This window comes from Narcine bancroftii, chromosome 7 (assembly GCF_036971445.1).
Source record: "Narcine bancroftii isolate sNarBan1 chromosome 7, sNarBan1.hap1, whole genome shotgun sequence".
Classification (NCBI taxonomy): Eukaryota; Metazoa; Chordata; class Chondrichthyes; order Torpediniformes; family Narcinidae; genus Narcine; species Narcine bancroftii.
In genome coordinates this window covers 46,205,696-46,311,730 of record NC_091475.1, presented here as the reverse complement: position 1 = coordinate 46,311,730, position 106,035 = coordinate 46,205,696, and the positions used below count along the sequence as shown (strand labels likewise).

The 106,035-nt window shown below is 41.7% G+C and overlaps 1 protein-coding gene and 1 long non-coding RNA gene across 2 annotated transcripts in view; one reads left to right on the top strand and one right to left on the bottom strand.

Moving 5' to 3' along the window:
* The window catches only part of LOC138738859 (uncharacterized), an 11,219-nt gene extending 10,784 nt beyond the window's left edge, over window positions 1-435 (bottom strand). Inside the window, exon 1 of the long non-coding RNA XR_011341821.1 lies at window positions 352-435. This is a non-coding gene — a long non-coding RNA (uncharacterized lncRNA). The remainder of the gene's footprint in view (window positions 1-351) is intronic.
* A 35,081-nt stretch (window positions 436-35,516) lies between these two features.
* egfl6 (EGF-like-domain, multiple 6) lies at window positions 35,517-98,006 on the top strand. Its single transcript, XM_069892449.1, has 19 exons — window positions 35,517-35,629; window positions 43,670-43,776; window positions 49,195-49,287; window positions 51,163-51,282; window positions 53,933-54,052; window positions 55,904-56,038; window positions 56,551-56,673; window positions 58,983-59,045; window positions 70,713-71,053; window positions 71,359-71,436; window positions 72,273-72,386; window positions 73,465-73,513; window positions 74,156-74,341; window positions 78,696-78,818; window positions 79,129-79,182; window positions 83,417-83,497; window positions 91,954-92,049; window positions 93,183-93,451; window positions 96,772-98,006. The coding sequence occupies exons 1-19, from the start codon at window positions 35,556-35,558 to the stop codon at window positions 96,880-96,882; spliced, it is 2,337 nt and encodes a 778-aa protein (XP_069748550.1). The 5' UTR covers window positions 35,517-35,555; the 3' UTR covers window positions 96,883-98,006.
* Window positions 98,007-106,035: the final 8,029 nt, after the last annotated feature.

Below are 106,035 nucleotides of genomic sequence, written 5' to 3'. Positions count from 1 at the left end.
ACAATGTAAAGGAGAGTGTATTACAACAGCCATCCGTCATTACAACATGCCTTCTCATACTTCACTCGTTTGGAGTTGCTATCTGTTGTTTATTGGAGCTACCAGGTGAAAAGTAAGTTATACAGAACAGGTTGATACAGTTTTGATCCAAGTTTAACTATTATTGCAAAGAGAAGCCATGGCAAGGGATTATTTTGCTTACCCCTCTTCTGTTTCTTTAGGTTAGATCAAATAGGGCAGCAGATATCCTTCCCTGAGGGAAGGACTAAACCAGCTGTTTTTTTTAATCTAGTAGTTTTAAGGTCATTGTCAGTGAGGTTGGCTGTTTTAATTCAAAGTTTATTAAATTACCTGAATTTCAATTCACCAGATACCATTGTGGAATTCAAACTCTTCTCAACTCATGACTTGCAGGCACCTATCAGTTTTTCCAAGGAGCATTTTCACTTCCTGCAACTCATGGGAACAGAGAGGCAGCAGAGTTAAAACGAAGGTAACCATCCCACACCATCCCCCCCCCCCCCCCCCCGACACCCTGTCCTCATTTGTAGAATCATTAAGACAAAGGAGGATCCCGCCAAGTCCATGAATGTTAAGGAATCCAGTTAGAAGAACGTGACAACATAAGGAACAGGAACAGCCCCACCCTTATTCTCAGACCCTTCGACTCACTGCCAACCAAGTGTGACTGTTGCGTTAATCTAATTCCCACTTCTCACCACCACCCAGTACCCGCTGGATGTTTTCTCTGTTGGTAAAGAACCCACATTAGTTTTGGTAACACACTTTCCATTTTATGCAGTGGGGGGAAGGGGAAGGACTATTACAGTGGCCAATTAACCTATCAAACAACTCTGAGGAACCCTGTGTAGATATCAGGAGAAGATGTAAGCTCCACACAGACAATGCCAGACGTTAGGGTTGAAATTGGATTGCTTGAGCTGTGAAGCAAAGACAAAATGGCGGTTCTGCCAGAGCTGCTGCAACAGTAGCATTGATGCTGCAGATCAGGGAGAGGGGGCAGCAGAGATACAGTGCTGTTCCACAGGGTCCTAATGCCAACAGGTCCGTATAGGGTTTAAACTGCCTGTTAAAGGAGCCGATGGTGTTTATTTTTTTTTAAATCCTGCAACCTCGGAGTCTGTGCCCAAGATGGCAGCATCTGTTCTGTGCAGCGTAGCTCAAGGGGTTGCAGACTCCAGGGGAGCAGTGGGCTGATGCAGGAATAGGGAAAACACCCCCTTGTTGAAAAGGAGAAGCATAGGAGACGCCCCTACAGGTAGGTGAGCATAGCAGCTGACCAGCAAGGGGCTCAGGGGCTGTAGGACACACACAGGCTGTGGGATGTTGGTGACTTGCGGTCGAAGAATCCACACGGGCTGCGGGGCTGTTGGAAACTGGCTCTGGGGAACCAGGTATTGGTACGGCGATTCGAGAGGGTGCTGAGGGCAAGAAGGGCACCCAAAAGGACTCAGGTGCTGAAGACCTCCTGATCCTATTGGAGCGAATGTTTGATCCAATTGGATCTTGAACTGGGGTTACCCATGGTTTGAAATGGAGTCTATGTGCTTCAGAAGCTGTGGGAGGGCTGGAAGTGAATCCACGGATACTCAGTATTACTGAAGGGACTCTCTTTTGCTTCTCTTTCTCCTATTGTTAGGAGCACCTGCCAATATTCATGGCAACTCTTTGTTTGTCTTATGTATATTATAAATATTACATCTTTAATATATTATTTCATGATAATAAAAGGAACCTTTATATCAACTAGGTGTCCTATTGGGCCTGATCTGGTCTACGTAAGAACAGAAAAATTAACATATGGCCCCTTGAGCCCACTTTGTCATTCAATAAGATCACACCTGATCTTTTATCTCAGCATCATCTTCCTGTACCAATTCCTTATCCTTGATTTCCTGGTCACGTGGCCTTCCACCCTCAGTAACTTCTTCATTCCTAGTGCTTTATTAATCTATTCCTCTCAGGTCCTCATTCCCCTCAATACAATACCCTCCTCTTTATCCATGAGACTCTCGGTTTCTTCTTCCAGGAGGACAGAAATGAAATAATTTTGGTGAAGAACCCACATTAATTTTTGCAACTCCTTTTCCATTTTAAATATCCCTCCTTTAAAAATGTTTAGGAGCTGCAGGTTGATTGAGGCATTTGGATGGCGTGGGCTTGTGGGCCAGAGGGGCCTGTTACTGTGCTTTATGTCTAATTTTAAAAAAAAAATGTTACAAATGTGTCTGCCTCCTTCATTTCCTCAGGTAGGTCATTCAATGAAGGCTCAAGCCCGAAATAGTGGTTCTGTATCTTTACCTTTCGACATAAAGGGCACCGTTTGGCCGGTTGAGCTTCTCAAACATTTTGTGTGTGTTTTACCTGTTTGAAGAAGGTGCCATCGGCTTTTTTTTTAAATCTTGCCCCTCTCACCTTAAATCTATGCCCTCTCTGGGACAATATTGTGACTATTTATCTTTTCCAATGGAAATTTTTCATCAGTATATGACCAGAACCACCAGGGATGATCAATAAATGCTGGCTTTCTAGTAACATCCACTGGCCATGAGAGGGCAGCACCAGCCTTTGCTGAAGATGAAGGGTAGTCAGCCAGATGATTAACAAATAAATGGCATTAATTAAAGATTGCCCTTTTTTTTAACTTTATTTAAGATTTTATAACATGAATAACATATAGGATTACATTAAAAAAAATAAGAATAAAATAATAAAATTACAATACAATATCAGTAATCTAAATAAACTATACCCTCCCCAATAATTATTACACATTAATAACCCAACTCAAATTAGTCCAACACCCCCTTTCCCCCCCAAAATAAAGAGTGAAGAATTAATAAAGTTAATAATATATGTGAGAAAAAAGACCCACTTAAAAAAAAACCAAAAACATAACAATACTAACAAAAAAAAGTAATTAATACTAAGATATCAGACTTAAAAAACATTTAAATCAAACTTAAATGCATATATTTAACAAACGGAGTTAAGATGAAACATATATTTAACTCAAACTTAATATAAAAAATTAGTAAAGTTAGTAACATTATCTATCAAAAATTCTTAAACAATAATCAATTCTTAAAAAAAAATTGTAGCATGAAAAAAAAGATGAAAAAAAAACTTTCTCTATAGAGATAAACCTTCACCAAATATCAACTAACTTCACATCTATCATCATATTAGTCACATAAACCACCATCTTAAAACAAAATTCAAACCTCATTAAGCATTGTACAATTCAATTTTAGTACTCTTCCACCATTTTTCCCTTTTACTCTTGAATAGTTATCCAATAAAAGCTCCAATACCACATTTAAATATCCCCATCATTACGTTAAAATTCAGATATCCAAATAATAAAAACACATCTACAACAAAATCTATATCTTCAACAAATGGAGCATAAACCACAAACAAAATTCAAGCCTCATTAAGAATTGTACAATTCAATTTATAACTTTCACCATTATTCCCTTCGTTCTATAACTAAAATAGCAAAATAATATACACCAGAATTACCACTCCTTTCACCTTAAAGTTAAAGAAAAAATATTTTTTAAAAACTTATCCATCCCATTCACATTTAAATTTCAGATATTCCTTATCTACTGAATAAACTTTACAAAAAAAACATCAATTTTTAGTTTTTTAAACAATCAAATACTTTCTTATGCTTTTTTTTATATTTAAACAAAAAAAAAACCCTTCACTCTTTAATCTAATAATACAAAAAAAAAGAAAAAAAAACGGGTAGGAGGTTAAAAATACCCCCTCCCCGTCTAAACCACGCAATGCTGTAACTCCCAAAAAAAAAAATGGCTGTGAGATAACTCACACGTAGCAGATGACTTTCAGGAAATAGTGCCTATCCAGTTCTCTCCCCTAACTCTCACTTCATCTTAAACTAACATCCTCATTATTTAATATCCCTTTTTTTTTTAAAAAAAAGGACAACTCTTAATCAGCTCCAACTGCCGAGTCACCATTACAACCATTCCTTCTTGGAGCACGGCTCTTTTCTTCCATCTCTTGTCTCCTTAGAGATCGCGGCGGACTATGTCTGTTGAAACTGAGTAATTGGCAGCTTTTGAGCAAATGCTATAGCTTCCTTTGGAGAATCAAAGAACTTTGATTGGCAACCATCTTGAAAAACCTTCAAAACAGCTGGATATCTAAAGGTTGCCTTGTAACCTTTCTTCCACAACAACTCTTTAGCAGGATCAAATTCCCGTCGTTGTAACATAATTTCTTGACTCAAATCCGCATAGAAGAAAACTCGATTATTTTGAATCATCAAGGGTGATTTTCTCTGTTGTGCATTTCTAATATCCACTCGTAACATTATTTCTCTGTCGTAATAATTCAAGCAACGAACCAAAACAGGTCTTGGACTTTGACCTGAAATAGGTCTTCTACGCAAGGCTCTGTGAGAACATTCCAGTATTATACCTTCCGGGAAATGTTCTTGACCCAGCACCTGCGGAATCCATTCAGTAAAAAATTTTCTTGGGTCTGGTCCCTCCATACCTTCCGGCAAACCAATAATCTTTATATTGTTCCGTCTGGATTGGTTTTCCAAATAATCAATCTTTTTCACCAAATTTTTATTTTAAGTTTGTAAGTCTTCGACCATTTTGGTCACATCAAAAACTTGATCCCGTATTTCGTCTATATCTTCTTCACACGAATTAAATTTATCTCTCACTTCAAGCTTAAAAACTCCAAACTCAGCCATCTGTTGAGAATGTATTTTCACCAAAGTATTAAACCTAGTACCAAGTTCAGTCATAATCTTGAATAATCCCTGCATTGTATAAGATAATTTAGATTCAAGATTCACAAAAAACTTTTCAATTGGAAGAGATTTTGGCCCAACAGATTCCTGCTTCTTCTCCAAAGGATCTTCTATTCCTTCCTTCATTCTGGTTGCCTTCCTTGTAGTATGACTGTGTGTGGAAATCCCAGCCACAGCCTCTCCAGCAATGACTGGAGGACGCTGGCCGGGGTTTTCCCCAGTCCATAATGTGTTAAATTCTCCCAGTACATCAAGTTGTATAGGTTCTTGTATCTCAAGAGATGCAGTTTGCAGCGCCACCTCTACAGATGACAAATGCCTTTGAGTAACTCTTTGTTCTAAAGGCTGTTTGGCGCCCTCTTTAGGGGGCTCTACCGATGTAACATAGAGCTCTACATCCGAACAGTGTACCTCTCTCCTGGGATCCATTTCACGCTGAGTCCCGATGTCTTTCCTGTAGGTAGGCTCCAAAACTTGAACTTTTGGAAAATGTAGTTTTTTGATTATCTGTTGTCGTTTTTTTTTGCTCTTTTCCACCAATTGTACCATCATAAGTTAAATTAACAGCACTGAAATTATCTAAACTTTTAAAGAATTTTAACAGGCATTTCTAGATAAAACAATAAGATAGAGTCAGGAGAGGACTGGAAGGCACGTCTGATCCTTACGCCATCTTGCCACGCCCCCAATTAAAGATTGCCTACCTTGTTTCTGCCCATCTGCATCAGCATTTTGTTATTGAATCAAAGTCTGATCATGTCACGATATTTTGAAAAAGAATACTAATACTGAAGAGGTACTGGGCTTCTCCTCCAGGAAAAACAAGGACTGGTTTGACGAAAACAGCCAGGAAATCCAGGAGCTGCTGGCAAAGAAGCGAGCTGCCCACCAGGCTCACCTTACAAAGCCGTCCTGTCCAGAGAAGAAACAAGCCTTCCGTCGCGCATGCAGCCATCTTCAGCGCAAACTCCGGGAGATCCAAAATGAGTGGTGGACTAGCCTCGCCAAACGAACACAGCTCAGCGCGGACATTGGCGACTTCAGGGGTTTCTACGAGGCTCTAAAGGCTGTGTACGGCCCCTCACCCCAAGTCCAAAGCCCGCTGCGCAGCTCAGACGGCAAAGTCCTCCTCAGCGACAAGATCTCCATCCTCAACCGATGGTCAGAACACTTCCAATCTCTTTTCAGTACCAACCGCTCAGTCCAAGATTCCGCCCTGCTCCAGCTCCCTCAACAACCCCTAAGGCTAGAGCTGGATGAGGTTCCCACCCTGGATGAGACATATAAGGCAATCGAACAACTGAAAAGTGGCAAAGCAGCAGGTATGGATGGAATCCCCCCAGAAGTCTGGAAGGCTGGCGGCAAAACTCTGCATGCCAAACTGCATGAGTTTTTCAAGCTTTGTTGGGACCAAGGTAAACTGCCTCAGGATCTTCGTGATGCCACCATCATCACCCTGTACAAAAACAAAGGCGAGAAATCAGACTGCTCAAACTACAGGGGAATCACGTTGCTCTCCATTGCAGGCAAAATCTTCGCTAGGATTCTACTAAATAGAATAATACCTAGTGTCGCTGAGAATATTCTCCCAGAATCACAGTGCGGCTTTCGCGCAAACAGAGGAACCACTGACATGGTCTTTGCCCTCAGACAGCTCCAGGAAAAGTGCAGAGAACAAAACAAAGGACTCTACATCACCTTTGTTGACCTCACCAAAGCCTTCGACACCGTGAGCAGGAAAGGGCTTTGGCAAATACTAGAGCGCATCGGATGTCCCCCAAAGTTCCTCAACATGATTATCCAACTGCACGAAAACCAACAAGGTCGGGTCAGATACAGCAATGAGCTCTCTGAACCCTTCTCCATTAACAATGGCGTGAAGCAAGGCTGTGTTCTCGCACCAACCCTCTTTTCAATCTTCTTCAGCATGATGCTGAACCAAGCCATGAAAGACCCCAACAATGAAGACGCTGTTTACATCCGGTACCGCACGGATGGCAGTCTCTTCAATCTGAGGCGCCTGCAAGCTCACACCAAGACACAAGAGAAACTTGTCCGTGAACTACTCTTTGCAGATGATGCCGCTTTAGTTGCCCATTCAGAGCCAGCTCTTCAGCGCTTGACGTCCTGCTTTGCGGAAACTGCCAAAATGTTTGGCCTGGAAGTCAGCCTGAAGAAAACTGAGGTCCTCCATCAGCCAGCTCCCCACCATGACTACCAGCCCCCCCACATCTCCATCGGGCACACAAAACTCAAAACGGTCAACCAGTTTACCTATCTCGGCTGCACCATTTCATCAGATGCAAGGATCGACAATGAGATAGACAACAGACTCGCCAAGGCAAATAGCGCCTTTGGAAGACTACACAAAAGAGTCTGGAAAAACAACCAACTGAAAAACCTCACAAAGATAAGCGTATACAGAGCCGTTGTCATACCCACACTCCTGTTCGGCTCCGAATCATGGGTCCTCTACCGGCACCACCTACGGCTCCTAGAACGCTTCCACCAGCGTTGTCTCCGCTCCATCCTCAACATCCATTGGAGCGCTCACACCCCTAACGTCGAGGTACTCGAGATGGCAGAGGTCGACAGCATCGAGTCCACGCTGCTGAAGATCCAGCTGCGCTGGATGGGTCACGTCTCCAGAATGGAGGATCATCGCCTTCCCAAGATCGTATTATATGGCGAGCTCTCCACTGGCCACCGTGACAGAGGTGCACCAAAGAAAAGGTACAAGGACTGCCTAAAGAAATCTCTTGGTGCCTGCCACATTGACCACCGCCAGTGGGCTGATAACGCCTCAAACCGTGCATCTTGGCGCCTCACAGTTTGGCGGGCAGCAGCCTCCTTTGAAGAAGACCGCAGAGCCCACCTCACTGACAAAAGGCAAAGGAGGAAAAACCCAACACCCAACCCCAACCAACCAATTTTCCCTTGCAACCGCTGCAATCGTGTCTGCCTGTCCCGCATCGGACTGGTCAGCCACAAACGAGCCTGCAGCTGACGTGGACTTTTTACCCCCTCCATAAATCTTCGTCCGCGAAGCCAAGCCAAAGAAGAAAGAAGACTAATTAGCCAGTGTTTGTCAAATAACTTGAAATTTCCCCACAAGATGGCAGGGCGTATGGAAGCAGCAGCCACTCTGGCTCCAATCAAAGATGCACTTTCCCGCCGTTGTCTCATCTATGATGAGAAAACACTGCTAAATGTAAGGAACACTAAAACTTGTAGGTCTCCCAAGCTAGGGGACCAGATCATGAAGGCACTGTGCGAATAGGACTTAATGAAGGCAGTGAGCCCCAACACCAAGCTGAAGCCTACTACTGAAACTTGGGGAAGAGGTCTTCGGAAAAGGTAGGCAAGGAAGCAGAAATGCATCAAGAGTGCCAGCATTCGTGTTTGACTCAAAGAGAATCCATCTAGGACAGTGCTCTTGACAATTTTACTTGCCAACGTACAATCTCTGGAAAATAAACTGGATTACCTGCAGCTGCATCTGAACCGGGGGAGATGAAGGGCTGCAGCTTTGTGGTAATTATGGAAACATGGCTCCAGGATTCCACTCTGGATTCGGCCATCCAGTTAGCTATATGTTTGCTTTCTCTATGATGGTCAGGAGAGATGTCTTATTATTTGTTGGGTTTTATATGTTCAATCAGATTATTATAAACTTGAGAAACTGAATAATCAAGCCCATCTTGTCCATGGTGACCAAGCAAGTCCCATTTGTCTACATTCAATCCTCTAAACCTTTTCTCTCCACATAATGTTTGAATGCATTCTCCCTGTGTATATGTGGGTTTCCTCAGGAGCTCCAATTTCCTCCCACGTTTCAAAATGTATGGGGGTTGAAGGTTGATTGAGGTATTTGGATGGCACAGGCTTGTGGGCCAGAGGGACCTGTTACCGTGCTACATGTCCAAATTTAAAAAAAATGTTTCAAATGTGTCTGCCTACCCCACTTCCTCAGATAGGTCATTCCTTACACCCACCACCCTCTGTTTGAATAAGATACCCTCAGGTCCTTTTTAAATCTTGCCCCTCTCACCTTAAATCTATGCCCTCTCTAGTTTCCAACTCTCCTACCCTGGGAAAATGTCTATGACCTTATCCATGTCCCTCATGATTTTATATACTATAAGAGCCCCCTGTCAGCCTTCTACCCTGCTGCCAGAAAAGTTCCAGCCTTATAATTCAAATCTACCAGTCGCAGTAACATTCTGGTGAATCTTTTCTGCACCCTTTCCAGCTTAATGATACCTTTCCTATAGGTAGAACTGAGCACAATGCGTAATCTGAACTACAGTATTGGCACATTCGCTGCACAGTGAAAAGTTGCAGCCATGACATAGCACAGCTTCTCTTTCTGATTCATGTCTGGGAACAGGGAGAGACTGATTGGCCTTTACTCAATGAGACAAAGACAGTTGCCCGAAGTTGCTGTCCAATTTCACTCTGGGTACTGACTTATTTTCCCGAAAGAGAATAGATGTGCAATCATCCCGTCTTCTGATGAATAATTTTGGTATTTGTACATGCATGTGTAAGAGTCTGCCTCCTATTTATCACAATGAGGGCCATTGGCATGGGAAACCAATTGACAGGGTAATTAAAGAGGAATGGCAGGATCTGTTCTCTTTTTAGAACGGTTTTCTTCAGGATCTTGATTCATTGGTCCAAGAGCATAATGCACAGAGCATGAGTCCCCCATGCGCCCCCCCCCCCCCCACCTCACCCCCCTCACTATTGGCTGTCTTATTATTTACTTAATTTCTTTCTCCCATCTTAAGTAAAATCCAACCTTCCCAGCCAGTGGTAACAGATTAAGGAAGGGGGTAAGATGAAGGCAGTTTTTGTTGGGCAGGTGAGTCATTGCTTCTCCCTGAACTGACACGTCCCATCTCACAAAAGCTGAATAGCATGGAGGTCATCTCACACCTTTAACGGAATGACTTGACCTGATTATATAAATCAGCACCAGGAGGTAATTTTAATAATTATGTCTGGGGCTTGCACAGTATTTATCACCAGAGGAGTCAAGGAGGGGGGCATACAAGGCCAAACATAGGGCTTCATTAGCATTTCTATGGAATCCTCATGGATCAGGAAGTGGAGAAGTTCTTCCATGGGCTCCATTACGACTGCTTGTTTCTCCTTCCCAATAAACTTGCTCTCTCAAGATAATTTCAGGACAGACACCATTTCTTTGGTGCCTCATGTCCTCGACCACCTCATCTGAAAGAAAACTGTTTTATTTGAACAGCTCAGACCTAATAACATATAACATTTGTTACCTCTGCAACCCTTCAGGTAGAAAAGATTCACCACCTTTGCACAGAGGAATTTCTCCTCATGTCTACCTCTTATTGTGGAGAATGAACCCTGGTTCTGATGTCCTCAGCCAGAAGAAACAATGTCCCTGAACTCGAAGAAATTTCAGACCAGAAAATCCTGGCATTGTCTACTCAAGATCTTTTCAAACAGAAAACTCACCATTGCTGAAACCAGCCAAGTGCATTTCTTCCTTGTCAAGTACATCCTTTTTGGATAAGAAGACCAAACTCAAAATAATATCCCTGTCCTTTCTTGTCAATATCTTGTTTAATTGCTGTAAGACATCTTTATTCCTGTATACCTTGTACATGCTCTGTTCCCACTACTATCATCAGGAAGAAGGTATAGGTGCCACAAGTCTCGAACCACCAGGTTCAGGAACAGCTGCTACCCCTCCACCATCAGACTCAACAATATACTGAATCAGGGACCCATTTAAGATTCTTACTTTTGTAATTAATTGATTTTTTTTCTGTATTGTTTACATTTCTTTATTTGTTGGCATGTGTACAAAGTATACAGTTTTATTTTGCCCTGCCAATAAGTGGTAATTCTGCCTCACACACCAGATAAAGAATCTCAGAGTTGTATGTGATATTATGTATGCTGTCTGACAATAAATCTGAAATCCTCTCCCAATGAAGGATTCAATGCATCAGGCAGCATCCGTGGAGAGAAGTGAATAGCTGAAAAATATCTCAAGGCTCTTCAAAGACATTTCATCTAAAAACTGATATCAGAAAAGGAGGCAGTGCAAGTTTAAAAAGAGCTTGGTCAATAATGTCTTGTGCAGTTAAGGTTTATGGATCAAATTCCATGGCGTGGAGTCCATGCAGCGGAAGCCAACTGTGGGGCAAAAGGAAGGGAGGTGCCTAATAAGGAAGGGAGAATGGAGGAGGTGCCGAGATGAGAAGAGCCAAGATCATTAAGAATGTTAAACGCATGGTTGAGAGTTTTAAACTTGAGGGATTGTGGGTGAGCATGAACCGACAAGTATACTTCATGTAAGACAGGAGAGAGGCAAGGGTTTTAGATGAGCTGAAGTTGATGAGGACAACTTTGTATTTGGTAAAAGTATGCACGAGAGATTCAATGGAAAGTGTGCTGAGTTCAGAACCAGAAATCGGTGATGCTGCTGAGGTGGAGGTTGGCAGTCTTTGTATTGGAGAGGATTTGTGTTTGAAGCCTGCCTCAGGTTTGAAAAAGACACCCAGCCCTCCCAGGAGTCCTTGCTGTCCCGCATTAACTGTTAGGCAAAGAACAATAAGTATCCAAAGTTTTTTTTGGTGGGAGATCCAACAATTTACAGCTCAGTCTTTTGAACATTCAGCAAACTGTTTAAGTGATCCAAATGGAACAGCAACCATCTGCCATCATACCTTGTAATCAGGCTCAAATTTGTGCTCTGCTGAATTAGCAAATCTTACTCAGGGCCGCAATGCAATGGTGAATCTGGGTTAGGGAGGGGGTTAAAAGCCCCCCCTGCGTGTGATCACTGAACTCAGAATCTTGCAGGGAGCTGTGGATGTTGGATGTGGTCAAAATCACTTTCAGCTCCAATGCTGCATTCTTGTTGAATGCTGTGCAGGACACACTCCCAGTGACAGAAAGATTTAATCAAACCAGAAGACAAATGGCTTGGGTTCACCATCTGGCATTGTCACACAAGTTGAAGATCCATGCCAAAGACTTTAAACAAGTAGTGACTCTATGATTCAGTAGATGATTATTTCATGATGGTCTACGATGACTATATTAAATTCATGGCCAAGATATTCTATCTGTAGCTCAACAATTTGGTGCGCTGTGGGACAGAAATTGAGTAGAGAATGGATTGGTATCCATATTGACTTTGAAATCGACAATGTTCCTCCTTGATCCTCTGAGTACATAATTCAGTAGAGGCCAGAGGGAGCAGGACACACACAGTGGAGTCTGCTGACCTTGATCTCATGTTTGGACACCACTTCTGCAAAAGAGGCAAAAGAGAGGCCCACTTCAATGTAATTTAAAGGGGACCTGCCAAATCGTGAAACTAACCTATCTCAATGGGCCACAACGTTGGTGTTGACCTTGACTGCTTGCAGATACAAGGCAGGCACATCATAAATGTTGCCCCTTTACATCAAAATAAATGAACTTCCTTGTTAAGAGAATATTGTACAATTTCCTCTCATTCTGCATTTAGAAGCAAATTAGATGATACCATTTGTTTCTGTGATATTTTCCTTGCTACACTATTTTTACTTAAAGTCAATGTGCTGGGTACAAAATCTGAAACCAGATTCACAAAGGTAAAAAAGTATAATGAGCTTTAAATATTAGATGTCATGTACCATGTGTCAATTTCACCTACTGTGGGCATTTGCACTCAACACAGGTTCGCTATTACAGCAAATGTTCCTCTTGTCATCACGAAGCCCCCCAGAGAATGCATAGCAAGAGGAGCCTAGGCCTCTTATTATTCACAGGAGTTAGCCCTCAATCATATCAGCTGACATTACTTATGGTTAGTTTTCACCACCTTTGTACAAGTTAGCACTATTCTAGATTCATTCTGATGAAGTACTTCCTCCATAACATAAACTAAACAAACCATTTCATTTGTAATCAGGTCACCTGAAATTTGCTCTGGGTTATGGACCAAAACCATTCACCTATTCCAGACAATATTGTGTGGGAGTTATTAGGGTTTGATGTTATTCTGAAACAGTTTTTCACTTGTTAGTTTGTGATTCAATGTCATTACATTCTGCAGACACTGACCTTAACGTTGAAATCTCCATGCAGAGACGGACAACTTAAATTGTTCCCCATCTGGATTAAAGACATTGGTTGAGTGGAAATCAATAACATTGAAAAACAAATGATGGATTTTGCAAGAAGATTGCAATGCCCAAGCCCCTGTTTGATCTGACAATTGAATGGAAGATTAACGTGAAATTTCAGCAAGTTCTCTATGTAAGGGCAAGGTGGGGGTGGGTGGGGGGGTGGGCAAGGATGTCCACAGTGAACACATAACAGAGGCCTGAAAATCAACCAGTTTTCTGGAAAACCTCATTTCACCACACATCTCTTCACAATCTGAGCTTGTGAGATCATGGCATCGAACATTAGTTTTTCCAGTAAGATCTGTCCCAAAAATGTTATGAGGTTATAACTTGGGGAAAATAATAAGAATTTTTTCCCTCTTTCTTAATACCCTATACAATAAATTAGTGTTGTGGATCTCTGTTAATCAGAGGGGTTTTTTTTTTGAAGATTACTGTTTTTAATGCTTCGAACATATGTGCAGAGAGTGAAGACATATGGTTCATATATTTGTGTGCAGTAATTTATGGATTGAACGATGCTGCCAAGTAACGAATTGTTAAAAATTCATTAAAATCTCAATTTTGTGAAGGAAATACAGCATTAAAGTAAGAAACAATGAAAGCAATGTTTCTTACCCCCATAAACACAGCTTGTAAGGGCCTCACTGAGTGTTCAGCAGCCAGTTACACTGTAACACAGGTAACAGGCTAAGGGGTAGGTTAAAGTGGCCCCATGTGTGAACGGGATACTCCCATTCCTATCCTCTAATCCACAGTTCAGGCATGATCTTTAAATCACACTCTGTAATATCTGGGGCCAAAACCCAAGGGCAAAAATGCAGAGCAGAAAGGAAAAGAGATTCATCAATTCCAACTGTGAGAGAGACCCTGCCATCAAGTTAGTGTTTGCCACATTCTTTATTCATGTTGCTATGCACATTCTTCAAATGGTTAAAGATGGTACGTCTGGAAATAGAATATCAAACAGTACAGAAAAGTACAGGCTCCTCAGCCTACAACGTTGGACCAACCTATGTAAACCTACATGTTAAGTCAGTAATTCTCTGGCGTTAGTGCAGAGATAAGCTTTTATCTGAGAAGTTAGACCACATCCCTTCCCAATCATCGCAGTAGGAAGTTGAAGGCTTGACATTCACACAAAGAATTACCCTTGTTATAGGCCAGCTTGCACTGTACCTACAAAGGCCTTGCTTTTGAAACAGATATAGACATATAGACAGACAGATATATATATATATATATATATATATATATATATCTGTGCTGATGTAGAGAGCAGCTAGGGTAGGGACAGAGACAACTGTACAAGATGTGACTGAGACCACATTTGGAATATTTTGCACAGTTTTGGTCATAGGAATTTTTTTTTGGTATATAGCATGGTAACAGGCCATTTCGGATCACAAGTCTGTGCTGCCAAATTTACACCCCATTAACCTACACCCCCAGTACATTTTCAATGGTGAGAGGAAATCAGAGCCCCCAGAGAAAACTCACGCAGACATGAGGAGAAGGTACAAACTCCTTACAGACAGCATGGGATTTGAACCAAGGTCCGGTCTCAATTGCTGGTGCTGTAAAGGCATTGAGCTAACCACTACGCCAACCATGCTGCCAAGTGAATAATACCATCAACCTAGAAATGGTGCAGTAAAGATTCACGAGCATGTTGCTGGGCCTGGCAGGCTGAAATAATGAGAGGAAAGATAGACGAAGACCTTTTCCCCTAAGGGCAGACCTTGCAGGGTTGGTGGATATAGATAAGATCGATTTTTAGGCTTTTTCCTCATTTTTCCTAAGACAAGGGTATCGATTTAAGGTGAGAGGGGAAAGAATTGAAGGGGAACTGAGGGCATCTTCACACAGAGGGTGGTGGGTATAACAAGCTGGGATAGGAAGTGGTAGAAGTAGCTATAACTGGAACTTTCAAAATATATTGAGGCATATGGGTGGATAGGAATGGAACATGGGCTGAACTCAGGTAAATGGGACTAGCTTGGTCAACATGGACAAGTTGGGCCAAAGCACAGTGTATTTGTTGTAGAACTCTCTGACTAGGACTCTACAACTTAACAGAGTTTGCTGCATAGGAACTTCAGATCCTTTGGAACATTCAATCTCTTTAGTCTAACACATCATTGCTATTCAATTTCATCAAAGGATAGACACATTACAAACAATAAATAGAGCTTCCATAACAATTCTACAATTCCATGATTTAAGCTTTTATTTAAAGTTGTGGCTTTATTCTTCATAATTTTGCACTTCGTTGACTGGCTGGTTTTGTTTTCACTTCGAACATGTTCAGATATTTTGTGCTCAGAATATAATTCTCTGGCTAATCAGTCATTAGATAGTTTAGGATGAGACAGACAGATACTTTATACAAATAGAGATGATCACATTCACATGTCAAAAACAACCTTCATAAGAATAATTACTTCAGATAGTGTGGTGGTGGTCCACCACCGGCCAACTGCAGGGGGCAACCTCTGTACCTGAGGAGAGTAAGGGGACAGGACAACACCTGGCCATCTGCCAATCAGTCGGCCTGAAAGGATCAAGCCCCACCCGGTCGGGTGTCAATCACCCTCCGGGATATAAGCCTGTGCCGGCCTCACGAGGCCTCACTCAGAGTTGCTGAAGCCACAGCCAGCCTGGCTCTGTGGAGGTCTTTGTGGATTAAAGCCTGTTGTACAGTCTTTAGCTTTGTGTGTGTCTGATTCTAGCTAACAGTGCACCACAGATAGGTCCTGGGAGGATATCATTATAGTTCCAATCACTTTAACTTCTGATTCAGGGTCAGGGTTCAAGCCCCCACTATATACGTTAGAGAGCCAATTTCTCAGCTGACACTCAAGTATGGCACTGAGGGAGTTCTGTTCAGTTGGAAGAAACATCTTTTGGATAGGAAGTTAAATAAGGGTTGCCTCCCCTTTTCTTCTTTGGCTTGGCTTCGCAGACGAAGATTTATGGAGGGGTAATGTCCACATCAGCTGCAGGCTCGTTTGTGGCTGACAAGTCCAATGTGGGACAGGCAGACACAGTTGTAGCGGTTGCAAGGGAAAATTGGTTGGTTGGGGTTGGGTGTTGGGTTTTTCCTCCTTTGTCTTTTGTCAGTGAGGTGGGCTCTGCGGTCTTCTTCAAAGGAGGTTGCTGCCCGCCGAACTGTGAGGCGCCAAGATGCACAGTTTGAGGCGATATCAGCCCACTGGCGGTGGTCAATGTGGCAGGCACCAAGAGATTTCTTTAGGCAGTCCTCGTACCTCTTCTTTGGTGCATCTCTGTGTCGGTGGCCAGTGGAGAGCTCGCCATATAACACGATCTTGGGAAGGCGATGGTCCTCCATTCCGGAGTCGTGGTCTACCCAGCGCAGTTGGATCTTCAGCAGCGTGGATTCGATGCTGTCGGCCTCTGCCATCTCGAGTACTTCGATGTTGGTGATGAAGTCGCTCCAATGAATGTTGAGGATGGAGCGGAGACAACGCTGCTGGAAGCGTTCTAGGAGCCGTAGGTGATGCCGGTAGAGGACCCATGATTCGGAGCCGAACAGGAGTGTGGGTATGACAATGGCTCTGTATACGCTAATCTTTGTGAGGTTTTTCAGTTGGTTGTTTTTCCAGACTCTTTTGTGTAGTCTTCCAAAGGCGCTATTTGCCTTGGCGAGTCTGATGTCTATCTCGTTGTTGATCCTTGCATCCGATGAAATGGTGCAGCCGAGATAGGTAAACTGGTTGACCGTTTTGAGTTTTGTGTGCCCGATGGAGATGTGGGGGGGCTGGTAGTCATGGTGGGGAGCTGGCTGATGGAGGACCTCAGTTTTCTTCAGGCTGACTTCCAGGCCAAACATTTTGGCAGTTTCCGCAAAACAGGACGTCAAGCGCTGAAGAGCTGGCTCTGAATGGGTAACTAAAGCGGCATCGTTTGCAAAAAGTAGTTCATGAACAAGTTGCTCTTGTGTCTTGGTGTGAGCTTGCAGGCGCCTCAGATTGAAGAGACTGCCATCCGTGCGGTACCGGTTAAGCCTTCTGCTAAACTCTAAGTGAATAATATTTAAAGTTCATCATGCAGTCTGGGGAAAGGGGTCAGAAAGGAGGAAAAGCAGACAAACACAGAGAGGAAAGGAGACACTTGTTTTTATGAAGCACGACCATGACCTCAGTGCATTGTGCAGCCATTTAATGACGTTAGAAACGTGGCACAGCAGAAAATGTGGGAACTAATGAGCAATCAACAAGGTGTCACAAGCAGCAAGGAGATAGTTGTCAGTTTTAAAGCACTTTTACACAGTCACTGATCAGCAGAAAACTTCTGCTCCGGTGGCAGTGTAAAAATGTCAGGATGGAATGTTTTTTTAATGTAAATTCCATCCCGTAATTTTTCAACTCACACTCCTACACATTTTTATGGAGCGGATGCAGTGTGAATTGACCGCAGCCACTCTAAGAAACAGGCCCAATTAATATGACTTTTCCCCCTCCGTTAAATTCCACAACACAGGAAGGCTGTGTAAAAGTGCCCTAAAAACACTCCTGTGTAAACGACCACATCTGGACACACCGGTGGTAAGTAGGCTAATTTTTCTCTGAATAATTCCGAGGTTTCTGTGCAAAAACGCCCTTAGTTACACTTGTTTTAAATATTTCCTTTTTCATCAAGAAATCCTTTCAAATCTCATTGAAACCACACCTCATCCAGAGCAAGGTCTTTCTTCTTTGGCTTGGCTTCGCGGACGAAGATTTATGGAGGGGGTAAAAAGTCCACGTCAGCTGCAGGCTCGTTTGTGGCTGACCAGTCCGATGCGGGACAGGCAGACACGATTGCAGCGGTTGCAAGGGAAAATTGGTTGGTTGGGGTTGGGTGTTGGGTTTTTCCTCCTTTGCCTTTTGTCAGTGAGGTGGGCTCTGCGGTCTTCTTCAAAGGAGGCTGCTGCCCGCCAAACTGTGAGGCGCCAAGATGCACGGTTTGAGGCGTTATCAGCCCACTGGCGGTGGTCAATGTGGCAGGCACCAAGAGATTTCTTTAGGCAGTCCTTGTACCTTTTCTTTGGTGCACCTCTGTCACGGTGGCCAGTGGAGAGCTCGCCATATAATACGATCTTGGGAAGGCGATGGTCCTCCATTCTGGAGACGTGACCCATCCAGCGCAGCTGGATCTTCAGCAGCGTGGACTCGATGCTGTCGACCTCTGCCATCTCGAGTACCTCGACGTTAGGGGTGTGAGCGCTCCAATGGATGTTGAGGATGGAGCGGAGACAACGCTGGTGGAAGCGTTCTAGGAGCCGTAGGTGGTGCCGGTAGAGGACCCATGATTCGGAGCCGAACAGGAGTGTGGGTATGACAACGGCTCTGTATACGCTTATCTTTGTGAGGTTTTTCAGTTGGTTGTTTTTCCAGACTCTTTTGTGTAGTCTTCCAAAGGCGCTATTTGCCTTGGCGAGTCTGTTGTCTATCTCATTGTCGATCCTTGCATCTGATGAAATGGTGCAGCCGAGATAGGTAAACTGGTTGACCGTTTTGAGTTTTGTGTGCCCGATGGAGATGTGGGGGGGCTGGTAGTCATGGTGGGGAGCTGGCTGATGGAGGACCTCAGTTTTCTTCAGGCTGACTTCCAGGCCAAACATTTTGGCAGTTTCCGCAAAGCAGGACGTCAAGCGCTGAAGAGCTGGCTCTGAATGGGCAACTAAAGCGGCATCATCTGCAAAGAGTAGTTCACGGACAAGTTTCTCTTGTGTCTTGGTGTGAGCTTGCAGGCGCCTCAGATTGAAGAGACTGCCATCCGTGCGGTACCGGATGTAAACAGCGTCTTCATTGTTGGGGTCTTTCATGGCTTGGTTCAGCATCATGCTGAAGAAGATTGAAAAGAGGGTTGGTGCGAGAACACAGCCTTGCTTCACGCCATTGTTAATGGAGAAGGGTTCAGAGAGCTCATTGCTGTATCTGACCCGACCTTGTTGGTTTTCGTGCAGTTGGATAATCATGTTGAGGAACTTTGGGGGACATCCGATCAGAGCAAGGTACCTATAGGTTAAGTGCAAGACACAAAAATGCTGGAGAAACTCAGCAGGTCACACAGCATCAATAGGAAACAAAGGGTAAATAACATTTCAGGCCTGAGTCCTCCATCAAGGTATTTGTGAGCAAAAAAAAAACAGGTGACAAGATTATTGAAAATTGTAAGCCATACAATTCATAAGAAATAGAAAATAGGTCATTCGGCCCATCGAGCCTGCTCCATCATTCAATAAGAATGTAGCTGATCTGATGATAGGCTCATCTCCAACTACCTGCCTTTTCCCCATACCTCTTAATTTCCCCTACATTGCAAAAATATATCCAGAATTGTCTCAAAATATGTTTTCGGAGGTCACCTCCACTGCTTCCATGGCCAGAGAATTCTATGAATTCACCACTCTCAAGGAACAGCAGTTTCCCCTCATCTCTGTCCTAAATCTACTACCCTGAATTTTGAGGTTATGCCCCTAATTCTGATCTCACTTACCAGTAGAAAAAAAACTTACCTAACTCTATCTTATCTATTCCTTTCATCATTTTATATATTTCTATGAGATTACCTCTCATTCTTCAGAATTCTAGCTAGTCCCAGATGATTCAATCTCTCCTCGTAAGCTAACCCCTTTATCTCTAAAATCAATCTACAGTACCTCCTCTGTACTGTCTCCAAGGCCAGTATATTCTTCCTCAAGTAAGGAAACTGCATGCAGTAGTCCAGATGCGGCCTCACCAGTACCTTGTACAGTTGCAGCATAACCTCTCTGCTCCTAAATACAATTCCTCTAACAATGAAGGTCAGCCTTCCATTGGCCTTCCTGATAGCCTGCTACAACTGCAAACCAACCTTTTGAAATTCATGCATCAACATGCTGCATCGCTGGCCATTTAAATAATAATCTGATCTTTCATTTTTCCTTCCAAAGTGAATTACCAACAGTGTTTTCCATTTGCCAGACCTTTGTCCGTTCACTTAACTTATCTAGATCTCTCTGCAGCCTCTTCGTATCCTCTGCACAATTTGCCTTTGCACTCAGCTTTTTCCATTCAGCTGAGGTTCCCACATTTACCTTTATGCCATCGCTAAGCAGGCCGTTTTATCCATCCATTGCTTGAGTAGGATAGACCCTTGATTGGAGGAATTCAAAAGAACATAAAAAGCAGCTTCAAGTTAAGTTCGACAGAGAGACACAAAAACTGCAGATGCTGGTATCTTCACCAAACAGTACCTCTAATCAACAAGTGCGGCTGAAGCCATATTTACCCAAGAGCCTATCTTCAACCTCCTCAGGCATGTGCATCACCCTCAGACCACAGTCCAGCATCTTGTCCATGGATTCTGCATGGCAAAGTGGAACAGCAGCAGGTGGCATGGGTAAGGTCATATAATGCTTAAGGTATTGGCATGGTGAAAAAATCGTCACGTGATAATACATTTAGAATGTAACATACATGAAATTCTTTAACTTTTGTCTTCCTTATGGAAGACAGAGTTGCCACTTTGTCCAGCACCCCTCGCAGAAACATACAGCTGGGTATCAGAGGTCCTGGGACAGAAACTCCCCGGGAAATTAAAATTTGAAGAATTAAATGAATTCGAATTTGAAAGCTTGCATCAATAGTAGTGATTTGTTCATCACCAAATTAATTGTAAAGCCCAACTGCTGCACTGTCAGCTCTTCAGGAAACAAACTAAGGGTGTTTGATTTTCTTTATCTCTATTTGAAGTGAATTACCATGAAAGATATTTAATAATGTTTTGTAACTGCAAGTGCCTCGCTAATGAGAATTTCAACATCCAGGGTGGGGAAATGTAGTGCTTAATTCAGGTCAAGGTATTCAAGATTGCCCTGGAGATAGATCGCTAGAAAAAAAAACACACACACAAAACAAAACATAGTCACCTGATCTGGTCTTTATGTGACTCCCAATCCACGAAGGTGGTTGGATTTTAATAGACTCCTCAGTTTGGGGGCAATTATGAATGGACAATAGATGCTGGTCTTGCCAGAATTTTCCACAAATTGTAACAGAGTTGCTAAGGATCAGCTTGACTCTGCAGAGTTAGATTATCGTTTGCTAATTGCTTTTTTCATTTTGTAATAAAATTTATTTTATATATTTATACAAAGAAAAACAATGCTTTTACTTTCATTTCCTCATTGTTTCTGCTGTCACTCTTCCCCAGAGATTTATTTGTATGATTTAGTATGGTAAGTATACTTCTCCAGACAAATTCAGCCAGTGCAGTGTTATTTTATGGAGAATTCAACTTAACAACTGCAAGTAAGTGCCAAAATGAATATCCACCTGAAGTTGTTTCATGATCTACACTGAGGTCTCAGTTACTGAGATATAGCTGTCTGGGATTTGTCTTAGAGCAGTGGTTCTCAACCTTTTTCTTTCCACTCACATGCCACCTAAAGTATTCCCTATGCCATAGGTGCTCTTGTAAGGACTACACAAAAGAGTCTGGAAAAACAACCAACTGAAAAACCTCACAAAGATAAGCGTATACAGAGCCGTTGTCATACCCACACTCCTGTTCGGCTCCGAATCATGGGTCATCTACCGGCACCACCTACGGCTCCTAGAACGCTTCCACCAGCGTTGTCTCCGCTCCATCCTCAACATCCATTGGAGCGCTTACACCCCTAACGTCGAAGTACTCGAGATGGCAGAGGTCGACAGCATCGAGTCCACGCTGCTGAAGATCCAGCTGCGCTGGATGGGTCACGTCTCCAGAATGGAGGACCATCGCCTTCCCAAGATCCTGTTATATGGCGAGCTCTCCACTGGCCACCGTGACAGAGGTGCACCAAAGAAAAGGTACAAGGACTGCCTAAAGAAATCTCTTGGTGCCTGCCACATTGACCACCGCCAGTGGGCTGATAACGCCTCAAACCGTGCATCTTGGCGCCTCACAGTTTGGCGGGCAGCAACCTCCTTTGAAGAAGACCGCAGAGCCCACCTCACGAACAAAAGGCAAAGGAGGAAAAACCCAACACCCAACCCCAACCAACCAATTTTCCCTTGCAACCGCTGCAATCGTGTCTGCCTGTCCCGCATCGGACTTGTCAGCCACAAACGAGCCTGCAGCTGACGTGGACTTTTTACCCCCTCCATAAATCTTCGTCCGCGAAGCCAAGCCAAAGAAGAAGAAGGTGGCATGTGAGTGGAAAGAAAAAGTTTGAAAACCACTGTTTTAATCGTACCTAATTGACTCGTTATGTGCACGGTTTCATAACTCCAAAGGAAATGGGCCAATGAAAATTTTTCTCAAGCAAAATATTTCAGTAACAATTGGATCTAGAGTAATGATTCTTAACCTTCCCTTCCCACTCATATACCACCTTAAGCAGTCACAGAGCACCGATGGCATAGGGATTACTTAAAGTGGTATGTGAGAGGAAAGAAAAAGTTTGAGAACCACTGTCTTAGAGGGAGGGAATTGGTTGGTCTATGTTTAGATCAAATTACCATGACTGAACTAGGGTTCCAACCCAAAGCCTCAACTGTCATTTTCTCTCCATAGATGTTGCTTGACCTGCTGAGTTCCTCCAGTAGTTTGCATTCAGCACAAGATCTGGAAATCTCAGCTGCATTTCCAGTTAGCATTAAGGCACTTTTTTACCCAACACACAAGCCTAAATAATGTCTCTACATCACACCCAGGAGTCAGTGGGGACACTGTACTTTCAACAACAACGAGAGCACTTTTGAGGGGTACCGTGTCTCTGGTAGTGCCTCGCCTCACAAGACCATACGTGGGAAAGTTGTAGTACACTGAGTAGAATTTCCAAACCATTATTAAGGCATCATCCAATTTTCTAATGCAGGTCAGGAGCAAGGACTCTCTTGAGCTGCTGGGTTCAAGAATGCGCTACCTGCATGTTCCATTGTGGCTTTCAAGAGGGAATTGGCTAATTATGTTTGGAGGAAGAATTTGCAATGCTAATGGAGAGGAGGTTGGGAGCATGGAACTAATGAGTTGTTGTGTACACAGTTGTCTGAATGGCACCCTCCTGTGTGGCAAGAATTCTATTAGCCTGATGATGTCAAGCACGAGGATGATCACCACACTAATCATTCAAATAAACATGTAATGTAATGTTATGAATTCAAGGGCACATGGGCTACCTCTCCAAATTCTGGTGACTTCCCACCCATGGGAGTAACCGCCCCTCCAGCCCCACGGATGGGTGAGCGACCACCCGTCCAGCCCCACGGATGGATGAGCGATCACCCGTCCAGCCCCATAATAGTGGAAACGGGCTCAAGCCCATGAAGAAAGCTGCAGTATGTATGGCGACTGGATATGGGGGCCTGCAAAGCAGACATACAACTGCAGGATAATCAGGAAATCAGGCTCTTAATGTAGATATATTCAATACACTATTCAGTTCAGCTTCTATTGAACTTTCTGACAAAGGGCTTGGGCATAGTTAGTGAGAAGATCATACAGTAATTTAAAGTATGAATATCTGGGTACAGGGTCCATTTGTGAAAATATCAACTTACTCTGATAATGAGTCTTTTAGATGAAACTTTATCTCTGTTTCCTTTCCACACAGGCTGCCTGACCTTCTGAATGTTACCGGAATTTTCTGTTTTTTAGCTTGGATCTCAACATCTGGATTTAAAACAATGTGCCTGGAAATTTTATACTGTACAATGTTTTGCTGATCCCAAAGTTTTCTCATTAAAACCTAATTTCTTCCATTTATCCCCATGTTACATGACATTAAAGCATTTATTCATAAGATTGATACATTTTTCAAAATCTTTTCATGCAGCAAAGTAAACATCGGAACTGGGAACATACTTATTCCCTCTGGAGCATAAAGTTATTCTGGAAAGCGAACCAGAAAAGGAAGGAAGTTGTAACACAATAGTTTATTTCTTTTTAAAGCTTGAAGTCTTATATCCAAAAGAGGAAGGCATTTTTACAAGATGTCAGAGTTTTTATTTATTTATTTTTCTTTTATTGAAGCTTTACTTCTTTCCCAACCATTATTTATACATTTCCTTCACCCCTGTTATACTCAGTTATTGTCTCTGCGGCAAATGAATCTATATTCACTGGCTGCCACTGATTAATGCCATGTTTAAAATATAAACACTCCAGCTGTACCACATCAACATCCATCATAGATCCATCCATCTTACTTGTAAAGCCTTCATCGTGGTTTACACTTTGGATCTATGCAGTATGGCGTTAGTTGCTTTTAATTAAGTAGCCTGCATTTTGATTAATTACTTTTAAATTATTCATCGACAATGTTTCGTATTCTGCAACTTCTGTTTTATTAGGTAGAATCAAATAAAGTGTCTCAACACACTCATGTGGAGTCCATCCTCTCAACCTATGTGCAGAAAGAAGGATTTCATACCCAAACATAAATATGTTTATGGAGAATGTCACACTGTGCAGTGAAACAAATGTACTTCTCACAGTTGGAGCCTGGAAGCAATAATAGTCTAGCTTGTAGGCCCTTCTAAATGAACAAGATGGTGGGGTGGGGGGGGGTGGTGGAAATAGTCACAATTGATGCAGGGAGATTACAGATGTATGGTCACATCAGTGGATGCAATATTACACATAGTACCATTCCAACCGGCTTGTATATCATCTGGGACAAAGACAATCTGAAGAAGCACATCATCCAACATGGGATTCTGGTGTTTTAAGCTTTTGATGTAAGTGTTGAGAGAAACACATTTCATTTCAGTGCCAATTGTGAAGCAAAAAAATCTGTACGGAATGAACAACTTAAGCTGAATTACCGTATATTTCGGTGAATAGGGCAACCTTCAGGTATGACAAGGCCCCAGTTTCAGCCGAATTTCATGGTTTTAGCTCATATCGGTGGTATAAGATGACCCCTAAAATATTTTTAATCAAATTTTTAATGTGGAGTCACCAGAAAAAATGAAGGAAGTATGAAGCAAGTTTTAAGTTAAAAGCCTCTAGTGCAATGGATGGTATGGAGGATGATTTATTGTGGGACACTGATGACGAAGCCGTCTCACCAGATTCAGACTGGGACGTATATGATGACGTGTAAACTATGAGACTCTGGACGTGCTTGCTAAGTTCTTTGCCTTAGACGATGAAGCTAGAGATTTTCAAGGATTTTAAATGTGTGTATTTTTTTTTAATTATACAATTTCTTTATTGGTTTAACACCACACTGATAATGGATTTTAGTGCAAATTAAAAATTATATACACTACAGTAGCTTATTTTTTAATATGCAGGTATCTTAAAAATGTGTTATAGGGTGGGGTCTGGGTAGGTTATGGAACTAATCAAGTGGTATTTTGAGTAGAATTTTAAGGTCACTGGTTTTATATCCGGTCTATAGGATGACCCCTTTTTTTGGGGTGTTTTTTGGGTGTCGTCTTATCTTCCAAAATGAACAGTACATTCCAAACTATTTAGAGTGTCAAAATTATGAAAACTTTGTAAGGGCCATTGAATCCACAGCCAAATCACCCATGATCTTGCTGAATGGCAGAACAGGCTTGACAGGCCAAATGGCCTTCACCTGCTCCTATTTCTTATGCATTTAAAGCAGTACATTTGTAAACTCAACAATGAAGTTCGTTCATTGCTTGTCAAGCGGGAAAGGGATTGCTATCTTGCAATTTGCAATGTAATAAAAGTTCCAACTGTTCAGAAGCTAATGTCTTAAATATTTTCATTTTCTTTATTTTCCAGAGTGATTAACAAATTGGACAAGTCATGGCCACTGATCTTCAAAGAGTCTCAAATACATGGTTTGATAAATTATATTTGGTGACAAAATACAAGGGCAAAAAAAATGCACATCTCCTAAGAGAAGTAAAAATATAAAATGCAAAAGCAAAGTACTGAGGTGACTGAAAATCAGAAATGAGTACAAAAAGATGTTGGAAGTACTCCACTGAGTCCTAATCTGCATCTTCATTCTGCAATGTAAAGTGGCACTGAAGACTATAAATGCAGTGCATTATTCTACACTGAATGTTTGGCCTTTTTATTAATGGGATAGGAGGATTAAAAGTGCAGAATATATTCTTGATAGGAAAAGGGGGGAGATTAAAGACTGGATGAGAGCATCTGAGCGGGAAGTTCAAATTTCAAAATTCAGATTTATTGTCAGGCTACATAAATGACATCAATACAACCCTGAGATTATTTTTCATGTGGACCAGGCAGCATTTCTACTGATCGGTAACTATAAACTTTACTCAAGAAGAAAGATATGTATACAAAAGAGAGAAATATAAACAAAGGAAAAAATGTAAATAAACTATGTGTGAAAATACAGAAAAAAAATCAGTAATAAATAATGTGCAAAGTAAGGGTCCTTAAATAAGTTTCTGATTGATTTTGCTGCTTAGGACACCAGAATTTTCCATTTATCCTATGAGAAATCAGGCATAGCATCAATGTGGTTTTAATGTCAATATTATAATTACTACCGGCATAAGTTAATAAATGATGCTAATAAATTTTCATGATAAAATCATGAAATGTTCACATAATAATGGGGTAACATATTTGCTCACATCCAAATACATAAATTAACACTCCTTCCTAATATACATTCAGGTGCCTTGCCATTTGGTGTGGGCAATCATGTCCATCCATCCATCACAGATCCTAATATACATGATAATTGATAATAAATAATGAAAAATAATACTATAATAAACAATTACTGTTCATTCAACTACCAGAATTCAACTACCAAAATTAATAAGTTATTCACATATGTAATTGATATGTTTAATACCTAACATCATGAATAGAAATAAAATAATTAATTGCTAATGGAAACAATATATTTTACAACTTGCAGAAGGATTAGGCTCACAATGTAAAAGGGATGTCTCAGTGCAACTTTACGAGGTGGGTGTAGTAGGAAAATGAGGTGAGAGAGGCCAAAATATTGGTCAAGTGAACAGCTGCTTCTAATTCAAGAAGAACAATTGACAACTGCTTTTAGTATAACAAAGTCTTCAAGAACACACACAACCTTCTTTTCAAGGTACATCCATCTTTTCCCCTGCTCCGTTACCAATCAGCCCATTTCCATACTCAAATGGTTCACCTGACTCTGCACTGACAGTGCCAGAGAACAGTACACTTGCCAACATTTGTGCGCTGTGTTTACACAAGCTGTGTTCAATATAGTGCCCCTTTTCTACATCCTGTTCTGTTTCAGGTGCATAAAAGTTGCAATACAGGATCAGCATCCAGATTGTAATGTACTGGGAAGAGGCATTAATAAAGCAAACATGTATCAGAACAGTGTTTGTGGAGGGTGAAGTATTTCAGAAGACGGAAAAGCACTCAAGCTGGAGAACGAAGTCATGTATGCTGGCTGAGAACTAAGTGGTGATGAAAGACAGTAACAAAGATAAATGTAGAGTGGTTCAAACATATCATCTGGCCCAAAGAGTGAATGCTGGTCTAAAATAGAAATAATAAATTGCTGGGATCACAGGCATCCCTGCATTAAAACTGTTTGGAAAATGGAAATTTGCCTTTACTGCTTTTTCCAAGACTCCTAAGAATCTTCCCCAACATGGATAGAAGGCTCACTGATCTGTAATTAGCAGGAATATATATTAGTTCCACAAACCCAGAATGACCAAAGCCAAACTACAGATTATCCACAGGTAAACGCCAAAATACATCTCTGTGGTCCTTGATTTATATCAGGATAAATTAGAGGGGCTAATGATAAAAACTGATGGTGGGGATCGCTGCTCCTCAAACATTTCCCACAGTCACTTTATCAAACGCTTTCTCGCCAATTCACACAGGATTGTGGTGTACAAGTAAGGCCACGTGTAAACCTGCTCTGCAGTTACGCTATTGCTTCAGTTGTACTTTCTGAAGATAAGTAACTTCTCTTTGACTGTGAACAACAGGGATAAAGTTTCTAATCTATGCAGCTGACTTCCAAACACAAAGTATAACTCTAGCTATGCGGTCTAAAGTAATAAAAACTATTTTTGTTTTTCTCTTTCTGTTTCTAACATGAATGAAAGAAGTTCCAGGACATTGGGTGTCAAATGGTAACCAGTCACCAACTATGTTTCATATGCGACATTCACCAGCATGGCAAGTGATACATTTTTGGAATTGAACGTTGAAGGAATTTTTTATCCTTTAGGAATAAAAGGGATTATATTGTTTGATGATCTATGATGAAGTCTGCTATAAATTTCTGCAATGCACTAAAGAACATGCCTTTAATAACATCAATGGAAATTGAAATCACAAGTTGTGGATGATTCATAATGATGACTGAATTAATAATGTTTGGTTTTCACTGATTGACTATCTTAGACCCTCTATTCGTCTCAGTTAAAGGAGAGCTACAACTGGTGAAAGCTTTTATACCATTATTTATTTCCAGGACTACCCCTCCTCCTTTTTCATTCTGCCTCTCTCCTCTAAAATTTAAACATTTAGGAATATGTAATTCCCAACTTCAGATACTTGGCCACTACATCTTCATAATGGCTAATCAAATTGTAACCATTTATTTCTAGATGTGCAATTAATTCATTTTCGTGCAAATACTGTGTGCATTCTAATGAAGAAGCTGTAATGTGGTCTCTTTACCTTCCATCCCTGTTTTAGTTTTAATTCAAGGTGCACGCTTCCCTTTCCTGACACACTGTTATTATTATTCAATTTACTACTGTTGCCTTGACCCTCCTCTCTAACTTTCTAAACATCCCACTCCCAGAATTCTCATAAAAAAATAAGAAATTGAAGCAGAGTAGGCCATCAAGCCTGTTCCACCATTCAATAAGATCATGACTGATCTGGCCTTTTTCCCATAATTGTTAATTCTGTTACTATGCAAAAATCTAACTGTGTCTTGGATATTTTAAATGTGCAGACACTACTGCTTCTTTGGGCAGAAATTCCACAGATTCATAACTCTCTGGGATAAACAATTCCTCAACATCTCCACCTTAAATTTGAGGCTATTTCCTCTATTATACTTCTAGTTTTACCTACCCTCTAGTTATTCTAAAGACTTCCCTGCAGCCCTCATTGCTAATTAAGCTCTTTTATGTTGATGATGGATGAAGAGTCTTGTACATCCAATTCATTCCCCACTGTTGGTCATACAGGTTAATTAGACATAATGAGATGCTGGAAGAACTCAGGGGGGTGGGGGGGGGGGGGTCAGACACCAATGATGGGCAGAAATCATCAAACACAAAAACCAGATTCTGGTTTGGACCCTTTATTGAGATTCCAGTCTCTGCAGTTTTTGTGTCTCTCTGGACTAATTAGACAGTTGTTACCTTCTTTCCATTTCAAAGTTTTTAAAGAATACTCTCAGTTGGACATCTGAGGAGGGTGAGTTAGGTGTTGACAATTTCTGTTGACTGTTTAAGCAATGTAGAACATAGTTGAAGATAGTTGAACCATGTTTAAGCAACGTTTAAAACACATCAAATCAACGTTAAAGAAAGTTAAGCATTGTTGAACCACATTGAACATCATTAAAGATGGTTAGGATTGTTTAGCCACGCTAACTTTTATATGAATATTTTGTTATTAATAATCAACCACATAGAACATTAAAGAAGATGGTTACAAGTTTTGTGCGTTAAAAATAAAGGATTAAACCAATTCAGTTATCTAGGTATCACTAACACTAGAAAGATCACTAACTTATTTAAGGTAAATTTTCTTACTTTAATGAATCATGTTAAGAAATTGTTAACTCACTGGTCTCCTCTTACGATGACATTAATAGAGGGTTAATATTATTAAAATTAATATCCTGCCTATGTTCTTGTATGTTTTTCACACTGTCCCAGTATTTGCTCCTAAATCTTTTTTTGATTCATTAGATTCACTTATTTCCTCTTTTATATGGAAAAGTAATTGCCCCCGTTTGGGGGAAAAAATTCCTTCAAAATACTAAAAGAAATGGGGGCTTGGTATTACTGGGCACCAAACATTAGATATATCATTATTTGGACACATCATAATGAATATTCAGGTGCCTCAAGATGGATTGACTTAGAGATGAAATCCATTAAAAGAGACTCTCTTATCTCAATACTGGGAGCACATTTGCCTTTTTCGTTCCCAAACTAACTGATAATTTGGTAGCTAGACATACTTTGCGTATTTGGTTCCAATTTAGAAAGCATTTTGGTTAACACAGATTTTTATTAATTAGTCCAATTTTATGTAATTCCTTTTTTCATACACTCGGTTCAAGTCACTGGATATAATCAATGGTCTAAGTTTCAGTCTTTCTTGAACTTGTATATAGACCAAGACTTTGCCTCTTTTGAGCAATTATCTGCTAAATTTAAATGACCTAATCAACATTTCCTTTGTTATTTACAGATTAGGAGGTTCTTAAATTCCTTAACGTTGAGGCTTCCCCAAGACTTAAATTTTAATTTTTTCTGGGAAGTATATAATTTTAGACCTAATCAGAAAGGACTCCTTTCAGCCCTTTATCTCTGCTTTTAAGATCTAGAGATAGTTCTTTATGTAACACTAAGAAAGTATGGGAACATGACTTTCAACAGCTGTTTGCTGAAGATACATGGAAGTCTTTTGAAAAATGTACATTTATCCTCTTTCTGTGCTAAACATTCCTTATTACAATTTAAAGTAGTACACAGGGCCCACTATTCCAAAGTTCAATTAGCTACATTTCACAACTGTTGCTTGTCTTTCTTCTCCATAACACCCAAGTAGAGCAGGGTTTGAGAGCCACTCAATCCTTTTCTATGACCTCAAGCCCACCCATTTGGTCCTTCTCCTCGCTGTTCATCTTTTCTGAGAGCATTCTTTTTTTGTATTTATTTCCTTTATTTTTTTTTCAATCTTTTTATTGGTTTTTGAGAAAATAATAATATCAAATACATAGATGCATAAGATATAAAGTTCAGGTAAAAATAAATTAAAATTACAGATAGTAAACAACAGTAAACAAGATACATATGATCCATGTTGCCAATAAAAAAGGAAAAAAAACTATATGTGAACGTGATAAGTGTACAACTCAGGAAGGTACTTTATATCATATGTTCTGGCTATGTCCCTCCCTCTGTAACTAATGGAAAGAGGTATTTACTACACTATCATTAATTCTTGATACAGATCTCTCTCTCTAAGCCCTTTTATTGCCATTTTTGGAATGAGTAGACCAATGGACATAATTCCATGTTTGTCCCTCCCACATATACACAATGGTTATTGGATTTGATGGCATCCGTCTCTCTGGAGAAAATTAGGTGCTCAACTACTAAAATGAATATTAATTTTTCTTCTCTTTGGGGTTCTTTTTTTCAATTATTTCCAATATTTATAGATCAATTATTTTTGCTTTTTATCAAAAATCATTTCTTTTTTTTCTTTTTCTTCATTTTTTGAACTATTAGTATTGAAATTAGTAGTTGACTCCTGGCTTTGATTGTAATCACTCGGATAATAGGCTGGGGTTAGAAATTACATTAGTTATAGTTTTTTTTCCTTTTTTATTGGCAACATGGATCATATGTATCTTGTTTACTGTTGTTTACTATCTGTAATTTTAATTTATTTTTACCTGAACTTTATATCTTATGCATCTATGTATTTGATATTATTATTTTCTCAAAAACCAATAAAAAGATTGAGAAAAAAAAATAAAAGAAATAAATACAAAAAAAGAATGCTCTCAGAAAAGATGAACAGCGAGGAGAAGGACCAAATGGGTGGGCTTGAGATCATAGAAAAGGATTGAGTGCCTCTCAAACCCTGCTCTACTTGGGTGTTATGGAGAAAAAAGACAAGCAATAGTTCAGCTGCCCAGAAGATGTTGACCATTTAATCATTACATTTCCACCTTTTTGTAACTGAGAGACAGCTGGAAAACTGGAGCTCCACACGAATTGTTGGAGGAACCTAGTGGGCCAGGGAGCATCCATAGAAGGTAAAAGGTCCGCAACATTTTGGGCCAAAACCCTTCATTTAACAGCTATACTCACATATTTTTTGAGCATTTTTGTGGCTCTCTGATTCCAGATGGATATCCAACGTGACATGAGTTGGAGCCGTCGCCACATTGGTGAGCACAGCTGACACAAGATCTGAAGGAAGACCACAGTATCACTTGGATTGTGTCATGATTCAGCAGTAAGACTGCCTTTTTGGAACTTAATATTTCAGCTATTGCCCTCTCTTAATAGGCACCTTGAGCCCATCAACAGGAAGGATGAAAAGACCCTTTAATGTCTACACTTTGTTTTCTAATAGTCAGTCAACCTTCTGTGCAACCAAATACGACAAATGCACTAAAATCCAAACTACTTTGGGATTGGGTCGGTCTGGATTTTCAGATTTTCCAGATTCTCGGGCTTTACTTTTATAATTCAAATTTAAGGAAAATAAAGAAGATATGAACAGGTAAATTTTGATTGTTTATTAACAAAACATTTTTTCATATAAAATACAAAGTACTCTCCCCCCGCTAAATTGTAAAAATTTCAGAGTTTACGAGAAGTCCAGATTCTTGGGCAGTCTGGATTTTTGGACTTTTACTTTACAACCAAGTCCCTTCTGAAAGTTTTTTCTCTCCCACACTTCTAGATAATGATTTCCAAAATTCATTTTCTCTTCAATTTCTTTTCCCAATTTTCTGCAATCTCCTATAATGGAATTAGATTCTGCTAACATAGAATAGCTTCTCATGGGTTTTCAACCCCTCTGTTAAGCTTCACCTATCCTTCTCTGTCTTCAGAAGAACAGATTAACTACTGAGTTCAGTAAAAATTGTGCCGATCCAATCTATCGGTTAATAATTTTAACTTAAGTGATGAGAGAATTATAAATGCTATATATCGGGCATGTTGGCCTCTGATGTGTTCTTATGGTGGATAAAATTAGATGCTGCCTGCCAACATAATCCTTAAGATTTGTAAAAGGACAAATTTCTTCTCCTTCTGAAAGCATCTTCCCTGTAAGAAATATATATGTATCTTTGAATTGAACACCTATTCTCTCGAGAAAAATGATAATGGCTAGCAAATCTAGGCTTACATCTCTGAAGCTTTTTGCGCACATTCTACTCTGCATTCACAATGAGACTTTTAAATCCTCAGTGCTTTATGAACATTGATTTTGCCCTCTTAACATCATGAACAATTTCCAATAAATTAAAATTATAATAAGATTTCCACTTCTTGTACTCAGTGGTAAATCTGGACAAGGTTCCAATTGTTTTACAGACTCTGGGTCATTATTGTGAGTGTAAGCACCTGGGGAAATCTAATAGCTTGTGTTAGCTGTTCTAGCTAAGGAAATATTTCAAAATTAAAAAATGTGGTGCAGCAATCATTTTTTTGGAGTTGACACAGTTGATTGAGGTGACCATCTATTTCCTCCTGGCCTACAAAGAAGACTATGGCTCAAAGGAGATAGATTTGAAATTATCTGAATTAATCCAATGAGTCCCTCATGGGCAGCAGGTGTTGAGTATGTGTTTGAGGTTGGAGTAAACGATTTTGAGTGAAGCCATTTCCTTCACACATGTTGAGAAGCATCGATGGCACTCCAGCAGTCTTGGGGAAGTTAGACAATGAACTCAACCCCCCATCAGAAACATCTGAAGAAGAAAACTTGGAGGTATGGACAGCTATGAATAAAACATTAATAGTGTGTAAAAGATCGTGAGGAAATTTATCTTCAAAAAGGAAAGGTATGAGAACATAAAGAAGGAAACAAGCCAGGAAACATCTACATGACATCTACATGAGGTGATGTCTTAAAAAAGCAGCTTCTATCCTAAAAGTCCCCACCAGCCAGGCGATGCCCTCTTCACTCTGCTACCATTAAGGAAGGAGGTACAGGAGCCTAAAGACAAGCACTCAGCAGCATAGGGACAGCTTCTTCCATGATGCCATCAGATTCCTGAATGATCAATGAAGCAAAGACAGTGCCTTACTTTTCGTGCACTATTATTTTAATTTTTTATATATATTATTGTTGTAAGATGGTTATAATATGAATGTTTGCTGCAAAACACCAAATTTCATGACTTGTTCTTGACAATAAATTCTGAAACACAAAATATATGATGTTTTTGCTTTATTGCAATAATTTGTCTTTTTTTTTAATCAGGATAAAGTCATTCATATTCTTCACTATGTGAGAGATGGGAAAATTGATCTAAAATTATGAACATGGAAGAAACTAAAATTCATCAGTTAATGGCTGTAACCAGTACAAACAGGATGAGCTTGGGGATTAGGATGCAGGAAAGCAGAGTCAGCACGATTAACATAAGAATCTTCTTTGTGACAAGAGCCACCATAAGGAATGGTAAGGTACAATAGAATGTAGGAAGTTGAGGTAGTCTGGATCAGATAAAGGTCTCCTAGCCCTAGATAGAAGTACCAAGTCCTACATATCTAATTAGCTAACCTTACACATATTAAATTAGCCAACCCTGGATAGGATGAGTCAACTCTGCATACCAAGAGACTGTAGCCCCGAGAATCAGGAAGGTGTGAATAAGGACAATGACATGATGGGACACCCACAGGATACCCCCTGGTCCTCCAAGTGTACTGAAACTGCACGTAGGCAGGAAGGATTGCCTATGCCAAACCCATCCAGGGGGCAGAAGAATGTAAGGGGGAGGGCACTCTGATACTGAAATCGACTGTATAAAAGTTGGGTGAGCCCCAGTATATGTGCGTATTCCCAGGGTAAGGGGAAGCACCCAACTTTGCATTGTTGTAAAATAAATGTTCTTTGTTCTCAATTTTTGTCTCGAGCAATTTCTTTAAAGGTACTTCAATTTCTAACAACTACTTTAAAGCAATTCCACACCAAATGGGTTTTGATTCCTTGCAATAACTTGCCTCTAATGTTTATCAGGGTAAATAAATGCCTATCCTTTCACCATTCAAAAGAATTTTTACAAAGGCAGATTTGTGTTACCTTTACAAAATTCTCTCCTCACATGACAAATAAAAAAAAGCAAAACTTTGCTCTTGCAATGAAGATGTTGAAATGTTCTGCTGAGATTGTTTAATTCGATGAGGTTTTAAGCATGGTTTCCATCTGATGATCTGCAGAGTCAATCCTTTATTACAGTGGATTCTTCTGATCCACCTACACCCCAGTAATTCATTATTACAAGCTCCCCTCACAAATTTCTTCTTCAGTTGTTTCTGATGGGGGGTTGAGTTCATTGTCTAACTTCCCCAAGGCTGCTGGAGTGCCATCCACAATTGCAGGCAATCCAAAGAGTAGAAACGTCACTAACTGGTTTCCAGAGGCTGCCAGGTTGTATCATTTACATAACGACCATGATTTGTTTGGGGGAAGGGAGTAAAGAACAAGAGTAACAGGAGAGGTTCCTTTCTGCACAACATTGTCACCACCAGAAGCACTGTGCACATGTATTCAAGAGAGAGGGAGAGTGAGAGAGACTGGCTGAAGTTTTTCCAGCTGGAAACATTTAATCTGCTTACCCTGTGAAATATTTTATAGAAGTCATAAAGAGAAAGATGCTACACAGTGTGTGGATAAGTCTGCTGGCATTTGTAGACCTTGCTATCAGTGGGAAAACAGAAATTTACCGGTAAGAATTTTGTTAACAGTAAATAAAGCTTATAAGAAAATGATTATTTTGAACTGAAATAAGACCATTCATTCCTTTCTGAAAGATGATGCCTCAATATGTAAAATGCTAAACCTGACTGTTTTTGTTCATTGAATGGTTATGACTGGAGAAATACTCTTAACGTAATGAGTTACTATAAAAAAGTGAAATGCTGGCCAGTAATAATGGAATTTCTTCCAAATCAATAAATGTTCATTTTAATAGAGTATAAATATACAAGTTGCTGGTCCAGTTAAGATAAAATGGCATTTAAATTAAATTATGTGTCTTTGCATTAAATAATTGGCCAAAACTGGAAAAAGAGCAGTTTAGATTCTGCCTTGGACTTAATTAGAAAGTTGCAACCAAACTGCACCCTGAAATTGCATTGGTTACCCTTAATTTTAGGTCTGTGTTTATTCTATTTCATAATCACCAAGATTAAATCCTCCACAAACCAGTGCAATCAGGCAGAATAATTGAATGCAATCATTTCCTATTTTGATCTCTTTAAGGAAAAAAATATCCCTTAATGTATTTTGGTTTGTGAGTCTGTACAGTTTTATTTAAGCAATTGAACTTGAGTTTATCGCAAACATGATGTTTCTGCAAAGGTATTCTGAACATAAAAGACATAACACAAAAGAAGATTTTAATAAATATTAATAAAGGAGGAAAATCATAAATATTTACTATTGGTTGTGGTGCAAAAAAATGTGCTGATAGTTTATATGGATCTTTGGTTGTCTTGTCTAGATACTTCTCAAATGGAACTGATTTAAAATCATTGTTATATTGAACCATTTCATTCGTTTCATTTTTTTCATGTTAAACATTTCATTATTTGTATAGAGTCCTGAAATGTCTCAATTTGTATCTTGCGGGGAAGCACAGTTGTTGTAGCGGTTAGCGCAATGCCTTTACAGCGCCAGCAATCGGGACCAGAGTTCGAATCTCGCGCTGGCTGTAAGGAGTTTATACGCTCTTCCCTGTGACTGCTGGGCTTTCACTGGGGGTGTATTTATTTTGAAAAGTGTGAGAGTATCTGAATGAAATGAAGAAGATACTAAGGGGGCATGAGAGAGGAAATGCTGAGATGTTTCCACACATGGAAGAGTCTCAAAAGGAGGGACATAGTTCCTCAATAACAGAGCAGTCATTTAAAAATGAGATGTGTTGGAGTTTCTCATTACAGTGAGGGATGAATCTCTGGAATGCTCCCTGCCAGTATTTCTTTTGAAGCCTGATTACTGAGATATTTATAGAGAAGGTAGATAATCCAAAGATTGAAGAATTAAGAGCCATGGGGAACTGACACAGAAGAGGAGCTGAAGCCAGCATAGATCAGCTGTGACCATATTAATGATTCAGTAGGCTCTAGGACCAAGACCCCTATTCTTGCTTTTATTCTATGTGAATCTGGACACTGATCTAACAGCAGCCATGAAAACCAAATCAGAGTATCTTGTCACTACATTAAGCCATGGTACTGTTCTCTCCCAAGGAGAAGAAGTATTAAAAAATAGATTTCATGCAGATTTGTATTAAAATAGTTGTGATGAAAATGAATAATGTGGAACGTTGCATGACAATGTGCAGAGTTATCTATCCTGTCTTCATGGCATGTAATTTGACCTCGACAATCTTCCTGTTGGTGGGATTGATGTCAATGTGCACCGTTTTCACAGCAAACCAACCATACTCTGTGAAGGAAACAATAGCCCATGGAATTGAAGTTTAGAGGAAAATAGTGGTGCACTTTTAATGAATGAAATGGAAAGATAAACAAGTTTCAGTTAAGAATCATGCAGCCTTTCCCATTTCAAAAGCGAAGGAACGATATTATTACATCTAAGGCTGATAAGTCAGGCTCATCTCTTTCAGGGAAAGTTATCTAGTTATTTCAATTAAATAAAACAATGTCAGGAGATGTTATTAAGGCAAGCAGATGGCTTAAATCCCTTGGATTCAGATGTGAAGAGAAGCTTTGAGGTTTGCTGGGGTATCATATTCACTGCCTGTGGGCCTCATGACTTACAGGGAGGCTGGAACAGTGAGAGGGGAAGCCATGGAAGGTCTCGTGACTGGGGAATTGTGCAAGAGTACAGTCAGAAAGGTCCTGGTAAATCTAGCAGTTACAACTTCCCTCTCTTTGCTTCCTCGCATGGCCCTTGACCAAATTGACAGGCTGGCTGCCAGCCAGGAGACTGCAGAAGGTGAGGTGGAAGTGGTGGAATGCCTGAGGTCTTGGCACACAGCACATATGAACATACTTGGCAGAGAGCAGGATTGTGAATAGCAGAAGACCTCCTAAATGGGCAAAAGAGAGCACTCCTCCCCCTCCCAGTCTTCATTGAGTGCTGAGAACTTGTTCTGGTGACAGGATCAACACAGAATCCTCATAAAACATTGAGATATGCATTCAATTTAAGTTAAACATTAATTGTACTGACAAGGGGGAGAGGTAGGGTCTTATTTAAGGTAATTTTGAAGTACCCCACATTTAAATATCAGTCCATAGATGTAGCATGGTAACAGGCCTTTTCGGCCCATGAGTCCATGCCATCCAATTTATACCCAGTTAACCCACACCCCCGTTATGTTGCAAATGGTGGGAGGAAAATTGAGCCCTGGGGAAAACCTACGCAGACACGGGGAGAACATACAAACTCCTTACAGACCAGCGTGGGATTCGAACCCAAGTCCCGATCGCGGGCGCTGTAAAGTCGTTGCACTAACTGCTACGCCAACCGTGCATATGTACATCACCAATTCCTCACACAGAAAAAGTGAGCAGGAAAATCCATGGTTGGCTTGTGACTCATTCCTTCTTTTTTGCCACTTCTTTCATCTACCCATTTTAAGGAATTTGTACTCCCATGATCTCCATTAAGGATTCAATATTCACAGTCCGATCAGTCCCTCTGAAATGGATTTTTGTCTCTTCTGACCCTGAACTATTTTTTGAAATTCCAACCACTTCCCCAGATGGAATATTAATATTATCCATGGAATATAATTTTCAATAATGTCACCTTTCCTTGCGCTTTTAGTTGATTTAAATTTTTCTGCACCGGCAGTTGAATAATTCTAAGTTTTAGTTTATTCATTTTTAAAATCAGCCAAATCATTAAATATATTTAAGAAGGAGTTAGAAATTGTTCTTGGGGCTAAAGGGACATCATTTAAATGAGGACCTCAATTATAACCCTACCTCTGGCTGTTATTGTCAAAGGCAGATTAATGGCTAAAATTATAATGTTAACTTTGCACCCCCAGGAGACTAAGAATCTCCAGTTAACATTTTGTCTCTTGCTTTGAAAGGCAGATGGCATCTGATGTCAATTGAGGTCACAAGATGTCATGGGGCTTCCAACACCATTGTGACAAGAATGTGATGAATCATCACCTTCCAGGTGCAGACCTTCTGATGCAGACTATCTAACATTGCCATGGCAATTCTCAAAAAAGAATTTACCCAAAGTCAGAATGCATTGGAGGTGCTTCTTCTTCAGAACACATTGGTTTATAACTAAGAAGGATACCATTCTGCCCACAAAATCTATGCTGAATTTCCATTAAATTCGGTGTGTATTTGTTTTGATCCAAATTCTATTCAGGGAGCGTCAGGCAGAGGAGTAGGATGTGGGCTTCATTATCTCTGTCCAGGTGGTTCAACATTTGGGCTGAAACCTCAATAAAAGTGTTCAGGCATTAATCAGTACATCCACAGCTTGTCTGTTTGAGGAGGTGGAAAACCACTCAGTCTTAAAGAAGAAGCTGTCCTTGTTTGCAGGGTCTACCAGATCTGCTGAACTTCAGGGTGACCAGATATGGTCCAGATCAAGTGCTTACCTTCTTCCCATCCAAATTAGAGGCCCTGATGTTGGATTTCTCTATGCTGGGTGCAATTAGTGGCAGAACTTTGTGGGGAAGGACCACAGTCTAGGATCCTTCCACTACAGTGCATTGAGGAGCAAGGACTAGTGGGGAAGCCACTCAAACAACTGAAACGGGAGTAATCCCGGAGAGCCGCATGTGGTAATGGTGATGAATAATATTATAAATGGTTAACATTACAAATTACAGTAATAAAATGTATGCAGGAATAGGTCACCAAGAATGTGAAAAGACTGCACTGCTTTGTTTCTATATATATTGTATCGTGGATTAAATGTATTCTTAGAGAAAATAAACAGTGGTAAAGCATTCCCAGGATAACTGACCTCCTCTGGGATGTCTTCGGCAAGGTCCTTGCACCAAGGATGATGGAGAAGAAAGAGATCTGGTGCATGTTTGGATTTGTATTTACACCAAGAGTCTTCAAAGGGAGGAGGAAATTGTCAACTGACCAACTGTTGCACCAAATCAAAGGATACAAGTAAAAGACAGAGAAACTGTTCAGATGAACTTTCCACAGTGCTCAAGCCATCTTACTTTGCTACTAATATCAAAAATGTTTTGCTAAGTCAGCAGAGGAATCACCTCTGGTATTTTTTTCTCTCTTTTGTTCACCTCCTTACTCCTGTAGCTATGTGTGGCTTTGTCCTGTAGAGAACTTGAGAAGCAAAAGCTGCAGGCTCTAGTGTGAAGGTGGCGAAGAGAATAAAGAATGGTTGTCCACTGCACCCTTGGGATGATGGTACATTCTATAATGGACAAGGGAAATAATTGAAATCAATGAAGAGAGTATTAATCCTTGCTGTTGAATCTCTCCCAGAAGTCCACTTTTATCTTGCTTTGTTCAGGAGAAATGGCTTATGAAGTTGGACTTAGTTGTCCATTTCTAGTTGACCTTGTGAATAAGGTGGTGAGGTAAACAATGTCTGAAGATGCTGGAAAACTGGAGCATCGCACAAATGCTGGAGAATCTCGGAAGGTTAGGCAGCATAGGGTGCTGAACTGGCCATGAGCACCAGCAGACATTGGGGTGAAGCTACATCCTATATGTCAGGCAGGACGCTCTCAGATTCTGACCCACTGCTGATGAGTTTCAGGATGGCCTGTGACAGAGGGATAGACAAAGGAGCAGCTTTCCCAGGCACTTCTGATTGGTAATGTTTGAGGTTCTAAGACCACAGGAAGGAACAGGGTGCTTCTTACCCACCAGTTGGTGTCATGCACCGTTAATAAGCAAATGATGTCCCAAGCTGCTTAGAGGTGATATCATAAAAGATTGTTTCTTGCACTGATTCCCACCATCTTGCTGCCCAAATCCCAACACAGGTTAAAAAATTATCTATCCTAATATTTCATATCCCAGTGGCAAGATCTGCTTTTAAAGTTCTCAGCACTTAACAAACTAATAATTCCAGCTGTGTTGGAACTTGAGCCATTTTAATTGGAGTTGATGGCATTGGTTTATATTGTCTTTTCATCTGCTTTTATTCCACTGTAGTTGATTGAACAGGAGGCCTAGGCTAATAGGGCTGTGCATTTATGGAGAAAACAATCCAGAATAACCTAGGTTTGACCCCATTACTGGCATTGCTGCTATGGATAACTGATGGAAACTATGGATTGGCTGAGCTGAGCAGGGGAGATGCCCTTTCAGGGTATCAGAATAAATGCATGAGGGATAAAGAAAAAATATGTGTATGTAGCATTTGTAGCCTCTTGTCAGTGTTCCTCTTGTAAACTCAAGTAACATAAGTAATATTGATAGGGCTGTCAACAGAATGTTCTTTATTAAAAGCACTGACTCTTAAATAGAGGCAGCACACAATACAAATATGTATCCAAAGTTACAACACGTGATATATTCGTATTTCCTGGCAAACAACAAGCCAATGCCAGCTCTCTTGTGTTCAGTTTTGGTCACCATGCAAAAGATGGTATCAAGCAAGAAAGGGTGCAGAGACGATTTACAAGGATGTTGCCAGAACTCAGGATGTCCTGTGCTATAGGGGAGGGTGAGCAGGCTCTGGCTTTATTCCTTGCAGTACAGATGAGTAGTGATCTCATGAAGGTATACAAAGTCATAGGAGGAATAGATCGGGTGAATGCAAAGAGTCTTTTGCGCTGAATAGGGAAATCGGTAACCAGAGGATATAGGTTTAAGATGAGGGGGGAAAGATTTAATAGGAACGTGAGAGGTAACATTTTTACACATGAGGGTGCTGGGTGTAGAATGGGCTGCCAGAGGAGATGGTTGAGGCAGGTATTATTGCAACATTTTATTTTTAAAAATTGGACAGAAAAATAGATGACACGGTTTAGAAGGATATTGGCCAAATGCAGGCAGGTGAGACTAGTATGGGTGGGACTAGTATTGATCGGCGTATGTAAGTGAGGCCAAAGGGCCTGTTCCCATGCTCTATGACTCTCTGACTCAAGTGCAATCCCATCATCCCATTCCCCACTCATTTCCTCCAACCTATTCCCTCTCACATGTTCATTAATACACTTCTCATTGTTTCACCAGCCAACTTACACAAGCGGTAATATACTTCATCTCCAGATAGCACAATATTGGGACAGGGAGAGAAGCTGGAGCTTCCAGTGGCAAACTCACATAGTGTTAGGGAGAATGTGCAAATTCTGTTAGAATCACCGGAGCTGAGAAGAGCTGGACTACCTATTGCATCACCATGCTATCCAAAACTCAGTTCTTCAAGGTACGATTACATTGGGCAACATGGTTAGCTTAGCAGTTAGCGCAATGCTGTGCAGCACCAGGAATCGGGACCAGGGGTTTGAAACCCACACTGTCTGTAAGGAGTTTGCACATTCTCCCCATGTCAGCGTGGGTGTTCCTTGAGGGCTCCAGTTTCCTCCCACCTTACGCTGTATGTTGAAATTTAATTTAAATATTTAAAAAATTAAGATTTGTAAACATTACCTTTTATCCTCATTTCTTCTTTCCTCCTGTCCATTTTGATCTCACTAAGTTATCTCTTCTGATTTTGTCTTTCTGGATCAAAGGCTTTCAAATTCACCACATCAGCCTTCAATCTGGGTTGCAGTACTTTGTCGAAATGCATCAGGCTGTCAGCAGAAGTCCATACATTCTGTGATGTCCTACATTGAATCTTGTGAACTTATGAATTGCCTTCACATTGCAAACCAGTTCCTTCATAAAGCATCCTACTCATTCCATGTCTGATTCAAGTTACTCAGTAATTAAACAACTTTGAACACTTCAAACCTCATGTTTCTACATCAGATGGTCCTGGCCACAGTACCACACCTCAACACTTTGTGCTGAGTCTATTTCTTCTCCACTTGATGGTGGACTCCTTCAGTGGCCCAACTATTGTCCTGAAACTCTGGACAAATGTCTCTCTTGTGCTATTCAAACAACTTATACTCAAGGGATCAGAGGATTACAATTCAAGCTAATTTTCCAGTGCCGTATCTCAGGACTGCTGCACTGTGGGAGGCGCTACCTTTCTGCCCCTACAAATAACAATGGCAATCCTGAACTTCACAGATTCGTTAGGTGGGTGAAATAATGATTCAATGGCACTGTTCTGAATAATGTCAAGAGTGTTATCTCTGGTGGCAGGATCAACATTATGACTGAACTATTATACAGTAAAAACCCCTGTTAATCAGAATTCAAGTAACTGGCAGCATCAAGCCACTGGCAAAAACAATAGCAGAAAATAAAAAGGTTAAAAAAATAAGAAATTTTAAAATTTTAAAATTCACCCCCCCCCCCCCAATGGTCAGTTCACCAATCCATGCAACATGTACCAATCCCCATAGGTGCCAGATACCAGGGGTTTTACTGTATCTGGTCACAATCACATTGCTCGTTATAAGATCTTCCTGTGCAAAAACAGCTCCTACAGTTCTCACATACAGGAGTGCCTACACACCAAAGATAAAACATGTGGATGAAAAACATTTGGGACAACTGGGGAAAGGTTGTGAAAAGCATTATGAGTCTGCAAGTCTTTTCTTCCTCGCTGCTACTGTGGTCTTGAAAGGGTGTTAAATTTAGGCAAGTGCAAGGGGAAAAAGATAGAAATTGATCAAACTAAATGGAGATATCTTTTTGATTTACTCCCTCAGGTTTCGAGACCAAAGACATTCTGGAATTCTGCCTGGAGTTTGTCGTTATGGATCCCGGCTTGAGTGTTGCTATGGTTGGAAAAAGAATTACAAGGGTCACTGTGAAGGTACAGAAGTAGCAATATCCTTCTCCTGCCTTTCCAATGTAGTGAACTGAAATCTATTCCCCACTTGAAGGGGACTGTCTGTGACTTAACAACAGTACCTTGGTCTCGAGCACTAAGATGACCAAGAGCATCCGAACACCTCCATCTACATGTTCTTTCCAAGCTGCACACTATTCTGACAGAAAATAAGGCATCTCCTCTATTATCGCAAGGTTTAAATACTGAACTTCCTGCCCATTACGCAGTGGGAGAACTTCCCCAGTAAGGACTGAAACATATTTTTAGGAGATGGCTTAGACAATCTTATCAAGGGCAATAAATCAAGTTAAGTGAGGTCAAGTCAAGTCACCTTTATTTATCGTTCATACCATGCTTGCACAGTAAAGATGAGATAGCATTTCTCCAGGACCACGGAGTATATTTACATAAATATAAATTAGAATAGAAGTTAAACACATTGAAATATTTAAAATATTAAGACGTATACAAGTCCACGGTACTCTATCCACATATGTTCTGAGAATTCAGGAGCCTGATGGCTTGGTGAAAAAAACCTGTTGCCTAATCTGGAAGTAAGGGCCTGAGAGCTACGGTACTTCCTACTAGAGAACAGTTTACTTAAGGGGTGTGTGGAGTCCTTTCGCCTGCATTGAGTGTTGTCGATGTCCGTTATGGTAAGAAGAGAACTCCCAATGATCTTTTCCGCTGACTTCACTATCCTATACAGGGTCCTGCAGTCTGAGGTGGCCCAGCTTCCAAACCAGGCAGTGATGCAGTTGCACAGGATGCTCTGAGTTGATCTTATTAGCAATATGCATACTCTGTAAATAATAATAAAATAAATCCTCTGATTTCAGAATGAAAATTGAAGACTGATACTTTTAAATATCACCACACATAATGATTGTGATAATAAGTTTATTGTCATATACATTTTACAATCTACATATGCACCAACGTTCTCAGTGGTATAGTCGAAAAGGTACTTTGTTTAAAAAAAGCTACAATAGTATTTATTGAATTAAATTAAAAAGAGACAATACAAAACATAAGTAGAAGTTAAATAGTTGCAGTTACCAAAGTGGGAAAAAAAGTGATATTACAATAATGCTGGCAAAACTTCTGTGGTGTCAGAGTAGTTTATAATTCAGAGTAGTTGAGCTTCTTATTTCACTAAGAAGAAGCTCAAAAGGCTGATAACTATTGGAAAGAAACTGTTTTGGAACCTCGAGTCCTGGTCTTCAAGTTCAATACAGAAACATGCTGACTCCAGCATCTGCAGAATTTCTTCTTTAACTGATCTACAGGTTTCTGTACTTTTTTTTGTTCTGAAGGAGAAGAGATTGTGACCAGGGTGATGGGCAGGGGGGAGGTTTGGGGGGGGGGGGTCCTTTATGATGTTGGCTGCCTTCTTGAGATGTCCTAAATGAATGAGAGGTCGGAGCCTGTGGTGAACTTGGCAATGTTTGCTACTTCCTGCAGCCTTCTGCTCTCCTGGGCACTGGAACTACCAAACCAGGTTCAGATGCTACCAGGGTACCTGCAGAAGTTTGATAGAGTATTTGATAACATGCAAATTTTCTCAGACTTCTTAGGAAGTAGAGTTGTTGGTGTACCTTCTTCATGGTTGCCTCCAGGAGAGATCTGCTAATATATGAACTCTGAAGGTGTTGCAAAAGCATTTTCTAGCCAGTGAAATGCTGTTGAAAAGCAATGTCTATTGTTATACAGGAAATTTCTGAACAGCACAGACACAAAATACTCAAATGAATTTATATCAGCCATTGTAAGTAGAACAAAGGAGGAAATGGCAGTGTGGAAGAGAATCAAATGTGTGCAAAGTGAACTGATTTTTTTGCATATCTTTAGCAACCAACTGAAGACTAGTTTTACTCCTAGACTCCTCTATAGACACAGAACAATCTAATTATCCAAAGCAACGTTCTTATCTTCAAAAGTATAAATTTTCAGTGCAATGTCATCGCACCAATATAGAGCAAAACATTTCCAAATATGCACTTTAATCTTTTGGTGCAGGCTTCTTGTGTGGTACCTTGGGTGTTGAAGCTCAATGCCACAGAGAGCAATAACAGTAATTGGGAAGCGTGATGGTGTTTTCTTTTCCCTTTGAAGTTTGATTGCAATTCCTTGATCACCGTTCTGACTGGGGCTTGTGAGAACCAGTCTGTGCAAACAGGCTGCAGGAAGTGTACACACCTGTTTTGTCAATGGCCTGAAGTAAGTGTATAAAGCATCTGATGAAAGCTTCTGCAGAGGTCATAATTTTGTATGCACAGCTATTTTCCCACCAACTACTAGTAAGCCTTAACTGTGACAGAATAAATGTTTGGCTCCCACCTCAACAAATAAGCATGCTAAAGGCAAGGAAGTTCAGTAGTGGTGTGTCTGACTCACTGTCTGAACAGTTTACTTTATGTCAAACCAGAGGTACCAAAACTTAAGTTTATCTATCTCATACATTGTTATATTATATAGTATTAATTCTGGTCAATGTAATATTTTTGATCATATTTCTCTCCATTGACAATTAAGTTGATAGTTTAAATTACAAATATTGGGACAAAGTATTTCAAACTTTCTCTGCCCTTTTTGACATTAATTTTAAACCAAATCCCTTAACTGGTTTATTTGCTATTGTTAGAGAGAGTGACATAACATTAACGGCATCTGAGCTGTGTGTATTAGCTTTTATTTCTCTAGTGGCTGGGGGGCGTGTTGCTCAGATGGAGGACATTACACCACCTCATCATGCTAAACAGAGAAGATTAGATGCACAATTTCCCATTTGAATTAAAATTTTCAAACACTGTGGGGACCCTTTTTGAATTACTTTCATAATCTTTGATTTGATATGAAGGTAGAAATGTTGACTAATGAGGTAATTTATCACTCCGATAAGAATTTTGTCCTTTTTTTGGCCAAGCAGCTTCTTTCTTGGTAGTGGGTTTAGATTTTCATTTTTTTATAATAAAATATCAATACAATATAATCTGTTTGTTTAAAATGTGGGGTACCTTGGATGAAATTATATGATTTAAGTGTTATGTATCTTTTTGACTTTTAACAATTTTTGGATGGGTAATTTTAATGTTAATAAAAATATTGAAGTGAAAAGATAGCTTAAATTACACAATCTCATGATGACTTGTGGTTTGGAGAGGTACAAAAGTGAAAGTAGATCTACAGCCAAAATTTCTTCTGACATATGGATTTTATATTTAGAACATACAACATTCAGACTGAAAGCGTTTGGAGGATGTGCAGGAAATATGGCTGCATGTGGAGATGCTTCATCCTGCACCCCAGAGAGGGTAAAATGGCTGTGAGCCAAGATGTATTGCTAGCACCTTTTCATGGTCAGCTTGTTCATTGCTTTAACAACCTCCTGGATGTTTCTCCTAAATTCTACTTTGGAACTATTGGTGACCATTTTACATGAACAATTCTTCATCTGCCCCATGGGAGAAATGACTTTCCTCACACAAATCCTATCAAACCTTTTCACTAATTTGAAGGCCAAGCCAGCTGCTTCCAACTGTTCTATTTTATCCAGTAACTCTAACTTCATAATTATAACATGAGCGCCTCCATGAACTTATAATTACTTGAAATAAGGGAAATTCATGTTTCTCGACATTGCTGTATTTCTCTTTGATAAATGAACACAAAACTTCAGTACAAGTGACAATAAACAATTCAATTCAAACCATGGTTTGCCTTTTATATCATTACTGTTTTATGTGATGAACCCTATTTTAACATATAGAGTTATTTCCCCATCGTGCACATTTTTTATGTTGCAATTGTCCTTTTATGTGCAATTGAATCCATAACTAGCACATCAACCTATTCCTCAAACCACTTGTGAAATTGTAGAATTCTGCACCTAACATTGCATGCATCCCCAATGCATGCAGGCTGCACACCTACCTTGGTCATGGTGGCTTGTACACATCAACCCAACACGCTGCCTCTCACTTGGTCTTATGGTACTTAAAGAGATAATTCAATACCAACAGTTTGATGGAGACTGATTAGTAAAGGAACTCACTGTATCCATAAAGCTGTACCTTGGAATTGCCCAGGTGACATTTTAATTTAATTTAAATTTAGATATAACAGCATGGTAACAGGCCTTTCCGGCCCATGAGCCCATGCCACCAAATTACACCCAATTTACCTACAACCCCCCTCTCGTTTTGAAAGGTGGTAGGAAACAGGAGCACCTGCAGGAAACCCATGCACACATGGGGACAATGCACTACCTAAGTAACCCAAATGCAAAATCAGTCACCTAATCAGAATCAGATTTAGAAATATGACAATTAACTACTGGAAATCCATAGATGATTGTTTTACAGAAAAAAAAATGGTGGCACTGCCAGAGCAGCTGTAACGGCAGGGCTGTTTCTGGTAAGTTGGGAGTGGAGACACAGTGCTGCTTGTGTCACCGTTAGTTAAACGGCCTGTTAAAGGAGCTGATGGTGTTTTATTTTAAAATCCTACAATCACAGAGGTTTGTCCCACATATAGCAGTGACTGTGCTGGGCAGCATACCATGAGGGGTTGCAAACTCCAGGGAAACAGTGAACCAGTGCAGAACACCAAAAATGGGGAGAACACCTCCACCCCTCCACCATTGAGAAGCACGGGCCACTCAAGGAAGGTGGCCATGGCAGCGGACCAGCAAGGGTCTCGGTGGCTGAAGGACCTGCAGAGTCTGTGGGCTGTTGGCGACTTGCGATCGAAGGACTTAGTGAGGCTGTGGGGTACTAGAAACTGGCTCATGGGAACCAGGTATCAGAACTGGGATTTGAGAGAATTCTGAGGGCAAGAAAGGCTTCTGAAGAGCCTCAGGCACTGAAGGCTTCCTGATCGTATTGGAGGTTTAGATATGGAGCTGAGACTGCCAATGGTTTGAAATGGAATGTGTGCAGGTGCAGAGGCTGGGGGAATGCTGGAGAAGAATCCATGAACACTCAGTGTCTCTGAATCTTTCTCCTTCTCTTGTTGCTTGGGCTGCCGGGCAATGCTCATAGTGACTCTTTGATTGCCTTAGGGCAGACAAGGGTCAAAGTATATCATGCATTATTACGTGACAATAAAAGGAAGCCTGAACATACAAAGAGAAATAACAAGCAAGAGTCTGAGTAAAGTTTTGAGAGTAAAATTGGATTCACTTCATTTAATTGGCAGACTGCATCTATTCTTTATTTCTTGCTGGGGTTGTCCATTCTGTTAATTGGGAAATGTAACCCTTTTTAATTCAATATCATTTATGTTGGTTAGAATTTCCTCCATACTCATTGAAGCCTTCTGGCCTGAATATAAAAAAGGATTTGCCACTCTATCACATTGTATTTCTGTGTTAATTCCATTGGTTTCATTTCTTTGTAGCTGTCTGTGAACATGGATGTAAACATGGAGAATGTATTGGGGCAAATAAATGTAAATGTTACCCAGGATTTACTGGAAAAACATGTAATCAAGGTGAGTACCAAGATATAATTTGGATGGTCTGCAACATTGGAATCAGGAGAAATGGCCCTGATATACACAGAAAGGTACAAGAGAAATAAGGCAAATCTGGGCCCTGCTGAACTTCACAAAAACTAGCAGCATGAGGGCTGAAAAGGGGACTCCTGGAGGACAGTCTCCAGCAACAGGACAGAGAAACTAAAATCCATAAGCATAGCAATGAAAAGTATGGGGGTTCAAAAACGTACAGGGTTTGTAGGTTAACTGGGATATTTGGATGGCATGGACTTGTGGGCAGAAGGCCCTGTTACTGTCCTGTATGTCTAAACTTAAAGGTCCATGGATACAACAAGGTGGACAGAGAAGAGGCTGGAAATTATGTAGGAGAGAACAAGAGAGTGGGTCTGAGTGGCAGGAATAAGAAGAATCAATTGCCCTCCTCAAGTGTTTGGTTTGAAAATATCGACCCTCCCTACTGGCTTGTCTTGTCTCTGCTTCATTGCTTTGCTTCTCAAACTCTGGCTGGGACCAGTTAAGTTTCAACCATGTTCTCAACTGCCCTCATTTTAAGCATTAATGAAATCGATGACCAAGATTTTACCTCTGGAAAAATAGCAAAAGGTTAATATGCAGAGAGTTGAGGCAAGGCTACCCAGCCTAAACATCCTATCACTACAATAATTGAGAGAAGAAGAGGGCAATATTGAAGTCCCTATCTCCATGCCCACATATGCACAAGACTTCAATTTATGTAACTATAATCTGCCTTGCATAATGATATAGTGGCCTGAAAACACCTCAAGCCTTGTTAATGCATTCAAACATTAATTTGTTGATGGACCATATGCTCAGGGCTACCCTGGATCCCAAGGTGTGACAGTAAGCAAGGCACAAGCAATTTACATGGTCTCATCTGACATAGGTTAAGATCATTGATGAAATGATCAACTTGGTAAAATAGGCTCAGATAAACCAGAATATGTGGAGGTTTTAAGTGAACCTTTCAGTAATTTTATTTATTTGACGTTGAGCACCTCCTAAACCCAAAATGTCTACTGCCAGAACAACAATTCTCAACCTAATTGTCATAGTGGAGTTTTAAATATGTTTTCTGGGCTGTCCCAAGTTTGAGAACTACTGACCTTGAAGCTACATGGGAACATCTGTGTGAGGTTTACCAGGCAATGCAATCAGAATGGTCACAAACAACAGGCCACAAAGCAATGTAAATTTTTGTACATTCAAAGAACTGAACTCGTGACATTCTCTCCATTCTCCTTTTTCAATCTTCTTCCTATAAAACAACAAAGTGAAATGTTCTTGCAGGAGCTAAACATAACTTTCTCTTTTCCTCCTGAGGTGATTTTCTGACAGCCCACTTTTAGTAGCTTGAAACTCTTCTGCTAAATTTATTCGCAGCTAACTTCTGTGCCATCCATTACCTCCTCGTTTCACTGATGAGATTGTTGGTTTCTAAATTCGGCTTATATATCTAGTTGACTGTCTCCTCATTCAAAGGGTTGAGGGCCCGAAACGGGTAACAGGTAGAATACTCAATTCAAAAGGACTTTTGACTATCCAAAGCAGCACAGTGATGACCAAAGCAGATGGCTGTGATTGAGCATTCGAGACAAGCTAGTGGAAAACTCCATTTAATTCATAACCTGACTTCTGTATTTCAATTTATTGCTGTCTCCCACATAGCTCCCCAACCAAATTGAACTCAGAGGGAACACCTCCTAAGGAATACTGTACAATATACCATCTCCATGTTTGTATTCTCCAATCCTTTTAAATATTTGCACGTTCACCTGTTTACCCAAGGGTGTTAGAAATCATATTGTCAAGTCTTTTGTGTTTTGCTCCGATGTGTTTTGGGTGTTACAGATTTTAACGAATGTGGACTGAAGCCAAGGCCCTGTGTACACAGATGTATGAACACACATGGCAGCTACAAATGCTACTGTCTGAACGGCTACATGCTGATGCCTGATAACACATGTGCCAGTGAGTAACAAATGGTGCAATAAGGGTTCTGCTGCAGAAATCATCCGAAAATTTCATTATGTTTCATTCTAAGCTAACTTTTAATATATTTAGAATGACCTGGTATTCTTGAGGTCAATGTTTCTTAAAAGTTCAGTGTCAATGCATATTTTGTATTTTAAAAAAACATTTGAGTCACTGAGTTCTACAGCAAAGAACAGGCATTCAACTCAACTTATATATGCCAAGCAAATTGGTATTCTGGAATAGTCCTATTTGCCTGCATTTGGTCCATATCCTTAAACCCTTCCTGTTTCAAAATATATCCAGAAATCTTTTGAACACTGTAATTGTACCTACTTCTATGGCTCCTGCTGGCAGTTGTTCCAGATATGGATGACACTCGAGGTGAAAGAGTTAACCCCTCAGTTCACCTCTTAAAGCTAGCCCCTCTCTCTTTAAGGCACTGTCCACATTTACTCTGGGAAAAGGCTGTGAATGTGTACTTTATCCATACCCTCATGATTTTCTATACCTCTACAAGGTTACCCCTCCACCTCCTGCACTCCAGACACAGTCTCTCCCTACAACTCAAGTCCTCTCCAGACACGGCAACATCCTGATGAATCTCCTCTACACCTCTTCCAACTTCCAACATTAAAAAGATGGTTCAGAATTTACTATCAAAGTCAGTGGGAGGGGACTGCTACTCATCATAATGTGCTTCAATGATATGGTGACTTCAGCAAAGGGCAGAGATGTTAATACCCAGAGGTCACTGCCCAAGATGATGTTCTTCAATAGCTGAGAAAAGTTTCATCTTAATGTCTGCCAAAACCTATGAAATGCATCAAATGCTAGGAAATTGCTGCCTTTCTGTAGTAGATGTGAACAAAGTGCATGACAAAATATATTAGTGCAAACAATTACTTGAATAAGAAACACTTAATCAAGTGATCATTGCTAGTGAAAAGATTGAAATATCATTTCTGCAATATTGGAGAAAGATTTTAAGATATTCTAAATTTTAAATATTTTTCCTTACTTCTCTGATACTTTCTTTTCTTCCCCCATAGATTTTTCTCTCATTTTATTTTGTCATTTTTTTGCATCCAGTTTGGTAAAGAATTCACCCTGCTTTCTATCCTTTCTGGTTTTACACTCCAATTCTTATATCTCATTGGTAAAGGAGATTCCCTTTCAGTTTCCTTGCTGCAATAACATTCTTCTTCCTCTTTGATAGGCATTGTAAAAGCCCAGCTACAGAAATCACCTGGGTGCAATCTGCACAGAGTTTGCACAATTCCCCTATGGCCACATGAGTTTTCCTGTGACATGCTGGTAGGTTAGTCCATCACTATAAATTAACCATTGGGGAAGAAAATACAGAATCAAAAGGAGAATTGATTGACATGTGCACAAGAAAATAAGTTGGAGAGGTACAGAGGATGAGATTAATGCCATTACTTGCCTGGCGAGAATGGGCCAGTAGATTTTCTTCCAAGTCCTTTCAAGTATGTTAAATGACACCGGCTTTTCTTAATTCTGTCAAGTCATTGGTTTTGTTTCTCAATGATTTAATTTAACCCAACTATAAATCACGTTGAAAAGTTAAGGCCACTATGGATAAATATTAAACCTACATTTTGTTCCTTGTCCCTTTCCCAATCAATCTTTTATGCAAGAAATAACTACACACTCCAAAATAACAGGGATCAAATAAAGATTGCACTCTGTCACCTTCCTTTGGGAATAATGAAGAATAAAACATAATGTTGCTCAGATCCCTTCCCACCAGTGTACAGCTCAGTGAATCAATGTCATCTATATTGGCAAACATTTGGAACTAATTTAAATTACGGTCACTCAGGCCACTGGAGAGAAAGAGCAGTTTGAACTGTCTGACCTTCTGGTTGTATTGTTTGCACAGTGGAAGGTGGCAACGCTGCTGTAGCGGCCAAAGGTATGGACCTGGGAGGAACAGGAGAGTGAAGATGGATCTTTCAGCTCTCCTCAACAGGGTCCTATTGCCTGATGGTCCTGTACATGTTTCAGCTATCCACAGAACTGGGCCAGCAGCAGTTTTTCTACACAGAAGAACACAGAGGTCTGTGCCTAAGCTTAGCACCCACGACGTGGAGTGGCAGAAGAGGAGGAGAACGATTTCCTCCCACTCCATTGAGAAGGAGAAATCTGGGAGAGGACCCTGAAGGGTAGGGACCACAGCAGCAGACCAGAACTGGGCTTAGCAGCCTAAAGGCCTTCCACCAGGCCTCAGATTGCTGGAGATTGGGAACTTACTGGGATTCATTAGGGTTCTGATGGTGAGCAGTGCTCCTCGGGTTCTGACAGCTTCTTAATCATTTTCGGGTTTGGAACCAGGGGTCGAGGAGAGTTACTTGGTTCACTGCTGAGGGTGTGTGGCCAGAGGTCACAGGCATGCAGGAGACAGTGGCATCAGAATCCATGGGCAGGTGATGTAACCGAAGGAATCCTCAGTTGGTTCTTACTTGTCTTGATGGGGAGTTGGACTATGGCACCTTTATGTGTGCCTTTACAGGCAAACAAAAGAAAGCAAAAGTAGGTGCATCTTGTGTAAATGACAATGGAAGAAACTTTTTGCTGCGTGTTTGTGGCTCTCTTATGAACTTGTGGATTTGGTGTCTTTCAGATTCCAGGACATGTGCCATGGTCAATTGTCAGTATGGCTGTGAGAACGTGAAGGGAGAGATCCACTGCCTTTGTCCATCTTCTGGATTGCAACTCGGACCAGACGGGAAAACCTGTGTAGGTCAGTACTTTTGTCCACGTGTTAGAGCAAGATCAGCAGTTTAAAGAGGACAAGATTCAAGGAAGGAAATATATTTATCACAAAATTTATATAGTACGTAATTGAGGATGATTATTTAATCAAAATCTAGCAATTGGACGGTGATGATGTTTGGTGTTTTGAAACTCCATTTTGCCTTTCATCTTTGACCTTCTATATTTCAACACCTTTCCTCCCCCTGTACTATTATGCAGATTGTGCAGTCAGAAAACAGACTGCACTGATGAAAGCTTTGAGTCTTCCCTGTGACTCCATTTTGATGTGCAGCAAAAGCAGGAAGTGGCTGAGCTTCTGTCGATGTCAGACAGTAGCTAAAGTGGTTTTTCTCTACCTACTTCCAACCTGGCCGTTCCCATCTCTACTCCAAGACACACATTCCCAAATGTGGCATAAGAACATCTATAACAGAGATGCACTTGTATTCTAAGACAATCATGTGTATTATTAATAGGCATTAAGTTGACCATTGTACCTGGATTTTACATGTCTGTTCTTTGCCAGTGGAGAACATTCCACTGCATGAACCCTACTTATGTTGCTGATAGAAACTTAAGTAAGAGATTGATACATGTGTCGCAATTTTATCCATCTGCAACACATTATTTCCCATTACTGGAGACCACGGTAAGAGCTGTACCCTCATGGCTGCCAACAATGGTTGAATGTATTCTGAGCATTAATCATGTGACTTGCAGTAGTGTCCTAAATCTGAACAGGTTACCAAAAAATCAGATAACTAAAGTGAGATTAATATACTTCAATGGTTTCAATGGTTGAACAAACCAACCAAAGGGAATAAATCATTTGCTCCTGTCCCGATGGTCCTAGACCAACAAGAAATAGCAGTGGTAAAGTGACACATCAAGGCGAGCCATAGCCTGACAGCTCCAGCAACCTGGTTCAATATGATCTTGGGTGCTGTTTGGGTGGAGTTCACATGCTCTCCCTGTGTCTTTTTCCACCAGGATGCTCTGGGTTATTCCCTCTTGCCAGAGAGGTGCGGGTTGATAGGTTAATTGACTTCTGCCAACTGTCTCTGATGTGTGCATGAGTGGTAGAACCTGAGAGGAGTTGATGAGAATGTGAGGGGAATAGGTTGTATGGAAAGTTGGCGAGTGATCAGGGTTGCTGGCATGGATTTTGAGCTGCCACGGGCACAATGGGACACAGTGACAAAGGGAAATATGAAATTTGACATATTCCAATGAGAAAGTTGAGAGAGGCAAGCACACAATGATGATATTTAACTCTGCCTGCACTATTGTATTACAAAAATTAAGAAACCAATATGAAACTGACATCAAAGGAATTTAATTTTGAGTTATCACCAATGCATTTCCATGAGATTGCTTACAACAGTATATTAATCATTAACTCCTGATGAGTTCAGAACAATCAAAGAGAATAACAAATCCATCAAACCATAAGTATTCCAAAGATGCAAGGTGGCTCCCAAATTAAAACACTATTCTAAATGTTTCTTCAGGAAGATTGTCATCTGGGGATAAACATCTTGGGCAATGAAATACATGGAGCGATAATCCAATCTCGTCCCTTGTGCTCTCTTGCCTGAACACACAAGATATGTACCACTCCCTATTAACCTTTCCCATTGGAATCTACCATGCATAGCAAATCAAAATAATTGGTTAATTTAGACTTAGATCCTATAAATAGTGCATAGCATGTGAGAGTTTCATCAGTTTCATAAATGTAATTAAATAAATTCATGCAGTAAATAGTAAATTGCAATTAAAGTCCCTGCCTAAAGAGAACATACACTTCTGTCTCATTTACTGTTTCTTTTTCTAGACATTGATGAATGTGCAACTTCCAGATCTCTATGCCCTCCTCTGCGGAAATGTGTCAATACATTTGGCAGTTACTTCTGCAAATGCCAAACTGGCTACGAACTTAAATACGTTGATGGCAAATACAAGTGCATAGGTATGGTTAATGTTGTAGATGTTCCCTAGCTGCAAGGAAACTTTCAGTTGTAACAAACCACAGTGACTTTGAGTTCCCAGTGCTTTTGAAAAGCGCTGGGCATATCATGGTCTAGCATCCATTTATTATATTCACTCAACAGCTGAATTTGCTTAAAACTGAAATGGCAAACTATTCAGTACTTGATGAGCTGCTCAAGCACTCTACTGATGCATGTTCAAGGTTCCTTTTATTGTCACGTAATAATACATAAAAAATTTAACATACGTGATAAACCTTTGTGTGCCAAAAGGCACATTGGTTAGTTATGAGGTAAAATAACTTAATTTTTCTATTTCCAACCTCTAAGGCTTAGTGCCAGTTGCCATTCTTATTCATGATTCCATAGAACCAAAGATCACGACAGTGTAGAAACAGGCCCATCAACCCGTCTTGTTTGTGTGATATTACCCAATATGAAATAAATATCTCACTTCTTTTGAACTGACCTGATGACAGATTTTTTTTGACAGATAGAGACGAGTGTGCTGCTCGTACACACTCCTGTAGTCCCCATGCAATCTGTCACAACACTCAAGGTTCCTTTAGTTGCAAATGTAAGCCAGGATTCAGAGGCAGTGGTTTTCATTGTTCTGGTAAGTCTTTGTAACTATTACAATTGTGCATCCTTCATGTGCCGGAGGACAGATCCTGAAATCACAGGTTTACTTCTCCTGAGAAGAGTTGCTGGGCCATAGTGTCAGGGATCTTGGTTCAATGCTGACCTTCAATGTCCATATGCACTCCCTGCAACCATGTCCGCACACGCTTCCTGTGACGTCCACACGCGTTCCCTGTGAACCTGTCCGCATCTGCTCCCTGTGACCATGTCTGTCTGCTCTTCCTGTGATCATGTCCATATGCGCTCCCTGTCACCATGTCTGTGTGCACTCCCCGTGACCATGTCTGTACGTGCTCCCTTTGGCCATGTCTGTATGCACTCCCTATAACCATGTCTGTACGTGCTATGACCATGTCTGCATGCACTCCTGTGATCAAGCCTGTACGTGTTTCTTATATCTGGGCGCTCTGGTTTCCTCCTACCTCCCAAGGTGTATAGATTAATCGGGCATTGTAAGTAGCCCCTTGTGTGTGTGTGAGTTATAGAATCTGGGAATCTGGGAAAGCTGATGAGAATATGGGGAGAATAAAAATGGGATTGATGTAGAATCAGCATGAATAGTTAGTTGATAGTGGACATGGATGATGAGCCAAACAGCTTGTTTCCCTGCTATATATCTCCATGACTATGACTGAATACAATTAACAAATTTATTGATGGGAAAGATCTCATAGAGTCATACAGTAGGGAACAGGCTGATAAGTCCCATTTGCCTGCACTAAATTCATCCAGTGGTTTTCAAACTGCCCCCCTAAACTCATATTCCACTTTAAGAAATTCCTATGCCATAGGTGCTCTGTGATTAGTAAGGGATTACTTATATGAGTGGAAAGAAAAAGTTTGAAAACCACTGTTTTAATCGTACCTAATTGACTCATTATGTGCATAGTTTCATAACTCCAAAGGGAATGGGCTAATGACAATTTTTCTCAAGCAAAATATTTCAGTAACAATTGGGTCTAGAGCAGTGGTTCTCAACCTTCCCTTCCCATTCACATACCACCTTAACCAATCCCTTACCAGACCATTCCTAGTCATATAATAGTCAAAATGTGAGGTGAATGTGTTAATTTACCCACATCTATTGTTTCATCTGGCAGCTCATTTGAGATATAAACAAACTCTGAGTGATGCTGCCCCTCAGGTCCTCCTTAATTCTCTCCCTTCTCACCATTAACCCATGCCCTAGAGTTGTCTAATGGGGAAACAACTGTGAACCTTCACTGTATCCATGATTCTCATGATTTTATAAACCTCAATATATATCACCCCTCTACCTCCCACCACTCAGGAAACAAAGACTCAACCCATCTGTAACCTTTTGAAAAGGCATTGCTTCTTACAATGCCCCACCAGGAATGGGTGTGAAAGGATCTTGAATTGGGTTTTCAGGACTCAAGCAGCGTTGTTTGCGGGACCTCATGTTAATGGAAGGTAGAATAGGCAAGACCAGCTGGGAATATTTTGGAAAATCACAAAAAAAAACCAAATGCTGGATATCTGAAATAAAGCTGGAGAAACCCAGCAGGTAAGGCAACATCAGCAGAAGGAGAAGCAGTCAGAACAAGGAAAGCAAAAGAAACAAATGAGTTTTCAGGAGTGAGAAGGGGGGGAAAGTATGTGAGCACACCGCTCCCCAAAAATGGGGCTGAACTAAATGCACCAGCCATGGCTGTTAGAAACTGAGGACCGGATAAAAATCATATCCATCTCCTCAGCTCAGGATGGTAAGTGTCCAGGATTCAGCAGTGAGTCTGAGGCAGAAAGAAGGGATCAGAGATGTGTGTAGCTGACTGCATATACATGCTGTACTTGGGTACTGCAATGCACTCAGCAGCTGCCTATCGCATGCCGGCTGTTTTAGACTGCGATGCACAAGCACAGATGTCCCTAGTACACTGTCAGAGCTTTCATGCACATAACCAGTCCAGTCATTCTCATAGGGTGGATCATTAACGCGTGTCTGTCAGATGTGACAATTACAGTCAAGTGAACTTTATCCTAAGCACAAATGATGCCAAGAATTTGTTTGATCCGAACTGCTTCAGGAGTTGAAATCTGACTGGAAAGATGGTCATAAGTCCGGGAACCCATAGCATCTTTCTTGTGTGTGGAGAGGAAAGAGAGTTTGTAAGGATTCAGGGTGACTTGGAGAGATTTGAAGAATAGGGGGACCAACCAATTTGCAATTCACTATTACTTGTGCTTTACTATTGACTCTGCTTCTGAGATATACAAAATAAATATCGACAATAAGTTAATAAACAAATCTTTATTTTATAGTGAAACCTTCTTTGCAAGGAAACTTGGAAGGAGAACAGGGCAGCACCGATGAAATCCTCAATGGTGAGAACTTAATTCATAGATCACAGTTCTTTAAATTCCTTCACTTGTGTCAAAGTTACAGCCACTTATTCAGCCAAGTGTGGAGGGTTTCAACACTATTCTTCCTGCATTTCACACCTCTTAGTTACTCTCGGGTTTTGCTGATTCTCAAGTGATGAACTAAAATGAGGTCACCAATTTTTTTGGAAGTATGAACTATCTTTTCTTTATGTGCTGCCTATTTTGTTTGTCATACAGGATAGAAAAAGACCCTTCAGCCACTATGTCTGAGCTATATTAGGCCTTCATTGATCCCGTTTTATTTTCACCTCATTCCCAGCAACTTCACCAGATTATACTACTCAGCTGACACAGTTTACAGGGACAGTTTACCCCAATGACCCTAGCAACATGCACATCATTGGGGTGTTGGAGGAAACCCATTTGGCCACAGGGAGAATGTGCAAAGCTCCACACAAACAGCACTGGAGGTCAGAATTGAATCCAGGTCACTGGAGCTGTGAGGCAGTGGCCCTACTAACTGTGCCAAGTGCCTATGTGGCAGACGCTCCTTCAATTAGGAGTTAACTTTGAGAAGAACCACTCTGCTTTCAAACTTGGGATGGTGGGGGGGGGGGGGGGGGGTGGAAGAAGCAAGTGACAAGAAAAGGAAGAACTCCGTACATGCTTATGTGACTTCAAATAGCCATACATTCTTTTGGAGTGCTAAAGGCAGGGGGAGTCGATGGGAATGTGGGGAGTTGGAGAGAGTGATATAACGTTAACGACATATTAGCTTTTATTCCTCTTATGGCTAGGAGGGTGGTATTACTCAGAAGGAACGATGTTGTTCCGCCTCATCATACTCAATGGTTATGTGACCTCATGCCATGTTTAAACTTAGAGAAGGTTAGATGCTCAATTTCCGATTTGAATGTAAATTTTCAAACACTGTGGGGACCCTTTTTGAATTACTTTTATAATCTTTGATTTGTTATGAATGTAGAAATGTTGACTAATGAGGTAATTTATCACTCCGATAAGAATTCTGTCTTCCTTTTTTTATGGCCAAACAGCTTCTTTCTTGGTAGTGGGTTTAGATTTTTTCTTTTTTTATAATAAAATAATAAAATGCCAATACAATATAATCTGTTTGATTAAAATATGGAGTACCTTGGATGAAATGATATAAATTAAGTGTAATGTATCTTCTTGAATTTTAACATATATCCATATGTACATTGTATTTTTGGTTGTGAAATTTCAATATTAATAAAAAGATTGAAAAAGAAAGAAGAAAAATGTGGGGAGAATAAAATAGTATTAGTGTAACTGGGTATATGAAGGTCAGTGTGGAGTTGATGGGCCAGATTGTTTGTTTCCATGCCGTATGACTATAATTTTAAAGGCATCCCACAGGTATTAATAAATAATCAGAAAGAAGTCAATAGAATTGTTTATTGTCACATGTACCAAATGTCATTAAAAGCTTTGTTTTGTATGCTATCCAGGCAAGTCAACTCATGCAGCAGGTCAAACAATAATAACAAATAAATGATCAACTGTGTAGAGATTTGTGTTGCAAAAAGTCAGACAGTGCACGGTACAGAGAAACTTACTGTTAAAAACATCTTTTGCTAGTGAGAGGTCCATTTAAGAGTCTAATAACAGCAAAAAATAAACTGTCCCTGAATCTGGAGTTAATAATTTCAAGCTCATGTATCATCTACTCCATGGAAGGGGTAGAAGAGGGCATGGCTGGAGTAGGATGGGTCAGAATAAAATTAGCATCTTTCTCAAGGCAATGGGAGATTTCGATGGAATCGATGGAAAGAAGGTTAGGTAGCATGATGGCCTGATCTACATGTACAACTCACTACAGTTTCTCGTGGTCTTGGACAGAACAGTTCCCTTACCAAGCTGTGATGCCAATAATCCAAATTGCTTTAGTCATTCGTAGCAGGATTTATTTTTATTTTACAGAATAGCTTAGCTAGGAGGGGTTGTGTGCACTGAAGAGGGGGGCCAGGAAGCTCCAGTGTGATTTGGATAAATTGGGGGACTGGGCAGATACATGGCAAATGCACTACAATGTGGATAAATGTGGTTATCCACTTTGGTAATACAAACCGGAGGACAGATTACTATTTGAATGGCAATAGATTGGGAGATGGGGAAGTGCAGAGAGACCTAGGGGTTCTTGTGCACCAATCACTGAAGGCGAGCATGCAGGTACAACAGGCGGTTAAAAAGGCAAATGGTATGTTGGCCTTCATATCAGGAGGGTTTGAGTATAGGAATAAGGATACCTTACTGCACAATACTGGAGTATTGTGTGCAGTTTTGTTCACCTTATCTGAGGAAGGATGTTCTTGCAATGGAGGGAGTGCAAAGGCGATTCACCAGGCTGATACCTGGAATGGCAGGAATAACTTATGAGGAAAGATTGCGCAATTTGGGATTGTACTCACTGGAGTTTAGAAGATTGAGAGGGGATCTCATAGAGACATATAAAATTCTGGCAGGACTGGACAGAATGGATGCAGATGTTTCCAATGGTGGGGGAGTCCAGAACCCGGGGCCATGGTTCGAGGATAATAGGCAAACCATTTAGAACCGAGATGAGGAGGAATTTCTTTACCCAGAGGGTGGTGAATCTGTGGAATTCATTGCCACAGAGAGCAGTAGAGGCAGGTTCATTGAATATATTTAAGAGGGAATTAGATATATTTCTTCAGTATAAGGGAATTAGGGGTTACGGAGAGAAGGCGGGGACGGGGTACTGAACTTTAAGATCAGCCATGATCTCATTGAATGGTGGAGAAGGTCGAAGGGCCGAATGACCTACTCCTGCTCCTATCTTCTATGTTTCTAACTGAGGAGTGTGGGCCTAGATCTGCACAGTTGTTTTACTGGTGTTCGAGAAGGCAAGGTCAGGCAATGATATCTATCAAAGAATTGCCTGTCTCGTTTTGATGCTTAACTCCAGTCAGTTGATTTTCCTCAAAAGTGATTCCTCTTTCCCGACAGGCCTTCAATAGGTAGCGTTCTTCTGAATTACCTCCTCTCAGTTTATGACCATGCTGCCTGTCTTAATGTTTATCTTAAAAAGATGGCCTTCATACAACACTTGTTTTGACCATTGCGCTAGGCAAAAGCATAATCGTGACCATTCCATCTGAATTGATGCTGAAAATTCCATGCCTTAGTAGTGGAGATGTTGGCTTCTGTGATACCTATGCTTCCAGAACAGGATTTCTGAAGAAAGTTCTGCTGCTGGTTTTGCAAAATTTTCCATTGGGTGTCACAGTGCACAAGTAAGTTTAGGAGTCTGACCAATGGGAATTTATTGCACAACCCCTACTGTTATGTCTGACCAAGATTTAATGCCTTTCATGGCCACCAACAAGGAACTGTCACTGTTGTGCAATAATGTGGGAAATGTGGAGCAGCAGTTACTGTATTTCCAAACCCACTTAGTACATCTCTGAAGATCAGCATTTTGGTTTCAATAGAGCCAAATCATGTCTCAATGAAATACTCAGGCATCATATGCAAAATAAAAGCATTCCTCTGACCAAGTTACAGCAGATATGTTGCAGCAGAGGTGGCAGGGAACACATCAAGATTCTTGATGTGCAGCGAGACTGGAAAAAGCCCAGGAGGAGAAGGAAAACGCTGCAGAGGAATATCAGGCCAACATCTCAGGACATCTTCAGTTTAACTTGATTGTTGCTCAATAAGGGGGAAAACAATATGTTTATTGCTCCAGGGCACTTGGATGTAGAGTCCATACTGTTGGAGACAAACCAACTAAATTCTACTGAGCTACCTTCCTGAAAAAGAAAACTTATCATCTCTGATCAATGTTAAGGGATAAAGCAACCATGGCTTCATGAACAACACACTATTCTCCTTTGAAATGGTGTAATTGAAATCTTTATCTCCACCCAAAAGAATGGAGAGTGGCTTCAATCATGGTGACTGCAGACTTTCATGCTTTACAGAATGGTCAGGGACTCAAGTTAATACCTCATGATAGTGGTCTCAAGGTGGCTTCTCTGTCAGTGTGTCACTCCCTTATAACTACAAAGGAGGAGCCAACTAAATATTTTTGTTCAGTGTCTGAAATAAGCATCTCAGCCTAGCAGAGCATTAGGTGATATAAATGAAATGATGAATGAATTGTGCTGTCAAAAAAAATCACTTCATTCACATTTGCTTCTACCCAGCCATGGGTGAATGAGATGGCTGTGCACTTCCACGAGTCTTCATGATCTCATGGATTTGAGTGAATAATAGTGTTTGCCACCAGAATTCTATCACCTCAATACCAAGATGCATCTTCTCTTCTCACAATACAGTGAATTAATACCAGTTCTATTCTTGTCTCAATTCTGTTTGGAGGGAAAGGAAGGAGTAAAAAAAATGCTTTGGAGGCAACAAAGCATTTGTTGTTCATAATACTGAGTCTTGCAGATGTTGAGTACAGACACCACACCTCACAACAAATATGGAGCCTTCCACTGGGATATGAAATCAACATTGTTGCAACAGATTAAACATTACATCTTCTGTGGTTACAAGGATCATCATTGACTTGAATAACCTTTCAGTGTGAAGAGTTTTCAGGTTTAGACTAAGAACAAAGAAATCCTGAAATTAAAAGAGAAGTTGCCCGAAACACTCAGTGGATCAGATGACATTTGTGGAGAGAGAAAGATGTTTCAAATCAATTATCTATTTATTGACTGAAAATAGTGAGTGATAAACAGGAGTCTAAGATGCAGAAAAGGAGTGAAAGAAATGACAGTAAAATGGTTAACAGAATAAAACATTATGGGGTGACTTTCAATGTTCCAACAATGGTAGTAATTGAAGGGGATTCTAGATGGACACATAAAAATGGAGGGAATAGAGGGATAGATAAGAAGGAAAGTATTAGTTTAACTTGGGCATCATTTTCAGCAGAAACTCATGAGCTGAAGGGCCCGTTCTTGTACTAAACTGGATAGAAAATGGCAGCACCATGCTATTACAGTGGCAGTGACTTGGGTTCGAATCCAGCACTCCCCATGTCCAGGTGGGTTTTCTCTGGGTGCTCCAGATTCCTCCCACATTCCAAATATGTACAGGGTTGTAGGCTAATTGGTCACACAGCAGGGGTTCATGGGCCACAAGAGCTATTACCATGTTTTATCTCTAAATTAAAAATTAAAACTGTGGGGCAAATTTCCAACATGTGTCTCAGGCAGTACACTCCCTGCCAGTTAGATTGTCCTGGATAATTGAGGTTAAGTGCCATTATTCATGAATGGATGTGTCTCCCCACTCAGTGACCAAACTAATAGAATCACAGCTTCTTTGAAACCCAAGCAACAACCAATTAGCCGGAAGTAGCACACCAGGATATAATATCAAAGAGAGGGTCTATTTAACCTCCTGTTTACAATAAATCAGCAATAGATCCAAAATAGCTTATTCCTTGACCAAGAGAACAACACTTCTGGATACTTTTGCAAAATCATTGATTTTTTTTTTAAAAAAAGCTTATTTAACTGGCATTTGATGTTAAGAATTTTATCCACTAATTTCAATGTATCCGCCTCTTTCCTGACATCAAAATATTAATTAATTATTTATAAAGAATTATGCACTTTGATGGATCATTCGTCATTTCTTCTTCCCCCCCCCCCCCCTCAACTGTGAAGTTTAATCCTCTTTAATCTTCACAGCATATTTTCCTTGATCTTTTTCCATCTTTTGAAGGATTACCAATCTTGGTGTGGGATCTTCAGTCATTAGTTCTAAGCACATGTAAGAGAATGAAGCTATAGCATTCGAGGTGAGTACAAATAGCAGCCAACAATCACCCCTGTTCAACATCGGCAACCAAAGACAAGTTTTCTTTTAATGATCCATTCATGAAAAGTTTGAAATAGAAATCAGTACAGTCAACATTGAAAACGGCTTGCATCAACTCTACAATGATTTTTGGTTCTTCTGCTACATATTTTTTGTCCCTTTTCTCGCCCTGTTCAGTTATGTGAAAATATCAATCTTAGGGCCCAACTAATTTGACAAGCCTGAGAAGCTTGTTTGGAAATGTTGCTGGTATGTTAGGAATCTAATCTTAGACTTGGCCATCAAGAACAGACTTGTACAGCTGCAGCCGCTCTGGATTTGGATGAACAACTTTAATACTGACCAGACCTCTTGTCAAGCAGTTCTGTTCCCAGGGTGGCAGGTGATACCTTATTGCATAAAGCAAGGGAAAGAAGTACAGTGAGTATTAAAATACCCATTGTGCCAATCTTGGAGCCAAATTGACCAGTCATGGTCTGTTGACTTCTGCTTCTGCCATCAGAAACATATAAATCTTGTGAACCCTCACCCTTTCTTTAAGTCATTTTAATTTCCCCAGGAAGGGAACCATCTGCATGTGGATTTCCTCACACTCCATGAGTTTAGTCAAGAGGAGGTACAGTACCACAACTCTCTCTCTCTCTCTCTCTCTCTCTCTCTCTCTGCCTCCTAAATGATATTTAACTCATGTGCTTTGTCCTATCAATTAAAGGAAGGAGTTCAATCATTGGGAAGTAGTTTTTAGAACCTATGGCAGCCAAAGAGGTTATTGTAAAAGCTTCGAAACCTATAATATTCAGCCATTGTCATTAAAAAAAGCAATAAGCCGACACCCATGTTTGCCTGAAATAAAAAGAGAAACTCCAGATAAATTCTAGTGTTTGGTCAGCGTCTAGAAAGATAAACAGTTGAGGATTCCACAGATTCTGCCTGACAGCTAAGTTTTACTAACATTTTCTGTTTTGATTTGTTTTTAGGCCTTTTTTTTTCCACCCGTTTTTACCTACATGGAGTATCTGATCAAAGATCATTCAAAATAGTGACATCTCAAGTTCAGAGTCTGACCAGCACCCGCTTTCATTGCTGCCAACTGATACAAGAGACAAAGCCAAGCAGGAATTAAAGTAGTTTGCAATGAGCAACTAATAACATATGTATGTGAGTTCATAGCTGGAGCTCCAGGATTGGTGACCATATAAAAATTAGAGTCCAAAAAAATTAAAAGTCATCCTGTTATCTGGGTACATCTCAAATCTTCCACCAAATTTAATCACACCAGAGAACAGCGCAAATATATAAATGTCCGAGGTTAATTGGTCTGTGCCTGGTTACACCAATAATTAATTGCATTCATAGCAGAGTATTTCCTATTCCTTTGCAATGTCAATCTGGAAGAATCAAATTAAACTGATTAAACATATAAAATAGTAATTAAACCTAGGTCTGGAAGATCCTCATTTTGGTGCTTATTCTGGCACAATTCAACTCATCGACATCAAAGGAAAAGGAGGGGTTCATAACTATGGCGATGCTCATCCTGTGGAGGTGCTCATAGGGGAGCTTAATGCCTATGGAAGACAAATTTGATTATCTTAGTTGTGCAGGAAACCCAGGTTGTTTGTGAGTCTTGTACAAGCACAGTCGTTCCTGTGATATATTTGGACAGCACAATTTCCAGAACCACATGACACATTCTAATTTCTTTCCAGAGGAGATCCTTACAGCTTGGTTCTGGCAATGATCATTTCCAATTGTCCTGCTTTTGATTGAATAGCAGATGAGGAAAAGCAGAGACAGGCTTGAGAGATGTAACAGAACTGGAAATGGGTGGTCTTGGAAATGAGTCATATTTCTGGTCAGAAGCTTATCTGAAGCTTAGCTATTACTGTACATCAACAATGCAAATCATTCAATTCAGTCCTGGAAAGTTGCCACAAAGAGGGATGGAGTCAATAGGTACTTTCAAATTGCAGTACCCGGGTAGTGTAAGGCAAAAACATCATGAGTTGGGACCGGAGAAGGAGTCACCCAGTACTAAAGAGTAACAGGATGCAGGTGTGACCTTGTACGCTCAAGATAAGTGTGGCAATAACAAGATGATGTGCAGCAGACAGGGTAGCAACAGCTTATTCATTGGACAATGTAATGGTATGATAATTTACTAAGTGCGTGTCCTGAGGTATAAAGAAAACACCACTTGCTGATATCGGGAGAATGCACCTTCTCCAACTAACACTATTAGTTGCAAGTGTTACAATCCGGTAATAAAGAACCTTGATTTCGACTCAGTCTGGTGTCTGACTCACTCATTCTCGAACAAAGCAGACCTAACAGTAGCTCACTTGGGACCTACGTGTGATTACTGTGTTGTAAGTGTAGGATGCACCTTTCAAATCGCAGCCAGACTTACCTGATAAATCTCCAACCGGCGATTTAAGGGAGATCCTGCCCTCGCGTTGACATGGTGAGTGATGCATCACACACTCACTCAAAGTACCAGCCATCAGTCGCCAGCCCCCCGTTAGCTCCCCCCATCAGCCACCCCATACCCCTCCATCAGTCACTTCCCTGTCCGCTGTCAGTACCACCATCCCCATCAGTCACCCCTTCCCCAGCAATGTACCGCAGCCACAATCGAGGGAGGTGGGATATGGTTGCTGGCATGATGTGCCACTCCAGTTCGCAACGACGACTCAATAAGGGAGTGCGGGTGTTCCTTACCCATAATCCCCTATGCCACTGGAACTTCTCTGCCAGTGCTAGAGATAAAGAAGATGGCCATTGCTCCCACACTCCCTCATTAAGCCTTCACCGTGAACAGAAGCGATGTTCACAGCAGGAGAACATCGTGGGGCCCCCCCTCCCCCATTCACGGCACAGGCACTTCAGCCAGGGGTTACCTGTCAAACACGCATGCAAGTGCTGATGTCACCTGAGTAACCGGGTTGGCCATTTCCCCTTTCAATTTGCCGGAGGAGGATGCCCAGATAAGTTTAACTGGGTTTCCTGACAACCTCTGGGGTAGGTCAGTGTCCTGGTTGGGTTCTGACCAGGTTGACCCGGTTGGACCCTTTCAAATCACCATGTACCTGGGTGCTAACTGTGCAAATTGCCCCAGTTAACCCCATTGTACATGGCAATTTGAAAGGGTATGATGACTAGGGAACAGAGTTTCGTGCAGACTCCAAAGACAATTGTTTTCCTAAAACGTAGCTGGAGGACATAACTGCTCACCTTGTTCAGAATATCAGACAAGCAGTATGATAATTTAGAGGTAGTTAGTTAGTTAGATGGTGATGAGGTTTGTTGTCAGCATGTATGTGGAGCTAAAGTTATATGTTCAACTGATGTTGCTGAGGGATAGCATAGAGATAAGAATTAGAGAGAGGATCAAAGTCCTTCAAGGGTTACCAGATATGGTGCAAAAATGGGAGAATAAAATATTATTAATGGTTTACTATGACTGGATTGAAAGTTATGGAACCACATGAATATAGTTGCTTCCTGCAGAACCACAAAGGATGTACTGAAAGTCTGAGATGGGGACAGATTACCATCACAAAAGATCTTAATGCTGAATTTAACCACTGGTGTTTCAGTACTCTGGCAAGAAAGGAACCACTGACTGGAGGTACAAAGAAACAAAGTTCTCTTTCTTATCCCATCTCTCTTCTTCCCCCTTTCACCTGGCAGATGATAGACGTGCTTGAAAATACAATTTCTAGTTCAAGGACATTTTCTTTCCTCTTGTTATCAGACTCTAAAATGGGTGTCTCACTGGTAAAAGATTATGAACAGTTTTTAACAGCATTTTTCCTCTGCACATCATTTTTGTAACAATATACCCTCCACTATTTGTCTGTAACATGACACGCTGCACTTTTGTTTGTTTTTTCACTACCTACTGTATGAGTTGACTTACATAAAAACAAAAAGAAATTGCTGGAGGAGCTCAGCAGGTCTTGCTGTGATGATTTGGGCCACCTCCAAGGTATGAGCAGAAAGCAAGCAGGCACCTGAATAAACTCTGGGGGAGGAGGGAAGAAAGATCAGGGGGAGGAGCACAGGTCAACAGGCAAAAGGCCACAATTGGTCATGGACAGGAGAGAAAATGTGAAAATTGTTCGGGGGAGGGGGGGTTGGCTCTGTGAATGGAGAGCTGGAGGAAAGGAGACAGAGGGAGGAGATGGGAAGAGGGAGGGAGAGAAGGAGGGAGGGAAAGAGAGAGCTAGCTAGAGAAGATGACTTAGGAATAGGAGAAGAGGAGTGACAGGGCAGAGGTCCAACAGAAACCAGAGGTCAATGTTAATGCCATCCAGTTGGACGGTACCCAGATGGAATATGGGGTGTTATTCCTCCAATTTACAAGTGGTCTCAGTCTGGCAGTGCATGAGGAGTTGTTTGCATTGGAATGGGGTAGGGAATTGAAATGGGTGGCCCCTGGGAGATGACATTAATGTAGACAGAGAGAAGGTGCTGAACCAAGCAACTCACCCAGTCTCTGTAGAAAAGGCCCAACAGGAGTAATACATGATCCCTGCAAATTCACAAGTGAAGTCCTGCTTCATTTGGAAGGACTGTTGGGACCCTGAATGGTGGAGAGGGAGGAGGTGTGGGCACAAGTGTAGCATTTCTTGTGGTCACAGGGGCAAATGCTAAGGGGACAATTGGTGGGAAGGGAGGAGTGGATGAGGGAGTCATGGAGGAAGCAGTTCCTGCAGAAGGTGGAGAGGGGTAGATGAGTCTTGTGGTAGGATTACATAGTAGGTGTGGAAATGGCGGAGAATGAAATATTGGACACAGAGGCTGGTGGGGTGGTAGGTGAGGCCAAGGTTGTTGCGTGTGGGGGCAGAAAGTGTCTGGGCAGATGTGCAGGTAATGGAGGATATGCAGTGATTGCCGAGTTGATAGTGGTAAAGGGGAAGCCATATTGTTTGAAGAAGGATCTCACTCGGAAGTCCTCATCCTAAGTCAACTTTGAAAGCACGCAAAACAAAGGTTTTTTTAACAGTATCTTAGTTCACGTGACAATAAACAATTCAAGTTCCCTGAAAGATGAGAACATCTTTGGGAGATGACACTATATTTAAGGGCTCTGGAAAAGCAAGGTCAGATTTGGTGATGTACTGACATACAAAAAGAATTTTGGTTTACCTGATAATGATGGCAGATTTGAAAGTGGAAAAACAGAACGTGCTGGAACTACGAAAGGAAGTCGGGATTTTAATCCAAATGGAGTCAGGAGAGCAAGAAGATCAATAAATGAGCTCATAGAGTACATGAGGAAGAAGAGAATCCCCGGGGGCTCTGGTTTCCTCCCACCTTTCAAAACGTACTGGGGGCGTAGGTAAATTGGGTGTAAATTGGACGGCATGGACTCGTGGGCCGAAATAGCCTGTTACTGTGCTGTATGTCTAAATTAAAATTAGAAGGTGCAAATTCAAGCCAGAAACACGGCCAACAAAATATATGACCTGACAGACAGAAAAACACAATAATCAGATCTTTACTGATAGAAATGACTCTGTGTGGATCTTAGTAACAGCAGACATTGAGAGAGGGAGAAATAAAAACAGAAAATGCTGAGCATGCTCAGCAGGCCTGGCAGTATAAGGCAAAGGGCCTTCAATTTGAAACTTTCATCATGTTTCCCTTTCCACTGATGCGCCCTTACCTGCTAAGAGTTATCAGCATTTTCTGTTTTTTTTTACACCATCTGCAGCTGTCTTTTTTATTTTTCATAAATGACGCAGGGGTATTTTACACTGAAAATAAGTAATGTGTCTTTCTATCACTCTCTCGGTCTCCCTCTCTCCCTCTCAGCTGTCCCTGAAATCCCTTACAACGAAGCGCCTGTGATCCTGGGAGGAAGCAGGGAAGACTTAAAGAAAACTCTGGCAAGTAGGACTAATGGAAGGACAAGTGAAGTAGTGAAGAAGGCCATCCCTCGGCCTGTGGCTACCTCTCCTTCCCCAGACCATCTCCAGCCATTTGACTACGAGGATGGCGTTTACATTGGGAACCAAGATGAGAAAGAGCTTGACATGGCCTATGAAGGAAATAAAGACGTGGTTGAGAATTACATTGACTCAGAGGAGCTGACTCGCAGGGGAGATGTGTTTGGTAAGTGGAGTCTCTTTCTCATGGCATCCAAGCTTTTGCAGGTAAAGGTAAATATAAAATGACTGAAGATATTTCAGAACAATAGCAGGACCAAGTGAAAGGAAAGGCTGAAGATTGTAGTGCTGGAGAAATTCGGAAGTTCACGCAGCATCTGTAGGAAGAAAAGAGTAGCCGACATCTCAGGGCTGAACCCTTCATCAAAGTATGGATTTTTTAAACCTATGCGGCCTAACTCCACTCAATTATCCTACAAACCTGTTTGTGTTTGGGGGGGCTTGGGAGGAAACTTGATGTTAATACTGTCTGCTGGAGAGTGCCCAGATGGAATATTTTATTGTGCCTCCAGTTTGCCGTAAGCCTCAGTTCGGTCATGCATGAGGCCATGGATAGACTTGGTGTGGGAATGCTGCGTGGAATTAAAATGGTTGGCCAGTGGGAGGTCCCCTATTATTGAGGCAGACAGATTGAAGGTGCTCAATGAGGTGATCTCTCAGTCTGCGTCCAGTCTCTGCAATGAAGAGGAGGCCTCTACAGAAGCAGTGGATGCAGTAGATGAAGCCTATAGATTAACAAGTGAACTGTTCGGGGCCTGAACAGTGGTGGAGGAGGAAGTGTGGGCACAAGATTGCAGCTCTTCAGTGACAGAGTTTCACTTCCTTGGTATTCTGCTTTGAAGCAATCGAGCATCATCCCTCTGTTCATTAGGAAATGGAAACTCGTGTTTTGACTCTATGGGTAAAGATTAAGACCTTAGTCAATGGCGGCACTGCAGACACTATAGTCCCAGTGACTTGGATTCAGTCTCGACCTCTGGTGCTGTCTGTGTTAGGGAAGCATGTTCTCCCTGTCACCACTTGGGTTTCCCCTCAGTGCTCTGGTTTCTGCCCACATCCCAAAGACACGCTGATTTTTAGGTGAATTTTCATTGGTACATTTCCGCTAGATGCCATAGCTGGTGGGAGAATCAGGAATGTGTCATTGGCCACATGTGGGGAGGGAAATGGGTAAGGAAAAGTGACTGATAGGATGCCTCTGAGAGACAGCATAGAGTCAATGGTTCAAATGATCTCCAATGCTGTAAGGGAAAATGAGATAATAAATGGGCTGTAGTGGCGGCTACACTGCTCCTGCAATAACACACGCAACCAGACGGGTTGAGCTCAGTGAGCAGACTATAAATACTTATACTCCCAGTCCGGACCTGGCTGAGAACCGCCCTGGAGGGTGCTGACGTCAACCGGGCATCACGTGGTCTCCCAGTGCGGATTTATGAGCCCCGAGCTGGAAGGAAGGGGAAACCCCCCCGATGGCGCCATTTTTAGCCGGCTGCCCCGCCGCGTGGCTTACAAGTGGGGCTGGTTCACCTGCCTTGTGGTGAGCCTCCATAGGACAATATAAAAGCATTAGAAGAACCTAAACAAATATTATAAATAAAAAAAATCTATAGGTGTTATGCATATCCAGAGTCTGTAACACAGATGAATACTCCCAGCATCTACCATTATATATTTCTTACACTATCAGCTGTTACTTTATATTTTGTGCCAATGCAGAATTTCTTGCAGTTTCTAGATCTCTGTAGAAGTTTCAACAAGAGTATCTGAGGGCTACAAGTCATTCTGCTGCTATGCTGTCAGAGATGGTTTTATATCAGCAAAATCGGGTGGCACAGTTAGTGTAGTGGTTAGCGCAACGCCATTTCAGTGTCGGCAACCTCGGTTTGAGTCCAGCATTTGTACATTCTCCCTGTGAATGTATGCATTCCCTTGGGGTGCTCCAGGTTCCTATTACCCTCCAAAAGCATATGGGGCTTGCAAGTTAATGGGTGTATTTGAATGGCACAGACTCCTGGGCCAGCAGGGCCTGTTATTGTGCTGTATCCATAAAAGTATAAAAATACTAGCTCTACTCCTGACCAGTTATCACCCCATGTTCAAGTCAAACACATCCCCTGAGCTCTACTCATAAGGGTTGGAAAACTAGCAAATTTTTCAGCTGGGACCTGAGAAACATTGGGCAGTGAAAACACAGAGCAATTTTTCACAGAATCCATGCAGATGTACTTCAATCAGAACTCTCTCTCTTAAGATTTGTACTTTGTGTCAAATTTCTGATGGAATCAATGCTGTTGACATTCAACAATATCAAACTCATCAAAAGTTTGCAGCAGAAAGCCAAGGTTCTTTTGAAAATAAGAAAGTACATTAACTATTATCTTGCAGCCTGTGTAAAACCCAAGGAGAGTGTCTTCTGACTTTGAAATCCATTGGTTAATTCCATTGAAGCCCCTCCACTGAAGAGGTTCGTGGGCCTTATCTAGTTGCAGGGTCTGTGCGTTTCCAACATTTTCAGCTTTATTTTTGCGTGAAGCTATTTCACTCCAAATGCCAAGATTCAAAGACCCATCAGTTCTCCAATCTCAAACTGAAATGATAGCATATTTCCTGTTCAGTCTGGAATGTGGATGCATGGAAGGATGAGAGGAAACCACAAGCATCGATGTATGACTGAAGAATTTTTCTTTTGCTTCCGCAGTCCGTACCGGTTCACTAGAACAACTCCACTAGCTCAATCCTCCCGCTCTCCACCAATATAGAAGTGAACTTTCCTGCAGAACCTGTGTGATGTGACAGGAGAACCATCTACAGGTTTAAAAAAAAAATTGAATCCTGTTGCTTTGAGCAGATATTTGTACCAGGAAGATGTTCATTCACATAATTTCAAATTTCATCCAGGAGTTAACCATATAAAGTCACTAATGAACCAGATATATTTTTACAACAATCTGGTATTTCATGATCATTATAACTAATGCATGCTTTGGTTAATTAACTGGAACTTATCTAATTTCCACAGTGGCCTGGATGGAATTTGAAAATGTGTGAATGAATGTCTTCCTGGTACAAATAATTGCTCAAAGCAACAGGATTCAATTTTTTTTTAATGCCTGAATTTCAATGAGAATATATCATCTGGAAAACTTCTAACCTGATCAGGAACCCTTCAGTGCCCGAGGTCCTTGGGAATGATTCTTGCCGTCAGCACCCTCTGAAACCTGTTTCCTCTGAGCCAATCTCCAGCAGCTCATAACCTGTGTGGATCCCCCGACCTTAAGTCTCCTGCAAACTGTGTGGGTCCCTAAGCCTGGGTGGCGTGGATCCTTGATGATTGCTGCTGCTCTCCGACAGTAGATATTCTCGATGGTGGGGACGGTTTTGCTTATGATGTCCCGGGCTGTGTCCACTACCTGTGCACAGCTTTATGGTCAGGCATATTGGTGTTCCCATACCAGACTGTGATGCAGCCGGTTAGCACACTTACCACCATAGGTATGTAGAAATTTGCCAGGGTTTCCTCTGCAAATTCCTGAGGAAGTAGAGGCACTGATGTGCTTTCTTCATGATTCCATTTGTGTGCTGGGTCCAGGAAAGATCCCCTGGTCTTGCATGTGACATGTTACTGGTAGTTTGCCGGAGACTTCTTCAGGTTGGCCTGATTGAAGTCTCCTACAATGTGTCTCATGGCTGTTAATCACAGTGCTCAGTCCCTCCTGTGACAGTCTGATGTTAGCCTGGGGCAGATTGTACAGTGCAACCAGGAGGATATTTTCCACCTGTAATTACTGATTGACAAATTGTGCTACCTGAACATCCCACAAAATTGATTTCAATTGGACTGTACCAGGATACACTTTCAACTGAACTTCCAAAAATCTTAACTAATATTATCGCTCCTGTAGCAACTTTGAAATGTGAGTTTGTAAAACTGATTTATTACTATGAATTAAACATTGGAAGAGCCTTCTTTAATAAATAATTTATAGTTGGGAATCTTTCTTTAATACTCTTTCTTTAACTGCTCTTGTTGGCAACTGTTTAGTAGCTTCAGGATGTTTACAGACTAAGGATTAACCAGGGATGATATGAAAGAAACTTGTTTCAAAGATCACCAATGACAGTAAGTTTGAAGTAAAGAAGCAGTAGCACAAATGAATGTCCAGCAGCAAGATCTTTATCACACCAATAGTCTGAAGTTCATATTCTCCCAAACAGGAGGCTGCAGGTTTGGTAATTCCTTCATTTATCACCAAAGATCTGAGTGAAAGGGAGGGGGGAAGGGGGTGGGGGAGCTCTATGGGAGATTTCCCAGAGGTAGATTTTCTCCAAAAAGATCATGCATTTAACAAGTGAAACAAAAATGCCTGCAGATGCTGTGATTGTAGTAAATACACAAAAGTTTAGATGGAACCCAGCAGGTCCCACAGCTTGCACAGGAGGCAAAGATATCTCATCAATAGGCCTGAGAATGAAGGACAGGCAGATAGGGCAAAATTGCAGTCAGAGGGATGAGTTGAAAAGCAACAGCAAACAAAGTCAAAAAAAGTAACCAATACAGGACTGAAGGTTTTAGAGTTAAATGCACGCAGCATAAGAAATAAAGTTGATGACCTTGTAGTACAGTTACACATTGTTAGGTATGATGCTGTGACCATCATGGACTCATGGCTAAAGGATGGTAGTCATTGGAAGCTGAATGTCCAAGGATCAGCAAACTTCAAGACTTGGGACTCAACTCCACAAGCAGTGAGGATTGGTAAGAACACCTCCACCTCAATCTCCATTAGCACCGGAGCACCAGTCTACTTGCTGTTCACCTATGACCATCTGGCTCATTACAACACAATGCAATCTACAAATTCACTGTAGCAGATTGTATAAAAAGAGGTGATAAGTCAGAATACAGAAGGGAGATTGAAAACTTGGCTGAATAATGCACCAACAACAACCTCCTACTTAATGTCACCAAAACCAAGGAGTTGATTGTTGACTTCAGGAAGGCAAACCAGAGATGTACAGTCCAGTGATCATTGGGGGAAGAGAGGTGGAGACCATTTGCAAATGGAAGTTCTTAGGATTCATTATCTTGTGGGATTTTTCCTGGACCCAACACACAAATGGAATCATGAAGAAAGCACATCAGTGCCTCTACTTCCTCAGGAATTTGCAGAGGAAACCCTGGCAAATTTCTACATACCTATGGAGGTAAGTGTGCTGACTGGCTGCATCACAGTCTGGTATGGGAACACCAATATGCCTGACCATAAAGCTGTGCACAGGTAGTGGACACAGCCCGGGACATCATAAGCAAAACCGTCCCCACCATCGAGAATATCTACTGTCGGAGAGCAGCAGCGATCATCAAGGATCCACACCACCCAGCACATGCTCCGTTCTCGCTGCTGCCATCAGGAAAGAGGTCTGGGTGCCACAAGACTCGCACCAGCAGGTTCAGGAACAGCTGCTCCCCCTCCCCCATCAGACTCCTCAACCACAAACTCAATCAGGGACTCATTAAAGACTGCAAATGAGAACAGTATGATTCTTGCTTTTGCACTTTTATTGATGTATTTCTCTCTGATTTCCACAGTCAGTTTATTTAAAATTCTTTATTTGTTTGCACGTGTACATTGAGTCAGTTATTTTTGCACTACCGTGGTAATTCTACCTCGCCTGCAGGACAAAGAATCTTAGGGTTGTATGTGATGTCATGGATGTTCCCTGACAATAAATGTGAAATCTAATCTGATCTAATACACAGTGTATCGAAAGTATAGGTAGGTAAGCAGAGGGGGTGGTGTTGCACTTTTGGTAAGGAATAACATTAAATCATTAGAAAGGGATGACTTAAGATCAGAGGATATGGAATCCTTGTGGGTTGAGTTAAGAAGTGGCAAAGGTGAAAAAGACACAGTTGGCAGTTACAAATCACACCTCCAAACAGTAGTCAGGATGTGGAGAACAAATTACAACAGTAAAGAGAAAAGACTTGTCAGAAGGGCAATGTTATGGTAGTCATGGTGGGGGAGGGTTTATCATAAGTAGATTGTGAAAATCATGTTGGGATTGGATCTCAAGAGAAAAATTTGCACAAGATGGCTTCTTAGAGCAGCTTGCTGATGAGCCCACTGTGGTTGTACTGTTTTGGATGTGTGAGAAAATGAGAAAGCCTAGGATAAACAAACCATTAGGGGTCAGTGATCACAATATGATTGGGTTCAATTTTAGATTTAACAAGAAGAAACTAAAGTGTTGGCATTTCAGTGGAGTAAAGGGAATTACAGTGGGATGAGAGAAGAACTGGTCAAAGTAGATTGGAAGGGGACAACTATAGGGAGGATGGCAGAGCAGCAACGGATGGAGTTTCTGTGAGAAATCTGGAAGGTGCAGGATCAATACATACCCAAAAAAGAGAAAATAATCAAATGGAAAAACGTCACAACTGTGACTGACAAGGGAAGTCAAAGCCAATGTAAACCAAAGGAGAGGGCATGCAAGGAAGCAAACATTAATGAGAAAATAGAGGATTGGGAAGTTTTTTGAAAATTACATAAAGTAATTGAAAAACCGATAAGGAGGGAAAGTAGGCATGCAAATAATTTCAAAGAGGTCGCAAAAAGCTTCTTCAAGTATAGAAAGGGTACAAGAGAGATGAGAGTAGATATAAGACCACTATAAAATGCTGCTGGAGAAATAATAATGGAAGTCAGAGATAAGAGAGGAACTAAATGAATACTTTGCATCAGCCTTCACTGTGGAAGACATTAGCAGTGTGCTGCATGTCCAAGGGAATCAAGGAAGGGAAGTAAATGCAGTTACTCTTTCAAAGGAGAAGGTGCTCAGGAAGCTGAATGGTCTAAGGGTGGATAAGTCTCCTAGACCAGAGTGATTGCACCCTTGGGTTATGAAAAAAGTTGCTGTAGAGATTGTGGAGGCATTGGTAATGATCCTTCAGGAATCAATAGATTCTGGCATGAAGACTTTTCCGGAAGACTGGAAAATTGCAAATGTCACTCCACTATTCAAGAAGGGAAGGAGGCAGCAGAAAGGAAATTATAGGCTGGTTAGCCTGACGTCAGTGGTTAGAAGACATTGGAGTCAATCGTCAAAGATCAGGTTACAGAGGTCTTGGAGACACATGACATGATAGGCCAAAGCCAGCATGGTTTCCTTTAGGGAAAATCTTGCTTACAAACCTATTTGAATCCTTTGAAGAAGTGACAAGCAAGCTGGATAAAGGAAAGGCAGCGTATGGTGTGCACACAGTTGAATCTCCATTTTCCCACACCTAAGGGAACCTTGGATGTTGTAAATGCAAATTTTCTGATTGACTGAGACGCACTCTTCCAATGCCTAACTAATACACCAGCATTAAGAATACACTGTTTAAAAGATGAAAGACAGTGCAAAATGTAAAGTAATTTGAAAAAAAAATCAGTATTGTAGTCTTTAATTATGTAAAGTTCACGTTAATCAGGTAATTTCCATAACTAACAAAATATAAATTCAAACTCCAGGCACTTAAACTGTAACAGCGTTGTGCTTGCCACTACGCTAACTGTGCCAGCCACTACGCTAACTGTGCCACCATCATAATTAACCCCCTCCCCCAAGTTTACAGATATAGCCTTACTAATATACGTAATACTAATAAAGATAAAGACTCTTACCAGGCAGGGGCAAGGAGATACTTTGGGAGAGTCACCCCAGTGGCGAGCAGCACCAACTGGCTTTTTCATCCTGGACGTCATTATTTTATTCCAACTAAAATGTTTTTTTTTAACCTATCGTATATACCAGTGTATAGCACAATTTTTGAAACTTAAAAATGTTGCCTCAAAATCAGGGTTGCCTTACACACCAGGTCTAAAATCTGAACCTTGGCAGCAAAGTCTCAACGCCACTGCCATCTTCCCCCTCTCCCTCCATATTCTACTGCATCCTGCTGGCTCCAACTCAAAGTGTCCCGGTTAGGTCCTCAAGCGCATCTTCTTCGTGCTGACAACAGGACTCACCTCCACACAAGTGTTCTGGTCAGGCCCTCAGGGCAACCTGGCTCACCTCCACGCAAGTGGCAACAGCAAAAAGAATGAGTGAGCATTGAGGAGCTCTGCAAGTTCAGCAGGGTAAACCTGAATGTGTCCAACTAGGTCTCAGTTCTCCACCATGGGATCCATCTGCCCACTTATTTATTTGATTTTTTATTTATTTACTTCTTCAATTTTTTTTGCTGGTTGTTTGAGTTTCTGTTTGATTGAATTCCATATTTGGATTTTCAGAAGCCTTTGACAAGGTGCCCCATATGAGGCTATTTTACAAAATAAGAACCCATGGTATAACAGGAAACATACTAGCATAGGTAGAGGATTGGCTAATTGACAGGAAGCAGAGAGTCAGAATACAGGGATCATATTCTTGTTGTTTGCTAGTGTTCCACAGGGACAGTGTTAGAGTCACTTCTTTTTATGTTGTATATCAATGATTATTGAAAAATGATTGGCTTTGTGGTAAGTCTGCAGATGATACAAAGAGAGGTGGAGGAGCAGGTAGTGTTGAGGAAATAAGGAGGATGCAAAAGGACTTTGATTTGGAGAGCGGGCAGAGAAATGCAGATGAAATACAATCTTGTAAAATGTACTGTCATATACTTTGGCAGAATAAATAAACAGAGAGATTATCTTCTAAATTGGGACAAAATTGAAAATTCCCAAATGTAAAGGTACCTGGGAGTCCTCATGCAGATACCTGGAAGGTAAATTTGCAGATTGAGTTGGTGGTGAAGAAAGAAAAATGTAATGCTGGCATTTGTATCAAGAGGAATAGAATATAGGAGCAGGGATGTGATGCTGAGGCTTTGTAAGGCACTGGTGAGACCTCACGAGGAGTATTGTGAGCAGTTGTGGTCTCCTCATTTAAGAAAACATATGCTGACATTGGAAAGGGTTCAGAGGAGAATCAAAAGGATGATTTTGGGAATGCAAGAATTATCATATGAGGAACATATAATGGCTCTTGCCCTGTACTTGGTGGAATCTAGGAGAATGAGGGGGGGATCTCACTGAAACATTTTAAATGTTCATAGAATAGATGTAGAAAAGCTGTTTCCCATATAGGAGAGTCTTGGACAAGAGGGCACACTTCAAGATTGAAAAGCATACTGTTACGAGCCCAAAGGAACCCAAAACCCAGCAGCAATAGACATTTACCAAGACAAGTAATTTTTAAAACAAAAGTTATTTTTAATCAACTTAAAACATGAAAATAGAATCAAACTTTAAAATCTCTATACTTAACTAACCAAAATTAACCCGCTTCTAATTCTCAGCACACGTGTATGTAATGTATGTGTAAATTTAAGAAAAATTCTTTGGTTCACAGTTCAATCTCACTTTTCCTTCTTCCGAGTTCTCTGGATGCAGGCAATTCTTATACTGTGCACAGAATTTAACATGTATTAAGTTCACCAGGCTTTGGTGCTTGAAAGGTAAATGTTTACCACTCAGGAAGGTTTTTGTAGGGTTTGCAGAGAGACATTTGTTGTTCCAGGATTTCCACAACTGAGGTACCACCGTTAGTCACCTCAAGGTCTCGCTGATGAAATTTGCCCCATCAGGGTTTTCTCGATGGTAACTTCTTTCTTCAGGCCATCACAGAGTTCCCCTCTGTTCCTCCTATTCCAAGAGAAACATCAGACAGATAGCACTTCCAGCCATCCACTGCTTTGGAACTTTCTGTTTCCAACCAGCTCTTCCTGGCTTGCACTGTTCAGCTGCTTTTCAGTGTTACACACACACACAAGCTGAAAGGGCTTCTCTTCTCTCCCTCTTTCTTCAACTGAGACTGCTAGAAAGCCCATGCGACTCTCTCACTTGCAAAACCCCCACCTTCTTCAGCAAACAACAGGAGTTCTTCTCCTTGGTCAAGATGTTGTCTTAGATAAACAAAACCCAGGCATGACCTTTCTGTGAGTGTACTTTTTAACAGCCAGTTTGTCTCCTACAAACAATGGCCTTTCATTTCATGTCATTTCAATTAGCACCTGCTTGTGAAATGTGCTTAGCATTCTCCATTCTTTCTGCAATGTTACTGAATATGAATTCTTCCGTCTTTCAAATAAGATCTGTTTTAAAATGTGTGTATGTATGTAACCCACTAATCTTACACTAATCCAACTGCACGAAAACCAACAAGGTCGGGTCAGATACAGCAATGAGCTCTCTGAACCCTTCTCCATTAACAATGGCGTGAAGCAAGGCTGTGTTCTCGCACCAACCCTCTTTTCAATCTTCTTCAGCATGATGCTGAACCAAGCCATGAAAGACCCCAACAATGAAGACGCTGTTTACATCCGGTACCGCACGGATGGCAGTCTCTTCAATCTGAGGCGCCTGCAAGCTCACACCAAGACACAAGAGAAACTTGTCCGTGAACTACTCTTTGCAGACGATGCCGCTTTAGTTGCCCATTCAGAGCCAGCTCTTCAGCGCTTGACGTCCTGCTTTGCGGAAACTGCCAAAATCTTTGGCCTGGAAGTCAGCCTGAAGAAAACTGAGGTCCTCCATCAGCCAGCTCCCCACCATGATTACCAGCCCCCCCACATCTCCATCGGGCACACAAAACTCAAAACGGTCAACCAGTTTACCTATCTCGGCTGCACCATTTCATCAGATGCAAGGATCGACAATGAGATAGACAACAGACTCGCCAAGGCAAATAGCGCCTTTGGAAGACTACACAAAAGAGTCTGGAAAAACAACCAACTGAAAAACCTCACAAAGATAAGCGTATACAGAGCCACTGTCATACCCACACTCCTGTTCGGCTCCGAATCATGGGTCCTCTACCGGCACCACCTACGGCTCCTAGAACGCTTCCACCAGCGTTGTCTCCGCTCCATCCTCAACATCCATTGGAGCGCTTACATCCCTAACGTCGAAGTACTCGAGATGGCAGAGGTCGACAGCATCGAGTCCACGCTGCTGAAGATCCAGCTGCGCTGGATGGGTCACGTCTCCAGAATGGAGGACCATCGCCTTCCCAAGATCGTGTTATATGGCGAGCTCTCCACTGGCCACCGTGACAGAGGTGCACCAAAGAAAAGGTACAAGGACTGCCTAAAGAAATCTCTTGGTGCCTGCCACATTGACCACCGCCAGTGGGCTGATAACGCCTCAAACCGTGCATCTTGGCGCCTCACAGTTTGGCGGGCAGCAACCTCCTTTGAAGAAGACCGCAGAGCCCACCTCACTGACAAAAGGCAAAGGAGGAAAAACCCAACACCCAACCCCAACCAACCAATTTTCCCCTGCAACCGCTGCAATCGTGTCTGCCTGTCCCGCATCGGACTTGTCAGCCACAAACGAGCCTGCAGCTGACGTGGACTTTTTACCCCCTCCATAAATCTTCGTCCGCGAAGTCAAGCCAAAGAAGAATCTTACAAATCCTCCCAATATTTATCCATTACAATACACTTAGAATAGAGATGCAGGGAAATTTCTTTTGTCAGAGAGCAGAGAATCTGTGGAATTTATTGCCAAGTCATTGGGTGTATTTAAGATCAAGACAGATAGGATTTTGTTTAGCCAGGATATCAAAGGTTATGGGGAGAAGGCCAGGCAATGGGGGTGAGTTGCAGAATGGATCAGCTCATGATTAAATGGCGGGGCAGACTTGATGGGCTGAATAGCCTATTTCTGCTCATCTTATGATTTTATGGCCTCCTATGAATGCTGCGGGACCTGCTGAGTTTCTCCAGCACTTTTGTGTATTTGCTTGCATTTTACAATGTGTTTTAAATACCAGACTTACAATGGCCTTTGAAAAGAGGGTGGGATAAAACCATAGAAATACTGTATGTTGTAACCTCTGAAACTCACACGAGGCAAAGCAGGAGACAGGTGAAGCAATATATAAATTATTATTCTTTCTTATTTCACCAGAGCGTTCCATTACTGTGAATTTTATTAGAATCATGATTGCCTTTGGCACTACAGTTGCAAAAAAATTTTGAGGCAAAGTTGTTTAATGTAAATCTTCCTTAAAAATAAGCTCTGGAGAAATAATTGACTCCTTTATTATAAAAAGGAAAAACTGCCATTAAAGTCTTAACTAGTTATAAAAAAAATGTTGCCTGATATCATTGACAGGTGAATTATGGGTCAGAAAGCAACAACTTCATAGTGAGTGAAACATCATTCTGACTCTTCGCTGATTTCAATATTTTTGTATTTGGGTTTTAAAAATGAATTCACAAACTTTTGTGAAGAAATTTGAATCATGGTTTTGCCTGGATTAGTAATCCCCGACAATAAATTCAATAATGTAACCAAATTACAAGGAGACTTCCCAAATTCTCCTCTCATTTTAGTTCCCAATGGGAAAGGCCCATCTTTGGCATGGTTTTGACTGTTGATTAGCATGTTAGGAAGCTGAGCATGTGGTGTTGCCAAGGTAACTAGTTTCTACCTCACAGGGCTGTACAATATTCAATCTTAATTTAGTGAGAATTTTCAAGATTACATTTGCTGCATTTTAAACATTATCAGATCTAACAGTTGATTGTTTCAGTTCACAGGAGGAATGAAGCTACGGTGTTTAGTCCAGTGCTGGGAAAGAAAGAAGTCACTGTGCAAGAACCACTTAATGACGGTACGAAATAAATTAGCTGCCAGAGGTCTGAGAATAGGTGACTTTTGTGCTCCAGCTTCCTGCCGATATTTTGTCCCTGCAGCATGAGTGACGCCCCAAAGAGACATTTATCTAAGTATCCCAACTGCATAAGGTATGCAGGTTGGACGAGATGGTAATGGCGTTAAACATGAAAATCTGCAGATGCTGGGGTCTAGTACAATATGCAAAAGTGCTGGAGAAACTCAGCAGGTCACAATGCATCAAGAGGAAGAAAGGCAATCAAGGTTCAGGACCTGAGATATTGATTACCTTTCTTCCTCTAGAAGCTGTGTGACCTGCTAGTTTTCTTCAGCACTTCTGTGTATTGAGGCTGGTTATGGAGTTCACTATTAAATTAAATCCCTGTTAAAATTAAAAGGTTCATCCTCTAAAACTATGTTCATGTTTGTGTAGGGGAGAGAGGAGGTAGAAAAGAAGTGGTAGTGTCAACATTAATTTTAGGTGACTGACTGTCAAAGGATACATGACATGAACTACAAGTCTTCATTTAAACAGATCAGGCACCAAACTAGAGTGCCATACAATTGTCTGTTTTCAGGCTGGTCCAAAACTGAGCCATCAATTTTAATGCTAATTTTTTTTTGAAAAACCAAGTTTCATAGTCCAGGAAACTGCCATGGTTTAACAGAGATCTCAGGTAAATTAAGGCATAGCAATGAAATGCCATAGAGGCTGCAAAATGGGCAGTGAAATGCTGGATATTTTTTACATCCTCCCTAGACTTCATGCACTCTCTAAAGTTGAAATCCTTGGGTATTAAAAGGTTTTCCTGATAAGGAATAAACAAGTGATGGAGATTTTGTACTAAATTTTCATATCATTGTAGAGAAGAGATGAAATCTATAGTAAGTCCTCAAAGAAAACTGAAGATCAAAGGAACACAACTCATCAAAATCAAGGCCAAAACAGAGCATATGAGTTGGTGGCATCCTTGCTCCTGAGTCTTAAGGTTATGAATTCATGTCCATTTCAAACATAAATCTTTGGGCTGATATTCCAGTCCAAGACTGAAGGAGATATTAGAAGTCTAAAAATCAGGATGCCAGAAATCCTGACCATCCGAGAATCCAGACTTTTTGAAAAGTCAAACATTTTAAATTTTGTCTGTGTGTGTGTGTGTGTGTGTGTGTGTGTGTGTGTGTGTGTGTGTGTGTGTGTGTGTGTGTGTGTGTGTGTGTGTGTGTGTGTGTGTGCGCAAGCACCACACATGCACAGCTGCATTTTTCTTTAAAACTACTCATTTTGATAAATGTATTTGCTAATGAATAAACTATCAAAATTTACCTGTTCATTTTTTCTTTATTCCTCCTTATATTTGGAATTTTAAAAGTACTGCCCAAGAATCCAGGAAATCCGAAAATCCAGACTGACCCAATCCCTGAGCAGTCCATATTTTTGGGTTCTACTGTAGATGAAAAAGATTCTATCTTATATCAAGGAGGAGCACATGAATGATCCAGTGTAAGGCCAACATTTATCCCTCAGCACAATTTTTCATTATAATATTGGTATTTAAGGGAGATAAAAGCATGCATATTGGCTTAAAAACAAAATGCTAGAAAAACTCAGTTGGTGAAACAGTGTCCTTTATATAGCAAAGATTAAGATACATAACCAACATTTCGGGCTTGAGCCCTTCAAGGTATGGAAAATTGTCAGCTGGCATCCGAACAAAATAGGAGGGGAGTTAGATGGAGAAGCACAGACCCAAAGGCAGGAGATAATAAGTGGTTTAGGGAGGGAGGGTACAGAAGCAAGCTGAGGGAGGAGGGATGGCTCTATGAATGGAGAGAGGGAATGGACAGCCAAGGGAAAGAAGATAAGGGGAAAGGGAAGGAAGGAAGAATGGAGAGTAGGTTAGCAGAAAGCAGAGACGTCGATGTTAATGCTATCTGGTTGGAGAATGCCCACACTGAAAATCAATTCCTCCAATTTACAGGTGGTCAGTGGAATAGTGCATGAGACCATGGACAGACATGTGAGTATGGGAGTAGGACACAGAATTGAAATGATTGGCCACTGGGAGATGCCTCTCACTAATACAGACAGAGTGAAGGTGCTCAGCGAAGCAATCTCCCAGTCTGCGTTCAGCATCTCTGAAAGGGAGCATCGGATGCTGTGGATACACAAGTGTTTCACTTGAAAGGACTTTGGGGCCCCCGAATTATGGTGAGGGAGGAGGTATGGGATGTGTGGCACCTCCTGCAGCCACAGGGTAGGTGCTTGGGGGAGGCAGTTGGTAAGGAGGGATGTGCACAAGGGAGTCATGGAGGGAGCGGTTCCTTCAGAAAGCAGAGAGGGAAGGAGAGGGAAAATGTTGTAGGTGGCAAAAATTCTGAAGAATAATGTGTTTGATGCAAAGGCTGATGGGTGGAAGGTAAGGACAAGGGGAATCCTGTGTTTGTTACCATAGAACACTACAGTCCAGAAAACAGGCCATTTGGCTCTTCTAGTCTGTGTTGAAACATCATTCCGCTAGTCCCATTGACCTGCACCCATTCCATAACCCTCCAGACTTCTCCCATCCATGTACATATCCAATTTATTCTTAAAACTTATGAGTGAGCACACATTTACCACGTCAGATGGCAGATAGTTCCTCACTCCCACCACTCTGAGTGAAGATCTTCCCCCTAATGTTCCCCCAAACCTTTCCCTTTCACCCTAGAACCATGACCTCTCATATTTATCTCTACTAATATAAGTGGAACATCCTATTCATATTTACTCTGTCTATACCCCTCATAATTTTATAAACCTCTATCAAATCTCCCCTCATTCTTCTATGTACCAAGGAATAAAGTCCTAACCTGTTTAATCTTTCCATGTAACTCAACTCCTGAAGACCCAGCAACATCCTAGTAAATCTTCTCTGCACCCTTTCAATCTTACTGATATCCTTCCTGTAATTTGGCAGTCAGAACTGCACACAATACTACAAATTTGGCCTCACCAATGCCTTATACAACCTCATCATAACAACTCAATTCCTACACTCAATACTTAGATTTATGAAGAATGCCAAAAGCTTTCTTTGCAATCCTGTCTACCTGTGATGCCACTTTCAGGGAATTATGTATCTGTATTCCCAGATCCCTTTGTTCCTCTGCACTCCTCAGTGCTCTACCATTTACTGTGTGTGGGTTACCTTGGTTTGTCCTTCAAAAATGCACACCTCACGCTTGTCTACATTAAATTCCATCTGCCATTTTCTGGCTGATTTTTCCAGTTGGTCCAGATCCCTCTGCAAGCTATGAAACCCTTCCTCACTGTCCACAACACCTCTAATCTTAGTGTCATCAGCAAACTTGCTGATCCAATTTACTACTTTATCATCCAGATCGATATAGACAACAGACAACAATGGTCCCAGCACTGATCCCTGAGGCACACCACTAATCAAAGGCCTCCAGTCTGAGAAGCAATCATCCACTACCACTCTCTGTCTTCTTTCACACAGCCAATTTTAAATCCAGTTTACAACCTCCCCATGGGTGCCTAGTGTCTGAACATTCTGAACTAGCCTTCCATGTGAGACCGTGTCAAAGTCCACGGCCTTTCCTTACCACTCATCTACTTTTTTGGTAATCTCCAAGCAAAAGTCTACAAGATGTGTTAAACATGACCTACCATGCACAAAGCCATGCTGACTATCCTTAATCAGCCCTCGGCTGTCCAAATACTTGTATATCCGACATCTCAGAACATCCTCCAATAATATATCTATTACTGATTTCAGGCTCATTGGCTTGAAATTTCCTGGTTTACATTTGGAGCCTTTTTTAAACAACAAAATAACATGAGCTACACTCCAATTCTCAGGCACCTCACCCATTGCTAAGGATATTTTAAATATTTCTGCCAGGCCCCCTGCCATTTCTACACTAGTCTCCCTCAAGGTCCAAGGGAATATCATGTCAGGCCCAGGAGATTTCTCTACCTTTAGTCGCTGAAAGGCAGCAAGCATCTCCTCTTCTTTAATTTCTATATGTTTTATGTCACTACTGTTTGTTTTCCTTTCCTTCCTTATACACTATGCTAATTTCCTGAGTAAATACTGATGCAAATAAAAACTGTTTTAAATCTCCCCCATCTCATTAGGCTCCACACATAGAAGACCACTCTGATCTTCTAGGAGACCAATTTTGTCCCTTACTATCCTTTCACTCTTAACATACTTGTAGAAACCCTACATCTGATGGCAGAGGGCAGATGAGTGGGAAATGGAGAAGATACAGGTAAGGGCTGAGTTGATTGTAGTGGAGGGGAAGCCACCCTAATCTCAAATTCACCTGGTTCATCTCTGACTCTTCCCTTTCTTGATCTCTATGTCTTCATCTCAGGATACAAGCTTTCCACAGACATATTTTACAAACCCACTAACTCGCATAACGACCTCAACTACAATTCCTCAGCCCAGTCTCCTGCAAGGATTCTAGTCCCTTCTCGCAATTTCTCTGTCTCCGCAGCATCTATTCCCAAAATGACATCTTCTAATCCAGATCATCTAAAAAGTCCACCTTCTTCCACAAACATGGGTTCCCCTCCACCGCCATCAACTCAGTGTTTACCCATATCTCCTCCATGTACCACTCATCTGCTCGGGCTCCCTTTGCCCCCAGATATAACAAACACACAATTCCTTTTGTCCCCACCCCACCAGCCTCTATATCCAACATATTATCCTCCATAATTTCCATCACCTACAACAGGATGCCACTTATAGACACATCTTCCCCTCTCTGCCTTCTGTGGGGGAAGCTCCCTCTATAACTCCCTCGCCAATCATCCCTTCCCACCAGTTGCCCTCCTGCCACACTTGCATCCACTCCTCTCCCCTCACCACCATTCGGGGCCCTAAACAGTCCTTTCAAGTGAAGCAACTCGTCACTTGTATATCCACGGGAGTGAAGTACTACATCTGGTGCTCCCTTTGTGGCCTACTCTACATCAGAGAGCCTGGGCGCATACTGGGAGATCACTTCGCTGAGCATCTTCGCTCTGTCCACACCAGTGTGAGAGATTACCCAGTGGCCAACGATTTCAATTCTGCGACACAGTCCCAAACTCACATCTGTCCATATCTCACCAAGACCACCCATAAATTGAAGGAACAACACTTGATTTTCTATCTGGGCACTCTCCAACTGGATGGCATTCACATTGACTTCTCTGATTTCCGCTAACCTATTCACCATTCTCCACCCCCACCCCACCTTCCTTTTTCCCTTTGTCTTCTTTCTCTTAGCTCTCCACCCCTTCCCTCTCTATTTACAGAGCCATCGTTCCTTCGCTTGTTTTCTGCTGTAACCTCTCTCCCTTATTCACCTATTACCTGCTGCCTTTGGAACCGTGCTCCTCCTCCTAACCTCCCCACCATTTTGTTTGGGCAACTGCTGACATTTTTCCATTCCTTGATGAAGGGCTCAAACATGAAATGTTGGTTATGTTTATTTATCTTTGCTATATAAAGGAGACTCTTTGACTAGCTGAGTTTCCACAGCATTGTGTTTTTACTTCAACCATGGTGTCTGCAGACTTTCATGTTTTACTTCATGCAAATTGGCTGCTGAATTTCTTTTTCTCATTGTAAATTTTTTTCATACATCCTGGGGTCACCATGTGCTGGATATATTACTTGAGATTTAACTAATAGGTATCTTTGCCGACGCGAGCGTTGAAGTCGCCAAGGATGACAACCTTGTCGGCTGTAGGGGTGCGTTGAATGAGGTTGCGCAGGTCAGTGTAGAACTTGTCCTTTTCTGCTGGTTCCGCCTGGAGGGTTGGAGCATAGACACTGATGAGGGTGATGCGACGCTTGTTTTGAAGGGGGAGTCGCATGGACATGATCCGGTCCGAGTGGCCTGTCGGGAGATTTTCGAGTTTGGAGGCAATGGAGTTCTTGACCATGAAGCCTACACCAGATAGGCGTCGTTCATCCAAAGGCTTGCCAGACCAGTAGAGTGTGTAGCCTGCGCCGTGTTCTTGGAGGCTGCCTACATTTGCCAGGCGGACTTCACTGAGAGCGGCTATGTCGATGTCAAGTCTGAGGAGTTCATGTGCAATGAGGGCAGACAGACGTTCAGGTCGTTGGCTGTCAGCCTTGTCTAGCATGGTTCTGATGTTCCAGCATGCTAGCTTGAGTTTGTGAGCATCTTTTGAGGGGGAGGACGTGGAAGGGGAGGATGTGGACATGTCCTCGGGCCTGCGCAAAGGAGCTTTTAGGTGGAGTGCAGTGCGCGCAGTACTGGACCCAACCTTTACACCCATGGTTCGTGTGCCGTGGCCAAGCAAGCTGGGACGTGGCAGCGAGGTCCTTGGGTCGTAGGTTTTATATCGGAGTGGCCTTCTCCTATGCAGGTTTCTTACCCAGGCTGGAGGGGTCTGCCTCCCCTCTTAGGTCGGTCCATACTGCCCAGACCGGGGCCGAGGCAGTATAAGGCAATTGAACAACTGAAAAGTGGCAAAGCAGCAGGTATGGATGGAATCCCCCCAGAGGTCTGGAAGGCTGGCGGCAAAACTCTGCATGTCAAACTGCATGAGTTTTTCAAGCTTTGTTGGGACCAAGGAAAACTGCCTCAGGACCTTCGTGATGCCATCATCATCACCCTGTACAAAAACAAAGGCGAGAAATCAGACTGCTCAAACTACAGGGGAATCACGCTGCTCTCCGTTCCAGGCAAAATCTTCGCTAGGATTCTCCTAAATAGAATAATACCTAGTGTCGCCGAGAATATTCTCCCAGAATCACAGTGCAGCTTTCGCGCAAACAGAGGAACTACTGACATGGTCTTTGCCCTCAGACAGCTCCAAGAAAAGTGCAGAGAACAAAACAAAGGACTCTACATCACCTTTGTTGACCTCACCAAAGCCTTCGACACCGTGAGCAGGAAAGGGCTTTGGCAAATACTAGAGCGCATCGGATGCCCCCCAAAGTTCCTCAACATGGTTATCCAACTGCACGAAAACCAACAAGGTCGGGTCAGATACAGCAATGAGCTCTCTGAACCCTTCTCCATTAACAATGGCGTGAAGCAAGGCTGTGTTCTCGCACCAACCCTCTTTTCAATCTTCTTCAGCATGATGCTGAACAAAGCCATGAAAGACCTCAACAATGAAGACGCTGTTTACATCCGGTACCGCACGGATGGCAGTCTCTTCAATCTGAGGCGCCTGCAAGCTCACACCAAGACACAAGAGAGACTTGTCCGTGAACTACTCTTTGCAGACGATGCCGCTTTAGTTGCCCATTCAGAGCCAGCTCTTCAGCGCTTGACGTCCTGTTTTGCAGAAACTGCCAAAATGTTTGGCCTGGAAGTCAGCCTGAAGAAAACGGAGGTCCTCCATCAGCCAGCTCCCCACCATGACTACCAGACCCCCCACATCTCCATCGGGCACACAAAACTCAAAACGGTCAACCAGTTTACCTATCTCGGCTGCACCATTTCATCAGATGCAAGGATTGACAACGAGATAGACAACAGACTCGCCAAGGCAAATAGCGCCTTTGGAAGACTACACAAAAGAGTCTGGAAAAACAACCAACTAAAAAACCTCACAAAGATAAGCGTATACAGAGCCGTTGTCATACCCACACTCCTGTTCGGCTCCGAATCATGGGTCCTCTACCGGCATCACCTACGGCTCCTAGAACGCTTCCACCAGCGTTGTCTCTGCTCCATCCTCAACATTCGTTGGAGTGCCTTCATCCCTAACATCGAAGTACTCGAGATGGCAGAGGCCGACAGCATCGAGTCCATGCTGCTGAAGATCCAGCTGCGCTGGGTGGGTCACGTCTCCAGAATGGAGGACCATCGCCTTCCCAAGATTGTGTTATATGGCAAGCTCTCCACTGGCCACCGTGACAGAGGTGCACCAAAGAAGAGGTACAAGGACTGCCTAAAGAAATCTCTTGGTGCCTGCCACATTGACCACCGCCAGTGGGCTGATATCGCCTCAAACCGTGCATCTTGGCGCCTCACAGTTTGGCGGGCAGCAACCTCCTTTGAAGAAGACCGTAGAGCCCACATCACTGACAAAAGACAAAGGAGGAAAAATCCAACACCCAACCCCAACCCACCAATTTTCCCCTGCAACCGTGTCTTCCTGTCCCGCATCGGACTTGTCAGCCACAATCGAGCCTGCAGCTGACGTGGACATTTACCCCCTCCATAAATCTTTGTCCGCGAAGCCAAGCCAAAGAAATCTTTCAACAGTGTTAGAGATTTCTGTTCCCCAATTTCAAATGAGGTAAAAATGTTTGGATTACATTGTTTGTCTTTGAATGTTAAAATGAAAGGAAACCTCCACAAATTTTTGAAAAAGGTTTGTCCTCTAAAAGTTAATGTATAAAATATGTGTAGTAAATCAGCTGAGAATGGTTAATAAGAAATCTTCTCCATGTTTCTGTTTAGATTTTCCTGTGGACTGCAATTTTAATCAAGGAGTTTGTGAATGGATACAGAGCACAGAGGACGACTTTGACTGGAAAGTTGCTGATCTGCTGAATGGTGCTTTTTTAATAAAAAAATTAAGTTACAGTTTAATTCATTTTTAAATAAAACCACTAATTCACACAGAAACACATAATGATTGCAGAATGGAAGACCATTGAGTCTGTGCTCTGCATGACAGCAGTTGATCCATTCCCAATCTTCTGATCTCTTCTCACACCCTGCATATTCCTTCCTCAAACACCTTTCTGATCACTAAAATTGAATTTGCCTCCATTATTACCCCCAGCAGTGCATTTCAGACCCAAACCATTCTCTGCACAAAAATTATTTTCCTCATGTTCTTGGTAATGCCAATCACCTTCAAACAATTTTCTCTTGGCTGTCGACTCTTCTGAAAATGAGAATGGTTTCTCTCTGCCTACACCTTTCATGATCTCATAAATCACTTTCAGATATCTTTGCAATCTCCTGTTTTCCTAAACAAACAATTAATTGCAACTTCATTATTCTATCTTCATACCCAAAGTTCCTTATCTCTGGAATAATTTGGGGCCCAAGGACCTGTTTTCACATTGTGTAACTAGTCTTTTTTTTTAAATCAAGTCACAGACATAAATCTATAAACTAAAAGCATGAACAAAATATTTTCATTGTCAGGACACTTCCATTCATTCCAGTATATTTGACCCGTGACTAGGCAGTAGCTGGTTACCCACATTAGTGCTATTTGGAACCCTTCTACCACTGTCTTGATCACACAGTGATTTGCCTTGTCTGGAAAACTTCAAAAGGTAAAATGGAACAGAACTGAAAAAGACCACTTTGGAACATCAGGCCGAATGACCTCCTGACGTGCTTCATGATTCCATGTTATTTCCAAATTATTTGGTATTCCTGTGTGATTACCTCAGTCTTACTTCATTTACGATCATGCCTTGCCTTTCCTTCCTCCCCCATCCCATCAACCACCTCCCCACTGACAGGCAATTATGGAAGTGTTGTGTAGAAGATATGAACTCCAATTTCTTCACTGCCCACATGATCTCATAGCTTCATCTCTGCTTTCAATCTTGAAGGCAGCTTGAATTCCAAACCTCAGTCTTTGGGTGGCTCTTTGCAAGGTAAGTAATTTTTAAAAAACTTGCTTAACCCCCTAATATTAACTTGTTTTGATTTCTGCTCACAAGGCATCAAGTACTACATGACCGTCCCTGCATTTGTCGGACTTGAGAATGAGGTTGGCCATTTGAAGCTTCTTGTTGGAGATTTGGTTCCGAAGAAGGATTTTTGTTTGACCTTTAAATATCGCCTTGCCGGAGAGAGAATTGGAAATCTCCGGGTATTTCCCACTGATGGGGATCTTTCAATCTGGGAGAGGACCAGAGACAAAGAGGAAGGTTGGAAGGATGGAAATGTCACAATAACTGCTAAGAACCATTCTGAAACCCAGCGAAATGTAAGTCAATTTGCTACTCACTAAAGCAAGCGGTTTAAGCATTTGATTGATGTACACGATAAAGAAGGTGAATAGGATTCCTGTGGTTTTTGTAAACACATAAATCTGATATAAGAACAGAGATTTGACCACTCTGAGTTAACATCCCAGATCAATGATCATTTGAAATGTGTTTTAAGTTGCAGAAAAGGGAACATGAATGATTTAGATTGGTGTGTTCTGGCTGAAGATTTTTGCCTTTGTCATCTGCCCAGTAGTCTGGTGAAGTCAGATCATCTCCCCCAATAGACCTTCTGGTTTTCATGGCCATATGATCAAAAGAATGAAAATCAGAAATGGACAGCTCTGTGTGAACTATGGGCTAGATTTCAGTTACTGTAGGAATGAATGGGGATGGGTCTTGGTGGAGGTGCAAAGCGTATAGAAGTGAATGACAGGGAGTGGAGCATTCCAGATGCGAACTGAAAGGAAGAAACAGAGCCTGGGACAAGGAAGTCCCATCCCAAGGCTCCCAAAAAGATCAGTGGAAAAGCATGTCTAAATACCTGGGAAGCCTCATGGAGATCCAGCCTTATAGTGAATTTGTCACTGTTGGCTCAGGTCTCTATGCTACACCATCATCAACTGAACCAGTCTGCATATTTAAAAAAAGACCTGATTTCTTCCTGCTCACCTTTAGAAAGGAAGTTCAGATCAGCAATTGAGAGAGAGGTTCAGCAATGAAAGTGAAGGTAGATTTTACTGTTCCTGTCTTGTTTCTGCCTGTTAGTAGAAGTTGAATAAGGACCATTGAATCTTTCATGAGATCCATCATGTCTCCAGTGTTTCTTGAAAAGAGCTTTCCCAATTAGTCCTAATCTGTTCAATTCCCAAATGAAGATTTCAGTGGGGGATTGGTAGATTTTCTGTGCCACTGATGAAAGTTCCTGGTAGGCTGATTAATATTTAAGATTTTTACATGCAGGATGATTGAGATGCATGTGATTAAGTTTGTATGTTGTTTGGTATGCACCAAAACAGCCACAAATACCAAATAGTTTATATTTGATTTCAAACAACCCATGAGATACTTATGAACAGTCAAACTATATAAATACATCATTGCCTGGAGTTCTCTTCTTTTTCCTAAGGCAAGCATACTCTGACTGCAAATCAACAACTAAAAATGTATCTCCAGATGTATCTGATTTTTTTTTTGCAGAAACAAGGGGTTTTTTTTGTTCATAGGTATCAAGTCACACAAAGTATATTTTCCAGTGACATATTATTGAAGGTTTCATTAGTAAAGAAACTGGAACAGATTTATACTGCCTTCTGAAATGCTTTCCCAACATTTGATTCACAAATGTGTTTCTTTCTTTAAAGTGGTGCCACACTTAATAAGCATGTTTGATCTCTCATCTTTGTAGCAGATCATCTTTGCAGGAGCTTCACTTTTCTAATTACACTGTAAGCTTTAAAGTGGTAGGAATGGGATTGGGTTGGAATAGTGATGCCCAACCCAAATAGCCCCTAACACTTTCCCATTAGAGAGAAAATGGAAGCAGCAAGAGTGCATTGAGATCAAAGCCTTTGATGCAGGAGACCACAGTCTAAAAATCTGAATCATAGAACAGCAATTGTTTTTTTAATTTCTATAGTTTTTCACACACCAACTCTTGATGTCAGGAATGAAAGGTTGTAAAGATTTTTTGTTTTTGTTTTATATAAGTGGAATTTTGTAAGCCAAAGGCTAGTGCATTCCTCGTGGATATAGACAGCAGCGCATAATGCCTGTCAACCAAGTCCTGTTGCTCAGTTTTTCAGAGCAAGTTCAGCCAAAAGCAGAGGCAGGTTTTTTTCTGAACGAATGTTTGGACATTAGCATTGCTGACAAGATTCATTACCCAATCTAACTCCTCTGGAGAGGTGGTGCTGTGTTGCTTATGGGACTGTTGCAGCTTTTGTTGGAAATGGTTCATTAATTCTGAATGATATGCTCAAGGACAGTAGTGAGGCAACTGTTTTATTTTCATAACCGTGAGACAGTTTCATAGTCACACATGGTTTTCCTTTGTTTTCAGATTTTTAAAAATTTATCTTTACATTCTGGAAGGGCCCCAGTGAGGTTTGAACTTTTGTTCTCTGGATCCTAAATCCAAGCCAAAACCCATTCTCTGCATTGTAATTTAACCTGGTGGTTTGGGTACGTTTTGAGAATGGAAGCATCTGGAATAACATTTTTGACAAAACACACAGAGATACAAGAAGCAAAGGATGGCAGGAAAGGCAAGGGAGAAATAAAAGTGACTAAAGCCTCCAAAATAAATCAAAACCGAAAGGAACACCAGGGAAATTAATTAAATCAGCCCCTTCATCACTGCTGACCAGACAGATGGAAATTTAATACTAGCATCAATTAAGGGGGATCTTTTTATTATCATTTATCTTGTGCTTTTATCTTTATTATTATTTATCTTGTGGAGGGAATGGTGCACCACAACAACCTTGCACTCAATGTCACCAAAACTAAGGAGCTGATTGTTGATTTTAGGAAGGGAACCAGAGGTATACAATCCAGTGATCATTGGGGGATCAGAGGTGGAGAGGGTCAACAAATTTAAGTTCTTCTGAATCACTATCTCAGAGGTTCTTTCATGGATCCAACACATAAAGGCATCGTGAAGAAAGCACACACCGCCTCTACTTCCTCAGAAGTTTGCAGAGGTCTGGTATGACATTGGATATCCTGGCAAATTTCTCCAGATGTGTTGTGGAAAGTGCACTAACCAGTTGCATCACTGTCTGGTATGGGGTCACCAATACCCTTGAGCATAAAGCCCAGCCCAGGACATCACTGGCAAAGCCCTCCCTATTATTGAGAACACCTTCAGGGAACTCTGCCATCGGAGAGCAGCACCAATCATCAAGGATCCACACCATCCAGCACACACTCTGTTCTCACTGCTGCTATTACGAAAGAGGTATAATTGCCACAAAACTCGCACCACCAGGTTCCGGAACAGCTGCTACCCCTCCACCATCAGACTCCTCAGCAACAAATTAAATCAGGCACTCATTTAAGGACTCTTACTTGTGTATTTCATTGATTATTTTTTACATTTTTTCCCATTTTGCATAGTTGGTTTGTTTACATTCGTTATCTGTTTACAGTTCTTTATTTGTTTTTTTTATATGCTGTGTACAGTTTTATTGTGCCACCAATATGTGGTAATTTTGCCTCAACCGCAGAAAAAGAATCACAGGGTGGTATGTGATGTCATGTATGTACTCTGACAATGTATCTGAAATATTTTATTTGTTTTGTAATTTTTTTGTAGATTGTCTTTGAAGCAGAGCGAGGCAAGGGCAGTACTGGTGAAATAGGATTGGACAGTGTAATTCTGACCTCTGGGCCTTGCAGAGAAGAAAACTTGGAGAACGATGACTGAGCAACAAGCTTCATTTTAAGATACCTGAATTCTTTGATCTGCAAATCTTTGAGAGTGTCTCATAGGAACATAGGAACATGTGAACAGACTTTGTGGATTATGTATGTGAATGCACGTCTTATTAGGGGATAGGGGGAAAAGGCAGGTAGGTGGAGTTAGGTCATAAATTAGATCAGTCATGATCGTATTGAATGGCAGAGCAGGCTCAATGGGCCATTTTTGGCCTACTCCTGTTCCTACTTCCTATGTTCCTATACCTGAATTCTTTGATCTGCAAATCTTTGAGAGCGTCTCAAACGAAGTCTGAACAGATTGTTTGTCAGCATATAAAACCGAGACATTTTTGCAATAAGGTACTCTCATTCTGATGCCAAATTTTATTTGGCAGTGCAGGATTCCTACACTCACAATTACGATATTAACTATTATCAACATTATATTATGTCTTCTAATTGTACAACTGTAATGATGTTCTATCGGTGCAACCAAGGTGCTATGTATGTCAGGTGTGCACTCCTTCAGTGATCTTTCACTTATTTTCTCACTTGTCAGTGCTTTCACTTGGCCTATAGAGTATTCAATACTTACATAAGGTATAATGATCATGGGTTATAGACCACAGTATTTTGCCCAATGCAAAATCAAAACTAACCAAGAGATCTGATTAAGCATGTAGTTCATGTAAATATAGTATATGGCTGAGAACAAAAGAATGGCTATTATCTCTTTTTACCGCCAGGGAAAATTTAAATTCCTTGATACTACAGAAAGGGAAAGGGACATTGATTCTTTTGTCCCAAATTCCGTGTGGTCCTCAGATTTACTGGGTTTTGAGAAGATATTGACCAATACCTGCTGAAAGTGCAGACCCAGTGTTATCCTAGTTCCAAGAATGTCCCAAGGTGATGATGCCTTTTTAACCAGATAAGACAGTTTGAGATGGCCTGGCAGTGAAGTGAAGAAGATTTTCATGCCTTTCTTTCACCTTTCTTCAACAGCAACCAGCAGAATCTCACCAGACAGACAGAGGGCCACATGGGCAGAGAAAATTCAAGACTAATGTGCTCAATGAAAACCAGTGTGAACCCCCATACTAATATAATGGCTTAGCCACTGTCTATATGACTGGTGTTCTGTTTCAATGCTGAATTTTGATACCAATAATTTGTATTATTTCTTGTCTATTTGTAAAACATTTTGCAATAAATGTTGCCCTTTATAGATAACAACCTTTTTCTGAACTTACTTCTTAAATTGCATTTTCACAAACTGAAGCCTCACATTGCTATGGTTAATGAAAGGGTGGAGGACACTCCTGCCTCTTACACCAGTTGAGCTGAGAGGGTATTTTAAGCCAAACTGTTAAGTCAAGAGTGACCTATCTTCAGAATTAAGGAGAAGAAATCTGATAAATTATAGTTCAGCCCTGATGATTATCACAACTAAAACAGAGAGAGGATGAAATGGGCTCATTGGCCTGGCCCTACATACGTGCACATTTGATTTTAAGAAAGATGGTGCCATAGATGGAAAGCTTGGATTAAAAACATTAAAAGTCAATGAGCAAAATGAGAACTAATGAATTTTGATAAAGCCAAATACAAAGTCTTTTACTTTGGATCCAAAATAATAAAAATAAAACAGAATACTTTCTAAATAATGAACAGCAGGAAGCCGTGGGTGTGTTGGGGGGGGGGGGGGGGGTCCAAAGAGACGTGCATTCACATACATAATCCACTAAGTCTGTTCACACCCTGCCTTCATAGTGCCTGTGGAAGGACAGCATTTTCATGCCTATGGAAGGACAGCATTTTCATGCCACATGATCAAGATCTTGTCTATCTCCAGCCTGCCTACTGCAGTCTTTCAGGTGTAGTGAATCATGCTCTGGTGCTACCTTGTAGAACTGTAGACCCATAGAACACTACAACCCAAATGCAGGCCCTTCACCCATTATAGTCTGTGCTGAACTATTATACTGCCTAGTCCCAATGTTTTGTACCTGGACTACATCCCTCCATATCTCTCCCATACGTGTAGCTGCCCTAATTTTTTTTATGTCAAAATTGAGCCAGCATTTTTCAATTCCACTGGCAGCTCATTCCACCCTCCCACCTCCCTCTGCGTGGTTTACCCAATGATCCCTTTAAACTTTTCCACTTTTACCCTGAACCCATGGCCTTTAGTTGTTTTTTATTTCACCTGACCTTAATGGAAAAAGCCGGCTTGCATTTACTCTTTCTATACCTATCATAATTTTGTACTCCTCTATCAAATCTCCCCTCATTCTAGGGAATAAAGTCCTAACCTGTTTAACCTTTCCCTGTAACTCAGTTCTTCAAGCCCTGGCAACACCTTTGTAAATCTCCTCTGCACTCTTTCAGTCTTACTGATATTCTTCCTAAGTGACCAAAACTCCACACAGTACATGCATAACTCCAAATTTGTTCTCACAATGTCTTATACAACTTCACCATAACATCCCAACTTCCATATTCAATGCGTTGATTTATGAAGGCTAATGTGACGACGGCTTGCTTTATGAGCCGATCTTTCTGCGACATCACTTTCAGGGAATTATGTATCTGTATTCCCAGATTCTTCTGTTCTTCCACACTCCTAAGTACCCTACCATTTACAGTATATGTCCCAACATGGTTTGTGCTTCCAAAATTAAAAATCTCAAATTTGTCTGCATTAAATTCCATCTGTCATTTTGCAGTCCATTTTTCCAGCTGGTCCAGATCCCTCTGCAACCTTTGAAAGTCTTCCTGATTGCCCTCTACACCTCTGATCTTTGTGTCATTTGCAAACTTGCTAATCCAATTTACTTCATTATCATCAAGATCATTGATATAGATAACAAACAATAGTGGACCCAGTACCAATCTTTGAGGCACACCATTAGTCACAGACTTCCAGTCAGAGAGGCAATCATCCACTACCACTCTCTGGCTTCTCCGTAAAGCCAGCGTCTATTTCAATTTACTACCTAACATGAACACTGTGGTGAAGTCACTATTGTGTATGTAAATTATATGACCTTTTTTGTTTGACCCTGCTCTCACTGACTGGATTGTGACTCCTCCCCTTTATCCCCCAAACAAGGGCTGTCATGCCACAACCCTTCCCCCAGTTCGAGCCCGGGTCAGTGTGAGCCAGCAACACAAGGGATGCTGTCCATCTCTTGCTAATAAAAGCCTTCAGTTCCAGTAACTTCAGTCTTCACATAATTGATCGTGCATCAATTTTATTAGCAAGACTTTGTTTCTTCAGAACATGGACAAATACTTGAAGCTGGACCGCCTAGAGATTGACCCGAGAGAACCTGAAGCAGCCGACAAATTCGCACTCTGGCGCCGCTGTTTTGAAAGATTCCTCGCAGCCTCTGAAGCTGCGATCCAAGTGCCATCTGATATTTTTGTACAACGGGCACCCAGTCTACCGGATGCTCTTGGACTGCCAGACCTACGGAGAAGCCATGGACACTCTAAAAGACCAGTACAAGGTACAGGTAAATTAAGACTATGCACGGCACGTACTCCACTCACGCAGGCAGCAGTGACTTTGTCAGGGCCCTGCAGGAGTTTGCAAGGGACTGCAACTGCCAGGCTGTGAGGGCTGAACAGCACACACAGCTGCTGATCAGAGACACCAGGGTAGCAAGCGTCCTCTCTGATTACATGATGCAGAGGCTACTAGAGCAGAAAAGACTGAGCCTACCTCAAACTATTGAACTGGCAAACACCCTGGAAGTAGCCATCCACAACGCAGATTCATTCTCCAGCAAACATGCGGCTGCCTCGAGGGGGTCACGGGCGCCGCCATCTTGGGAGACAGGATTGCAAACCCCGTCCTGACCCGAGCTGACCTCCCCAGCTGTTAGCAACAACCCGGATTCTTATTTCTGCGGACAGGGCAAGCATCCGAGGAAACGCTGCCCTGCCAAGGATGCCGTCTGCTCCAACTGCGGGAAGAAAGGAGACTTCGCTAAAGTCTATATGTCTAAGCAAGCCCCCAAGTCCAGCTGCGCCGTGTGCAAATGGGGGCCGCAATCTTTAATGCAGTCACTTCTGCTGCCACTTCTGGGGACTTGGAATACCCCGAGCATGCGTGCCATGAAGGTCAACGACCACGATGAGTTCACTTCCGTCTCCCCCCTTTTTCCTTCCAGTGAACGATGACCGGGCCTGCATGTGCGCCATGGGGGCCACATCTTATTGTATCACTGGCAGCCAACAGAACTCCTCAGACGACGAGCTGACGCTGGCATCGGTAACCCTGAATCAACCAACTTTCCAGAGCCATGATGGACATCCAGGGAAACGGCCGCCCCACTGCCTGACTATTTGACAGTGGGAACACTGTGTGCTTCATTCACCCAAACACTGTTCAGCACTACTCACTCAGGGTGCCGCCCAAGGGGGAAAGTGTCTCCCTAGCCTCCCAATCTAAATTGGCCAAAGTTCGTGACACTGACTATCCGAAGCATGGTATACTGTGATGTCAAGCTCCTAGTACTGCCACAGCTCTGTGCACCCATCTTATTGGAGTTAGACTTCCAGTGCAACTTAAAGAGCATCACCATGGAGTATGACATGCCTCCCCTCCCCTCACGGTCCGTAACGAACAGTTTGTGGACCGTCTGTCCCTCCCTCACTACGTGGCCGACCAACAGCCCTAAACCCAATCACCACAGCTGATATGCAGCCTCTTCACATCCCAGTTGCCCCCCACCCCATTTGCTAACCTCACCCCAGACTGTATGCCTGTTGTCACTAAAAGTCGGCAATATAGTGCCAGAGACAGGTCCAATGTGAGCCACCTCCTTGCCGAAGGGGTGATAGAGCAGAGTACAAGCCCCTGGAGAGCCCAAGTTGTGGTAGTGAAAAGTGGAGAGAAACCCCAGATGGTCATAAACTATTTCCAGTCCATCCACAGGTTCACCTGGCTTGACGCATACCCCCTACCCCAGATTTCCAACATGGTGAATCAGGTCACCCAATAGAGGGCGTTCTTGACCATGGTCCTTAAGTCTGCCTATCATCAGCTCCCCATTCATCCTGAGGAGCGACAGTACATTGCTTTTGATGCAAATGGTCAACATACCACTTTCTCAGAGTCCTTTTTGGAGTCAAGAATGGGGTGTCTACCTTCCAAAGGGAGATGGATCAGATGGTGGACGAACTTGGGTTGCGAGCCACTTTCCCATACCTTGATAACGTCACCATCTGCAGCTATGAGCAGCAGGACCATGAAGAGAATCTCCAAAATCCCTCCACACCACGAAACACTTCAATCTAACGTACAACACAGCGAAGTGTGTTTTCAGCACACATTGCCTGCCTATACTAGTCTGCATTGTGGAGAATGGAGCCATCAGCCCCGACCCTAACCGCATGTGCCCCGTTAGAACTTCCACCCCACCACTGCCTCAAGGCTCTGAAAAGGTGTCTGGGGTTTTTTTCTTATTATGCTCAGTGGGTTCCCTGCTATGCGGAGAAGGCCTATCCCCTCATCAGGGCCACTGTTTTCCCCTGTTGTCAGAAGCCCGCAAGCATTCAACTGTATCAAAGCCGACATCACAAAGACCACGTTGCATGCAGTGGACAAATCCATCCCATTCCAGGTGGAAAGCGATGCATCAGACGTTGCCCTGGCCACCACACTTAACCAGGTGGGTAGGCCCGTAGTGTTTATTTCACGCATCCTCCAGGGCCCCGAGATCTAGCACTCCTCCATTGAGAAAGTGGCTCAGACTATCGTTGAAGCGGTATAGCACTGGAGGCATTACCTCACCGGTAAGCATTTAACCCTGTTGACTGACCAACAGCCAGTCACCTTTATGTTCAACAACCTGCAGTGGGGTAAAATCAAAAACGACAAAATCCTGAGGTGGAGAATCGACCTCTCCACCTACAACTATGACATACCATACTGGCCCAGAAAGCTCAACGAGCCTCCGAACACCCTGTCTTGAGGGAAATGTGCCAGATGAACCGGTTGCAGGCACTGCATCCGGGGATCACCGGCTTTTTTTCACTTCATCAAAGCCCATAATCTCCCCTACTTCATTGAGGACATCAGGACGCTGACCAAAAATTGCTGAGACTGCACGAGTGCAAACTGTGCTTTTACCAGCCCGACAGGCCACTCGCCTCTTTAAATGTCTGAGTATGGTCTTCAAAGGACCCCTTACCCTCCACGAAACACAGCATGTATTTCATCAACATCATCGATGAGTACTCGTGGTTCCCCTTTGCCATCCCCTGCCAGGACATGACCGCAGCTACCATCATAAAGACTCTGAACATCCTGTCCACCATTTTCGGATATCCCTGCCACGTCCACGATAGAGATTCATTCTTCTTGAGTGACGAGCTGCACCAATATTTGCTGTCCAAAGACATTGCCTCTAGCCATACCACCAGCTTGTAGCGCAAATAAAAGCTATCACAACTGGACGGAGAACAAACACTTTTATTAGCTTATGGGTAGGGTCTCACAGTAGTCTTCAGAAGGGTTCTGGGTTTAGGCAGGAAACCAAGGTTATGTGTCAGCAGATGGGAGTGAAGCCAAGAGGCAGGGCCAGCCATCTGCACAACATACTACCAGTGAATCCCTGCACAGCTATAACTCCAAAGGGAATGGTCAGGTGGAGCAGGAGAATGGCACGGTCTGGAAGGCAATACTACTAGCCTTAAAGTTCAGGGACCGCCCCGTTCAACGCTGGGAAGAAATTCCCCCAGAGGCCCTCCATGCTACCCGGTCCCTCCTGCGTATGGCCACCAACAAGACACCTCATGAGAGACTCTTTACATTCCCCAGGAGATTGGCATCAGGAACTACCTTACCCACCTGGCTGATGTTCCCCGGGGTTGTCCTACTTCGCAAGTACGTGAGGACCCATAAATCTGACTCTCTAGTCGAGAGGGTCCAGCTGCTCCACGTTAACCCACAGTATGCCTACATGGCATTCCCAGACACGAGGACGCAATATCCATCTGGGACCTGATACACGTGGGAGCATCTGGACCCCCACCCTTTCAACCAAGCCAGACCCAGCTCTCCAGGGCCTCAGATCCCTATCCCCATCACCTCAGCCAACATGCCAGTCGACATACACATGCCCACCCACCCACCCCCCCACCACAGCTCAACCAAGCACCCTGGCTGGGCTAACCAAGATGGAGCAGCCACAACCAACAGAGACCACCACAGACCCCTGGATGAGGGCACACCAGTCACAACGGCAAAGGAGGCCACCAGACTGACTGAACTTATGAGGGCACCTGACTGCATCACACCACCCCGCGCACCCCCTCCCCCCCACCCGGGACTTCTTTTAAAAGAAGGGGTGAATGTGGTGAAACCACTATTGTGTATATAAATGATATAACCTTTTATGCTTGGCCCTGCTCTCGCTGCCCAGCTCATGACTCCTCCCTTTTATCCCCCAACAAAGGCTGTCATGCCACAACCCTGTCCCCAATTCGAGCCTGAGTCAGAGAAAGCCAGCAAAACAAGGGACGCTGACCATTTCTTGCTAATAAAAGCCTTCAGTTCCAGTAACTTCAGTCTTCATGTAACTGATGGTGCATCAAACACCAAGCGACCGAACCTTCCTGACTGACCTCCCATAATGTCCCATAAGGGACATTGTCAAAGGCTTTGCTAAAGTCTATGTTGACTCTGTGTTCAATGACAACTTGAAACTTGAATTTTACTGGTTCTACTCAGCCAAAAGCAATCTGAAAGGCTATTATGGATATTCAGTGTGAGAATAAATACTCACCTTACAGAGTTGCTATTCTTTTAATGCTGAATGAGAGGTTTATCCAAACAAGAAATTAATTCCAGAACAGGGAGTTGTTTGAGAAGATTTGCAATAAGGGGTCAAATGAAGGGCATGTTACTATAATCATATGCATTTGTACATGTTCTTGTGAATGCCATGATAAACGTTTGTATTTGTAATGGAAGCGAGCCAAGGTGATGCCAAGATACCTGGCTTACGTAAAATTTTCGGGTGCTGTTATATTACAAGCAGAAGGAGCTTGTATTCCTCCTGCTCCAAGTTGGGGTCAATGATAAAATTTGTATTGAATCAGTGTCCAACAGCATGTTGCAGGTTCTGATATTTTGCAAGTTGGAGGTACAAGTCGAACATCACATATTCATTGGAACTTGAAGGTGGTGTAGCTGACGTTGAATCAAATGGGCTAAGTAACTTTTGCACAGTTGTCCTTCCATTTTATTGCAGTCAACCCAGGAGGCAATGAGAAATCAGTTTCTGCCTTGCATAACATGCTGAGAAAAGTTTTCTCTTCTAGTAATAGCTTTAACTTCTCAAGCACATCCCTTTTGATATTCATCTATAGCTGTGCCTTGCAGTGTTGAACAAGAGTATTAAGTTTCTATGATGTGCATTCCCTTCTATGTTCATAAAATATAACATAAAGGAACACAGTAAATTGCCATTAATCCAACATGCTTGGGTCCTTGGTGATGCTGGACTGACATGTTTTGTGCACCATCAATACCCTAACTTTTAATTCTTTTTAAAAATCCTATAATGTATAGTAATATAATTAATTTCTGATGAACCAGGTAAGTTTCAGGAAGAATGAGTGGATTAAAGGTAGTGTAAGTCAGACTAAGTTTAAAGGGAATGTGGGAACCAAGGACATGGTGCTTTTAAATGGAGTATGGGAACACTGTGTGTTTGAGGGAGAGTGGGAATCAGAAGCTCAGTGTGTTAGAATGAGCAAAGGAACCAAGGCACCGACCAGAGTGCTAAAGGCAGCATTGGAGCTGTATTTCAAACCATCAGGATTTCCAAACAATCGGATAGCACATTATGGTTGTTTCGTTGAATGTGGAAATGTGAGCTGGCTCACCCATTTAACCCGTATGTGCAAAGAGTGGAGGTGTTCCAGAAAGGAAACCATATCATTAAGGTGCCGGGAGAGGTCATAGAACAGAGGTACATGGTCACACATGTAAAGAGAAAAGTGATATTACAGCTGCCAGTGTGACTCAGGACGCACAAGATGCTGACAATTTCCAAATGCCATGAACTGGAGGCAAGGTCTTTATCCAGGGCATTGTAAAAATCCTGTGGCAACATTTGAACTCCTGAAAATTCTGAGA

Coding starts and splice junctions, on each gene's coding strand:
- egfl6 (XM_069892449.1), top strand. CDS start 35,556: ATGCTACACAGTGTGTGGATAAGTCTGCTGGCATTTGTAGACCTTGCT. Junction 72,387..73,464: donor GCTGGTTCACCTGCCTTGTG/GTGAGCCTCCAT, acceptor TTTCCTGTTCAG/TCTGGAATGTGGATGCATGG. Junction 78,819..79,128: donor CTCCAACTCAAAGTGTCCCG/GTTAGGTCCTCA, acceptor TTGGATTTTCAG/AAGCCTTTGACAAGGTGCCC.